The sequence below is a fragment of the Kogia breviceps genome, chromosome 5 (assembly GCF_026419965.1).
Source record: "Kogia breviceps isolate mKogBre1 chromosome 5, mKogBre1 haplotype 1, whole genome shotgun sequence".
NCBI classification, from domain to species: domain Eukaryota; kingdom Metazoa; phylum Chordata; class Mammalia; order Artiodactyla; family Physeteridae; genus Kogia; species Kogia breviceps.
In genome coordinates, this window is record NC_081314.1 from 44,069,658 (window position 1) to 44,213,836 (window position 144,179).

The window sequence follows — 144,179 nt, forward strand, 5'->3', positions numbered from 1 at the left end:
TAGCTCCACTTTTTGTCAAGGCGTTGGGCCACCCCATAGCAAGTACAGATACATCTTTTGATGGCTGATTTGATAGTGAATTGAGAAGAGACACAATATACCCCAAACATCTGATCTTTTTCTCCTCCTCCTCCTCCTCTCCTCCTTTAGGCCAGCCCTTCTCTCTCTCTTGAATTGTTCTCTCTTATACAGCCTTGATTTTCAACCTAATGTTGAAGCAAAAAATTCACATTTCCTGAATTGTGTTGAATCTCTGAAATGCAGATTAATTCTGTTGTAGTCCTTTGCATCCTAAAGATGTATCAATATCTCCTAAATGTGTCTTTGTTGTTCCCTACTGTGCCAAGTGCAGATTCTAAAAAGGAATTTGCTTTTTTCATCTATTTCCTATTGTAACTAGCAATAAAAACCCAGTAGAAGGCAGAGACATAAACAGGCCTTTGATAATTCTTTACTGAGTCCCAGCTTGGCACAAAGCAAAAGAATATTCAGAAGGGCTGAAATACCAGCATTGAAAAACAGTGCCTTACAGGATTCAAAACACTCCTCCTGCTTGAGCAGGGGAGTTCCTTGAACTAAACACTCCTTATAATAGTGGATGATGCTCCGGGTGACACACTAGAATATGTGCATCACTTTTTGATTCCTGGTGATTGTTCCAGTGATAAAACCTAAAATCAATAGCAGATCTTTCTAGAGCAGGGTTTTGCAGCCTTGACACCACTACTTTCATGTTGGGCTGGATAATTCTTGTTCTGGGGAGCTGTCCTATGCTTTGTAGGATGTTTAGCAGAATCCCTTGCCTCTACCACTAGATGCCAGTCATATACCCTCCCCAGCTGTGACAAACAAAAATGAGTATAATTATTGCCGAATGTCCCCCTGGGATCAAAATCACTCCTGGCCAAGAAACTACTGTTCTGGAGGAATTCTTAACCAGTCTTCTAAAGGAGCATACCTCTGGAGGAATCAGGCTGCCCAGCTTCAAACTATAGTACAAAGCTACAGTAATCAAGACAGTAAGGTACTGGCACAAAAACAGAAATATAGATCAATGGTACAGGATAGAAAGCCCAGAGGTAAACCCATGCACATATGGTCACCTAATTTATGACAAAGAAGGCAAGAACATACAATGGAGAAAAGACAGCCTCTTCAATAAGTGGTGCTGGGAAAACTGGACAGCTACATGTAAAAGAATGAAATTAGAACACTACCTAACACCATACGCAAAAATAAACTTCAAATGGATTAAAGACCTAAATGTAAGACCAGACACTATAAAACTCTTAGAGGAAAACATAGGAAAACACAAACCATATATGTGGTTTGACATAAACCACAGCAAGATCTTTTCTGACCCACCTCCTAGAGTAATGAAAATAAACAAATGTGGGCTTCCCTGGTGGCGCAGTGGTTGAGAGTCCACCTGCTGATGCAGGGCACACGGGTTCATGCCCCGGTCCGGGAAGATCCCACATGCCGTGGAGCAGCTAGGCCCGTGAGCCATGGCCGCTGAGCCTGCGCTTCCGGAGCCTGTGCTCCGCAACAGGAGAGGCCACAGCAGTGAGAGGCCCGCGTACCGCAAAAAAAATAAAATAAATAAATAAACAAATGGTACCTAATTAAACTAAACTTAAAAGCTTTTGCACAGCAAAGGAAACCATAAATGATGAAAAGACAATCCTCAGAATGGGAGAAAATATTTGCAAATAAAACAACAGACAAAGGAATAATCTCCAAAGTATACAAACAGCTCATGGAACTCCATATTAAAAAAACAATGCAATTTAAAAATGGGCAGAACACCTAAATAGACATTTCACCAAAGAAGACATACAGATGGCCAAGAGGCACATGAAAAGTTGCCCAACATCACCTAAATATTAGAGAAATGCAAATCAAAACTGCAATGAGGTATCACCTCACACTGATCAGAATAGCCATTATCAAAAAATCTAGAAACAATAAATGCTGGAAATGGTGTGGTGAAAAGGGAACCCTCCTGCACTGTTGGTGGGAACGTAAATTGATACAACCACTATGGAGAACAATATGGAGGTTCCTTTAAAAACTAAAAATAGAACTACCATGTGACCCAGCAATCCCACTACTGGGCATATACCCTGAGAAAACCATAATTCAAAAAGAGACATGTACCACAATGTTCATAGCAGTACTATTTACAATAGCCAGGACATGGAAGCAACCTAAACATCCATCGATAGATGAATGGATAAAGAAGATGTGGCACATATATACAATGGAATATTACTCAGCCATAAAAAGAAACGAAACTGATTTACTTATAGTGAGGTGGATGGACCTAGAGTCTGTCATACAGAGTGAAGTAAGTCAGAAAGAGAAAAACAAATACCGTATGCTAACACATATATGTGGAATCTAAAAAAAAAATACTGATGAACCTAGTTGCAGGGCAGGAATAAAGACTTAGACATAGAGAATGGACTTGAGGACACGAGGTGGGAGGGGGACGCTGGAGCGAAGTGAGAGTAGCATAGACATTTGTACACTACCAAATGTATAATAGCTAGCTAGTGGGAAGCAGCAGCATAGCACAGGGAGATCAGCTCAGTTCTTTGCAATGACCTAGAGGGGTGGGATAGGGAGGGTGGGAGGGAGGCTCAAGAGGGATGGGATATAGGGACATATGTATGCATGTGGCTGATTCACTTTGTTGTGCAGCAGAAACTAACACAGTATTGTGCAACAGTTATACTCCAATAAAGATCTATTAAAATAAATTAATAAATAAAATAAATAAAGGAGCATATCTCATGCTTCAAGGGTGTGCCCTACTGAGCAGATCCAAGGACTGTTAGTGGAGTGAATCAACCTCTATCACTTGGGTCCAAGTCTGATGGAAAGGAGGACTGATTACTCCAGAGGCAGCTTCTTGTGGAACTGCTGGAAGGAACACTGTCATCTTATACTCGGGTTTTATTTATTTGCCTGGTAGGATATCCAGAAGGAAGAGGGAAAAATTGGAAGACTAGTCTATGCTAGAGCTGTCCCACAGCCAAGGATACACCACTCAGTATTTAAATATTAACCAAATTATGTTATGAGCAAGTTGAATTTTATGTGTGTGTGTCTTTATATGTTCTTGCATGTATATATGTGTGGATATATACATATGTATGTATGCATGTATTTATAGTGTTACAACTCCCTAACCATTTGTATGTTGGCTGTTTAGGATTTTGTGTATGCTTCAAATTCTTCTTTAACAAATCACTTTCATTATATAGTCCTTAAATTATCTTTGCCTGGTCGATCACTGCATGAGACCCCACAGCAAAAATCAAAAAAAAAAATTCAGCTGTTTTGGGAATGTTGATTTGCTTCTTTTGTGTTGTGCTTATAGTTAATAACATACTTCCTAATATCCTATAGCGTACAGATGTCAACCCTTTTCAGGCAATGGACCGAATGATGTTAAATATGCGAAACACTATGCAGGAATTACAAAGAAACTTTGTAAGTACTAAAAGATTGATGAAAATGTTATTTTCAGTTATTGGTACCCTATATTATAGTGGCTTTCAACCTTTTTCTAACCATGGTCCACAGTGATTGAAAAATATATCTTACATCATGACAGTACTTGTGTACTGTATATATTTTGCACCTGAAATAAAAGTTTCATGAGAAAATAATCATACTGTTTACAGCATGTGCTGATATTTTTTCTATTTTACTTCATATTTTAAAAATCCTGATCACAACCTACCAAAATGATTTCAGAACCTGCAAGTTTGAAAAACAGTGTTAATTAAACTTTCAAGAAAAAATTCAACTTCAAAAACATTTATTCTGCTGAAGATCACTATTGTAAATGAATGTTTTATATGAATTTATATTTTCTTCTTATGTATAACTTGTCTACTTAAAAAGATTTGTAGCATCTAAGATATTAAGTTTTAGCGTTTAAAAATAACTCTGAAAATAGAAATTTCAGGAATGATGTTTAGGCACTGGATTAGATTCATACAGTCCAAACACTTATAGACTAGTACTAATACTCTTACTTATCTATTTATGATATTAATCAAAATAACTTGATTCAGTATGAAGACCACCCATATTATTTTTGTCATCCAGTTTGAAATCTAAGGATCATTTCAGAATGTCCAAATCTAGGACATTATTAATGACTTTAGAAATGTAGCAGTTGGTACCCACAGAAGGTATAAAACTTCTTGGCATATGGCTAATTGGCTCAACATTGGCAAAATTGCACACAAAAGTCAACCACTGACTATAAAAGTATTCCATGCTTCAGGGCACGGCATCTATAAATTTAAGCCACAAGTCTTTGACCTCAAAGATTTGATTTCTAAATGAATCACTTGTTATTTATTATTCCTTACAAGGAGAGTATGAATTGGTACCTAAAATGGAAGGATGTTAGGGCCTTCATGGGGGTACCATTTGGACATCATACTGATCATATATACTATCTTTAGTAGAACTTCTAGCTAGTGTTGTTACTTTATTTGAATCCCCTGACATTATTTCTTCGTATTTGACTGAACTCACTGGATTTACAATTTATATTTACCTCTAGGGTCACCTTTCAACGGATCCAAATGGACATTCATTTAGTTCTTCCTCAGTTATGACTTATTCCAAAGTAGGAGATGAACCACCAAAGGTTTTCCAGGCCTCAACTCAAACCCGCAGGGCTCCAGGAGGAGTAAGTATTTTCTTGGAACTTTATAAAGTTGTGGAATCATAGATCACCTATATCAAATTTTAACTATTAAAATTTGACCTGGTACTGGTCGGAGGAAGGGATGGGGGGAGAAAACACAGGTCAGTGTGAAAAGCAATAAAACTAACTGTATTTATTTATTTATTTTAAGGCATTCTTTGTCTCCCCCACCTACTTCCATCCCTGCCCCAGGTGCCTTTTTTCATGTTAATATCCATGGATGTTTATTAGCTTTACATGTTGACAAAGTAAGTAGACACTATAAGAAGTCTTTGTTTCATGAAATAAATGTCTACTTTTAGTTTCTATTTGAAGTAAATGATTTTTTTTTAACTCACCAAATATTTCAAGTGTACAGAAAGGACATAGAAAATATAAGTACCCCATACTCCTTCAATCCAGTTTAGTCAAATCATTAACACTTTTCTCTATTTACTTTAAGTTGTCTCTTGTTTTGCTTTCTTTTTAAGCAAAGATGTTACAGATTCAGTTAAAGCTTCCAATATACTCCTCCCTCCTCTTCCTTTTCCCTTTCTCCATCCCCCAAAGACAACCATTTTCTTATACAGGCATACCTCATTTTATTGGGCTTCACTTTATTGCACTTCACAAATAAATTGTGTTTTCAACAAACTAAAGGTTTGTGGTAGCCCTGTGTGTCAGATGATGGTTAGCAATTTTGAGCAATACAGTGTTATTAAATTAAGGTATGTACATTGCTTTTTTAGACATAATGCTACTGCACACTTAACTACAGTATAGTATAAACATAACTTTTATGTGTACTGAGAAACCAAAAAAATCACGTGACTCACTTTATTGCAATATTCCCTTCATTGCGGTGGTCCAGAACAGATCCCGCAGTATCTCTAAGGTATGCCTGTACCTGGAATTTATCATTTTCATGCATGCTTTTATAATTTTATTACTTATGTATGCTTCATATACAATACAGTGAATTATTTTACAGGTTTCTAAACTTTGTATAAATGGTTTCATACTGCATGTGTCCTCTGCAGCTTGACTTTGCTCAGTAATTGCTTCTGAGATTTATTCAAGTTGATATGTGTAGCTCTGGTTTCTTATTTTAACTTCTATATAAATGTCTAAAATATGAATATATCACAGTTTTTTCATCTATTTTTCTATTGATAGATATTTAGGTGTTTATAATTTTTCACCTATTCATCTTTATACCTGTCTCCTTGTGCAAGAGGGCTAGGAATGCTAGGAATGCTTTATACCTGTCTCCTCGTGCAAAAGGGCTAGAGATGTGTGTCTTCATCCTTACCTAGAAATCACCAAGTTATTATCACACAGTGATCGAGACAATTAGCTTCCACAGACTTTGGTATGAGTTTCCATTTCTCCACTTCCTTGTTAGTACTTATAGTCAAGAAAATTTGGGTTTGCATGTCTAACGGGTGACTTAAATGAAAATAGTATATATAAGTCATTTCATGAGTGCTGAATAATTAGTTGCCCTTTCTTGTAGGAATGCAAGTATGTACTCCCATCTATTAATTGTCAAGGACAGTGTTGAAGGCACTAAGTTTAATATAATTAAATTATTCTTTGTTTTAATAATTATATTGGTTCTATTTGTCCTAGACATTTTAATTGTAAGCAGTTCAGGAAATATCAGAGAACTATTACCATAATTTTACTACAAGTTGGTAGTGGAACTGAGTACCCATTATTTTTAGAGCAGTAGATTTATATTCTTACCTGTATCGGTAAACAGGTTCTGAGGAGTTTATAGTCTATATTTATTTAAATAATAACTAATTTTTATTTTCATCATTTTCACAGGTAAAGGAAACTAGGAGAGCACTGAGAGATTCTGAGAGTGGACTAGAAAAAATGGCTGTTGGTCATCACCTCCGTGACCGTGCTCATGTCATTAAAAAGTCAAAGAACAAGAAGACTGGAGATGAAGAGTTCAATCAGGAGTTCATCAATATGAATGAAAGTAAGTTATCAGAGAAAATAGCATTCTTCCTCTCAAAGTTAAAATAGCAGCTGTACCAGTAGAACTTGGTAAATATTTTTTATAGAAACATCTTATATGATATTGTTTCAGACAGTTTATGAATTTTAAATGTAGGGAATATGTTATCAAAATAGTAATAAAATTGTGGTTTCAGTGTTTCATTGTAGATCTGTTTTTTATAGTGATTTTTGTTAATGTTGAGTATCATTTATTTTTTTGTTTTATACTTGGAAAATGGAATCTTTTGAATTGTTTTTTAGTAAGACTATCAGTAGGAAATCGAGTTTTTATTTATTTCTGATATCAAAGAAGTACATTCGAAAAATATAAAAGTATAAAGAAAATTAAAATTATTCATAACTCCAACCCAAAATAACTACTATTAATGTTTTAGTGTATTTCTTCCTAATAGTTTTGTGTATTGATATATATAAACATACAATCACACATACTGTTTCTCAAAATTTGTATTTTACTATCTATATAGTTTATATTGTGCTTATTTTAATTCCCCACTATAATTGTGAACAGTCACCTATGATGTTACTTTTCAGAAACATCCTAGATGGTTACCTAAAAGTATTATCATGAATTGGCCATAATTTATTTCAACTATTCTGTATTGTTGGGCACTTAGGCTTTTGTATAGATAAGATTTAAATTTCTGGTGTTGTTAGATAATAAATCACATATATATCAAGCAAATCTTTCCATTTCTTAGATTTTATATTCATTCTTCAACTCATTTAAGACTTCCTAACTTTTTTCATTATAGTTTTTAAGCTGTATTCATTTCCTGTTTTTAGAAAGTATTTTGAATAAAAATGTTTTATCATAGTAAAGGGTTTAAATTATATGATTTTAGAAAAAGAAATTCTCTTAAGGTTGGAGCTGGATAAAATTATTCTTATGCAATGAGATGGAAGCCACAACATCTTAACCTCTCTTTAATTTTAACCTTTGTAATTTGGTCATATTTAAATATATACAGAGTACTTCACAATAATGAACATAGTGAAGAAAATTTTAGTAAAGGAACACATTATTATAAAGGCAATCTGAAAGAACAAGTATTATCATTTACTTATTGTTACTATGGAATTTAGATTACCTACTTCATAACAACATGAATTGCCAGATGAATAACCTGTCTCAGGAAATTGAAAAAGAAGCTTGTGAGTTTGGCACCTGAGGACAGGAAGTGCTAGGCACAGGAGGAGTGTCCTCCCAGTAAGAGGAAGAGCAGGATCACGATGAGATGACCCAGGAAGAAAGCCTGTTAGTGTCGCTGGCTCATGGGGTCTGTTGGATAAGTAATGTGATATCCAGGCAGGTGTGTGAAAATCCAGATCATCAATAATCAAATTATCAACAGGAATAGGAGAGGAGCAAAGAGAAAAGGAAATATTACTCTGAGTCAAAGACCTTTTTATTTGAAGCAGTTTCCTGTTTCTACTTTAAGGTTAGGCTGATGGAAATACCAGGCTAGAGTGAAATATGTGGGGAGCAAGGCAATTACTGACAGCTGATACCTTAATACTTATCCCTTTATTTTGATATTTGATGTAGGTGATGCTCATGCTTTTGATGATGAGTGGCAAAATGAGGTTCTAAAGTACCAACCAAGGGGACAATGGCACAATCTAGAAAACACTAGGATGCGAAACATTGGTCATGAGAATTCAGGATCCCGAGAACTTAAAAGAAGGTAAAAGTTATTTCTAAACTAAACTGTGATTTTGAAAGACAAATTAGAAGAGAAGTTATGTAATTTTACCTCTGTTATCAGGAAGTTTTGATTAACATCCAAGTTGTTTTCAATAATATCTTTTGTGAAAGATGTAATAACTTTATATTATTTCTGAGTATTCCACCACAAATTTAAATTTGTATCTGAAAACCAATAGTATTTTAGGATTATATGACTAGTACCTCACTAGCAAATTATGCTTTAGACAATGGGGCTAAAATCCTAAGGTAAAGCAATATACTATAATGCAGTTATTCTTGTGAAACAGATTTTCATCTGGATAGAATAGGAGTCATACATTTTGTACCAGGTAAAGATATTGGTGTTTAGGGATATGGTAAGGGGAGAGGAACTGTAGCTAAAAGGCTGAACAAAACTTCCCTAACAAGTCAAAATTGAGCATTTAATGGTAAAAAGATTTTTAGACCCTTGTATAATATGTAACAGTATCTGTATTAGATATCAAATATTTTGGAAGAGTTTTGCAAAAACTTTAGCCTCCTTTAGAATTACCGTTTGGAATAGCTGTGAAATATGAATGTGCTGAAACCACACTTTTATAGAGATTATAGAGATTTTGACACATTTAGTATATATTCTAGAGTTACAGTTTTATTTGATACTCTGGGGGGAAAATTGAAAACACTACCTAATTCCTATTGAAAATTAGACTCGAGAGAGAGAGAGGGCTCAGTAGGTCTTAAAACAGAAATGTGTTCTGGGCTCTAAGAGAATGGAGAATTGCTGCAGAAGGTGGAAGCCTTCCCAGAACCAGTGGTCAACAAGTGGGTACCAAGTAAATTAGAAGACTTGTGCAGAATTTCATGTGCTAGCATCTTTTATTTTAAAATACTTGTTTAGGAATTTAGAGCCCCAATGTTTTCTTTAGAAAACTTGCTCTCATATTAATTTTAGATAATATTTGTCTCACTTAGAAAAGTTTACTGATAAAAACCTAACAGTGCTAAGTTTGACTATGAAAGCCAGGTCCCAGTTAGAGAAAAGCATGCTCTTTATAGATGACCTATAAATTTATGGCCTATCAGTGGCATTTTCTGTAAACCAGCACTGTCCAATAGAACTTTCTGAAATGATTTTTTGCAATGACGGAAGTGTTATGCATCTGTACTGTCCAATATGGTAGCCAGTAGCCCCATGTGGCTACTGATTCACACTTGAAATGTAAACAATGCAGCTGAGGAACTGAATTTTTAAATTTTATTTTATTCTAATTAATTTAAATGTAAACGATGCGGCTAGTGGCTACCGTGCTGGACAGCATGGTTCAATGGTAAACAGTTAAATCTATCTCAGGAAAGCAGCTGTTGCTTTCTTAAATGTTAAATGAAATAGTCTGCCATATGTTTTTCAAAGATCTTAAGGAACCTTTAAGATAAAACTCACCTTAAATTACAGTGGTCTGTATTATGTTTGTATAGATTTTTTTAATGACCATTTAAAACATGGTATCAATGTTCACATGTATATTTCTCAGGGAGAAACTGCATCAAAGTCCAGCCATTGAACGTGGAAGAAGATCAAATGTTTTTGTGGACAAACTCAACATCAAAGGATCACCTGTGAAAATCAACAAAAAATAAATAGCATTGCATTTGATTTGTTTAGTTTTGGTTGTTTGAACAGAGAAAGTAATGGTGCTGAGTAATACACCTAAGACCAATCGCTTGTTATTAAATCAATACTGTATTCTTAGCAATTTTCTTCTGAATGTTCTTGGAAGTGCTAGTTTTATATTGTCCCTACTTTAGGAATAAAACTTTAATTTTCAATAGTGCAAGCTGCTAAACATTCTATAACACTCTTTAAAACATAACACATGCTGATTTTGCTTTCACAATTATTTTCCTATTGGCTGTGTATTCCCCTATACATTCAAGATTGAGTGTACAGCTGTTCTATCATATAAAATTAGTTAAAGAATAAACTGTAAAAAAGTAGTCTCAATTTTTACTAACACTATAATAGAGTGATGTTAACAAAGGTTAAAATTATTTAGCTCAAATTTTATAATGTGTTATGTAGCCAGCTAGCTTAAAGAATTTTTTTAAATAAAGCAAAACTATACTAGTACTCTTTTACAAAAAATTAGTTATTATTTTGATAAAGAACGTAAAGAATAATCAAATAGTTCCTTTTCAAAGAGATTTTTAATTGTTAATGTACATGAATTTTCTTATCATTTCTTTATACAGTATATTCTTTTTTGTTCTGTGTTACATTTTCAATATTCATCAGACTTTATATTGACCTTTCTCTTTAACATCTTAAGGTAGCATATTTCTGTTCTCCTTTCTCATAGACAGCTTAATCTATCTCCACGGTTAACATTCTAAAGTTGGAGTGTCCTTGGAGAAACTCTGCTCAGCCTTTTTGTGACATTTAGAAAAATGCATTTGCTATTCTGCAAACCTGAATGATTGATTGTCTCAAAATTTCTTAGACAGGTGAGGTGTGTTTGAGCAAGGTACTTAATAATTCAATTGTTCCCTTTTTAAGTATACTATTTAAAAATTCAGCTCTTGGGTTTTTTCATTCTAGAATGAGAGCATTAATCTGTTTTTATAAAGTTAGGCATGAAGTTTGTGAGAATATAAAATCTTAACTTTTAAGTTTTTGTTGTTTCAAGGGGGGAAAAAACAGAATCGATTATCACTCTATAATCCTAATATATTCCCTTTTAAACTTTGGAAGTAGAATTGTGTGATTGTTCTTATACTCTTCTAATTTTCTATATCATATCCTGTTAATTTTACTAGTCAGTGTTTCATGCCTTTAATTAGTCACTAAAATAAGATGCATATGTATCAATTCATTTTTATAATGGAAAGTAATTGAGCAAGTATTAAAGATGTTAAAATTTTCCTCTTATGAATAATTTAGTATACTAATAACATACTATTACATACTGGGAAGTTATCATAAGGCATCCGTTTGAAATAACACTTTTGCATAAATTCCCTAGATAGAGCAAAATCCCAGTAGACACTGTAATTATTCTCCTTTTGCCTAAATTATTACACTGATGTTAACTTGAATCATTATATTCAAATATGAAAACACATTTTAATAAATAATTGTACTTAAAACAGTATAACTTCTATGCATCATATAACAGAGAATTCATAGATTTTTTTTTCTTCTCAATTTGTTTACCGTAGAAATCAAATTAAAATTGAATGAAATATATATTTCCTCCTATGCCACAGTGCTTCCTAAGGGGCCACTTACAAACTATGTGACATCTGGAGATTAGATGTTAATTCTTTATGTTCACACGATGCTGAAATTAACTTTTTTTCAGAATTTATTTTTATCCTAATTCTGAAGTCAACTTAACTAGTTTAAAAAAGAAGGCTCGCCATAGCTTGTAGTTCACATGTTATTTTTTCTTTATTGACAACCACTGATCTTTCTGGAACCCTGGATCTTTGGGGAATGTAAGGATATTAACTATTTGGTGAATGTGGCCTTGACAATAAGTCCCAAGTTGAAAATTTAGGTTTCTTGCTACTTTAGTGATTTTCCTGGTAACTTTCAGTCTCAGTAACAGGTTTTCATTATTTATCTTTAGGACTTCATTATCTTTTATTGTTACAGGGCAGTGGCAGGAGCACATTGGTATCAGATGGTGCCCTACATGTCGGCAATGTGATGGTGTTTGGAGGTGGGGCCTTTGGGAGGTGATTAGGTTATGAGGGTGGAGCCCTCATGAATGGGGGCCTTTGTAAAAGCGACCCTAGAGAGCTCCTCCATCCTTTCTGCCTTGTGCCCACACAGTGAGAAGTTGGCTGTCTGTGAACCAGGATGTGGGACACACCAGACACTGAATCTCCTGGACCCTTGATTTTGGGCTTCCCACCTTGCAGATCTATGAGAAATAAATTTCTATTGGTTACAAGTCACCCTGTCTATGGTATTTTTGTTATAGCTGCCTGAATGGACTAAGGCAATGGTCTTAGGCTAGTCGGGCTAGGACAATTTGGAGATTCTACTGAGGTTTGACCTAGACCCTCACTGCAGTGAATCAGGACCTTCACTGAATTTATCTTTATTCTTATACGTTATAAAATGACTATGAATTAACAGAATGTGTAACTGCTTTGAATGATATAATGTATCTGTATTTTGCCACTTTAAAACCTAACAGAAGTAATCTATAATGTGTACTCATATAAAAATTTAGCTAGACAGTTCTTGGCCTTTTGTCCTCTAGTTTCCTCTGTGGAGAAAACAAGTTTATTACTTTGGTTAAAAGTGGTGATTAATAAAAATAATTAAGAATATACTTGGTATAATAATTACAGAAAAATATGAATATTATATATTTATATACACACACACGGAGGACAATGAGTATGAATTTTTACTTCAGGAAACTTAGTTTGTTAAAGTGGTAATTTCAAAAAGTAACAGATACACTTTTTTAAAAATTTATTGATTTATTTTATTTATTTTATTTTTGGCTGTGTTGGGTCTTCATTGCTGTGTGCAGCCTTTCTCTAGTTGCGGCGAGCGGGGGCTGCTCTTCGTTGCGGTGCACGGGCTTCTCATTGCAGTGGCTTCTCTTGTTGCAGAGCACGGGGTCTAGGCTCGCGGGCTCAGTAGTTGTGGCTTAGTTGCTCTGCGGCATATGGGACATTCCCGGGCCAGGGCTCAAGCCCGTGTCCCCTGCATTGGCAGGCGGATTCTTAACCACTGCGCCAACAGGGAAGCCCGAGATACACTTTTTTATTTAACATAATTATATCTTAAAATTAAAGTAAAACCTTAATGTTATTACTATTTACATAATTATTTAATTTACATATTTTAAACAAATACACAGGCTTATAAAGACTAAATTTTTGAAAGCCTACAAATAAAAAAGTTTACTTAAAAGTGTTCAACATTAATGGATTGATTCATCAAAGTAAATCCTTTACTAAAAATACATGGATGATATACAAAAAATAAGTACAAAATTCATCATTGAATCTCTGGTTTTTCTTTCCTTGTATCCTGTAATTTACTCTGATTTCCATTTATTTGATCTTATTCATTTAACAAATATTTATTGAGCACCTAGCACAGCAAGGGGTACAGCAATTAACAAAACCAAATCACTGTCCTTGTGTAACTTACATTCTCATTGGGAGAGTCAGACAACAGACAGCTGTGTAAAATGTCTGGGTGTATCTAAGAAGAGCTCTGAAGGAAAATGAAGTAGTGCAGCAACATAGGGAAGAGCTTGCTGTTTTAGAAGAGTTGGTCAGGGAACACCTCACTGATAGAGGATATTTGAACAGAGAGAAGAAGGTAAGGGAAAGAGCCATGCTGGTATCCGGAGGGGAGCACAGGCTCTGGTCATGTGAGGATCAGCCAGGAGGCCAATGTGTCTGGAGGAAAACGAGCAAGTGAAGTAGAGCTACACTGGTGTGGCTGCTCAAGCAAGACCTTGTATTGTAGGTGCTTATTCTGAAGGTTAGGGGTTTTTTTAATTTAGTTATTTAAATATTTAAGGTCATTAAAAATTTCAGATTAAAAAAATTAGTTATGAAAAATTTCAAGCCTACACAAAAGTAGAGATGACAGCAACTGGTTGAATGATTTCAGCAGAAAAATGACATGGCCAGGCTTAAAGGGATCCCTTTAGTTACTGTGCTGGGAATAGACTGAGCAGTCTCAGGGCAGAAGCAGTGAGGTCAGTTAGGCTCTTACAGTAATTCCGTCGAGATAGCAGCGCTTTGAGAGGTGGAGAGAAGCTGCCGATTCTGGATCTATTTTTGAACGTAGTTCCCATAGCATATGCTGACAGACTAGACCAGCAGAGTCAAAGAGTGGTTCAAAGTGACATTTTTGGTCCGGGCAACTCGAAGAACAGAGTTTCCATTTATCGGATGCGGAAGACTGCAGAAGAAGGTTTTGGTGGAAGATCATTAGCTCCTTTTTTGACATATTAAGTTCGAGATGCCTCTAGGAGATCCAAGTGGAATCCTCAAGGATGCTGTCTTCTCTATGGACTGGACATATAATGTTTAACATCGAACAAAGATGGAACATTTTGAAAGGAGAAAAAGCACTTGTAGATAGTTCATTATTTTTCCACGTTCTTTACAGGTCAACCTATAGATTAATTATTTTTTCATATTTCTGTAGTAGCATAGATAATAATTTTGCATTTTTTAACGTAAATTCTATTATAAACGTCTCTCCACTCTGCTGTATGGGGAAAACAACCACGTTTAAAGGCTGCATCTTTCTGGGAGCGTGCCAAAACCCTGATTAGCTCCGCAAAGCGACTGCACTTCCTCTTCCCAGTCGGCAGAGGGCATCCTGGCAGCGGAGGGCGCTGCTCGGCTCTGAGAACCGGAAGCTTCTCCCTCTCTCTTTTTTTCGCCTCTCCCTCTCATGCTTTGCACCTGAAGTGCTCTTCCGGCACTGGTTGCAGGCGTGCCACTGAACGCGTCTAGTAGTGGTGCTGGTTGCTGGGCAGAGCCGGAGCTGCGGGACCTTCGCGCCTGTTCTGCGCTCGCCATGAGGCTGCTGGGAACCGCCGCCGCCGCCGCCGCCGCAGCTGTGGAGAGCCGGCCGCTCCCGCGGGTCTCCGCCGCCCTGGGCTGGCAGTGGAAGCAGGTAGTGTAGTCCGGCGGGGCGACACCGTACCACGGACTGTCCCCGGGACCTTGCGGTGTGTCCGGAGCCAGGGAGGAAGTGACACTCTTACGCTCCCTGGTACCTCCTTACTGACAGCTCCGAATGTGAGCTGTCGACCTCAGGGCTGAAGAGCCCCTCGGTATCTGCACAGCCGCTGGTTATTAATGAGCAGCGTCTCGGTGCGCTGGGAGGTTCGGCGGCCTCCGATTTACGGTTAAGCCTCTTAGTTTTGGTATAACTTAGAGAGGAGAGGTGACTGGAGTGAAGGTCGAGACAACGGAAAAATTAGTGTGTCCAGGGCTCGAATCCAGGGCTTCTGACTCGTTATGCCGTGCTCTTTTCATTACAGAGTGTCGTTGGTCTGATCCCTCTTTCAGCTGACCCTGGGTTATTTGATTTGGAGCCCGACCCTCCCAGCACCTTTCTTTGGTTCTGTGTCTGCCTTTTGTGGGGGGCGCGGGGAGCGCAGAGTGGACTAGGATTAGGTAGGAGTTGAGCCTTTCCTGTCATGCAGACCTCCTTTGCTTTGCTCGCTGACATCCGTGGGATTTAATCAACCAAGTGCCGATCACCCAGATTCCATTTTACCCAGGTTTTCCAAGTTCTTCCCTTTTCCCGTAAGTGGCTGCAGTGCGTTTTGGATGGGCAGTCCTATATAGAGAGATTTATATTGTGTCTTGTTTCCATAAATGCAGGATTTCCCATCACCACTAGAGTAAAATAAAGTTGTTGTTGTTGTTTTAATGTTACTGTTTTGGGGCGAAAAGGAATTGGAAACCTTTTGTGGGCTGCCTTGAAGCTATTGGCACCACTGCATAGAGCATATAAGTCCTCAAACGTCCTTGCTAGCTGTGAACTACAGTAAGGAGGGAGGGGGAAAAATCAAAGCAAAATTTAGAGTAAAAACTATATTTGCTATTAAAGTAGTTGCTGGGAGCTGTTTTTCTGATTTTATCAGCCCCAGTGTATATTTTCAAACCTGTGCCATTCGGTAAAAGTATCTGTCCCCTTTTATTTATTTAATTTATTTGAATATATCTTTTCTGACTTATTTATTTTTAAGAGTATGTCTTTTCTGTTCTCTCTTGCAGCCTCTTCTTTGGTTACAGGAGTTGCAGGTTGAGACATTCATTCTTTTGCCTTTTCAGACAATCTCATATGACATTTTGTGTCCATTGAGATTTCTTGGAGGAAAGATATCCACTAAACCCTTTCTAATTGTCCACTGTTTTCTCATGAAAAGTGCATTGAATTGAGCTCTCTTATTTTTTCAGGCTAATTGGAAGATTTGCCGATGGTGTTCATCACGGGTGATACCTAATGAAAAGATACGAAATATTGGAATCTCAGCTCACATTGATTCTGGGAAAACTACATTAACAGAACGAGTGCTTTACTACACTGGCAGAATTGCAAAAATGCATGAGGTATGTGGTTCATGGTTGATTCCATTAGTTTGTCCTTGGTTTTAATTGTTTTATAAGGATTTAAGAAACTTCACAAACCTGAAAGATTAAAAGAATATTAACAGGGCTTCCCTGGTGGCGCAGTGGTTGAGAGTCCGCCTGCGGATGCAGGGGACGTGGGTTTGTGCCCTGGTCCGGGGAAGATCCCACATGCCGTGGAGCGGCTGGGCCCGTGAGCCATGGCCACTGTGCCTGCGCGTCCGGAGCCTGTGCTCCGCAACGGGAGAGGCCACAACAGTGAGAGGCCCGCGTACCACCAAAAAAAAAGAAAAAGAAAAGAAAAGAATGGTAACAGTGGATCTTTAATCAGAGTCACAAAATGGATAGATCAGGTTGGCTTGAAATGTTGCTCTGAGGAATCTTTCTAGAGACCATCACTGTGGGTATCCTGAGTAGGCTGGGTTTTTTTTTTTTTTTTTTTTTTTTTTTTTTGCGGTATGCGGGCCTCTCACTGTTGTGGCCTCTCCCGTTGCGGAGCACAGGCTCCGGACGCACAGGCTCAGCGGCCATGGCTCACGGGCTTAGTTGCTCCGCGGCATGTGGGATCTTCCCGGACCGGGGCACGAACCCGTGTCTCCTGCATCGGCAGGCGGATTCTCAACCACTGCGCCACCAGGGAAGCCCTAGGCTGGGTTTTTTTAAAGAATGTTAAGTCAATATGATGTACCCTTAAGTCGCCATTAAAATAATGTTTACATACTTTTAAATGTTATGGAGGGATGTTTATACTGTTAAGTGGAAAAGGGGTTTAAAAGGAGCTTAATAGTTAAAAAAATACATATGTCAGGAAAGAATTATTTTAGAAAATCTTGAAACTCTCCTGAAGACATTACATATTATTGAGTAAGTCAACTCTCCACTTTAAAATGTTACTTCAGATGAAGATCATCTCATTAAATCACAGACTTTAAAAGCTGAATTCTTCCCACCCAGACCTCAAAGTCCAAAAGAAACACAGCAGGAAAAAAATCTCTTCTCTGAACATCTCACAGACTAACACAGGGCTGGTGGGCAGGAACAGTGCAGATGGAGCGAGGATGTGGCTCTCAGACCAGGTAGTGCTCAGTGGTAGCAGCTGCCGAACATGGCAAGGAAACAACGGTTAGAGTTAATAGAGGGCAAAACCTGTAATCAGTTTTCCACTCCATGAGATGATATGGTTTGACAGTTAGGTTTCTCTGAAAATTGCATCAGTTAACTATCTGTGTCCTGGTTCCATCTGTGAAGATTTCTTTCCTTCTTGGAATGCAGGGACAGAAATCTGAATTGCTGTGCTTGTGTTTAGGTAAAAGGTAAAGATGGAGTTGGCGCTGTCATGGATTCCATGGAACTAGAAAGACAAAGAGGAATCACTATTCAGTCAGCGGCCACCTATACCATGTGGAAAGATGTCAATATCAACATTATAGATACTCCTGGTGAGCTAAGTTCTTGGTTTTATTGCAGCTTGTTTTGGCAGTGGCATATTTAGTTCTTTCCTCTACCATGATCTAGCTCATTTTTGAGTATCAAATAATACTCAAAAGTGTGACTGTGAATTCCCTATTAGAGAAATCTGACTTGGGACCTAGAATACTTCATCCTTAAGTGGTTTCCTTAAAAAATAGTGCAAAGAAATTGTGAATAGGAATGTTCTTACCTTTTACATATTGCAGCTGATTCCAAAGATGCCCATGCCCTAGTATCTTTTGAAGTGATTTTGTTGAGCCCCTGAACTTTATGGTAAGTGAACAGTATTGCTGGTTTAAGGAGTTCATAGTTTAATTAGAAGACTTACATAATGACCAGAGGTAGAAGAACTTTTACTTGTACATGTTGTAAAAATTCATACTGGTTTTTGAGACCCTGACACAGTTCTCTGTCTCATTTAGGGCATGTGGACTTCACAATAGAAGTTGAAAGAGCCCTGAGGGTCCTGGATGGTGCCATCCTTGTTCTCTGTGCAGTTGGAGGGGTGCAGTGCCAGACTATGACTGTTAATCGTCAGATGAAGCGCTACAGTGTTCCATTTCTAACTTTCATTAACAAACTCGACCGAATGGGCTCCAACCCAGCCAGGGCCGTGCAGCAAATGAGGTACTGAACCTTAGAACAGAGAGGGGGTGATGATCCGGAAAACAAACCTTACATCCAGAAGGACAGTTAATTCAGTGTCATTAAGCTTTATCCTCTTACATTTTTTTTTGTTTTTAAAATTCATCTATGTGTATGACTTATCATAGTAAATGGAACACTAAGGTCCATAGTTTGGTTTGTGATGTGATTTCATCAACTACTTTCTCTGTAAAATGGAAGAAATATGACTTAAATTTTAGGGAGATTTGAAGGTGAATTCAGAAAACCATCTGGCAGTTTGTAGTGTTTTGCTCTAATTAGAGAAGTTATAATCTAGGGTAGATTCTAAAAGTACTGTGCATTTATTTAGACAAACCTAGAGGATTATCTTCAATTTTAACCTTCATTTGAGGAATTTTAATTAATGACTTAAATTAGTATGCTATATTCTCTTGCTTTTATTTGTTAACATATTTGTTAAGACAACAGCAATACTTCCTTTCTGAATCAGACATAACCCAGTGGTATTGATATGATTTTACATTTTGCACAATACTAGTGTTTCACACAGCCTTTGAAAAGAGTTGGAGTTTCACTTTTCACCTTTTGTAGATCTGTAAATGTAGCGGTAGAGTTCCTACCCAAGTTTCACATGGCAGAGCTGATGGACGTAGGCAGTAAGGTTTGTGGTGGTGGAGAGACTAAGAGTGATGTGTCTGACGACAAAAGATACCATGTTGAGGAACTTTAACTGACAGTATTGCTGTGTGCTCTCTGATGGAAGTGATGTTTCTGAGAACATGAGAGTGAAATTTTTCTTTATTGGGCATTTGTAATACTTTCTTGGGATAACAAAACGTTTTCACTTTTTTTTTCTAATTATATTTTACTTGTGGTTGGCAATAGATGGTCTCTTTGCACCAAGTTTTTTCCTGAATTCCAGGCAGATTCTGTTTCAGCATTTATTTGACTACTTTGGTTCTTTCTTTGCACAACTCCCTTTTACCTGTTACCTCATTTTGTAGTTCCCATTAAACAGATCTTGAAACTTCTGAATCTGGCCTCTGTGTCTTAACTTTTCTACCATACTTTCTCATACTTTCTGTCTCCTAATTTTTCACTGGGTTATGAAAGAATTTTTGAGGTCAGTCTTCCAACTCACTAATCTGGTATTCATCTGCATCCCTTCTGTTATTTAGCCTGTTTTTTGTTCTTTTTAATCCCAGCAGTTGTGTAGTTAATTTCTATAAGCTTTCCCTTTTATTGTGACATCTTTATTAATATAGGTAATCCCTTTTTAGATCTTTACATTTTATTTTCTTCTAGTAACTTTCTCTTTGGAGGTTAGTACCATTTCTTGAGCTCCTACCTCTCTTTCAAGCTATTGATTTCTTTCAGATATTTGGTGGTTCTTAGTTATCTATCCATAGTTATGGATGGGTACCTAGAATCTAGAGCATAATTAGCTAGAGCATATTTCTACTTGAGTGTAAATCCCTGCCAGTGAATGTAATTTCTCTTTGGTGATTGTGCCTGATTGAGGGTACAGGCCGATGATGAGTGTCTGACTTTAATATCCACTCTAAGGTTTTTCCCCCTAAGGAACTTCCTTTTCAGATAGCTATACTCAGCTTCACTAGAGTCAGCTGATCCAAGAATGAGATGTGGGTACAATTATCCCACCATCCTTTAATTTCCTGGCCAACCACTCAATGACCTGTTTTCCCCTCTTCTGTTTCTGATCCAGGGTATTCTGGGGATCTGATGGGAAAATACGTATCTTAACAGTTCTTTTTGTTGCCCAAATAGGGTTGAGGCTTCCTGAGTCTGTTCCCAAATGCTTTTGTATCCTCCACTCTGACCTGCTGATCAGTTCCACAGATCTGCCATTAATTTCTTTTTATATTTATTTTGTCATTTCAAAGGAATTTGGGGAGTAAAAAAGGGGTAAACATGTATTTTTATTTTTCAGGTCTAAACTAAGTCATAATGCAGCATTTGTGCAATTACCCATTGGTTTGGAGGGTGATTTTAAAGGTATTATAGATCTTATTGAGGAACGAGCCATCTATTTTGATGGAGACTTTGGGTAAGTGTTAAAAATATACTATTCTATTAAAATCTTATATTTTAAAAAGTATCAAAGAGAAGGAAAAGGATGAGTGCTTTCAATATAAACTTCTTTTTGAAATGTGGCTGGAAGAATATCCTCTAAGATGATTTTGTTTTAATGCTTTTAATCCTAATTACTTCCCATTTTGCTTAGTATTCATTCCAAGGGAGAGTATGTTACTCTTTGGATGATATATTTATATCGCATTATGATATTCACGGTGTGGTAAAAAGAGACCTTCAGCTTGGGCTAGTGATGTAATATCTCTTTTTCTACTTGTTCATGCATTCATCCATGCATTCATTCATTCTGTAGACTTTTCTGGAACAGATACTGTGTTCTGTGTATTATAAAAACTGGGAAGAAAATAGGGATCATAAATATTTCCTCTACCTACTTCATGGGATTACAAAAATAAAAAGATTAATATATAAAAGAAGTTAAAACTTGTATACATGTGGTTTAGGCAATACAAAAAGCAAATTGGTAACTTTTGATATGGTTTTGGTCCATCAACCAACTTTTGAAGAGACCTTTGCATACAAAGCATTGTAACTGTGCAGTGGTTATCAAACTATGGCATTCAGAAAAATCACCTAGAGAGCTTATTAAAACACAAATCTCTGGATTCACCTTCAGAGATTCTAATTCAGTAGCTGTAGGGTGGGCCTGGAATTTGCATTTCTGGAAAGCTCCCAAGTGGTGCTGATGTTTCAGGTCTGCAGACCACAGTTTGAGTGGCACTATTCTAGACAATTTGGGGAGTCAAAAATGAACCTTTGTTCTGAAGCGTGGACCCAGTAGCCTGGCAGTTCTCTCTGAAGGTCCTTTATTAGGGGTTTCCTTTTTCTGCTATGGAACTGAGATTGCTGGTCTGGCAGGTGGGTGAAAGGCATTATGATCAGTTAACTATATAAAATTTATCCTTATCGACCGTCTTGTAGGCAGGGAAAAGGTCAAGCCTATTCAGTGGACAAGGCATTTCTCACTCTTACTTTTTGTTTGACAACTAATTAATGACACCTAAGTTTATCTCTCACTCCTTAGAATGTAAGGGACAAGGATTTTTATCAGGTTTATTCGCTGCTGTGTACCCAGCCCTAGAATTGTCTGGTACAAAATAGAGACTCAAAAAATATTTTTAAGTAAATGAATAAATCTGCTTCCCCAGAATTACCAGGGCACACGTTTCTGTCTACTGAAGCAGCAGCTTTTAAACATTGTTGTACATCAGAACCACAGGTGGAACTTCTTAACATACCTGTCCCCTTTCCCAGCCCTAGACCACTGGGTATGTACATTTTGAAAGGAAGATTCTGACGTGAAAGACTAAGAAGCAGGGAGCTTGCTAGAATGGAAGAAATTAAGTTCTGAAGGCTGTGAAGAGCATTCTTTAGGACAATAAGAATTATTTTCTGACTACTTGCAATTATTTGCAATTGGCTTCTTTTCCCTTTTTTTTTTTAAGGAATGTGTTTTCTGAAAAGCTTGTTATTTTTCGACATTAGATTCCATTTTTAAAGAAATACTTTAAAAATGTTAAGACTGATGTTTCTAAATATCAAGTATATCCATTTCTCTGTTGTGTATTTTATTTGTGACTCTTACCTATCTGGCCCCTAGAGGGATGGAGAACTGAGGTCAAGGTTGAAGAGTCTGTCATAATTAGTAACCTTTTTTTTTTTTTAACTACAGAATGGAGTGTTCTGTGTTAAAAATTGCTATTAATGAAAAGGAATAGTCAAGTCTCTAATCCTGCTTGTCAGAGACTGTGATATTCTTTTGTTTTTTTTTAAGATTATGAAAACTACTGATACATGGAGTTGTTTTTAATGTATTTATTTTTTTTTGGCTACATTGGATATTAGTTGCTGTGTGCAGGCTTTCTCTAGTTGCGGCGAGTGGGGGCTACTCTTCCTTGTGGTGTGCAGGCTTCTCATTGTGGTGGCTTCTCTTGTTGAGGAGCATGGGCTCTAGGCACGTGGGCTTCAGTAGTTGTGGCATGCAGGCTCAGTAGTTGTGGCACGCAGGCTCAGTAGTTGTGGCTCACAGGCTCTAGAGCGCAGGCTCAGTAGTTTTGGCACATGGGCTTAGTTGCTCCGCGGTATGTGGAATCTTCCCGGACCAGGGCTCGAACCTGTGTCCCCTGCATTGGCAGGCAGATTCTTAACCACAGCGCCACCAGGGAAGTCCTGACTGTGATATTCTGATTAATTTGGTTAATAGAATTTTCAAGTACAGTTGACCATTGAACAGTGTGGGGGTAGAGGTGCTGATCCCCCCGTGCAGTTGAAAATCCAAGTATAACTTTTGACTCCCCCAAAACTTAACTACTAATAGCCTACTGTTGACTGGAAGCCTTACCAATAACACAGTTGGTTGACACATATTTTGTATGTTACATGTTGTATTATTACAATAAGGTAAGCTAGAGAAAAGAAAATGTTAAAATCATAAGGAAGAGAAAATACATTTATAGTATTGTACTGTATTTATCAATATGGAGAGTAATACCTACATCAGTATTATATTATATGAGTCAAAGCACTGTAGATGTTATATGTATTACTAACACTAGATATCAAAAATGAAAAGATAAAATATGAAAAATTCATATTTATATACAGGTATAACAATTCATACATTGATAAGGAAGAAGCAGCACTATATTGCTTTAAGGTAACCTAGTGTAATTGATGTAATGCAGTAGCCTAGTCTGTATGCTAATGAATGAGTCGTTATAGAATTTTTTATGGCATATCATATAATCATATTCATAATACAGTATTGGAAGCATTGTGACTTAAAAAAAAAATTACTTACCTGTGATGATACACAGTTTTTTAATTATGTGAGAAAGGCATACTGTATGGTGATATAATTCTTTGAAAGCAAAGTTATAAAACAATAAGAAAACTAACACATTATTAATTTCATATTAAATATCACTTATCTTATTCCTACATAATGATAGGCTGTCCACTTCAATACAGGTTTTGTATACAGTGTTATACACATATATTTTTGCATGTTTATTGAAAAAAATCCGTGTATAAGTGGACCTATGCAGTTCAAACCTGTGTTGTTCAAAGGTCAGCTGTACTTATAGGCTTTGGAATCAGTTTAGCTTTGAATCATGGCTCATCTGTTTACTAGTAGTACAACCTTGAGCAGTTTGCTTTGCTTGTTTAAAGTATTTTGCCCACTGTTCTGAATTTTAAAGATTCACATTTTTCTTATTTGTGATTTTAATGCAAATATATCAGAGCTCTTATCTAGAATAATATTTTGGCCATTAGTTTATCTTTTTCATTGGTACTTATATGTTTAATTGAATATTCTTTTTTTAAATTAATCTTTATTGGAGTATAGTTGATTTACAATTTAACTGAATATTCTTAAAGTACCAAAATAAAACATTTCTACTTTTAGTCAGGTTGTTCGATATGGGGAAATTCCAGCAGAATTCAGGGCGGCGGCAGCTGACCACCGGCAGGAGCTGATTGAATGTGTTGCTAATTCAGATGAGCAACTTGGTGAGATGTTTCTGGAAGAAAAAATTCCCTCAATTTCTGATTTAAAGGCAAGTGCTCTCAAAATTAATCTTATATTAATAAGAAAAAAGAGGGGTTTTTTTTTTTTTTGCAGGGAGGGGACATGGTGCTTTTATGCAGGGGTTTTATTAATGAAATCTGAGCAAAGTTGTTTAACATAATTGGTTTCTTAAAAAAATACTTGACATGGCAAATTATTCTCTTTTTTTAAGTAGTGAGTTATGTGAAATGGGAAAGGAGTCATCGTTCTAGGAAAAAAGATACTTACACTGCCAACCTCTTGGACACAGTCTTATTAAGAAGAAGGAAGATAAACTAGAAATGTACCCTGTTGTACTATTTGGAAGGCTGTATAGATTTTTTTACTTGATTGTTCAGCTCTTAAAAAATAAAGAGAAGATCCCTGCCTAAGACTAGTGTTCAGTTTGTAAATAGACAGTTCTCCATAGAAGATAACAAATGGCCAATAAACACATGAAAAGATGCTCAGCATCACTAATCATCAGAGGAAGCAAATCAAAACCACAATGAGATACCACTTTACTTATTAGGATGACTATTATTTAAAAAAACAAAATAAGTGTTGGTGAGGATATGGAGAAATTGGAACCCTTGTGCATTGCTGGGGAATGTAAAATGATGCATGTGCTGTGGAAAACAGAATGGTGATTTCTCAAAAAAAATTAAACCTAGAACTACCATATGATCCAGCAATTCCACTTCTGTATACCCAAAAGAATTGAAAGCAGGGACTCAAATATTTGTACACCAATGTTGATAGCAGCGTGATTCACAATAGCCAAAAGTTGGAAACAACCCAATGTCTGTCAGTGGATGAATAGATAAACAAAATTGGTATATTCATACAATGGAGGGTATTATTTAGCTTTAAAAAGGAATCAGATTCTTATACATGCTACAGTATGGGTGAGTCTTGAGGATATTACATTAAGTGAAATAAGCCAGACGTAAAAGGACAAATACTGAATGATTCCACTTCTGTGAGGTACCCAGAATCGTCAAATTCCTAGAGACAGATAGTAAAATAGTGGTTACCAGGGGCTCGGGGAGGGAAGAATGGGAAGTTTAATGGATGCAGAGTTTCAGTTTGGGATGGTGAAAAGTTCTGGAGGTGTGGATAGTGGTTACAGCAATGTGATTGTACTTGATGCCACTAAACTGTACACTTAAAAATTGTAAAGATAGTCAATTTTGTTATGCATATTTTATCATAAAAATAAAAATCATAAAAATACTGATATTTATTTTGCCAAACCACTTGGTGCCCTTAGCAGAGATCAGGTAAGTAATTATTGTGTGTAAGACATTGCACTCAGGGAGTTTATAGATCAAATGCACAAGGAAAGAACCCTATTGAAGCTGAGATGCTTACTAATATATCTCATAGCTTGAGTTCTTTACTGTTCACAAAGGCCTTACCACCTCAGCTCTCTGATGAGTAAGGAACACCACGTAGGAAAGTATAGGTCTGGTCCTTAATTAAAGTCAAGCACTGTGTCCCAGGAGCCACAATAGAGAGTTAGGTTTCAATCTATGAAAGGGAATATGTCAGGGCTTCCCAGGACCACTCCCAGATTCTGTGATTCACTAGGAGTAAGGACTCAGCACATAATCACACTCATGGCTATGATTTTTTACAGTGAAAGGATACAAAGCAAAATCAGCAAAGGGTAAAGGCACATGAGGTGAAGTCCAGAAGAAACAAGGGGTAAGCTCCCAGGCATCCAGTGCAGTCTTTCAGTACTTGCCTGTTTCCTCCAGCAGCAAGTTGTGAGTGCACCTGTGAAATGACATCTACCAGGGAAACTCATTAGAAACTCAGTGCCAAAGTTTTACTTGGGGCTGGTCACATAGACACCCCTTGCCTAGCATGTACCAAATTCCAGACTCCCAGAAGGAAAGTAGATATTTAGCACACATCACATTGTTTGTACAACAGTATAGGCACAGTGAACCAGTCTTACCAGTTCTGGGAATACTGGGAACCTCCCAGAAATCCAGATCCCCAGGCCTCAGCCAGGGGCCCAGCCTTGCAAGCAGGCCTTTATAAGGAGGACAGTTTCAGCCCTGCTATGTTTACTGTTTTTTGCCAGGATACATGGGTGTACTTTAGTTTCTATGTTGTTGTTGGGTATATAGTTATTAGGGACCGTGGAAAGGCAATGGTTTTCAAGTGTGAATGTGATTCTTATAAAAGTAAGGGAAATTTTCGGGAAAATAAAGCTTTTGTTAGGCTGGTATAGGGTTAGCTTTTTTTCTATTTATTAACCACCCTCATGTGTTTCTCTATTCAATAGATGTAAAGTTAAGCGTGGTAAGATTCATATGTTCCTACTGTTGCATATAGGAAGGGCTGGAAAGTCAAAGTGTGACCTTGTGGCCTAGGGTAGCCTAAGTGTTTAGTGACCAAGCCATTTCTGGTTCCTAGCAACAGCAAAGGCAAGTGTTTTAAGCTAGCTCCAAATAGCAATTGCTTTCTTACCATGCCTATTTTCTCCTTTTTATACTCCTTTTATTGTGCTCAGCTGTTATCCTACTTTTCATTGTGATGTTTAGAAATTGTGGTTATAAATGTTTTGCTTTAAGCTTTTTAAGATAACTAGTTTTCTGTTTTTCCTGAGGACTGAGAAATAATTGTATGCAACTGCATATTTCTGCAGTGGTGGATTGTGGCCACAGCACAGCACTGCTGTTGGCCTCTTCCAGCTGTTAGAGCTAAAGATCCACTGCTCCCTCTGAGGCCAGTAGCCAGTAAGGAATGAGGCTGGGACACATGGATGGTGCTTGCACGAGGGCTTGGGACACGACCAGGAGGTCGTTATTTTAGAGCCTTGTTACTATCATGGCCCTTAATTTATGAGCAGTTTGTACTGTTTGGCTTCCTGTATGTATGTCCTTTAAAAAAAGAAAACAAATCAGTTAAATGTTTTTTAATAGGTAATACTTTCATATCATTTAAACATTTAACAACTATACAAAGGTACACAGGAAAAAGTCTCCCACCTGACTCCCATCTGCCCAGTTCTCTGCCCTGTCCCTAAAACAGGTTGCCAGTTAGTAGTTTCTGGTGTATCTTTCCAGAGACTCTGTGTGTGTGTGTGTGTGTGTGTATTGCTGTTCCCTCTATTTTACACAATTGTTAACGTACTGTTTACACTGTTCTGTGTGTGTGTTTATTTTCTATGTATGTGTGTATATATATATATCTTTTTCTTTTTTTTTTGCCAAATTGAAAGTTAGTGACATTCCAGGAGTGTTGAAAGCAGTTGCAGTGTTGAAAGTTAAATAGCCTTTTTTCTTTTTCTTTCTTTTGTTTGTATTTTGATTTTAAGTTACAGAGAATCTGATTCCAGTCTTCACCAGAGCCAGTACTCCAAAGAGTATCAATTCATTTCATTCATTTGTCGCTTTGTAATTGATCTGAAACACAAAATGTAACTTTAATATAAACTAATCATTAATTTTTTTCGTTTGTAGCTCGCAATTCGAAGAGCCACTCTAAATAGGTCATTTACTCCTGTCTTTTTGGGAAGTGCCTTGAAGAACAAAGGAGTTCAGCCTCTTTTAGATGCTGTTTTAGAATATCTCCCAAATCCATCTGAAGTCCAAAATTATGCTATTCTCAATCAGGAGTAAGTCTTGGAAATTGATTTTTAATTTATGCACAAAGACTTTAACATTTGTGCACTGGGAAAGTATTTAAGAATGGTTCTTGTAGTTGTGATTGTGGGTTTTTCCCCATAATTTACAAAAATCAATCTCCATTTCTATTTGGGTAACAATATTGGCATAGAGAAAAATATTTACCTTCCCATATCATATTCTATTTGTAAGTTAGAAATATGATATATTTCATTACCAAAGTTTACATCATTAGAAAATTTACTCATTTGGAACCAATTGTATTTTTTTTAATGCTTTAAGAAACAAAAATTTTGAAGTTCTCATTGATAATTTTTCTTTTTCTGCCAGACTATTTCTGCATTTTTTATTCTGCTCTGGTCCTGTCACAATGCAGTAATTAAGGCCAGAAAAGTTATTCTTATTGATCCCTTTCAGTGAAATTTCACTTATGAATCAGCCCAGAAATGTTTACTGCACATGTGCTTCTTCTCAGATAATATTCTGATGAAACAAACTGATATAAAAGAAATATCAAATATTGCAGCTCATAAATGTGTATTTCTTTTATTTTAAGTGACTCACAAGAGAAAACCAAAATCTTAATGAACCCCAAAAGAGACAATTCCCATCCATTTGTAGGCCTAGCTTTTAAACTGGAGGTAAGTTGCTTTCTAATGTATTTAACTGCTATATGTGGAAATTTTCTTTTCTATTAGGCTTTTATTCCTATTATAAATCTTAGGAAATATTTGGTTACAGGTTTCTCCACTGTAAAGCTACTTTCCCCTCGACCCCGTTCCATATTGACTGACTCTTTAGAAGAAGGTTCCTGGGCACAGCCCACACTTAAGGGCTGGGAATTATTTTCTTCCTCCTTGAGGGAGCAGTATCTATGTAAGTTATTTGAGATTCTTCTCTATAGGAGGATTGTCTTTTCTCCCCCATATATTTATTTATTCAGTCATTTATTTTTATCAGTATGGATTCATGGATATTTGTTTTGTACTTTGAGTTATAATCCAGTGGTATGTTACTTATTTTGTTGCCAGATCGACCAGTTTTGGCCATTGGAGCTGTTTCACTTGGCTTCTGTGCCCCTTAGACATTCCACCATATTTTGCTTTTTTGAATACTTCCTTACTTTCTGGCACTACAGGATGCTCCAGGCTTATGTTGTATATTCCTTGCCCCAGCCCTAGAATCAGCCATTTCTCTAAGAGCCCTGATTTCTTTTAATTGTGAATGGTATTAGAAACCAAGATTTGGGGACTGGGTGTGCTTTTTGTTGTGTTATTGCTTCTGTGTATAATATTTTAAGTGGGGATAAAAGTTGGATAAGTTGAAAGTGTTAAAGAGTGGTTATTTCTGGGATGGAATTATATTGGGGGGGCTTTTTCCTAGTTTTTATTTTTAAATTTTTACAATATGCATTTTATTACTTCTAAAACCAGAAAAAGTAATTTTAAGTTAAAAAGTAGAAATAACATTCCAGTGACAATTTTTATGCATAAAGCTTTTTAAAATATATATTTAGGAATATTTTTCTTAGGATCCTCAGAATTGTAATTATTGAGTAAAAGATATGAAATATTTTAATATTTAATGGTTTATATTGCCAGATTGCTTTTATACTCTCAGAATTAATGTATATGTTAGATTATTTCAATGAATCTTTATCAGCATTGAGTATTGTTTATAAAAAATCATTACTGATTTCATAAATGAAAATTGTATTTTAATCCTTCATCTTGCCTTAATTCCTAATAATAGAGAACATTTTTCCATATATTCATTATGGAATTGTATTTCCTCTTTTGTAATTGCCTCTTTATTTCTTTTGTCTTTCCTTTTTTAAAATTAGAGTCAAAGTGTTTTACTTATTTGTACGAGCCTTTCTCTAATAAAGTTTTTTAAAAAAACAATTCGCAGTTTAAAATTTACGTAGACAAATAGTCTTTGTCTTTAGTCATTTTCTCATTTTTAACCTATAAATCTTCCTCTTTGATTATATTTTGTAAATATTTACTTTTCTTTCTACTTTTTTGTGGTGGGGTTTCTTGTTTTTTTCATTGTTAATCCAGTTGGAATTTATTTTGCTGAATGCTGTTAGGTAGGATCTAAATGTATTTCCTCTGCCTTCAAATAGAAGACCAATTGTCTAGGTACCAGTTTTTGAACAATGTTATATTTTTTCATTGATTGTCATGTGTCCTTTATCTTCTATTGACAAATGAATTAAACATTTTAGGTATTTATACTATACCCTATGGGCTGTTCAGTTTAATTTGTGCTAGTTTTATACTATTTATGTTTTGGAGTATTTAATATATTCTTATATCACCCAGAGTTATTTTCTATTTTTATCCATTCTTCTAATATTAAAGTCACTAATAAAATGTTTAAAAATTCCTCTTCGGATTTTTATTGCCATTGTGTTAAACCTGTAAATTAACATGGGAAGAATTGGCAACTTTTAAATACTTACCTAATAAGTTAGGTAAGTGTTACTCTTCAGGAGGAAATGATCCTTGATTATTCATTTTATATTCAGTCACTTTACAGAACTCTTATTTGTATAGCTTTCCAGGTGATTCTCAAAGTTTCTCTAACACGTAGTTTAACTAACAATGTTAGTTTCTCCAACATTGTTGTCTTTCTAATAATTATACCTTATTTTTATGTCTTCTTGTATTAAACTGAACTTATGGAATAACTTCCTTATTATATAAATTTTAAAACTTTCTCTAATAACTTATTTCAGAGGAAGCAAAAGTAGTATCTTGGATTTTGATATCAGAAAGAACAACCATTTAACTTATCTGTATTCAAAACTAGTATTAAAGTAGTTTATGACAACAAACTCTGAAGCATGTATATAAGTTGTACTACTAAAACTGATAGCAAATATTTGAAGGTAGTTGTGAAGTTTTCCTCTTAATTTTGATTCCTGTGTTTCTTTTTTATTCTTTCTGCCCTTATCCAATCTTGACTTCTAGGCAGGTCGATTTGGACAGTTAACTTACGTTCGAAATTATCAAGGACAGTTGAAGAAGGGTGATACCATCTATAATACAAGGACGAGAAAGAAAGTACGGGTGCAACGGCTGGTTCACATGCATGCCGACATGATGGAGGCGAGTACCTGGGCATTGTTGGGAGATCAGAAATTTCTCTAATGCAAGTGAAATACATCTACCTTCTTGGTATCCTGAGCCCCACAAGAAAATCACTTCTAGTTGAATGTGTTTTCCTAGCTTCTTCCTTTTTCGTTAGGTGGGCTATAATTCTCATGTGGCACTTTGGTGTAGGCTAAATTAGCACATGTGAGGAACACATTTTAAACCACCATTTGTGAGTTAGCTGTATTTCCTCAGTGGCCAAGGTTAAGGAAAAGGGACATGAGTTCCCTAAGATTCATAGCACAAGATTCAGCACTTTCCTCAAGAGCTATCCTTACGAAGAGTATAATAGGTTTTTAGGACAGTGGAACTGTGGTTCTCAAAGGTAAATGAGAGTAATAAATTCATACGTAACTTCCCACATTGTTCAGTAGATTTACTTCCTGAAATATGGAAGTAGAACCAACTGCCAGAAGGGCCATATTGATGCCAGAATTCATCTGAGCATTTAAAACCTCTGAAGGTCTAGTCTGGGAGATAAACTTTGGCTTATGGCTTGAATTCTTGAATTGGCTCTGAATCTGTCCTAGCCTTCTGTGGTCCATAGGGTTAAGGCTTGGCAGGAATACCAAGTGTGTGAGGTTGTTTCCTTGCACCCTTTCTCAATTCAGCTGTATATTCCTAGAGAAATTTATTAGTATAAGCAAAATGTTACGACATTCAGAAATTATCTCCTGGAAAATGAATAGGCAGTCTTTCAAATTAGACATCAGTGTTCTTTTTTTGAGAGAGGCAGCAGGGGGCAGGCTAGAGGGATTAGTGATTGTCACAGCTCTTTCATGGGCCAGAAGCTAGGAGATCTGTACAGCTTTGTAACCATTAGAGGAAGACACACACACACTTGCTCATTCACAGCCACAGCTGTTATTAATGAACTGTCAATATAAAAAAAGACTAGGAAGTTTAGAGGCACCAATGCTTTATTCTTAGATTTCCTGTGTTTTTTTAACTGCCTGCATCTGTGAGAAATTAAGATTATTTTAAGTACAGTAGACTCCATCCTCCTGCCTTTGTTTTCCAAAACTTCCTTTGCAGGTTTTCCTTGTATGCCTTTGTCATACGCATCTCATTGTTGGACTGTGGCAGCACATATAGTACTACATGTTTTTTGTTTGTTTGTTTTTCTTTTTTTTCTTTCTGATAGAATTTTATTTTTTTGAATTCATCTTTTTAAAATTTATTTCTTAATTGAAGTATAGTTGAATTACAATGTTGTGTTAATTACTGCTGTACAGCAAAGTGACTCAGTTATACATATGTATATATACATTCTTTTTCATATTCTTTTCCATTATGGTTTATCACAGGATATTGAATATAGTTCCCTGTGCTATACAGTAAGACCTTGTTGTTGTTTATCCATTCTATACTACATGCTTTTTAATTCTGTAGAAATAACTTTAGAACCATGAGGCTCTGTGTTCTGTCAATACTGCAGATCCTCCAAGTAAAGATGCCATAGCTTGTAATTTCCATTTAAAGTAAAATCTTGTCAGTTGAGATGTGGTTTAAATAAGGGCCCTGTTGAAGGTATATCTTGCCGTGGTTGATTGTTGGTGTTGCATTGATTCTGTCTCATTCCTTCTTTGTGGAATTCATGGTGAGACTCTGCCACGTTTGTTTGTGTACAATGTGTTTATTGTGCAATTACTTTTTAGTTATGATGTCCTGGTTTGTATACTTGCAAGTATCGTATTGTATTCTTTCTTTAGGATATTGAGGAAGTGTTTGCCGGAGACATCTGTGCATTGTTTGGCATTGACTGTGCTAGTGGAGACACATTCACAAACAAAGATAATAGTGGCCTTTCTATGGTAAGTCATTTAACTTCAAAGCTGTTTATCACTTGCGTTTCAAAAGTCTATGTTTTAGTACTTCAGAAAAACAACCACAGAAGTTTTCATTGAGTGCCACAGGCATCAAGTGTAGATTGGTTGTGGCTCTTCTAATGTCAACTAAACAAGTGCTCTGTTAGCTAACTTACCTGGTTTTTCTTAGTAAAATCATTCCACCATTCTCCAAGGTTTAGCATGGAGGGAAAATCTCCACCAGGTAACCTGGCATGTGTAGCACTGACTCCTGCCCTGAGATCTGCCTCCCCATTGTGGGCACACCTCTAATCGCTGTCACCGTCCTCAGGCTAGTCCCAACCAAGTGCTCCTTCCTTATTAACTCGGCAGCTGGAGATTGGACCCTTCTCTCAGTCCCCTAGAGAACTGTAAGAGCAGGCTGTAACGTTTAGGCTAGACTCCAGGGGCAGCATGACAGAACGGAATTGTGCCCTGCAGGCAGGATGCAACTAGACAGTCCAACTTACTGTACACAGCCTGCCTTGTGGAACTCATAGGTCCCTTTTCATCACTGAGGGAGACTGAAGGGAAGAGCATGCTTGGGCAATTGCCGCCTTTCAGTCCCTGCCTTTCAGTCCCCTTTACTCCTCCCCTTTTTGCCCCCACAGGACAGCAGGCTCTTGCACAGTGTGACCATGTGTTCGTGAGGGTGCTCTCTCTCCTGAATTCATTCAGTAGAGGATGAATATGAGTACACAGGGGATAGGTGATTTGCAGTGAAGGAATTTACAGTGGGTTGTTTATGTAAGAACTGGTCCAGCCTAACAGATGAGCACTATAATAGCTCCTGTGTCATATGATGAATTCTTAATTTTATAATTTAGCTTTTTTGTATAAGATACTCTCTAATGTCTGTGGTTTTACGTGTGGAGTTAGGACACTACAAAAATCATAAATCTGTAAAGGTTTTTGGGGGATCTAGATAAGAGGACTTTTTGATAAGTATTATTGATGAGGCTTTTTCTAAACTTGTCATTACCAATATGAAGGGACTGGAGGTTGTGGGAAGTACTCAGGCGTTGAGGCAAATAGACCCTGGTCAGTCTTAGCTCTGCCCTGTGCTACCTGCTGGCCCTTGGCCAAGTTAGTTATTCTTCTTGCCAAGCCTTTAATGCTTCTATTTGTAAAATGGGGATAGTAATATCTGCCTCTCAGAGTTGTGACTGATTAAATGAGATATCATACGTATAAAGAATCTAGTCCCTTTCTCTGCTTCTCTTATCAGTGATGGCAGTATATTTTGATTAAATAACTTATCAGAAGATAGCTATAGGAGATGTAGCCACTAGCTAATAAGTATTCCACATCTCAGCATTTGAATTCATTATACGTAATGATTATGTTAAACTGAAAGTGTCAACGAACTTAAGGGTCTTAAACAGTTAAGGAAGTAAATAGATGCTTTATTTTTGTTATTTTGGGAGGGAGGAGATCATATAAATGGACACCTTTATATATTAATATATTCATTTATTTAAGGAAAAACAGACCAAGATATATTTGTCTACCCTAAGATGTTGACTAGTATTTGTCTTTTGTTCTATTGTAAAGGAGAACATTAAAATTAACCCATCCCTGACACATACGGTACTGTATTTGAATTCTTCTCTGTTCTTTGAAAAATATTTTAGGAGTCAATTCATGTTCCTGATCCTGTCATTTCAATAGCAATGAAGCCTTCTAACAAGGTAGGAGTTTGATTTAACGCTCAGTATATCACAGTAAAAACTTAAGCTCTTTTTTGTCTGTCTCCACAATGCACATGGTGTCTTGTGATAAACAGCAGTCTTATGGTCTCTATTTCCTCTTTTGGTATTCAGATCACCTTTTAAAATTTACCAGTCTATTAGTAGTAAGTACTTCACAGTATATTTGAAGAAGTTGATGGTATTAAAGTATTCATGAGACTGTGCTTTATAACTCTTTACTATAGTAAAAGTATATCATTGGCTCTGCAGTGTTAAGTGTGAGTAACTTCCTAGATTCAGATCATAAGAGATGGAAAAGAGGCAACTGAGGCATTTATCCTAAGTTGCAGAAGAACCTCACTGTAAAGTGTATTAAAATATTGCATAGATTAATTGCCTCATGGATTATAATACATCTCTACATCTGTGGTAGTTATGAAGTAAATGTCTGACTAAAACATGGAAGGCCTGCAAACAAGACTGTTTTGACTCACTTTCAAATATAAAGTTTTATGATTGGATTTGATGTCATTTAGCTTTTTAGCCAAAATTGCTTGAATAGGTTCTGCATTTGCATTGCTTGTCATTGGAATTAGTCCTGATCTTGACACATAATTGTTTAGTTCTTAAGTTAGTTACATTCATAACAATTATTTTAACATGATATATTGACTCATTCATGCATTGAGTGAACATTTTATGATCTCTTGTCATCTGGGTACTATCATTTACAGAACGTATTCTGATTTATTGTCTTGTAGATATATTAACAGCAGCTACTTCATCTATTTTGAGGAACTGAGATTTTCCAGGCCCTTCTCATTATAGAAAAGGGAATGTTGAGGTGGCAGGAAACGTTCAATCACTCTATCTCAGAAAGTTGAAAGGCGAGCTTTACATCTTACCACAGTAAGATGCCACAGTTTGCTCCAAGTGCTTTGCCAGATTGGTTGCTTTTCCCTTCAGAAGATGAAGGACTTGAAGTTAAAGATATTATTCTTCTTTATTCCTAACTCCAGAGTTTATGTAAGACATTTAACTGTTGATAGTTCACAATCATGGAGGGGAATAAAACGCATCAATATTCAAAAGGCTTTTTGGTGTCTTGGGGTTGTCTGCTTCCTGGAGAATTAATATACATCAAATAATGAAATCACTGCATAAAACCCTGAATCTCAGTAGTGGGGCAGGGGTGATCTTCTAGTAAGTTGAGAGTCCCTGGCTAGTGCAGGGAAAAGGGAAAAGACTTTGGAGATAGACTAACCCAGGATTCAAGTCCAGCTAGCTCTGTGGCCTTGAGCAAATTGTCTGTACCTAGTTTCCTCACCTGTAAAACATGGATAATTCTGTCATGCAGCCTTGTGGTTAGAATTTGAGATAACGTATACAAAACACATAACACATCTTCAGCCACATGTGATAGCTGTTAATATTGGTGATTGGAGCGTGTTAGTTTTCTATTGCTGCCGTAAGAAATTAGCAAAAACTTAGTGGCTTAAAACAGCACAGATGTATTATTTTACAGTTGTGTAGGTCACAATTCGGACACAGTTCTTAATGGGCTAAAATCAAGTATTGGCAAGGCTGTGTTGTTTCTTTCTTGGAGGCTCTAGGGGACAGTTTAGTTCTTTGCTTACTCAGATTGTTGGCAGAATTCAGCTCCTTTTTGTAGGACTGGGGTCCTCATTTCCTTGCTGTCACCTGAGGGCTGTTTGTAGCTTCTGGAGGCTGCTCATAGCCCCCTTCCTCCTGTCTTCAATGCCAGCAACAGCAAAATGAGCCCCTCTCATGTTTCAAATCTCTCCTGTCTCTTCTTTCCCTCTTCCCATCTCTCCACTACCCTTCTTCATTCAGCTTCCTTTTTTATTTTATTAAAATTTTCAGGGGGGTCTTCGTTGCTGTGCATGTGCGGTGAGTGGGGGCTACTCTTCATTGTGGTGCATGGGCTTCTCATTGCAGTGGCTTCTCTTGTTGCGGAGCACAGGCTCTAGGCATGCAGGCTTCAGTAGTCGCAGCATGCAGGCTCAGTAGTTGCAGCACACAGGCCCTAGAGCACATGGGCTTCAGTAGTTGTGGCGTGTGGGCTCAGTAGTTGTGGCTCGTGGGCTCTAGAGCACAAGCTCAGTAGTTGTGGTGCACACGCTTAGTTGCTCTGTGGCATGTGGGATCTTCCCTGACCAGGGATTGAACCCATGTCCCCTGCATTGGCAGGCGGATTCTTAACCACTGCGCAACTAGGGACGTCCCTCAGCTTCTATTTTTAAAGGCCCATGCAATTAAATTGGGTCCGTCCAGATTATTCATGATAATCTCTCCATCTCAAAGTCTGTAACCTTACTCATATCTGCAGAGTCCCCTTTACCATGTAAGGTAACAGTCACAGGTTTGGGGGGATTAGGGCATGTCCTTAGAAGACCATTATTCTGCTTACCACATAAGGAAGTTACATCTAAGGAGAATAAACCACATCCAAGCAGATTGTTTTGAAAGGGAGAGGTCTCAAGGTGCATTTGCCTAGTGTTGCTCTTAACTGCCCTCTTGAATCTACAGTAGAATTTTGGTAACCATGCTGACTCCTTTGATTATGTATAGGATTTCTAAAATATAACACAGTAACACAGACTCTACTTTCCGCTTTATGGGCAGTTTTCCACAAATGGACAGTTTTTGTCAATATAATAGGAAAGGTCATAGAGTTAAGTCTTGGACTCCTGTATCTTGGTGTGAAAAGAAAATTCTATCAGTTAGCTATTCCCTGCTGTCTTGGCTGTGTGGTATCCAAGCTCTCATATTAAAAGGATATAGCCTAGAAACTAGATGGTGGATCATTTTTATTTTTTAACTGTTCATGTATTTGATTTCATTCATTAAAGTTTTTTCAACAATTTCATTGCTTATCATGCTTAGTAAAATGTGTAATGATTTTCTTTTTTTAAAGAATGATCTGGAAAAATTTTCAAAAGGTATTGGCAGGTTTACAAGAGAAGATCCCACATTTAAAGTCCACTTTGACACTGAGAGCAAAGAGACAATTGTATCTGGAATGGGAGAATTACACCTGGAAATATATGCTCAGGTAATGAATAACAAGGAAGTTAAATTCACTTTATGTCTATGTTTTGTTAAAAGTCGATAATTCTCAATCTAATGGTTATAAACTAATAGTGGTTCTTCAAGCTTCACTCTGGTTTTTGTATCTAGATGTGGTATACTGCTTCTTCCAGTGTGTGTTACTAATTAATTACTTTTGGTTTCTAAATCTTTTTATTCGTAAAACATTGCAGACTTCTAGAATCAAGGCTCAGGGGATTTGCAGTAAGACCATTCATTCATCCCTAGGTTATGGTTCCTTGGGTCGAGTGTATCCTGGTCTCAGCCTTAGGAAGACAGCCTCAGGGAGAAACCTGCTGAGAAAGTCAGCCCACCAGTACCCACTCTTCAGGCCATTTCTTGCCTGTTTTCTTCTCAAGTCACTACTTGAAGATCATTCTAATGAAGATAAACAAGCGGGTAGATGGGGCCCCTGCTTACCTAGGAAAGGTCTTGTGTGTATATGAATGAAAACAAAATATATATGACTTATGATTAAAAATTCTGGTTGTGATTATATCTTTGAAGTTGAGATAGTAGAAAATTATGACAACGGATTCATATACTATTCCAGTCAATATGTAATAAAATGGAGCAAAGATAACATTTTAGTGAATAGATTAATTGGAGGTAAGTATAAATTAATCAGTGTAAATTAGAATTCATTTATATAAAATCTGTAAAAGCAGTTTGTATTGTTTAATATCATGTATTTATCCTCATAATGTACTTAAGTGATTTAAGATTTATCATTTGCTTATAATATTTAAATGAATGCTTCTAAGGTAGTTGAGATTTTAGGATTTTTCTTCCTTTAGTTTATTTTTTTTTAATTTAAATATATCAACAAGATCTCTCCTGCTCTTTTTAGAGGATGGAAAGAGAATATGGCTGTCCTTGTATCACAGGAAAGCCAAAAGTTGCTTTCAGAGAAACCATTACGGCCCCTGTCCCGTAAGTATGCAAAGCGATTAAACATAAACTGTGAGGCTGGAATTTAAAGCTTTTTATTAGGGGATATACGTAGCACTATTACTGTTGATAAGACACTTTTACATTGTGATGCTCTTTATTATGGAAGCTATATAGTTCTGTAGTTCAGAAAAAGCGATTAAACATAAACTGTGAGGCTGGAATTTAAAGCTTTTTATTAGGGGATATACGTAGCACTATTACTGTTGATAAGACACTTTTACATTGTGATGCTCTTTATTATGGAAGCTATATAGTTCTGTAGTTCAGGCCGTTTATACAAAGGGACACTTATGAGATTTGTCTGACCCTTGAAGCTAGATACCAGTGAAGACTGGTATACACATCATTAATAAGCATGTTTATACTTCATCGAATGTTACAGTCTTCATTTATTCCAATTGTGCTTCCTTTGGTAGACGGCTATTATGTTTTACTTTAGTACCATATTGTGGATGCCAGAGAACTTGCATTTGCCAAGGAATAATCTCCTGCAAGTAAAGGAAACTGATGCTGTGATAAAATTCAGAAAACATTTAAGAAAACAGAGTTGGGTTTATATTTTGTTAGAAACAAAACAGTCCTCATAAAGAAAGCACAAAACAAGTTGCTGCAAGTGTAATATATTTCAACCTGGTGCCTATTTGAATTTATATGAATTCTGATTTAGAGTCGAAATTAATAAGGCATACTGTGGCTACAAAATGAGTCTCAATTTTCAAAGTAGCATCAAATAAAGGAAAATGATACTTTACCTGAGATGCAGAGTCATGAAGTAGAATGGTGTAGTCTAACTCAATGAAGTCATCATTTCTTTGCTATAATAAAAAATAAAAACCTGCATTTAAAACTTGATATCATTGGCAAAAATGATAATTTTAAGAATCAGCTTTCATTAGTAGATTTCAGTAATACTTCCACTTAAGTAAAATTAAAAATTGAATGTCATAATTTATTTAGCCTGGCAGAAAAACTATTCTCTTATAAATAAGATTTCTTTCCAACTACATTTTAAAATCATGATTTTTAAAAAATTTGTTACTCTAAAAATCATTTACCCTTTCTGTTTTTAGTTTCTGAGTTGTGGTAGCTACTTAAGAACATTACAGTCTATAATTTGTCATTTAAGATTCCTTAATGTTTCCATTATTCAGAAAAGCATCGTTTAAGGGATAAACTACTGAAATGAGAGTTTACACTAAAGGAAACCAATTTTATAATAGAAATTCTCTTTTAAAAAACTGAAAATAATGTAATGTTTGATTTTTGTAACTAAAGCTTTGATCTATGCTGCTTATTGCTTTGGACATATAAAGTATTCATACTATCAGCTGCACAGAAATATTGCATCTACAGAGTTTCAAACCATGGTTGTCAGAAATTTGCTGTACTCACCCAAGGCTCTTTAAGGCTTATAACTGATGTATTGAAACAAGCCCTAGACTCCAGGAGGCAGCACAAACTGCTGTGGCTCCTTTGGTTGACAGTAATTACAAATATGGCCCCAGGATCAAATAAAACTATACTCTTCTCTCCTTAATAGTATCTTGAAGCAATCCCTTCTTTGACTATATCAACAAAGAATGTCCTTTAAGGATAAGGCAAAAATCAGGAAGGTTTCTAACATGTTGGATCATAATAGGTAAAGATATATAATATATACAGTGAAGCAGTGTAAACTGAAGCAGTGTAAAAGATATATAATATATAACCGCTGAAGCACTGGTTGAACTCTTCTGTTGGGATTTTCATTAATGCTTTAAAACTGCAATTTAGTGAAGGGTTACAGGAAATTTCTTTCATAAAGCAGTAACTGCATATTTTGCTATAAAAACATGGCTTGAAAATCATGATTGTGATTGTATATCCTCTGTAATGTAGACCCAGCTACTCAATTATCTGAGCCTCAATGCCCCTATAGGGAGTGTTGTAACCAAGGTTGCTATCTACAAAAATGCATTAGAAAAAGGCTCTCTTAAAGTGTTGTAAATAGTGATGCTAGGTATTTGGCATTACACTCTGAGTACTGTAATTGGTATCCTGTCCTCCAGTGTCCAACGGTATCTAATAAGTGGCTGCAAAAGCTTGTGGAGTAAAGGTGCTCCAGCTGCCTTGCAGTTTGTTATCAACAAACTGAAACAAGCCAATAGAAAGTGCTTTTCTCTTACAGAGCATTTTTCTTGTATTCCATTAAATACTACTAGCTGACATATTTTGTTTTGCTTTTAAACCTCTTAATAAAGCTAAACTCAAAGAATTTATTTTAATCTCTTTAAGGTCTAGAAAGAGGCAGTTTGGAATAGTCATATCAGACTTAAAATACAAGGCTAGCAACAAGTAAGATATGAGGTTGTCAATTATGACTAAATGGGTTATAAAAGATAATTATATACAGCAATCTTCACAAAGACTGAGGTGCTAATATTTTTGTTCCAGCTGATCCTGGGGGGATAAATGCCAGCCATATCTCTAGCGCTGACACTACCATTTCCCTAGAGGCAAAAAGCAGAGGTGGTTTCAGTATCACATGATTATAGTAATTTGAACACAAAACTTAGGTTGTGAAAGGAAATTATCTGTATTAAGCTGCACACAAAAACCATTGCCAAATTATTTATAATTCAAGACTTCACTCCCTTGAAACTGCAGCTTCACCTTCTCTAGCTTTGATAACTGACTTCTCCTTCAAATACTGACTTCACTATCTTAAATACAAAATGACTAAAGGGGCACTATTTATCCAATCATGAATTATAACACCTTCAGTAAATATTAAATCTGTTAATAGTGTATTTTATAGAAATTACTTACCACTTGCTTGACAGTTTGAATTTTTGCCATTTTATACCATGTATTTTCAGTAGAATTTTGCCATATTATATAACCACAGGCAACCCAGGCTAAATGTTGAACTGGCTTCATTTCCAGTGGTACATTTCCAAAACTGTCTGGTGAGGGAAACATTTATATGATAAAGGGAATTATTTTATATATACAGTATTAACCTTTAAAAAAAATCTAAATTCTAAGTCATGTCTTAGTTTTCTTCAAATGCGTACAGAAAGTAATTAATTTAATTAAGCCATAGATTGATCTATAAAGTTCCAAGGCTTTTTTTGTTGTTGAATTAGATTAGTAATAAATATTTTTGCAAAAGTCAGTATATTGCCAGCATAATGTTAACATCTAACAATTTTGAGCATAGGTAATTGATATTGATCTTAAAGTCGAAAAAAATATTTTTCCGTGCCATATATTTATATACCTGGAATATTTTGTGCTTCTAGTGGTTCCTTCATAGACTTGAGTCTATGATAAAATGTGTTATCTTCCTCATCTGGGTTCTTTCCAATTTCTCCTTCAAATGTGAAGTTGACTTCTGGTGCAGTATCTTGTCCCATTGGAGGGTACAGTACTTCAGCTGTACAATTCACTGTAACTTGCTGTTTGAAACATTTTGTGAAAGATCTTTACATGTAGATGGCCATCCATTACTAATTATTGTTCTTTGAGATATAACATTTAAAGTATTGCCCCCCTAATGATGTTGTTTCAGACTTGACTTGAGTGTACCTATTCCAGAGGTATCTAATTGGTGGTGGCCCAATAATTTTCTTAGAGGTATCTAAAATAGGTAACTTATTTTATAACATATAAGGTCTCATAATCTTGTAAATTCATTTTAAAACTATGTATTTCAGTATTAATGGGAAGTCCATTTGTAAGGCAGATTTTAGTCTGTCTTTATATACCAACTCTAGACTCTGGTTACTTTTTTAAGTCTGTCTATTACTCTTATTCTCTCCTCCTGAAATAACAGAAATTTTCTCAAACTCAGATTCTGCAATCTATATCCAAATATAAAATGAGAAGATTATACCATTGGTTCTGTTTTGTAAAAATGACTATCAAGCAGCTCAAATGCCTTTTAGTGAATCTCCTTATGTTAGCCTGTATCTCTTCTTAATTACACTTAACAAAAGGGCAAGCTTTTTTAAATTCCAAGATGGTTATGGTACAAGTGGCAGTTCCTTCCTTTTAAGTTTGTCTCATTAATAATTTGACAGGTGTATAATTTTTTAAAATTTCCCTGCCCCATTACTGAAAGATTCTTATCTGAACACAGTGGTATCAGTTGGCCATTCTATTGCTTATAAGTATCTAAGAAAGCACTTGCTTTCTTTAAATAAAAGAAATGAAAAGCAGAATGAAACAGACATAAAAAAGTGATGATGATTGTAGAGTTAATTATTACACTTGTTCATATTAGGCATAAATTCATACTGGCCTATGAGTACATAACATTTTTAAAGGAAATTTATTTGAACTGAAGTATATAGAGTATCTTTTCTAAATAGTGTAATAGAAATACTAAGTGTATCTCAGAATACACAAGAAGTAAAAACTGACCTTTGTATGGTGATCATTTTTTTTGAGGCAGGGATTTTACAACAACTTTTTTAAAAACCAGATTAATCCTACAGTGTGATCAGAGGTGATATGGAATATTAGGAATCAAATTTTATTTCATAATAAAATGACATTTCACTTACTTTTTGGATAATTTCTTCCACAGAAAATTTAAGGCGATACTTACGTCCTCTTCCCGGAATATCCTAAAATTAAGAAAACATGGTGTTATTATAACAATAACTCAATTCTTTACATTGTTAGAAGAATCCATTCTCATTTGGTTGGGCATGGTGCTGACTGTTGGGGGTAAATGATTAAGGCCTTACACCTTGACCAAGGCATGTCACCATGTTTGTGACATCTAATTTAGCAGGTCCTCTAGCAGGGTTATTTTGGATGAGAACAAGAGGGTGAGATAAAAGCATATATAAATAAAAACGGTTATAATTCACTTTCAATCATCCGAGTACTCCGACCTCTGGATCTGTGATCCTAAATTCCACATAAGAAATTTTGAAAATTTTAATTCTAAAGGTGACAAATAGGATGCACCATTGAAAAGCTTTTTCATAAAGCCTTATGTACCCTCCAAATAGTGTTCAATGAAGATGAATTCCATTTTGAGGCAGCTTACTGCAAAGTGGTTAGAGAATGTTAAGTACTGCTTTTACTTGTATGTTAGTGGACCTGCAAAATGATTCGTTAACACATTTTATAACAGTTAAGACAGACGTTTAGGTATTTCACTTTTGAATCAAGATGTAATTGAGAATTTATACCTAATTATGTTATCTGGTGTGGTTTTGAAATAACATTTACTCCCTGTCAGCTCTTAAAGACTGTTAGCAGTTAAACTTCTGTCAGATAAATAAGGGACAGTCTCAAATCTATTAGATTTTAGTAAAATGGAAACAAGCTTAGTGGTTGCTGAGGTCTTGGGCGTTTAATTTAACCCTTTAGCCAGAGGGGGCCCATCATTCACAGTCAGTGGCAGTAGTGTTTGGATGGCTGAAGTGAAGCTTCAGGCCACAATACTTTTACTCTGCTTTGTCAGTTTCTGTTGCTTTTTGTTTACCCCATAATTTTGGTCAAAGAGTCTAATAAAGGATTGATCTTAAAATTCAGGCAGTGAAGAATCTTTTGCAAGACGGGAGCTTTTGTTGGCCCAGATTGGAGTAGTAGATGCTAAACATAGCGCCAGTTTTAAGATCCTTTTGAAAATGGTTCCTATAGGTTTCACTTGGGGAAAGGGGAGAAGCTGCCCCAATTGAGAACATTTACCGATTTCTTTGTAGCAGGGCCCATTAAAAACTATCAGTGTCCCTGCCTTCCCATAAAAACAACAAACAGCCCCGGGGCTGTCCCCAGAGACTGGAGTGTAGCCCAACCCCAGAAAAGCCAACTCCTCTAGAGAGACAGCCAGCCTTGAGGCCCCAAACGGGCAAGGGGTGTGGGGAGTCAGGAGCAGGTGGAGCTGAGACCCTCGACGGTGGGGGGAACGCTAGCACGTGCCGCCACCACCCTCTGCCCGACTCACCTGCACGCTGGCTTGTTTGACTGTCTGCACCAGAAACAACTTGTGGGGGCTGCCCTGCTGGTAGTTGATGCAGCTCTCTACCACCGAGGCCGCCCTGGAGGCCGGGTAGTGGGTCGGAGGGATTGCCATTCTTGGTGAGCGGCGGCTGGGCTTGCGTGGGGCTGCTCGAGCTTCACAGGAAGGGAAGGGCACCCCCGTCCAGCCTGCTGCCGAGTCCCCCAGGCGGAAAAGTCAGCCCTCCTTCTTCGGGCTGGGCGGGGTCTGGGGCGGGGCCGCCAGCTACTTCCCTCCCTGTCTGTCTCCTTCCCTCCTTCCCTCCTTACGATTCTGCAAGCCGCTGCCAGGGAGCTGGCTCCTACGGAGGCTACTCCTGGAGCCCCGCCCTGCTACCGTTACTGTTACTCTCTGGTCCCTGTTTGGAGAGAGCCCCCTCCTCCTTTAAGGGGCTGTGAGGAGGGAGTCGTTGGGCTGGATTGTCAGGGACTACATCCTTTTATTAACCTTTACAGAAGCTTGGGGAGGGGCTTTCGGGCCTTCGCCTTAGTGGAGAGTCTCTGGGGCTTCAAGTTTCCTCTTTGTGGAAGGAGGCTGGTTGCTTTACTTGCAGACTGGAGCGCAGCTTCCTTATACACCACACAGTGTCGGGCAAGAGCGCAACTTCCTTATACACCACCCGCAGTGTCCGGCAAGGGGCAAAGTACAAAGGAGCGCCAGGTAGTGAGTCATTGTGATTCCTTCTTTTCCCTTCCCTGTCCAGGAACAGGCTTGCTCATACCCAGCTTTCTGTGGTGGTGTACCAGTTCTGCCCAAATCAGAGTACGAGAGACTGCAAGCGATATAGCATTAATTTGGAGGATTATGTAATTTAGGTCAGGAGAATTTTAAAAGGCACTTGCACTCCTCTCTCCCTTTGCTGGTCTTCGAAAGATGAGATTTTGATATCACACCATGCTTCCAACTTTCTGAATCACTTTGAAAATTTTACTTTGAGGATTAAAACTTACTTAAAAACTGAATTTATACAAAGCATACATTGAAGTAGCTTCTAACAAAAGCAGTTTTTAAAGCTCCTTAAGCAAGCACAGACTTTTAGTAGGCAGTGCATTTTTACTCTCCAGATCTCTTAATTACCTCCTGTGAGCTTTAAAGGAACTATAGTCTAGGTTGTTCTTTGGATTTGCTGTAGATCTAGCAGCTAAGATTTCTTTTCATCAAATGTATAGCCAAACTGACACTGTAGCTTGTTGGCTTAGAAATAAAGGCTCTTTGCTATTTTTCCCAAAACGGATTTTGAAGGTTCCTTGGGTAGACATATATATTGTGTTGCTTTTTTAAAAACAGTTAACAAAAATGTATTTGTAATGTGTTGTTTTCCTCAAATACCCTTTTAAATTTATTTATAAATAAAGTCTTTGGAGTAAGTAGATTTTTAAAGAATAGTAAGTAGTAAGGCATTCCCATTCTTTCTAATTATATTAACCAACAACCATCAAGTAACTAGAGGATGAAAGGGTTCTTCTCAAGGCTTTTTATAAAAAATTGAAGCTTGTTTTTATGTTTTTGGGCAGGGGGTGGGGGTGAGTCATTCATCTATCAGCCAACCTCTTAGGTTGTCATTATATTTGTGTGTTAGTTGTATGAATTATTTGCTCCTTTGATAGTGTCCAAGAAGGAGTGGCCAAATACATTCTAATTACCCAGAAAGAGCTTTTTTGCTGGTAATGAAATTTTAAAGTTTTCACAAGTAGCTAGTTAACATCTGTTTTATTACCAGTTAGAGTTGTGAGGAGTACAATATGTGAGCTTCCTAGATGAAATCACCCTTTTGAAGCTTTACGAATACAGTTACCATCTCTGTAGATCAAGGCTAGTTAACAGAGGTTGTGATGTATCAGGCATTTATTTACTAAAAGTACACATACCAATTTAGTTCTTTTTAAAATATAATTATCATATTAAAATTTTTAAACTGCCTATTTAGATGTTAAATAAATAAACTGCATTGAGAGAATCTTATTCCTATACTTGAGTCCTTGAAATCTTACTTACAACATTTCATTAGTGGTAAGTCAAGAGATCATTATCCACAAACTTGAATAACGTATGAGTTACCTTGAAAGCAAAATTATTATGGGTCTCTGGGATCGGGCAAATTAAATTATTTTAAATAATTGTATGGACATAAAACTTAAGTAAAAACTCCTATGGCTTGCAACTTTGATAGGACTATGAAGTCAGAATAAATCTACAAAACAGAGATATACAATAAAACCAACACAGTTCTAATTAATAGTAATTTTAATGTGAGCGATGATGATGTTTTGTCAAAATGAAATTGTCTTTTACAAAATTCCAGTGGTCTGACCACAGGAGCATGGATTCTTTTGCCTTCAGCATATCTATTCAGTGCCTACCAAGTGATGTCTTAGTTCTTCCACTTCTCTATTTAAGCTACAGTAAAATCTCTCTTTGTGCAGTGTCTTCTAACAGCTTTTGAAGTGAATGCATCATGTGCAGGTTAAATCAGTTTATAGTCTTATTAGCCTTTTAGAAACATGTTTGATTAAGAGTGTTGGTCTTGGTACACATCCTGGCTCTGCCACTTAAGAGCTGTATCACGTTTGGCAAGTTACTTAGCTTTTAGACCCTTAGCTTAGACCCTCAGGTTTCTCACCTGTAGAATAATAATAAAAAATAGTGCCTACTTCATGGGTCTGTGGTGAAGAACAAGTAAGACAGTTCATAAAAAGTGCTTAGCACAAGCCTGGTACATAAGTGTCCTGTTATTTGTTATCCACTTGATTATAAACGCAGCCATGGTCCCTGAAACTGCAGGGATTGCTTGTCTGTGAGCTGGCCCTCCAGGGCACTGCTGTCCAGTAGCAGTTTGTGCAGTGATGGAAATGTTTGGCTCTGCTGTCCCGGACAGTAGCCACTTTCCACACCTGCCTGTTGACCACTTGTAATGTGACTAGTGCAGCTGAGGAACTGAATTTTAAATTTTATTTAATTTCAATGTAAATATCCATGATTAGTGATTACCGTATAGACAGCACAGATCTAGAGTATGTTGTATGTCATATTATTGTCAAATTGAAAACAAAATTTAAAATGTCTCAGAGAACTTGAGCATACTAGAGAATATGTCAGTGGACCACAGTTTTGGAATCCCTTCAGTAATTCTGTGGTGATTTGGCAGTTGTTTCTCTTCTCCTTTTCCTGCTCTCGGTTCTGATAGCTGTTTGTTTCTCTCCCGGGAAAATCAACCGTTCAGCATTGTTTCCCAGCCTATCCTGAAGCTCTTGGCTGCTGGAAGATTATTTAAAGGCAGTTCATCAGGCACATTCACGTTTAGGCTCTCTATGGAAACTGCTTATTCCAAGCTGACATCTACTGAAATTTGCTGTGTACTTCTTCCAAACCATTCACAGATCTGTATGCAGGAACACACACTCATTAATGTCCATTTACCTGCAGGTCTCTGCAGACACCTTTGAAAGCAGCCAGCTTCTTCCATCTTACGGTCTTGAGGAAGGTTTCAGTTTAAAGGAAAAATGCCTTGCAAACAGTAGATACTCATGAAATGATTTTTCAATGATATCATAGCCTGTGTTTACATATATTTAGTATGCATGTAAGATGATTATTTCATCCTATTTATGTTGTCTTTAGTAGTTTCAAGTAAACACTGACCTGTGTGTCTATTTGAATGACTTACCGTTAATCATGATCATTTTGCCATTAATCATTTTCAGGTGTTAGTTATTCCGCCTGAAATTCCTTTCTCTCGTATTTTCTCAGTCCATAATGTACAAGTTGTAAAATCAAATAGCAACTATCTCAATGAATTAACTGCATAGCTCCTATTTTCAGGTAATTGTCCTCATAGAGATTAAGGAGAGAACAGTGTCCCAGGGAAGGGAGGCATTCCAAAAGAAATGGGTAAGCTCTTTGGAATGTAGGTTACTATTAATAGAATAAGAACCTTAGTTGGACTTTTTATTTTAATTTGTTGACTTTTACTTTCTACTTGTGAAATTCAGAATTAGCAGAATTAAAACCATGGATTACTTTGGTGGTGTGCCCCACCCTCACCTCCAAGTAAGAACAGAAAGGACAGGATGACTTTTTAAATAAATTCTATAATAATTTTATAGCAAGGCCATCGTATTTGAAGGAAAAAGTAAAAATGATGAGAGGTGGTTTTTCATTTAAATTAGTAGGAATTATTTCATTTTGGTAATTATATAATGCCATGTTGATTTTTTTCTTCTTCTTCCTGAATTACTTTCAGGTTTGAGTTTACACATAAAAAACAATCAGGTGGTGCAGGCCAGTTTGGAAAAGTGATAGGTGTACTGGAGCCTCTGGACCCAGAGAACTACACTAAGTTGGAGTTTTCAGATGAAACATTCGGGTCAAATGTTCCAAAGCAATTTGTGCCTGCCGTAGAAAAGGTAAAAAACAAAAAAAAACTTTATTGCATTAAAAAAAATCAAAAACAGTCTATTAGGTATCAAATCACATTGCTATCACATTGTCTTCTGTGGTTCATTTTCATTACAGTTCTGCTGCTTTTTCTCATTAAGCTTTCATCTGATTAGAATCATTAAGTTCAAGAGCTATAAATATATGCTGTGAGGATGAGGGGAAGTCATTCTGTTTCTTAATCATAGTTATTGTATTTCTCTTGATAAATGGAAACGACTTCATTGATTATAATCAGCACTTGAAATTTGCAGTAGGCGTTAGGGGTTTATGAAAGTTTTAGGTGTACTGATGTAGTAGAATGTACATTCATTAAGATTCCCAACACCTGGGTGCTGTCCTCATCTCTGCTAGTGGTTAACATGCCCTTGGGTAAATCACCGTGTTCAGAGCCACTTTCTTTTGTAAACTGAGCATATAGTACTTAATTCTGAACCCCTCACAAATTCAAGGATCAGATAAGACTGATATTTCTTTGGGAATTGTGAAGTGATTTGCACATGTAATGGGTTACTAGTGATTTGTTGGCTTTCTAGGTCAACTGGCTTTAAGACTGTTTTAAACCTTTAGCAACTGTCTATTCTTGTAGATTGAGATTTTTAGGGTTTTTTAAACTTTTAACGTAGAAATCTTTATTAACAGATCATAATTTTGGCTTCAGCATTAATTTTGGTAGCATTTTTTGTGATTAGTGTGTTTCATTCATTATACTTTATTTCAAGACAATATTTTGTCATTCACACACTTTTAAATTATCTTTTATTCTCCAGGATTAATGTAAGTGAAGGAAAGCTCAGATATTTTTCAGCATTTAGAGTTTACAGTTTTGAATGTCAGAAATATATTGTACTACATGTGCAGCTGTGTGATTGTCTTGCCATGAAAAACTGTCTTGAATTGTAGGAGCTCTACGAGTATTTAAGTGACTGAATGAAAAAAAATTGCACACTTATCAAATTGTACTCTTTAAATATGTTTAGTTTATTGTATATCAGTTATACCTCAATAAAGCTGCATTTTTTTTTTTTTTTCTGTGGTACGCGGGCCTCTCACTGTTGTGGCCTCTCCCGTTGCGGAGCACAGGCTCCGGACGCGCAGGCTCAGCGGCCATGGCTCACGGGCCCAGCCGCTGCGCGGCATGTGGGATCTTCCCGGACTGGGGCACAAACCTGTGTCCCATGCATCGGCAGGCGGATTCTCAACCACTGTGCCACCAGGGAAGCCCAAAGCTGCTTTTTTAAAAAAGAATTGCTTTGGAAAAATAAAATTAGCTTTTAATTTTAGTTCTTACTGACATTGTATAATACTAAAGCTGTTAGGTAGTGATCTGCCAATGAGGCAGAGCAGTGATGGGTATATAGTAGGAGCTTAAGACACAGCTGTTGATTAGATGTCAGTTTTGATTGAAGTTTTATTTTAGAGAATTTCGTAGATTTGCCTTTCCTCTGTTTCCTCCTTGTAAAATTAAGATCTTGCTTTCTCTGTAATGCATCATGAGAGTTTAGTAATTCTTGAAGATGAGGTTATGAGAAAGTGATTGCTAGCACTCTCAGCATCACTTTCAAACCAGCTCTCACCTTTAACTAATAGACTTTTCCAAGGGATTACTCATCTAGATTCCACAATAATAATACTTAAATAGGCTGTTCAACTTAAAAAACATTTTTTTTAAAGAATGAAATATAGCATACATAAAAATGTTACACTTCTGAATACTAAAACGTTTGGGGGTTTTTCATAATGCCTCTGTGAGTGAAACCCACTCACTCCAGAAGTTGTGTTCATTCATTAACAGGGGTTTTTGGATGCCTGTGAGAAGGGCCCTCTGTCTGGTCACAAGCTCTCTGGGCTCCGGTTTGTCCTGCAAGATGGAGCGTATCACATGGTGGATTCCAATGAAATCTCTTTCATCCGCGCAGGAGAAGGTGCTCTTAAACAAGGTACGCTGTGTCTAGCAGTTGCCACATCAGTGCATCTATTTCCCTGGTGGACCATTCAGAGCCGCAGAAGGCAGCACTGTGTTGGTTAGGTCTTCTTCCCATCGCCCCCACCCCACCAGAGCAGTAAGCAGCATACCAGGGAACATGGATAGGCTCTGGGCAAGTATTCATATAATCAAAGTGAGGATAGATTACTGTGTTTTCTTTCTTACAAAATTAAAATCCTACTTTGTTCTCCTAAATTATCTGGTATTTTTTGTAAGTTTAAATTCATAATCTGTAAGTTCTACTTTTAATAGAGAAGACAGAAATGCTCAGAATTATAAGAATTGTTGTAAAGAAACATTAACTATAGGCATCCTGTTTTTAGTGATTTATTCAGATGTCAGAAAAAGCTATAAATTTGTAAACAACTTTTTCATATATGACATTGTAGGCTTTTAGGCATTTGAAAGAATTCAGTAAACTTTGTTCTCAGTGCAGACATCTTGTTAAACTGCTAAAATTGTCAGCCTTTCTCACATAGAATAATATGTCTATTAAAACCCTGATGAAACAGAACCCTAAGCAATTGCAGATATATCTGATTCATTGCTTTTAAGAGAGAAAAGCAAATGATGGCACAGCAGTTTGACATTGGGGGCTTTTACGTTGTAACTGGGAGCCAGAAAATTCATTCTCTTTGTCATCTCTTCCATATCCGTTATATGGTAATTCATTAGTTATGTCCATAAGTGGGTTTTTGCAGAGAATTACATTATGATTCACAAAACATTTCAGAGATATTTTTGTCAAAGAGGGTCAAAATAGACAGCAGAAAATTAATCCTAACACATCATTTCCAGGCATTTGGAAAATCAAGATTTTATTGTATGAATTTTGGACTTTGTTGGTTTTGGTCTGTTTGCATCTGTGACCAGGAGTGGGGCAATGGCTGGAGAAGGTTGCTCATTCCTTGACCAGGTTGCTAATTCCTTATTTTACTTAAACTAATGGGAGCCATTAGTAATTTGTGGATTTGTTTGTCAGTTGTGAAAGGGTGAGAGAATCCTCCATTTTCTTTATGCCAGTTAGCTATTAAAAATGCATTTGAAATTTATGATCTAGAAACCTTGTCACAGTCTGTCAGTTGTATTAATAGGAAAAAGGGAAATAAAGTCACAAAGAAAGTTAACTTTATTAGACATGATTCAGATTGTATTGATAACACCTGCCTCTTGCCTTCTAGGTGTTCACCACTTTAATCTTATACTGGCAAATTGGTTGTAATCACTTCATATACTTTTTTCAGCTTTATTGAGGCGCAGTTGACAAAATTGTAAAATATTAAAAGTAATGATTTGATAAATGTATACATTGTGATACTTTTTTAAAGTATAGTTAAAACAAATTAGAAATCACCAACTGTTCTATGCTGGTTCTTGACTGGAAATTGGTAGCTTTCCTGGATAGAGGTTACATAAAGCAAGGTAATTGGTAAAATCAATTAACAAAGAGCCTCAACCTTTTTAATTGTACCTATATGAAATATAAATAAATATAGATTATATGCCCATAACATACACATATATAGCCATGAAAAAAGTCTGTATGTCTATGCATATTAACTAAACAGGTAAATATGTACCATTCAGTTTGTCAATACTTAAGCGTACAAATACTGTTATGTGTGATGGTTGCCTGGTGGGGTGCAAAGGAAAAGCACCAGATAATAATTGAATTGAGGAGTATTGGTTTTTGCCAGATAAATATGTGCAAATAAAAAGGTTGCAAGCGTGAAAAATGAATTACTTTGCTGTATCATCATCTGATTCTTATTCCTCCATGACTGAAAGATAAAAGGGTAAAAGGAAATTTTTGCTGGGCTTTTAAGAAAATCAGCTTTTCATGCATACACCTCCACTGATTATCATATGAGAGTTGTAGGGTGGAAAATGTTGATAAATGAGCTTAGTATCAGATTAGCTTATACTTTTGAGCTATTCTCTTTTATCAAAGTTGGAAGAAAAATAGTTCAAATTCTCACGTAGTTTTCATTTAAAAAAAAAAAGAAAACTGGAACTATTTTCAGTCACAATGTAAACTTTGCCCCTGAGATTAATCAGTGATATAACTAAAACTGAAACGTGAAATTGCGTGTTCTTTCAGGGACTCTTTCACCCCATGGATGTTAATCGTTGCCATCATTGTCTATGGCCAATTTTTAGACCGCTGTGCTTGGTCTCTGCAGAAACATTGAACTTGTAGCTACTCCACAAGAGAAATAAAGGCCTCCCCAGAGTCATGTTAGCTCATTTTACTCAGCAGTGTTCCTTTTCTGATCGCCTGGGCTTTGAGTTTGAATGTTGGCTCTACTTCATACTTAACTCTGTGGAAATGGGCCAGTCCAAGCTGTTTGGAGATGGTAATGCCAAAGTATTAGATGAGAATGTACTTGAAAACATCTGCACACACACACTTGGGCAGAGTGAAGGCTAACCCCTCTTTCCTTCACATTACCTTTGACCTAGCACTGTGCAGCGCCACCCATTTGCCAGCTTTTGGTCTCAGAGTGGTCACAATAGCACCTGTTGATCACTTTTGTGCTGTGTATTATGTTGAGTACATGAATTATCGTATCTTATCTTCAACAGTGGCCTTATAGTTGAGAAAATTGAGACTCAAGAGTAGTTAGTCAAATGGCCCAAGGTTACATGTTAGTTAGTGGTGGCGCTGAGAGTTAAACCCAGACCAGAGCCTAGCCCTTGACCACCACCTCACACAACCTCACTGAGCCTGGTGTTATCAACTTTATCCCTAGGGGACTGAAATAGAAACATTGCCACCTCTATGCACCACCTTGGCTTAAAAGGTCCTGTGATGGTGTGGGTATTTTCACTTGCTTTTTATTCTACTTCCGGGAAAATTGCTTGTAGGACTTGGCTGCCATGTGACTATTAAAAAATGGCAGGATGAATTTAGCTCTGGAATCTTGTCATATGGAATGGGACAGAGAAAAGCATGAATAAGGGCGAGGTGAATCAGAAGGTGGATTTAGGAAGAAAGAGGGAGTTAAAAGGAAAGGAGCAGGGTGAGGGAATACGAAACCAAGAACTGAACAGGTCGTCCTCAACAATTATATACTATATACACTATATACTTGGCCCCTTCTTTCTCTTTAGAATATGACTGTCTCACACTCTAGCTCTTTTATATTACTGACCTATTGAAAACACTAGATAATGTGTAACTAAATTTTAATATGTCTGTTCACATCTCTCTTTTGGGGTACCTTCTTCTGCATTAATTACATTTATTTAGAGCCAAGGAAGCTCTGCTGTTGTGGTAACCCAAGAAGTTAACAAGAAATAGAGCTTCTTCTACAGTCTAGAATTTTTAGTCTAGTGCTTTAGCTGTCTGCATAGAATTCTGCAGGCTTAGCTAATGAAACTTAGGAGTCTGCAGAGTTCCGTTATTCCTCTTTTCAGAACAAAATTCACTAATTAGGAGTAATGAGTCAAAGTTAGGCCTGAGCTAAGATATGATTTGAATTAGAAAACATTTCAAAGAAATGCAAGTATATTAAATGGCTGTTCTTATAATTATTGCACTTAAGCTAATAGTGTCTTTAGAACAAGTGCTTTAATGAATATACAGGAATAATTGCTGACTAGATTATAAACAAATTGATGCTTGGAAAATTATGATTATTTTAAAACAAAATATTTTCTTTGTCACCTTTTCATGTTATGCTTAAAGTCTTTATTTAAAGATAATTCATCCAGTCTGAGGCTGAAGTATTATTCAACACTATCATAATGTCCAAATTAAATATGATTGTTTGAAGTTTTTTTATATTCTCTCCGCACTGTTAGATTTTCAACCTCAGTCAGCATTTGTCACAGTAAGAAGTGTTCTTGTTATGTACTAAGTGGGATTAAAAAAATAAGCTTTTTTTATTTTAAAAAAACATACATAAAAAACACATTGGGGTTTAGTGCTTAAATGGCCTTTAGCATCTAGGCCGATGTCTTTATTTTGTAGGTGAAGAAACATGACCTGGACAGATTGTGTTTTTCCAAAAGGCATATAGCTTATTAGAGGCAGAGCAGAAACTAGAAACTTGGTTTTCTAATTCTCAATCGGGTATTGAAATTGTTTAGCCTAGATATATCTCAGGCATGACTTGATTATTGTCTCCAAGTATAAATAACTGTCTGCCAGGGACCAACAAGAAAGAATTGATTTACCTTGGCCAGAGACTTAACAGATAGTGTCTTTATTCTCAAAGGATTCCAGAAAGAATTAGTAACCCTCAACTGCATAATTTAAATGTGAAGGGACTTGATCGAACGTTGTTTTAAGACCCTTTTATATTATTTCTGCAACCTATTGATTTTTAGGATGAAAATATGGTAATGGACATACTAATATGAGAATCAAGTGTTGTCTTACTGTAAGTTCCATTTAGAAGAGTGACTGCTGCTGCTACTAGAAAAATGAGTCCAGATCAAGTATTTTAACCTTATCATTTATGTGTGTACCTGTGGGAGAGCACTTTCTATTTCCATTTTGTATATGTGGATAGGAAAGAGTTCCAGTTTGTTTAAAGATTAATAAACCAATTTATTTTTTTTAAACCCTAGCCCTGGCAAATTCCACATTATGTATTCTTGAACCTATTATGTCTGTGGAAGTTGTAGCTCCAAATGAATTTCAGGGACCAGTGATTGCAGGAATTAACCGGCGCCATGGAATAATCACGGGACAAGATGGAATTGAGGACTATTTTACACTATATGCAGATGTAAGTACTGTTAGTCACTGACAACCTTGCTTTTTATTATCCACAGGAGGAAATCAGAGTTAGCTTTTGTTTTTGGAAATTGTAGAGCAAATTGGCACATTTCCATGGCTGAGTGTTGAATTTGTGGCTTATGTGTATGTGGCAATTTCTGCACTTTGCTGTTAGAGCATCTCTTTAAGTGCAAAACCTAAAAATAAGATTCATTTCAGGTAGGCATTTTGTGAGTATGTCATTTTCTTAGATGTATAATTACCTTTCTTTCTCATTATAGCTTTGTTTGCATAGCCGTTTTATTATGTTCTAATTTATTCGGATAATATTTAATTCCCTTGCCTGTCCCTTACTTAAATCTCATGGGAGAGAAAGGGTTTATCACATTACCTAAGGCCTCTTAGAAGACACTACTCTTGGCATATGGCCTATCATTGATGAGTTCAAGGGAAAGTTGTATTCACATTTTCACAGAAGAAACACTTCTGAGTGCTTGAGCTGCAGCTGCGTGGAGTGGGGATGAGAGGGACGGCTGTTAGTGGTGTCTGCTCCGTGAAACTGAAAGATTGGGTCTCTAGTTGTGTCTGTCAAATGAAATTATTTTCAAATAGGGTTTCTACTGTGGTAAAACAAAAACAGGTTTGTCTTTGGCTTTTAATTCTTTTAAACCAGGAGTAGTTAGTAGAAACCTGAGTCTAAAGGAGTTAAATGACTAAGTCTTCTCTGTATTTTTCTCAAATATTTTTCAATAAGCAATGCTGAAGTATCTACTGTATATGTTTTCAGGTCCCTCTAAATGAAATGTTTGGTTATTCTACTGAACTTAGGTCATGCACAGAGGTAAGCAAGTGTTTAAATTTTACTTCAGTGTTCTTCAAGAGACCATCCTGCAAAATCATTATTTTTGTGAAATCTGGTCTTTGCATGACTTTACTTGAGAGTTGTTTTTTAAAAAAGAAAAAAAATCTGCTTTTTGTTTCTGTTTTTGTGTTAAACCCCCAGGGGAAGGGAGAATATACAATGGAGTACTGCAGATATCAGCCATGTTTACCAGCTACACAAGAAGACCTTATCAATAAGTATTTGGAAGCTACAGGTCAACTTCCTGTAAAAAAAGGAAATGCCAAGAACTAACTTTCCTCACTTTGTTGACTAACTTTAACTGTATCTGCAAGGTTTAGATATGTTAATGGATTCATGGAATAAATTCAACCTGAAAAGAAGTAATTTTAGAAGCCCTTCCTATTATATTCAGGAGCTTCTGTTATATCATAGTTAATTCTGTGTATATCTCAACTGTTGATTGGTTTTATACATCAAATAAAATATTATTACTGAAATATATTTAATATTTATTTGAGGGAGGAAGAGACTTATTTCTGTTATACTTAATAAGCTTAGAACATTTATAAATGTCCAAATTTTTTCATCATAAGAATTTTCAACATACAGAAAAGCTGAAAAAATAGTACAAAGAACAGCCATATACCATCCATCTAGACTCAACAATGAACAATTTTGTTAAGTGTTTATCGGATAATAATTTGTTTTGTCATATTTGCTTTTTCTGTTTGTCTATTGTCCATCTATGTTGCATACTTTCATTCTTCAAGTTGTTTTGCTGTATACTTGAAAGTGAATTGCATATATCATGACACTTCTTGGAGTATCACCTTTTTTGTTTAAGAGTGGATTCCTTTGTGACAACCTGGATAGCTAGCCCTAGAGGGTATCATGCTAAGTGAAATAAGTCAGAGAAAGACAAATACTGTATGATTTTACTTAAATGTGGAGTCTAAAAAGCAAAACAAGTGAACAAACATAACAAAATGGAAACAGCCTCACAGATACAGAGAACAAACCAGCAGATGGTGGTTAGAGGGGAGGGAGGAGCAGGAGGAGGAGTGAAATAGGTGAGGGAGATTAAAAGGTACAAACTTAATTACAAAATAAATGAGGCACAGGGATAAAGTTTTTTTTAAAAAAATGGATTGGAGAACACTTTTCAGATTTTCTTTGGGATATTAAAATGCTAGCTAAATTTCTAGCTGTTTTATATAGAGCTGATTGCTTCAATTTGTGCCTTCTGCAGATTTTCTTTTTTTTTTTTTTGCACGTGGTACACGGGCCTCTCACTGTTGTGGCCTATCCCGTTGCGGAGCACAGGCTCCGGACGCGCAGGCTCAGCGGCCGTGGCTCACGGGCCCAGCTGCTCCGCGGCATGTGGGATCTTCCCGGACCAGGGCACGAACCCGCGTCCCCTGTATCGGTAGGCGGACTCTCAACCACTGCGCCACCAGGGAAGCCCTGCAGATTTTTAACTGCTTGTTTTTAGGAGTATAAGTGTTTCTTTTTTGCAGACCTGTGAGGTAAAGAAAAAAAAAAAAAAAGCCCTTGCATATGCTATTCTTGTCTATGTTCATTTTAATGTTTCTGCAGCTTGGAAATAATAAAATATAACCTACAGGGTTGCTGGCCAGTCTATTTCATCCACCTATTAAATGCTAGTTGAATTAGAGTCTGTTGGAATGTATCATACATTGTATTCATTGAGATTGTGAAAGAAGTAATGTCAAGCTAGAGTATGTTGGACATTGCCAGGGAGTTCTACCATATTGTTCAGAATTGCTTCATCCAAAAACCATCTAATGTGAAAGACATATCCTAGTCCTTTCCCTTAGTGGATAATAGACATGAAATAACTGTTTTAAATTCCTTTGTTTTTCTTGATTTGTAGATTTGGCTCTGTAACTTCAGGTTCCTAGAAAAAAAGACCTTTAAAAAGTATTGAGCAAATGTTTTCAAGGCATTTGTTAAATGCTTTAAATGCATTATCCATTTTAGTTTTCACAACCCTATGAAACTAGGTACTATTATTATGTCCATCTTTTAATAGAGGAGGCAAAAGCACAGAGTAAGGTAAATAACTTATCTAAGACCACACAGCTCATTAACTTTTCAAATTGATAATGCAGTTATTATATTCATCAAACCAAGTGCATTTTCCCATGAATATGTCTGTTTTCAGTAGCATCAAGCCTGAAAAACTGTGTTGCTTTGGCATTTCATCAGCATCTCATGCTATTCACACTTTGAATATTCCTGATGAGGAAATACCTTCATAGAATTTAGCACAGTTCCTCTTGCTGTTGCTAACAGTCAGAAATATTAGAACTAAGATGGATAAATTTGGAAGTGCTTTTAACTTGTTAAACATTTTGGTTATGAAGATATGGTACCAGAAAAGAGTTGAGATATCTAATACAACACCAGCATTTCATAGGCAACGACACAGGTCCAGCTGGTGGGAGTAACTAGAATAGGATAACATAAGAACCCATCCAGGACCAGAACCCACATCTTTTGTTAACTCATTAGTTTGGTTAGAGTTGGTAAAGACCACATACCAGCCAAAGTCTGTATAAGGAAAAAATTAATGAGAATATTCATAACTGAGGGTTTCTTTTATACTACTGTTGTAAAGGATGATTGTTGGCTAATTTAAAGACAGTGTTATTTGTGTTGGAGAATGGTAGCAGCACTAGGCCTGCTGCAGTATTACCCTGATTCCCAACCCTGGCAGCACTTTAAAAATTACTTGGGAGAGCTTTAAAGAGAAATACCCAGGCCAACCCCTAGATACTCTGATTCTTTGCATCAAGATTTGTTCAGATGTGTCACATTATTAATTTTCTTTTGTGTGATGTTAGTGATTGGGCTATTGGTTCTTAGCTTGGTAAGTTTATCTTTAAAGATGTACAGTCAATTTTCTGTTATTCCTTGCCTCCTTGCTCACTCTTAGATTTACGTTGTGAAGTCACTAAAATTTAATATTGAAATTTTAGGATTTTTCATATTTTAATACTTTTGAAATCTGGATGAGTCTTAAAATTGATTCCAGTGAAGTGAGGCAGCCACCAGGTAAGTAGTAAATTGTGACATGTAGGAATATATCCCTTTGTAGAAAACATCTATTGCATTGCTAAAACTATCAATTTTTGAATTAGAGTTTTAATTGCTGCTTAAAGTGTCTTCAAATAAAACTGTAATGCATCGTTGAAATAGTTCATGTTTTCACAGGCAGTTTATTGTGAGCATGGATTCATTTATCCTTTCAAATAAGTGCCAGGCAGCATGCTAGTGATTGTAGCACTTTGAAAGTTAGGAAAGGTCACAGAACAGGTCATAGAATTTTCAAAGCTGAGAGAAATCAGTGTGATAAACTCATATGTCATGAAGCAATATATTATTCAAGGGCCAATATAGAAACTTCCAACTGACTTTCCAAAGAACTTACTTAACTTCTAACTATTCATAACTCAAGTAGGAAAAACAAAACTATAAGTAGGATCAAATGGAATGTAGGCAAAATCCTGGTGTTATTTTGTACGTCGTAAAATTTTTGAAAATTCTAAAGAAATTAGGAAAATAAATGTGATGCTCTCTGTTATTGTCATTGGGTCAGAGTGATTCAGGATTCTTTAGACTCTTAATGAATAAAAGAGGGCTTAGGGAATTTAGAGGTTTTCATTTTATGTCAAGGCAGATGAAGTAATTTTGTTCCTGTTAGCTAGCAAAATCAGTATTAGTAAAATCAAGTCAGCAATTTTAGAGTTTGTGCTAGAAAAGATGTTCTGATGGTGATATTGAGAAATTTTTTAGTTGGTTTAACATAGGTTTTGTAAATTTATAAATTAGGTAATTTTTTTTGTATGTCGTATGTGTAGAATTCGCCTTCATAAACTGAAATCTGTTAAAGGGTTACCACCTTAGCTTCCTTACCTGGTTGAATTATGGTCACATTTGTGAGCCTAATCTCACTAATTTAAAATGCCTTTACAAGGATGAGAGGACTTTTAGAAAGTTGAGACAAGAAAGCTGAAACCCCTTTCTAGCTCTTAACATGACACTGAAAGATTAAAAATCACGGGACATTGAATATGCTCTTATAATGCTCTTGGCACTTTTTTTCCAAGATATTTAGGGAACTTCAGTTAGAGGAGTTTCTTACTTGGTTCTGGCATTGTTTATCACTAGATTGTTTGATATCTTAGGGAAAGTATTTTCTCTGCATTACCATATATGTGGGAGATTTGATGTTTTCTTTAAATGATTGTTTCCAGTGCTTTGGAAAACTTACAGTCCTTAAATCCAGAGGATGTTGGGAAGATGAATGCAAAGGGGTTGGGGTTTTAAACAGAATAATACATGATCTGTCTCTGCTAAAAAGTAACAGTACAATTCATCTTATTTTTATTTTGTAAGAGTCCATGTCTTAAAATTTTTTCTATTTAGTATAAACTTTTTCAGTTTTCTAATACAGACATAAAGGTAACATTTTGGTATGTTTTAAAAAGGCTGATGCTTCCTAACTAACTACTGATCAAGGAACCCGGCTAAGGGTTTTGAGACATGAATATAAGCATTCCATTAAATACTAATTTTGAGAGGCAAATGCTGGCCACATTTCCTGGGTCAATTCTTCCTGCCTTGGGGAGGTACTCTGCAAATCTGATAATGGTACATATTGTGTTTGTTTTTATAAATTACTTAGGCCAACACTGGGTCCAGGTTGTCCTTATAAATGAAAATTGTAAATACTTTATGTATTTCAGTTACATCACTGTTCCATTTAATACATGTTTGCAGACACTCGGCTTTATCTCTGGGACACTATTTTTTTTTTTTTTTTTTTTTTTTTTTTGCGGTACACAGGCTTCTCACTATCGTGGCCTCTCCCATTGAGGAGCATAGGCTCCGGACATGCAGGCTCAGCAGCCATGGCTCACGGGCCCAGCCGCTCTGCGGCATGTGGGATCTTCCCGGACCGGGGCACAAAACTTGTGTCCCCTGCATCGGCAGGCGGACTCTCAACCACTGTGCCACGAGGGAAGCCCGAGACACTATTATTATTTGTAAAATTTTTATTAATATATAAATATCTTTTAATTCCAGTTTAGCACACATTTTGCCTATACAGACAAATCTCTACAAACACATGTAACACATTTTATTTAGAAACAAACATTTATTTAAAAGTAGATATCAAATTTAAAAGGAATACTTGCTCAAAATCATAAATAATAGTAAAGTTCTTTTTAAACAGGTAATATTTCCCCTACAATTTGTTTTCATTGAAATATATTATCTTTTTTACATAATAGGTAGAAGCAATTTAACAACACAGAATAGTTAGCTACAATATGTTCAAAATATTGAGAAATACAGATTTATAGATGTGACCATCAATTTTATTTTGTTATGTTTTTTAAATACTTACTGGTCCAGCTGCAGCATACCCTAACTGACTTGGTTTTACATTTTAGGGCTGAAACCCTGAGGAACCTGCGGAGTAACTGTTTAGCACTGAGCAGAGTTCAGTATGCATGTGCTCCCAGAGTTAAAAACTAAACCAAACCAATCGAAAAACAAAAATCCCAGTATCTTTTAATTTTTGAGTATTGACTTGTAATCACAGGCTTTCCCAAATTATTAGAATGCCTTATACCTTGGCTATTTTACTAGAATAATGATTTAGGCTATTTAGTGTAGTCATTTTGTTCAGAATTTGGTATAAACAGATCTTTTTTGCTTTTCAGAAATTACTAAGCTCTGTCGGTGCCACAGCTGATCCCTCTTCAGTTCCAGAGGCTTCTTCTGGTGTCTGTAGCTCTTGACAGTGGTACTTCATCTTCAGTGGTTTGCCGGGGTACCAGACCAAGTGAATATGACAGGGAATCATTTCCTGGGAAATAAGAGTTCTAAAATATTATGATCTGCAAAAACTTCTGGTTTAAACAGTTCTATATACCATTTTGTTTTACCTGTGTTGAGAATTCATGGAGTAGAACAGTATAATCAAAATCAATTGCATCTTCATTTGTTTTCTAGAAGAAGAAGAAAGAACGAGTTAGTGCGATAGTGTGGGTTTGTATATTAGCTTAGAATTTGGAAGGCTCGTCTTATGTCACCTGCCTTGAATGGGTGGATGGGTGCCTTGAATCACCTGCCGCCACTTTGATTCTAGCCTCATCTCCTTTGGTGGTATCCTGCATTAAGATGTGGAAGTTGTTGATTCTCACTGTTTTGCCACTGTCATGATAATCTAGTAAAGTCCTTCTGTCACTTTTTCTAATATTGACGGGTTTTGATGGAGATTAAGGTCTATGAGAATAGGGAGAATCTTTTGACAACCTAAGGAAACTAGATACTGTATATGCACAAGCTGATTTATAGCCCTGATATGCCAGGCAGTAAGACAAGGGGCAGGGCAATCAGGATTTCTAGAAGGATACCATGGGCCAGGTTCTCTGCAAGGCACTTTATACATGTTCTCATGGAATTCTCCTCTCTTGCAAGAATATGTATTATGAGCCTTCTTTTACAGGGAAGGCAACTTGAGGTTACAGCTAGTAGGTGACAAGTGGGGATTCAAACCCAGATCTACTGACTCCACCACCCACATCCATCATGCTGTACCACACTGCTTCTAAAACCAGCACATTTTATAGGTAAGCAGGCAGTCTCCCTCAGCTCTTTTATTCTTTTGATTTCTATAAATTTTAAGAGTGACTAAACTGATTTCCTGCTTTCTTTTTGACAGTAACTGTTTTGAGGGGAAAAGGTTGGGGCACAAAAGTGCTTATCCCTTTACTAATAAAAATGGAAGAGAAGGAATTAAAAATTAATTTGGATTATGATTTTAATCTACCAGGCTTTCATTGAGACTAAGAATATGCAAAAACAAAAAGGACTTGATATTAAGTTTTGTCTTCCCTTTGCTTACATTGATGAAGACTTTTACAAGCCATGAAATTTCCATCAGGTGGAGGGGGTACTGGAGGGATATGATACAAGAGAGGGCCTGGATCAATCAGAAATTGACTGCTTTTCTGTGGTGCTTTGCGTCATTGGGTAAGTTTCCCTTCTGCCTCGCAGTGTACCCATGAATGGGGAAAGCAAATATCCAAAACGCAGGCTGCAAAGTCAGAATTCATGAGAGAAAATTTAGCATCTTTTATCTAAAGGAACAGTTTCTGGAGGCTTCAGTTATCAGTTGGGCGTTGCTGGGTTTGGGGGTGGATTTAGCGTTGTCTGACTCTCATTTGGCTACAGTGTTGACCTTGGACTGTACTGACACAGCTGGCTGCTATGCTGTGTAATTTGTGTCTCAGACTTTTGTGCTGCCTGCACTTTTTCTCAAGGTCTGTTTAGCATGTATTTCTACAGTTAAAAAATTGGTCTTATAAAGTGTTTTTTCAGGACAGTGCCTCTTTCTGTTTTTGAAAATAGCATTTCTTAAGGAAATCGTGGCAATCTCCAGATTTTAGGCAAAAAGGAAGAAAGGCTTGAAACAAATGATGGCATTCCAAGTCCATTTGAGAAACTTCTGCTCAATACAAAGTGTTACCCATTTTTTTAATAATCCAAACAAAAATTTGGATTATTATAATGCTTGGGCACCCTTTACATTTAATTAAGACCTTCCTCAGTAAGGCTACTGAGACATACCTCCTGTTTCTGTTCATAGATTCTTCCTCCTAAAGGGGGAAGCACCCTTAGACCAAACCAAACCAGGGCTTATTAAACAGCTGCAGCCCAGACATGGCGCAGCCCAGCTAATACTCAGAAATAATCTCCTTGGTTTTGTTCAAATCATCACATATATCAAATAGTTATAGTCCAGATTGATGATTTACTGACATTTTTCTGATAACTTAGCACTTTAATCTTCCTAGAGACAGAATGAAGTATTTGGTTTCCTTATACTTACTCGTGACCTACCCTACCCCTACTGCTCCCCTCCCCACTAAAAAAAAAAGGGGAATGATCCCTAGCAGAACCAATGTGGTTTTAGTAGAGAATAAGTAGGCTCAGGTTATTAATATATACTATCAAAAGTTGATTTTTTTAATTGAAGTTTAGTTGATTTACAGTGTTAGTTTCTGGTATACAGCTAAGTGATTCAGTTATACATATTCTTTTTAATATTTTTTCCATTATGGTTTATTATAGGATATTGAATCTAGTTCCCTGTGATATACAGTAGGTCCTTGTTGGTTATTTTATTTTTAAAATAAATTTATTTATTTATGACTGCATTGGGTCTTTGTTGCTGCGCTCAGGCTTTCTCCACTTTTGGTGAGCGGGGGCTACTCTCCGTTGCAGTGTGTGGGCTTCTCACTGTAGTGGCTTCTCTTGTCACAAAGCATGGGTTTTAGGCGCGTGGGCTTCAGTAGTTGTGGCGCGCAGGCTGTAGAGCGCAGGCTCAGTAGTTGTGGCGCACGGGCTTAGTTGCTCCACGGCATGTGGGATCTTCCCGGACCAGGGCTCCAACCATGTCCCCTGCATTGGCAGGTGGATTCTTAACCACTGCACCACCAGGGAAGTCCATATCTATTTTATATATAGTAGTTTGTATCTGTTAATCCCAAACTCCTAATTTATCCCTCCCCCACCCCCTTTCCCCTTTGGTAACCGTAAGTGTGTTTTGTATGCCTGTGAGTCTACTTCTGTTTCGTAAATAAGTTCATTTGTGCCATATTTTAGATTCCACATATAAGTAATAGTGTATGGTATTTGTCTTTCTCTTTCTGACTTATTTCACTTAGTATGAGAATCTCTAGGTCCATCCATGAAGCTGCAAATGGCAAAATTTCATTTTTTTTTTATGGCTGAGTAGTATTCTGTTGTGTGCCTATACCACATCTTCTTTATCCATTCATCTGTCGATGGACACTTAGGTTGCGTCCAAGTCTTGGCTATTGTGAATAGTGCTGCTGTGAACGTTGGGGTGCGTGTATCTTTTTGAACTATAGTTTTCTCTGGATATATGCCCAGGAGTGGGATTGCTGGATCATATGGTAACTATTTTTAGTTTTTTAAGGAACCTCCATACTGTTCTCCATAGTGGCTGCACCAATTTACATTCCCACCAGCAGTTGTAGGAGGGTTCCTTTTGCTCCACACCCTCTCCAGTATTTGTTATTTGTAGATGTTTTAATGATACCCATTCTGACCAGTGTGAGGTGGTACCTCATGGTAGTTTTGATTTGCATTTCTCTAATGATTAGCAATGTTGAGCATCTTTTCCTGTTGGCCATCTGTATGTCTTCCTTGGAGAAATGACTGTTTAGATCTTCTGCCCATTTTTTGATTGGGTTTTTTTTTTTGATATTGAATTGTAGGAGCTGTTTGTACATTTTGGAAATTAAGCCCTTGTTGGTCACATCGTTTGCAAATATTTTCTCCCATTCCGTAGGCTGTCTTTTCATTTTGTTTATCTTTTCCTTTGTTCTGCAAAAGCTTATAAGTTTGATTAGGTCCCAGTTGTTTATTTTTGCTTTTATTTCTACTGCCTTGGGAGACTGACCTAACTGCTACAATTTATGTCAGAGGACATTTTGCCTATGTTCTTTTCAAGGAGGTCTTTGGGGGTTTTTTTGTTTTTGTTTTTTTAAACATCTTTATTGTAGTGTAACTGTTTTACAATGGTGTGTTAGTTTCTGCTTTACAACAAAGTCAATCAGTTATACATATGTTCCCGTATCTCTTCCCTCTTGCGTCTCCCTCCCTCCCTCAAGGAGTTTTATGGTGTCAAGTCAAAAGTAGATTTCTTAGCAGAATTAAGTAGATACGATGGTTTCTGTAATGTACTGTCGGCCGATGGAGGCCTCTAGTTAGGGTGAAGACTTGGGCTGGCTGCCAGTTAGATAGTTTGGGATGCTGACAGTATCTGGTACTGATAAGATTTGGAACAATGCTGGAAAAGTAACAGTTTTACTTTTCTCAGTTCACATTAATGAAAGGCTAAAGGGTGTCAGTAAAGTCCTTATCCGTTTTTTTGTTTTTTTTTTTTTTTTTCTAGCCATCAGATATCTCCCTTGCCCTCGTCTTAGTCCTCATGGTTTGGGAAAGACATCTGTTCTTCAGTCCTAAGGCAATAACTGCCAGTAAGATGGGTCTTATATTTGTATTCCAGCTATTTCTTAGCCCACTCTTCTCTCAGGCTGTGTTCATTTGGGGCTGTGAAGTTTATAAGGCTGCACTGCCTTACATAATTGGATTAAAAGGTGAGTTTATCCCTGAGTGCAGAGATAGTAATTCCCACCCAGAAAGCTTTTGGAAAAAACTATAATCCCTATAGATTCCTGAGCTGCCTTGGGCCACGGGCACCGCCAGTCACTCCCTGCTTCTGTCTTTGCTTTGTCAGCTCTACTGTCCTGCTTCTAGTCTCCAGGGACAGTCCCTAGACTTTCTGATCGTAGTGACTTTTTTAGAAATTGTTGCTTGTTTTGCTTGTTGTTATGTTGCTTATTTTTCTGAAAGTTCACAAGAATCTTAGTAGCCACCAAATAGAATTTGAAAATCTATGTGGGTATGTGCATGCTTTTATTTAAGAGAACTCTAATCTTGGAGGCTAAGCAGAGTTGGTCCTGGTTAGTAACTTGGATGGGAGGCCGCCTGGGAATACTGGGTGCTGTAGGCTTTTTTTAAAAAAAGAACTCTAATCTGAAATGCATATCAACCTTAATCCAAATTTCCCAATTGCTTCAGTATGTTAGTTTCGAGGGCTTCATTCAATAAGCTTGTTGACCCTCATTTCACAGCCCTAAGAGAAGAAGTGATTTGCCTTAGGTGACCCAACCAAGTCAGCTGCATCTTCAATTACTATTTATCTAAAACCCAGACACCACAGGGTAAAAGAATCTAAAAGTCCTGTTCCCCCTGCATTTTTGTTTTTTTAGCTCTACAATTACATTTGTCCCCACTTTCCCACTTGCAGGGATATTAATGGACAGGTGATGGACATCAAAGAAAGACTGGCTAGAATGAGCGAGAAACGGGGCTGCTGTTTTCAAACCATAGTACGTCCTGGTGTTTACTTAGGTGATGTGTCATTTATAAATGCAAAAGAATGGAAAACAATGCCATGAAAAGATCCTAATTTTTTCTCTTGTGTCCCTGTTGCTCTGTTCCTATTGAGTTTTCCTCTGACATTCATTAAAATTAGTTCTTTTATCTTGATGCCATTTTCTACACTAAACAAAAATTTTCCCCTAGCTTCAGTTAAAGGAAAAGCCTTCTGTTGAGGATGTGATTGTCTTGGTAGACGAGAGAAACTTTTTACCTGCAGCCAAAGAATCGGTGCTGTGCCCTGACTCCTGGTGTAACAGCAGTCAATTACACAGCCGTTTCTATCAAAGCCGCTCCATAGGGGAAAGAAACGTTCATTTCGATAAGGAATGAAACCACATTTCAAACAGCTGTCTGCTTTACAAGTGGCCTTTGAAAGGTACACCAGGCTATTACCAGCATGAATAATGCTGACTGGATGCCAGGCATTGTACTTGTACTTGTACTCGGAAGATACTCACTGCTATCCATCCATCGTGAATGTACTGCTTCAGCGACCCGTGAAGAAAACGATTTTTAGAAATTTGTACTTATGGTTGGCTCAGCCTGCCTCTGAGTAGTTGATACTGTTTACTCTGGAGATGCCCCTCCCTCTCCACATGACATGTGCCTGACAAAACCCCCCACTCAGCCACCTCCTTGTCCACACCCAAACAGCTGAGTGACTGGCCCTTCTCTAAATTCTCGACCGCAGACCTTCAGAGGCCTGCAGTGCTATGTGATGCTCGAATCCACACACTCCCACCCCCCTCACCTCCTGTTCCATCCTCACGCTCAGCTGGTGACTGCCTCATTTTTCACTGAGAAGACAGAAGCAGTCAGGATAAAACTTCCACAGGCTACCACGTGATACCCACCCTCCTACCAGCATCTGTACCACACTTGAAAGCCTTTCTCCAGGTGAACTCTGTGCCCTTGTCCACAGTCATCTCCTGGATCGATCATATCCTCTCTTTATCTCCTCAAAGATATTAACTCCAAGTCTTCCTTCTCTTCCCTACAAGTCCTACTTTGCCCCTCTCTACTGGATTTTTCTCATCAACGTATAAATACACCATTAAATCGCCCAATCTAAAAATACAACGGGAAACCCTCCTTCAACCCTGTGCTTACACACCCTCCAGCTCTAGCCCCTCCCTCCCTTTTACTCCCCTTTATAGTTAAATTCCTTGAAAGACTTGGCGTGTCCACTTCCTCTCCCATTCTTTCCTGAACCTATTCTAATCAGGACTTTGCCCACACTGTGCCAGGGAGACAGCTCTTGATAAGCTCTCCATCTACTTCCAGCTTGCCTAAATCTAGTGGTCAATTCTTGGTCCTCATCTTTCTTGACTTTCCAGCAGCATTTGATAGTCAATTCTCATCCTTGAAACACTTTTTTATCCTCATATCTCTAAACCCTCTAAAGTTGGAAGTGTTCTAGGACTCAATCCCTACATAACCTTTCTCTGTTTACACTCATTCTCTCATCTCATCCACTCTTGAGGCTTTAAAAACCATCTATGACTCCAGCCTAGACATCTCCCCTGAATTTCAGACTCTTATGTCCAGACGACGATACAAATTCTCTACTTGGTTATGGAATTTAGAATGCTCCAACTCAAGCTAATTTCCACCCAAATCTGTTCCTCTGTAGTCTTCCCCAGTCAGTAAATGAAAACTCTATCCTTCCAGTTACTCAGGCCAAAAGCATAAGAATCATCCTTGACTTTTCTCATTCTTGGATATATCCATATCTAACCCATCAACAAATACTGATGGTCTGCCTTCAAAATGCAAACACTTCTCACCACATCCACTGCTGCCACCCTGGTCCGAGTTACCACCAGGCCTTCCCTAGGCTGCTGCAATAGATTACTGCTCTCCTTGCTTCCACCCTTGTCTGTCTACGGTCTGTTCTCAACACAGCAGCCAGAATGACCCTGTTGTAAGTCAGATCGTGTCACTTCTCTGCTAAAAACCCTGTAATGAGTAAAAGACAGGGTCCTTCTAATGGCCCTCCATGAACCGACCCCCTCCATCTCCGATCCCCACCCTCCGATCTCACCTCCCGGCACGCTCCCCTGCTCTCACTTTCTTGCAGCCGGACCAGCCTCACTGCTGTTTCTCCAGCCCATCAGCCACAGTGCTGCCTCCCTTCCCTCTGTCTGAAATGCCTTCCCTTCTGGAGGTGTGGCTCACTCTCAGTTCCCTGAGGCCTCTGCTACAGTGTCACTTCTGCTCAAATTAGAGGCGCCTTGCTTTAGACTAAAGTTTAATTCTGTCAATACCCTGCATTCCCCTTTCCCTCCTTTATTTTTCTCCATAGCACCTACCACCATTTGATACATATTTACTTGTTTATCATCGGTTCACTGTCTTTCTTCTCTCGCTAGAATTAGTCTCAATAAGGGCAGCTACACTGAGTTTTTTGTTTAGTGCTATATCCTCAGTCCCCACAACTATACCTGGCATTCAGATATTTACTGAGTTAATGAAATGCAATTAAAACTCTTGCCACAGAACTAGAAGTTCACATTAATTTAGTCTAAGAACATTGCATTGGTTGTATCTCTTGTGGTACAAGTTAATTGTCAGTTTTTCTTACCCACTGCTTCACACTGCTGAGCTGTGCCATGTAGTAGTGTAAAAACTGTGTTGTCTTTTCCCACATCACGTAAGAGCTCCCCAGAAAAGCTAAATCCCAGATGGGTCTCAGAGAGGGATCAATATGTCCATGACTATCTGAGGGCACAAAAAAAGTACATTCATATTAAGACATTTTCAGGACAAAATATTACAAGTTTCAGTAGTGAAGTGGGACTCGTATCTGTTTCTGCCTTGTATGGAACCTTACATGCTTCAATTTGCCCTGCTAAGTAAAGCTACTATAAAAGTTTAAGGGCTATTTGCTGTACAATATAAATGCAAACTAAGAGCTATAATGATACTCAAAGTTAATCTAAAACCTTTCATCTAAAATATTTTAATTAGATGGAAACATCTATCAGTTATCTTCTCCACATTACCTTCTGGTTTGGGTCTACAGTCAATGTGCTGGTCTTTGACAATCTAGCAGACCTCTTTGTCCTTCTCTGATCCTTGGCGTTAAAGCTAATCTGTGTATTGGCAGCATCTGTCACTTTGTTGACCACATGAAGAAATCAAGTGGGTTTTTCCTGTGGCGTTGTTTTTGGAACTGCAATCTTTTTAATTCAGTAGACATTTATTAAAAATCTACTTAATATCAGATACTGCTCTAGGTAGGGATACAATGACTAATAAATTACCTCTTGTGACTTTTAGGAACTCAAATTTTAGCAAGTAATTTATGAGCTATTCATGGACCATCATTTATGCAGTTTGAAAGAGATAGTGTATATTAAAGCCCAATAATAGTATAATATGTGAGGAATACGAACAGCTTATTAGGAAATGAATCCTTCTTAGTAAAATAATCTTTTGCATAAATTCTGCTCTGTATTGGTAGAACTAGACTTGGCTGGTTTATAGTGGTAGTCGATTCAAAAGGCATTCATTGATTGCTTGGGTGCTGTGAGAGATGCAAAGAGAGGCCCTACCCTCCACTTGACAGTGTGGAAATGCAGCTGACACCTTCCTTAAGAAAAAGGGAGGATCAGAGAGCTGAGGGGACACAGGGAAGGGGGAGGTCTCTTTGGGCTGAAGAGGTTGGGGACGCTTCACAGAGATGAGATTTGAGCTAAGCCTTGAATTCCTGTCCTGTGTGTGGAAGCGAGAGAGTGACAGACTTCCTTTGTCTTACAGTGCCACTAGGAGTTTAATTTGTGAGATCAAAACAAATTACCATAGAAGAAAAATTAGTTATACAAAATACTATGAATAATGAGGACAACTGAAAGTTATAAATGGCAGTAGCACTGCTACAGAGTCACTTAGGACTTTGGTTATTCCCAGGTCCCCAGCCTTTTTCTTTTGTATGTCATATGCTTGGGCTCATCTGTAGGAAGTTTATGAATTCATTAGAAGAGGAGAAATTTTTACTCTTCCTAAAAACCAGACAACTACTTTTTTTAGGGGAAAAACAGTGCAGAGCAAGGATATCCTAAAATGGATTAGATCTTCTCACTTAGCAGTTGTAGAGAAAACTGCTCAACCGTCAAATACCCTGGATTGATTAAATACTGAATGGGATCTGCTGAGATCTGAACTGGCTGCTCCAACATAGGTTTTGATTCATTCAACTTACCTAAAACCAAACCTTTTCAGTTTTAAGTAGATAATTTTAGATATACAGGCTATAAGCACCATTAAACATCTCTGCTGAATTTAAAGTGACAAGAGAACTTGTAGATTTTGTTGATGAAAACATGCCCTATATTAAGCAAAAACTTTTTCGAAGCTTCCTAGCAGCCACAATAAGTTAGACTGTTATATAGAATGATCCTTGTGGGCATATAGGACTTAACTGAACATGATCCAGTTAACGTGCATTATTAAAAATTGTCCAAAATCTAGAGATCCTGTGGCAAAAGGACTGAGACCCTTTCAAAGGAAGGGTCCAATACGATTTCTAAAATTTGTGTTTTAAGAAGAATATATAAAACCCTATATCCCCAACTAATGCTAATGAGGGGACCAATCCCTAAATAACCGTAGATTTTAAGTATTAGTCATTGGCACATTTATTTCAGGCAGTTAAATATAAACAAATGCTACTACAATGTAAGATTCTGAATTTTCTTCATAATTCTTTGGAACAGGATTTAATCCAAGTTGTCAGAGAACTATAATGCGAGTGAGCCAAGCTTCTGAATTTGAGAAACGCAAGGAGCAGTATCCCACCTCCGGGCTTTTCAGAACACTTAGTCTCAGTAATGGATGGGACACAGATGCAGCCAGAAATGGGGACCACAGGTCCTCCACGCTGACACTGGTCTGTCACAGTCTCCGGGCAGATGAGGGAACAGAGAGAGACAGTGGGACAGGGAGCGCTGTGGTGGTCAGATGTCAAGCTTAATACCCCAGTGCAAGTGCAAGTCCAGAGATGACTCATGTGGTTTTGGAGATTGGATTTGCCGGTAAGTGCCGAGTGTCAGCTGCTGTCCACATACCCTGCTGCGTGCCAGCGCAAATGGGCTCTGCTTCACTTCAGCTGAGTCACTTCAGAGGCAGGGCTCATTTCTTATAAGAGACGGCACCACTGCCCATTAGCTCTGGACCTAAAATGAGATTCCACTGCAGCCTCCCCGCAAGGCCCTGAGACAGCACGCCTGGCCCTGGTGCAGAAGGCCGTGATGCACACGACAGAGGCCTTGGATGGGGTCCCGTCACCCAACGTTTCCAAAGCCACCATCAGAAACCTCTAGAATTTTTCTCCTCAGCTTCTGGACTCAACCCTGAAAACTGCACCCCTACGTGTGGGTCCTGTTGCAAAGACCTCCACCTCTTCTCCCTGGAGTCTGGCTCTTGCCCTGCCCTGTGTCTGGGACGAGAAGCGGGCAGATTAAAGGGGCACAGATAGTTTTCAATGGAGTCACTATATTGTACTCGAGGGGGAAAACAGGAAAAGGATACTTCTGAATTTTGTTCAAATAATCAGGTGTACCACATTCTGTAGTTGAATTAAAGTGCCATTTGGGGGATAAAGTTTTAGATGATCATTTTTTAAAAAATAGATCTTTATGGGAGTAAAACTGCTTCACAATACTGTGTTACTTTCTATTGTACAACAAAGTGAATCAGCCATATGCATATACATACATCCCCATATCTCTTCCCTCTTGAGTCTCCCTCCCACCCTCCTATCCCACCCCTCTAGGTGGTCACAAAGCACCGAGCTGATCTCCCTGTGCTATGCGGCTGCTTCCCACTAGCTATTTTACATTTGGTAGTGTGTATATGTCCATGCCACTCTCTCACTTCATCCCAGCTTACCCTTCCCCCTTCCCCATGTCCTCAAGTCCATTCTCTACCTCTGCATCTTTATTCCTGTCCTGCCCCTAGGTTCTTCAGAACCCTTTTTTTTTTTTTTTTTGAGATTCCATATATATGTGTTAGCATAGTTTTTCTCTTTCTGACTTACTTTACTCTGTATGACAGACTCTAGGTCCATCCACCTCACTACAAATAACTCAATTTCGTTTCTTTTTATGGCTGAGTAATATTCCATTGTATATGTGCCACATCTTCTTTATCTATTCATCTGTCAATGGACATTTAGGTTGCTTCCATGATCATTCTTTTTAAGATGTAGTAATGACATGCATTCCTGAATATAGAAATTCCAGATATTGGTTCATACCAGGTATGCTGACTACATCCAAGAGGTTTTTAAATTGCTTCATGTACTTGTAGAGCCGATAATCTTCTTCTTGTCTTGTCTTCTTCTCAATGAGCCGAGTACACGTTATATTAATGGCCGGTCTGGGTTTCTCATTCCTGAAAAACACTCGAGCAGAACATTTCCCCAGATGTTCCTTACCTTCCTGAAATAAAGATTTTGGAATTAGAATGGTTCCTTATCACTCCCCACCCACTCCAATGAAAAACACACACAAGATTGGGGAGTTCCTTGTACATGGCAGGTATGCACTGGCAACCATATGTAGTATTATTTGCTTTGCAGAAAATGATTTTTGTGCTCACAGCCAAACACAACAATCTTTAGTCTTTGCTGTCATTTAAAAAACTCCTGCTTTCTGATGGTGCCCTTATGAAAGAATGCTGGGCCTCTTCCAAAGAAATACCACTGACATCTGTGAGTGCTACTCGGCTCAAACCTCTAGCTAGGACAGAGGTACTTTCCTCTCTACTGTGGACCAACCAACATAATGCTTACTTGGCCCTCAAGCTGGCCAACTTGAACCAAAAGGAAGCTGATTCCCATCAACACAAATGACAGTGTCTTCATGCTGCCCGATGAATTCAGTCCTCTTATTCCAATTTTACAGTTTAAGACTGAAGTTTAAAGAGGAAGCTAATCCATGTCTCACAGCTAGTAAATGGTAAGCCAGGACCTGAGCTGTGTCTGTGTGATGCCAGGGCCCCAGCTCTGTGAGAACTCCCTCTCTCTACTCTGAGGTCTAATCTGGAAGAAGTGGAGGGACATATCACCCAAATGGGACTGATTCACCTACCTGAGTGACCAAGGGAAGTCTGCTTGCACTCATATTTAAAGGTAGACACACTGAGTGTTCTGGGATCTCCCTCACTTACTTTCCAATCCAGAGACAGATGGAGCTGGGTAGCTGGATGCTTTAGGTAGACATCAAGGGTACAACTCATTTCTGGGACGGTGCTTCTCTACTCTTTTAGGTCACTGATTCCTTAACCCGACAATAAAAGCCCTGGAACCGCTTCCCAGAAAAATGCACATTCACTCATACCATCCACTGGGCCTAGAATCTGAGGAAGTTCACGGCGGCACTCAAAACCCATCCATGGGCCCCTCGTTAAGAACTCCTGTTACAACATGGTTCGTTGAGCAATTGAGTTCTTTTCACATTTACGGTCATTTAAACTGGGTGGAGTCCCAGTTAAAACAACCAAAAAGAAAAAGCGCACAATGAAACAAACCGTACTTAAAATTGGATCTGCTAAATAAGCCCCCCCTCCTTGAACTAATGCAAAAAACTGAAATAGGCATTCCAATGGGCAACGTCTTCTCCCGTGAGTGCTGGTTTACAGGAGAGCAAATATAAGTGGTACATTAAAATCCTAATTATCGGTGCAATATAGGAAAACGGTGAAGGGAGCGTTGGGGAAGAGGCTTACGAAAGGCAGAAGACGGGGCTGGTACGTGGGCTCTTTTGATGTCAAAACTGTTTCCAGGGAAGAGAAAAGGCAATAGGTATTGTCGCCTTTTGTTTTTCTTTCCCTTTCCCCCCAAACAGCTCCACAGAATCAAAACAGTTGCCAGAAGATGGAAGAACTCTCCCTACCTCCCGAAAGGAGGCATTTCAATTAGCTAGCCCTTCAGAGAAGCACAGTTGGTCAAAGTAATCTAGTAATTGTTTTCCTTTTTGCTTTAATCTAACACTGCCGTTTGCAACACAGAAACCAAAAGCACCTTCCTTATGCTTTAAGAAAACGTTAATTCTTAGGTTAATTAGCAAAGTTGGCGTTTTCTTGTCAGAACTTGTTTGTGAATAGTGGTAAGCTTTCTTCCAGAAGCATCAGCCGGAGGGGTTATGCCTTCTCCGAAGCTCCGCCTTCCTGGGACACCGGATGCTGCCTGCTCATCCCCCCCACTCTGACTCAGCGCCACACAAAGCGGTTTGGGCTGGTCCCTCCACCCCGGTTCCGGTTCCGGGTGCTGCCTCCCAGCCTGGCCAAGCACCGGGAAGTCCATCTGGCTCTAATTTCTGTATGAGTCCTCTGTTTCCTCTCTTCTTGAGAAGGGGGAGGTGGTGGGGAAAGGAAACTTGGCGACCGTGGCCCGCTGCGTCAGAAGCAGAGGCTGAAGATGCCTGCAGCGCACATGGGCTGCTTTGAGTTGCGGAATGCCTCTGTGCATGGAAGCTCCTGGAGGTGGCCTCGTGCTCTGCCGGCCCGCTAACGAGAAATGCCACCAGCTGACAGGAGGAAAGCAGGCTGGCATTTGAGAGTGAGTCATTCTGGGGATTCGGAGGTGCTAGGGAGGGGCACCTGGTCCAAAGGGGGTGTGAAACGCCCTCCCAGCGGCAGAGGAAGGAGGGGACGACGGCTGTGTGGACGCGGTAAAAGGAACCCTGTCTGAGACCATGAAGTGGTCCTGCCTAGCGCTGTCTTCAGTTTTTGAGGGGAAAAAAAAAAAAAAAAAAAAGGCAAACCTCCAGGTCACTACATACTAAGATTCTCACTTAAAAAAAAATTCATACAAGTTGTTAACAGGACACTTCACAAACCATGGCAGCTTACCTCTGGGTTGTAGAGCTCCGTGGTAAACACCAGATCAACTTTATATTCCTTCTTTTGATTAATCTGAAACACAGAAGTAGAACTTTAGCCTCGTGGAAGCTCTGTTAACACCTTCATATCCAAGAACCACTCGCTCTCTGGGAATAACATGACATGCAAATGGCAGCTCTAGCATTCGTACCTGAATAAAATCGGTGATTTTTTACAAAGAGAAAAGATCCCAGATTTGGGGCTGATCACGACACTCTGCTGGCTGATTTGACAGCTACTCACAAAGAGGGAGGCTGAGAGGGGGAAACAGTGGTCCTGAAGCTACAGGTTGGCTTTGTGGAAGCAGCTAGATGAGAAACAGACATGAGCACACAGGGCTGAGAGGCGGGGTCCTTCCTTCCTTCCCCAGCCGTGGAGTGCCCCTCCACGCCCTGTGCTGGGCGCTGGGCCCCATCAGCGCCCCCCCTCCTGCCTTTCACAGTTGAACACGGGATCTAGCGACAAAGGTGCACCCAGTAATAAATACTGGGTTTTCAGGTGGTGATGAGTGAAGAAAGAGAGTGGTGGGGCAGAGTGGCTACTTTTCTTAAGGTGGTCAAGGAAGGCATCTGGGAGGAGGAGACCTCAGCTGAGGCTGAAGGGACAGTATGGAAGCAGCCACACCCAGACCCGGGGCAGGCTGGGGGCACCCACACGTGAGGCCGGAGGTGGGCTCTGTGAAGGGCCCGCGTCTGGGGCAGGGTGCGTTAGCCACACAGAGGAAGCCCTCAGATGTTATGGTCTCCCCTTTCTTTGCAGCTTTCACAGGCTGGCATACTTCTAAACTTGGGGAGTGCATGTTTAACCTTTTTAAACTTTGAACTGACTCCAATGCATAGTTTTAGGGTATATATACCCATATCATTGAAGCATATTAGACTGTTTAGAAGAACTTTATGTTATTGGCCTTTTTTTTTCTTTTTTTTTTTTTTTTTAAACACCACAGTGACCATTCAGTAAAAGGAGTGTTTTCTAGAGAAGAAAGGAAACTTCCGCTGCCTGGAGCTGAAGTTATTTCACATAGTGTTGATTAAGTTAGACTCTGGAAACAATTTCCCTTGAATCAGGAATAAAACAACCAAACAGGGTTTACTTATTTTAAGTAGACCAGATATCATCTATTCCCATCACAGATTTTTTAAAAATTCTGGGAAACCAGAGAATGGAGGGTGAGGATTCTGTGGCAATTATTTATGTAAAGAATATTTAAACATGTGGATATATGGATATTGCTGGGAGACAGAGCAGGGGGCACCCAGAGCACAGGTACGAGAGCAGTTTGCTTAGGGCTCATTTTCAATCTTGAAACAAGCTCTGGTGTAAGCTGAAACATTGATTTCAATTACAAATTCATACAAATTACAGAATTCATACAAACAAATCTGTCTTCTCATTCATTTTTTGCCACCTATTATGCCAGGCACCAGAGATATACACGGAAACAGAACATCCAGCCCAGCTTGACCATAAACCTACTTCCTGTGTGGAAACAGATATGTCAACAGCTACACAGTGCAGCTCATCTATGTGGCCAGAGCTGCACGTGTGCTGGGCACTCGGTTTAGGGGGGCTTATCTAGAGCAAGGGGCCCAGGCAAAGATGTGGGAATGGGGTGCAGGGGCTGGTGTTCCAGGGAAGGCAGCGAAGCTAGAAAAAAGGCTGTCTGGGGAGGCTGGCACAAGGTCACAAAAGCCTCTTTATTTGTTAAAAAAAAAAAGTTTGGGATCAACTTGGAACTTGATCCCAAGGTCTGTGGGAGCCCCAGTTAACATAATGCAGTACTTAGGCTGTTGTGGAGAGTAAGACATGGCACAAATAGAGCTTTGACTGTGCCTGGGTCGGGGTAAAAGTCCAATGTATGCTCACTCTTTTTATCATTATTAAAACCTGTTCAAGCCCACAGCTAACATCATTATCCATGGTGAAAAGCTGAAAGCATTTCCTCTAAGATCAGGAACAAGACAAGGATGTCCACTCTCACCACTTTTATTCAACATAGTTTTAGAAGTCCTAGCCATGCAATCAAAGAAGAAATAAAAGGAATCCAAGTTGGAAAAGAAGTAAAACTGTCACTGTGTGCAGATGACATGACACTATACATAGAGAATCCTAAAGATGTCACCAGAAAATACTAGAGCTCATCAACAAATTCAGTAAAGTTGCAGGATACATGGGAATTCTCTGGTGGTCCAGTGGTTAGCACTCGGCACTTTCACTGAAGAGGCCCTGGGTTCAATCCCTGGCCTGGGAACTAAGATCCCACGAGCTGCACAGCGGCAGCCAAAAAAAGAAACTACAATGAGGTATCACCTTACACTGGTCAGAATGGCTGTCATCAGAAAGTCTACAAACAGTAACTGCTGGAGAAGGTGTGGAGAAAATGGGAACCCTCCTACACTGTTGGTGGGAATGTAAATTGGTACAACCACTATGGAGAACAGTATGGAGGTTCCTTAAAAAACTAAAAATAGAGCTACCATATGACCCAGCAATCCCACTACTGGGCATACATCCAGAGAAAACTGTTAATTCAAAAAGATGGGCTGGTCCGAAGGTAGTGAGTTATCTCAATTGATTGTTCACAGTCAGTTACAGATCGAACTCCTTGTTCTACTCTTTCCCCCCTTCTCACTACTGCACTTGACTAGTCTTAAAAAAAAAAAAAAAAAAAAAGATGCACGCACCCCAATGTTCATTGCAGCTCTATTTACAATAGTCAAGACATGGAAGCAGCCTAAATGTCCATCAACAGAGGAATGGATAAAGAAGATGTGGTACCTAAAAACAATGGAATATTACTAAGCCATAAAAAAGAATGAAATAATGCCATCTACAGCAACATGGATGGACCTAGAGATTATCATACTAATGAAGTAAATCAGACAGAGAAAGACAAGTATTATATATCACTTATATGTGGGCTCTAAAAAGATGATACAAATGAACTTATTTACAAAACAGAAACAGACTCACAGACTTCAGAAACAAACTTACGGTTACCAAAGGAGAAAGGTGGGGAGGAGGGATAAGTTAGGAGTTTGGGATTAACATATACACATTACTGTATATAAAATAGATATCAACAAGGATGTACTGTATAGCACAGGGAACTCTACTCAATATTCTGTAATAACCTATACAGGAAAAGAATCTGAAAAAGAAAATGGATACATGTATATGTATAACTGAATCACTTTGCTGTACACTTGCAACTAACACCACATTGCAAATCAACTATATCCCAATATGAAATAAAAATTAAATTTAAAAAAATAAAATGTAAAAACAAAGAAAACAAAACGTATGCACATCAGGGAGGGAAAGAACTGTGCTGGAAAGCAGGGTCTGGCCCAAGGATGAGGCTAGGGAAGGCTGAGATGTAGACTCCATCTAGCTTGTTTTTACATTGGTTTTCTCCTGCCTAGAACTCGCAGTGAATCATTAAAGGGTATAAATAGGGCCTGCACGAAAGTGGCTGCACAAGGTGCCCCATACATCTGTCTCCAAGTCTCCTAAAGTTCAGTGTCCTCATCGCCCCACCCGAGTTAGAGGGACACATGGAACACTCACCCAAGCCACGCGGGCACCAGCAGCTGAGACTCAAAGGAGGCAACACTTCCGCCAGCCGGCAGGTCTAAAGCTTAAACTGCTTGCTGCGCCAGTCCTAGGGCCCTCTGGACTGCTGCATGCACGACCTAGGAGTCCGCCCTTCCGTCCACTTAGGGGCCTAAGTGCAGCCTCTTACACAGGAGTCAGGATGCCCCTCAGGCTGCTAAGCTGGGGGTGAGTGGGGTGGGTGGTGAGGCCATTCATGAGAAGAGGAGGGGCAGCAGGGTTGGCGCTACATTCTTTGTGCTCAGGGAATGCAGCCAGGAGGCAGCTGCATGTCATAAAAATACGTTCAGTAGAGGTGGTGGTTGAAGCCACGGAATTGGCTGCAATTCCCCCGGGGAAGGGTACACTAAGAATCTCAAGGACCACCAATCTTCCCATCGGTAATAAACCGGGCACGCTTATTTGCTACCCACAAGGATTTACAAAAATCTGCCTTATTCTTGATATAACTGTGCGTATTTTAAATAAAGTACTTAAGATATTATTTGACTCAACATTTTTTTGAAAACACATGGAGGCAAAGTGATGTACCAGTACCTATTCTTTGCAGGGAAAGAAACAAGTGGATTAACCAAACCAAGGCTGTGAGCTGAATGGAGCTGTCTGGTATTTTTGGCCGCACTGTACAGGGGCTTGTGGGATCTTAGTTCCCCCCGACCAGGGATGGAACCCACGCCCTCTGCAGTGGAAGCATGGAGTCCTAACCATTGGACCACCAGGGAATTTCCCCGAGCTGTCCTTTTGAAGAGTAATTTTTCCTTCCCGATTTGATCTCCTTCTTTTGTTTTAATTAGGCACTCTTAAAGGCTTCTACATTCTGTCCAAAATAAGATTTTTATAACTTTGGTTGTACTTTATCCTTTATCAAGACACAGCCCTTTTTTCTCCCCCAAAGGCCTCTCACGGCTCCCTTCCTCTGAGTCACAAGTTCCCCTGAGGCAGCTTTGCTGGTTCTCCTGAGATAAGGCAGCAGCCTCAGGCCTTGGGCAAAGCAGCACCAGCCAGGGCCTCCTGTCTGGGACAAAGTGTCTCATGCTCCTCAGGACATTTTAGGGCTGTGAGTTCCCTTTGGCTGCCTTTGATTAAACTATCCTGTGATAAAGAGGCCTTTGTAGTTCAACACCTACCCCAGGAGTTCTGGAGCGCAGGGCTAGGGGCCGGAGGACAGGGAACAGCCTGTCACAGCCACCCTCTGGGCAGTCAGGTGACAGGAGGAGAACTTCAAATAGATCTCTGCAGAGCTGATTATTTGATCACAGATGACTTAAGAGCTATGAAAGGATAACTGGAGAAGTGATCTAGTCTGGGGATCAGCAACATGACATTTGAGCTAAACTCTGAACATTTAAGAAGGAATTGACTTTGGGGTGTCAGGGTGAAGTTGGGGGGCTGGCAAACATTCCACATGGAAGGAAGATGGGGCTGAAGGCACTGGGGTGCAGCTGGGGGGCGGAGGGCAGAAAGACAGGAGCCAGGATCCGGAAGAGGCTGGCCCTGGCCGGGTGGTCAGGGGCCGTCCCTTGCAGGCTGCAGTAAGAGTTTCTTCCTAAGAGAAACAGGAAGCCACGAGCAGGAAGGAGAGATTTTTAAAGATCCCTCCAGCCCACATATGGAGAACTGGTGGCGCTGGAGTGAGGAGGGATCCGGAGTGAATGCAGAGACTACAGGAGGCTCGTTGAGGGGGTGGATGAACCAGGGTGGGGACAGCGGAAATGGAGGGAAGTTTATGGTGGACAGATGTGGATGTGAGTCCTAACTAGCAGGTCAACATGACCAGTCACATCACTCAAGATCAGAAATAATCACTAGAATACATGTTTATTATTAGGACAACATTATTATGTCCACCATCATTTAAAGGACACTTGTATTTATAGAACAACAACAGACACCCTCTAGGGCCTGTGCTGGGTGTGGTTCTAAGCATATCACATGTTTCACCTGGGCTAACAGAGCTCTGAAGGCCTGCGCACAAGTGAGTAATCGGGAGATGCCAGCTAAAGAAGCAGTGAGGGACCACTGTACAACTGTTAGATTGGCAATAAATGAGAAAATGCATAGGGCCAACGCACTGGCCGGGTTTGGGGGGTTCATGGCTGATAGGGGAACAACTGACTGAAACCGCCCACTCTGGCCAGGCACCACAGAAACCATGTGCATGAGTTATCTTGCAACAGGAGGTCCTGGTAAGGAACGCAGAACTAACAAATCACCACAAACCGGAAGAATTCGGGAAAGGTCAAAAGGAGCGAGGAGATGCCAGTTCACATGTCCTACCAACCTCCCAGAATCCTTCTCGCTGGAATCCATCTTGGCTGAGCAATGCGTGTGCCACCAGGAAAGACCCTGAGTCAGAACAATTGGGCAGAGACAACCCGGAAACTAATCCCATCACCATAAAACCTGAGACTGTGAGCCACGTGGCAGAGCAGTTCTCCTGGACTCCCTTTCCCTCCTGCTCTCCACCAAGGCCCCCCTTCCCCATAAAGTCTCTTGCTTCATCAGCATGGATGAATCCGCAGACAACTCGCTTCCGAGTGTTGAACAAGAGCCGACTGCCCTGGAAGGAGTCCCCTTCCTGCCACATGGCTGGGGGGAGGTAGCCTTGTGCAGCCTAGCTGGAAGGCAGTCTGGCTGACTTGGTCAAATCAAGACTGCACACACCTTAGGATCCAACAACCTACTGCTGGGTATGCATCCCAGAGAAACTGGGATGCTGTTACAGGGGACTCATGGGAGAATGTTCCTTGAGGCATCATCTGTGTGGAGGCAAGTGGGAGGCAATCTGGTGTGCATCCCTTGGGCGCAGGCAGGTAAAATGGGGTTGCTGTGCAGCAGGGAGAGGTAGCCAACTAGCCATACATATAGCAACAAAGAGAGATCCTCAAGGCTGGGAGTGCAAACAGAAGCAACAAAACGCATGGCAAAATACCACTTACAAAAATGTTTTAAATAAAAACTTGCGCACACACCAACAATATCTTTTATAAGAGCACTTACAGACAGAAGAATATACATCAGCCCTTTTCAAAGTGGTTGCCCATGGGAGGGAAGTGGAATGAAGGTGTGGACAAAGAACGTCACCTGCCATTTCAGTCAACACAGGATACTGCAGCCAGAAAGCCCCTATAGTGCAACCCTGAGGGGAATTCAGGACGGAGAAAAACAGGATACTGGCTCTAGATAGTTAAGATGCATATCGAAGGAATAATTTCAGTGAGCCCAGACTCTTGCATCTTCCCCTACATAGAAAAGCATGAAACTCATTAACTTGAATACAGACCAAAAGTGAGGGGATGGAAAAAAAATATTCCATGCAAATGGAAAGCAAAAGGAAGCTGGAGTAGCAATACTCATCAGATAATAGACTTTAAAATAAAGACTATTACAAGAGATAAGGGAGAACATAATGATCAAGGGATCAATCCAAGAAGAAGATACAGCAACTGTAAACATTTATGCACCCAACATAAGAGAACCTCAATACATAAGACAAAATGCTAACAGCCATAAAAGGGAAAATTGATAGTAACACAAAAGTAGTGGGAGACTTTAACACTCCACTTATACCAATGGACAAATCATCCAGACAGAAAATCAATAAGGAAACACAAGCCTTAAATGACACATTAGACCAGACTTAATTGATATTTATAGCACATTCCATCCAAAAACAGCAGATTACACTTTCTTCTCAAGTGCACACAGAACATTCTCCAGGATAGATCACATGTTGGGGCACAAATCAAGCCTTGGTAAATTTAAGAAAATTGAAATCATATCAAGCATCTTTTCTGAACACAATGCTATGAGATTAGAAGGCAATTACAGGGGAAAAAAACTGTAAGAAACACAAACACATGGAGGCTAAACAGTATGATACTAAACAACCAATGGATCACTGAAGAAATCAAAGAGGAAATCAAAAAATACCTAGAAACAAATGACAACTAAAACCTATGACCCAAAACCTATGGGCTGCAGCAAAAGCAGTTCTAAGAGGGAAGTTTATAGCAATAAAATCTCACCTGAAGAAACATGAAAAATCTCAAATAAACAACCTAACCTTACACCTAAAGCAACTAGAGAAAGAAGAACAAACAAAACCCAAAATTAGTAGAAGGAAAGACATCATAAAGATCATAGCAGAAATAAGTGAAATAGAAATGAAGAAAACAACAGTAAAGATCAATGAAACTAAAGGCTGGTTCTTTGAGAAGATAAACAATATTGATAAACCTTTAGCCAGACTCATCAAGAAAAAAAGGGAGAGGACTCAAATCAATAAAATTAGAAATGAAAAAGGAGAAGTTACAACAGACACTGCAGAAACACAAAGGATCGTAAGAGACAACAAGCAACTATATGCCAAAAAATGGACAACCTGGAAGAAATGGACACATTCTTAGAACAGTACAACCTTCCAAGACTGAACCAGGAAGAAACAGAAAATATGAACAGACCAATCACAAGTAATGAAATTGAAACTGTGATTAAAAATCTTCCAGCAAACAAAAGTCCAGGGCCAGATGGCTTCACAGACGAATTCTAACAAACATTTAGAGAAGAGCTAACACCTATCCTTCTCAAACTCTTCAAAAAACTGTAGAGGGAGGAACACTCCCAAGCTCTTTCTACGAGGCCACCATCACCCTGATACCAAAACCAGACAAAGATATCACAAAAAAAGAAAATTACAGACCAATATCACTGATGAATATAGACGCAAAAATCCTCAACAAAATACTAGCAAACAGAATCCAACAACACATTAAAAGGTCATACACCATGATCAAGTGGGATTTATCCCAGGGATGCAAGGATTCTTCAGTATACACAAATCAATCAATGTGATACACCATATTAACAAACTGAAGAATAAAAACCATATGATCATCTCAATAAGTGCAGAAAAAAGCTTTTGACAAAATTCAACACCCATTTATGATAAAAACTCTCCAGAAAGTGGGCACAGAGGGGACCTACCTCAACATAGTAAAGGTCATATATGACAAACCCACAGCAAACATCATTCTCAATGGTGAAAAACTGAAAGCATTTCCTCTAAGATCAGGAACAAGACAAGGATGTCCACTCTCACCACTTTTATTTAACATAGTTTTGGAAGTCCTAGCCATGGCAATCAGAGAAGAAAAAGAAATAAAAGGAATACAAATTGGAAAAGAAGAATTAAAACTGTCACTGTTTGCAGATGACATGATACTAAACATAGAAAATCCTAAAGATGCCACCAGAAATCTACTAGAGCTAATCAATGAATTTGGTAAAGTTGCAGGATACAAAACTAATACGCAGAAATCTCATGATCAGAAAGAAATAAAGGAAACAATCCCATTTACCATTGTAACAAAGAGAATACCTAGGAATAAACCTACCTAAAGAGGCAAAACACCTGTATGCAGAAAACTAAGATAATGATGAAAGAAATCAAAGATGACACAAACAGATGGAGAGATATACCATGTTCTTCGATTGGAAGAATCAATATTGTGAAAATGACTATGCTACCCAAAGCAATCTACAGATTCAATGCAATCTGTATCAAATTACCAAGGCCATTTTTCACAGAATTAGAACAAAAAAATTTTACAATTTGTATGGAAACACAAAAGACCCCGAATAGCCAAAGCAATCTTGAGAAAGAAAAATGGAATTGGAGGAATCAGGCTCCCTGACTTCAGACTATACTACAAAGCTCCAGTAGTCAAGACAGTATGGTACTGACACAAAAAGAGAAATATAGATCAATGGAACAGGATAGAAAACCCAGAGATAAACCCACACAACTATGGTCACCTAATCTATGACAAAGGAGGCAAAAATATACAATGGAGAAAAGACAGACTCTTCAATAAGTGGTGCTGGGAAAACTGGACAGCTACATGTAAAAAAATGAAATTAGAATATTCCCTAATACCATAAAGAAAAATAAACTCAAAATGGATTAAAGACCTAAATATAAGGCCAGACACTCTAAAACTCTTAGAGGAAAACATAGGCAGAACAATCTTTGACATAAATTACAGCAAGATCTTTTTGGACCCACCTCCTAGAGTAAGGAAAATAAAAACAAAAATAAATAAATGGGACCTAATTAAACCTAAAAGCTTTTGCACACCAAAGGAAACCATAAACAAAACGAAAAGACAACCCTCAGAATGGGAGAAAATATTTGCAAATGAAGCCACTGACAAGGGATTAATCTCCAAAATATACAAACAGCTCATGCAGCTCAATATCAAAAAAACCCAAACAACCTAATCAAAAAATGGGGGGAAGACCTAAATAGACATTTCTCCAAAGAAGACATACAGATGGCCAACAAACACATGAAAAGAGCTCAACATCCTAATTATTAGAGAAATGCAAACCAAAACTACAATGAAGTATCACCTCACACCGGTCAGCATGGCATCATCAAAAAATCTACAAACAAATGCTGGAGAGAGTGTGGAGAAAAGGGAACCCTCTTGTATTGTTTGTGGGAATGTAAACTGATACAGCCACTATGGAGAACAGTATGGAGGTTCCTTAAAAAACTAAAAATAGAACTACCATATGACCGGAAAGTACACATATGGTGCACATTTGACAGTTGGTGGAATAGGCTGGGATTCTGAGAAGTCATTTTGTCTGGCTGTACCAACTCTCAGGGGCTTTGTCATCTTAACCACCTGTGCAACAAAGGTCTTTACCTTCTTTGACTATTTTGGGGAGTAAAGTTTTCTTTTTCCTTTGGCTGCACTCATAGCTTGCGGCATCTTAGTTCCCTGACCAGGAATTGAACCCAGGCCACTGCCGTGAAAGAGTCAAGTCCCAACCACTGGACTGCCAGGGAATGCCCAGGAGTAAACTTTCTATATCTTGTGTAGGCTTTGCACTCTCTTGTGGGGATGCCTCTTTCATCTTCCTAGTTTGAGTCACTATTAAGATATATCTTGTTAATGGCCAGATGATGGATCATTTAAATTGGAGAAACTTCAAAATTGGTAAATTTTTAGAGAGGTCTTATTATATAGTTGTTTATTGGCACCTATAAAAAAAAAACAAATCAGAAGGTGGAGATGTATAGGTATATGTATATATAAAATGGCTAATCAAAAGAAACCTTTTAGTTTAATTTTTCAATTTAATTTTAAAAAATTTCTGGCTGCATTGGGTCTTCATTGCTGCACGTGGGCTTTCTCTAGTTGTGGTGAGCGGGGGCTCCTCTTCGTCGAGGTGCGCAGGCTTCTCATTGCAGTGCGTTCTGTTGTTGCAGAGCACGGGCTCTAGGCACATGGGCTTCAGTATTTGCAACACACAGCCTCAGTAGTTGTGGCTCACAGGCTCTAGAGCACAGGCTCAGTAGCTGTGGTGCACGGGCTTAGTTGCTCCGTGGCATGTGGGATCTTCCTGGACCAGGGATTGAACCCATGTCCCCTGCATCGGCAGGCAGATTCTTAACCACTGTGCCACCAGGGAAGTCCCACTCCCTTAGTTTAAAACAAACAAAAAACCAGTTTGGGAAGTCTTATTTGTGGCCTTTGCTTCCCCTCAGTGGGTCTTATAAATCCTAATAAAAACATTAGGTTAACTAATGTAAATTAGGTTGATTAATGGGGAGGGAGGGAGAGAAAACCAAGAGGAAAGTCTAGAGACTTCTTCCCAACAAGGTGGAAATTTTAAAGGGACTCCTCCCAAAAGGATAAAAATCTTTAGATGGTTATTAAGAAATGGGATAAACAAAACAGATGTTAATGGGATTAAAACAAAAGGTTTTGATACAACACTACCTAAGGTTGGGTAAGTTAAAGGGACCCCTATTGGTCCCCAACATAAAAGGCCCCAAACAAGTCTGCTTTATTTACCCCAGTTATATATATAAAGGCTGGGGGCGGGGGGCAGAATTACATTGAGATACCTGAACAGCAATTGCTTGGGGTGACAGTTAGGCCAACTAATCAAGTTAAAAGATTGACAAAAGGGCCTGAATCCCTCAGCTCAGCCCTTCACTGGGGACCCCAGAGCCTTTTATACAAAAATTAAATGGTTGGGAGATTAAAAAAAAAAAAGAAAAGCATCTAAGACTCCTTGTAAGACCAAGACTTATTGATGGGGTCCTAATGGAAACTAAAGTTAAAGGTATAAAAGTTGATAGAATTGAGATGAAAGCTTACATAAATTGGTATGTTTAAATGGGCTTTATAAGATGGTTACATCTCTTTTCCCTAATTATACTGTAAGACAGACACTATGTCTCCCCCCTTCCTGGTATAAGACAGGGCATATAAATCTGCCCCTCAGACAATATTAGTTAAACATACTAAAAGAAACCAACAGGGCTACCTACGACCACACAATATGAAATAAAAACTGAGTGCTAATATTCAGGGGCCAATAAAAACAATAGAGATTCATGCCGTGGGTTTAACCTGTGCACTCAGAAAGAGGGCCTTTGTTGAATTCCTTATGCAAACTTTTGAAAGCATGATAAATAAAAGCTTAAAATTCTAGGACGGGGCTTCCCTGGTGGCGCAGTGGTTGAGAATCCGCCTGCCGATGCAGGGAACACGGGTTCGTGCCCCGGTCCGGGAAGATCCCACATGCCGCGGAGCGGCTGGGCCCGTGAGCCATGGCCGCTGAGCCTGCGCGTCCGGAGCCTGTGCTCCGCAGCGGGAGAGGCCACAACAGTGAGAGGCCCGCATATCACAAAAAAAAAAAAAAATTCTAGGACGTATAACTCTTGAATTTCAGTTTAGTTGAAAATCTTCTCACTGATATAAAAAAAGCAACTTAAAGAAAATGTTGTTGGACAAATCAATCTTTTAGTATAATTTAGGCAGCAGATCTGTTCTCTGGGGAATTAAAAGCAACTGTCTGGTTTTCAAATCTCTACAAATCGGAAATGTAGATACAGCTACAATGACCTGAGACTGAGCCTAATTTGCTTAATCAGGTAAAACCTGATACAAATTTTTAAAAAAGGAAAAAAATGGCCTTTTAAAACTCAAACCAGAGTCGGATCCCAGGGAAAGGTCTGGAGTTGGCAGAGTGAAAACAGCCTGAAGGGGTTAGTGCACCACAGCTAGCCGGGAGGGAGTCCAGTTGAAGTCTGGAGCTGCCGAAGAGGCAAGAGACCTTTTCTTCCCTCTTTGCCTCCTGGTGGTCGAGGAGAGGGGTTTAATCACACTGCTTAAAGGAGCTCCAGAAACGGGCACGGAGCTACCGAAGAGACAAGAGACTTTTTCTTGCCTCTTCGCTTCCTGGGGCGTGAGGAGAGGGGATTAAGGGCACTGTGTAAAGGAGTTCCAGAAACGGGCGCGAGCCGAGGCTGTTGGCACGGACAGTAGAGACGGGTGTCGGACGCTAAGGTTACTGCTGCCGCCACCAAGAGGCCTGTGTGCGAGCACAGGTCACTCTCCACACCGGCCCTTCTGGGAGCCCGTGCAGCCCGCCACTGGCGGGGTCCCGGGATCCAGGGACAGCTTCCCCGGGAGAACGCGCGCCTCGGGCTGGTGCAGCGTCACGCCGGCCTCTGACGTCGCGGACTCGCCCCGCCTCCGTGCCCCTCCCTGCCCCTGGCCTGAGTGAGCCAGAGACCACGAATCAGCTGCTCCTTTAAACCCGTCCTGTCTGAGCGAAGGGCAGACGCCCTCGGACGACCTACACGCAGAGGCGGGGCCAAGGCCAAAGCTGAACCCCAGGAGCTGTGCGAACAAAGAGAGGGGGAGGTCTATCCCAGCAGCCTAAGAAGCAGCGGGTTAAAGCTCCACAGTCAACTTGAAGTGCCCTGCATCTGTGGAAAACCTGAATAGACAGCGAAATATCCCAAGTTGAGGAGGTGGACTTTGGGAGCAAGATATACTATTATTTCCCCCCCCCCCTTTTTTTTTTTTGGTGAGTGTGTATGTGTGTGCTGCTGTGTGAGATTTTGTCTGTATAGCTTTGTTTTCACCATTTGTCCTAGGGTTAGACGGACCTGGTTTTTTTTTTTTTTTTTGGTTTTTTTTTCTTTAATAGAAATTTTTCTTCTTAATAATTATTTTTTATTTTAATAACTGTATTTTACCATACTTTATTTTGTCTTCTCCCTTTCTTTATTCCTTTCTTCCCTCCTTTCTTTCCTACTTCCCTCCTTCCTTCCTTCCTCCCTTCCTTCCTTTATTCCCTCCTTCCTTCCTCCCTTCCTTTCTTCCTCCCTCCTTGCTTTCTTCCCTCCTTCCCTCTCTTCTTCCTTCCTTCCTTCCTTTCTTGCCTTTCTATTTTTTTCTCCCTTTTGTTTTGAGCCGTGTGGATTAAAGGCTCTTGGCACTCCAGCCAGGTGTCAAGGCTGTGTCTCTGAGGTGGGAGAACCAACCTCAGGACACTGGTCCACAAGAGACCTCTCAGCTCCACGTAATATCAAACAGCGAAAATCTCCCAGAGATCTCCATCTCAACACCAAGACCCAGCTTCACTCAAGGACCAGCAACGAACAGTGCTGGACACCCTATACCCAACAAAGAGCAAGACAGGTCTACAGCCCCATCCATTAGCAGAGAGGTTGCCTAAAATCATAATCAGGCTAGCGGCATCCCAAAACACACCACCAGATGTGGACCCGCCCACCAGAAAGACAAGATCCAGCCTCATCCACCAGAACAGAGGAGAGGCTCTAGTCCCCCCAAACAGGAAACCTGCTCAACCCACTGAACCAACCTCAGTCACTGGGGACAGCCACCAAAAACAGAGAGAACTACGAACCTGGAGCCTGCAAAAAGGAGACCCCAAGCACAGTAAGATAAGCAAAATGAGAAGACAGAAAAACACACAGCAGATGAAGGAGCAAGATAAAAACACACCAGACCTAACAAATGAAGAGGTAATAGCCAGTCTACCTGAAAAGGAATCCAGAATAATGATAGTAAAGATGATTCAAAATCTTGGAAATAGAATAGACAAATTGCAAGAAACAGTTAACAAGGACCTAGAAGAAATAAAGAGGAAGCAAGTAATGATGAGCAACACAATAAATGAAATGAAAAATACTCTAGATGGGATCAATAGCAGAATAACTGAGGCAGAAGGACGGATAAACGAACTGGAAGATAAAATAGTGGAAATAACTACTGCAGAGCAGAAGAAAGAAAAAAGAATGAAAAGAACTGAGGACAGTCTCAGAGACCTCTGGGACAACATTAAACGCACCAACATTCGAATCATAGGGGTCCCAGAAGAAGAAGAGAAAAAGAAAGGGACTGAGAAAATATTTGAAGAGATTATAGTTGAAAACTTCCCTAATATAGGAAAAGAAATAGTCAATCAAGTCAAGGAAGCACAGAGAGTCCCATACAGGATAAACCCAAGGATAAACACGCCAAGACACATAATAATCCAACTGTCAAAAATTAAATACAAAGAAAACATATTAAAAGCAGCAAGGGAAAAACAACAAATAACACACAAGGGAATCCCCATAAGGTTAACAGCTGATCTTTCAGCAGAAACTCTACAAGCCAGAAGGGAGTGGCAGGACATATTTAAAGTGATGAAGGAAAAAAACCTACAACCAAGATTACTCTACCCAGCAAGGATCTCATTCAGATTTGATAGAGAAATTAAAACCTTTACAGACAAGCAAAAGCTGAGAGAGTACAGCACCACCAAACCAGCTTTACAACAAATGCTAAAGGAACTTCTCTAAGCAAGAAACACAAGAGAAGGAAAAGACCTACAAGAACAACCTGAAACAATTAAGTAAATGGTAATAGGAACAAATATCAATAATTACCTTAAATGTAAATGGATTAAATGCTCCCACCAAAAGACACAGGCTGGCTGAATGGATACAAAAACAGGACCCATATATATGCTGTCTACAAGAGACCCACTTCAGACCTAGGGACACTTACAGACTGAAAGTGAGGGGATGGAAAAAGATATTCCATGCAAATGGAAATCACAAGAAAGCTGGAGTAGCAATTCTCATATCAGACAAAATAGACTTTAAAATAAAGACTATTACAAGAGACAAAGAAGGACACTACATAATGATCAAGGGATCAATCCATGAAGAAGATATAACAATTGTAAATATTTATGCACCCAACATAGGAGCACCTCAATACATAAGGCAAATACTAACAGCCATAAAAGGGGAAATCGACAGTAACACAATCATAGTAGGGGACTTTAACACCCCACTGTCACCAATGGACAGATCATCCAAAATGAAAATAAATAAGGAAACACAAGCTTTAAATGATACATTATACAAGATGGATTTACTTGATATTTATAGGACATTCCATCCAAAAACAACAGACTACACATTCTTCTCAAGCGCTCATGGAACATTCTCCAGGATAGATCATATCTTGGGTCACAAATCTAGCCTTGGCAAATTTAAGAAAATTGAAATCGTATCAAGTATCTTTTCTGACCACAACGCTATGAGACTAGATATCAATTACAGGAAGAGATCTGTAAAAAACACAAACACATGGAGGCTAAACAATACACTACTTAATAACGAAGTGATCACTGAAGAAATCAAAGAGGAAATCAAAAAGTACTTAGAAACAAATGACAATGGAGACACGACGACCCAAAACCTCTGGGATACAGCAAAAGCAGTTCTAAGAGGGAAGTTTATAGCAATACAATCATACCTTAAGAAACAGGAAACATCTCGAATAAACAACCTAACTTTGCACCTAAAGCAATTAGAGAAGGAAGAACAAAAAAGCCCCAAATTTAGCAGAAGGAAAGAAATCATAAAGATCAGATCAGAAATAAATGAAAAAGAAATGAAGGAAACAATAGCAAAGATCAATAAAAGTAAAAGCTGGTTCTTTGAGAAGATAAATAAAATTGATAAACCATTAGCCAGACTCATCAAGAAAAAAAGGGAGAAGACTCAAATCAATAGAATTAGAAATGAAAAAGGAGATATAACAACTGACTCTGCAGAAATACAAAAGATTATTAGAGATTACTACAAGCAACTCTATGCCAATAAAATGGACAACCTGGAAGAAATGGACAAATTCTTAGAAATGCACAAGCTGCAAAGACTGAACCAGGAAGAAATAGAAAATATGAACAGACGAATCACAAGCACTGAAATTGAAACTGTGATTAAAAATCTTCCAACAAACAAAAGCCCAGGACCAGATGGCTTCACAGGCAAATTCTATCAAACATTTAGAGAAGAGCTAACACCTATGCTTCTCAAACTCTTCCAAAACATAGCAGAGGGAGGAACACTCCCAAACTCATTCTATGAGGCCACCATTACCCTGATACCAAAACCAGACAAAGACATCACAAAGAAAGAAAACTATAGGCCAATATCACTGATGAACATAGATGCAAAAATCCTCAACAAAATACTAACAAACAGAATCCAACAGCACATTAAAAGGATCATACACCATGATCAAGTGGGGTTTATTCCAGGAATGCAAGGATTCTTCAATATACGCAAATCAATCAACGTGATACACCATATCAACAAACTGAAGGAGAAAAACCATATGATCATCTCAATAGATGCAGAGAAAGCTTTTGACAAAATTCAACACCCATTTATGATAAAAACCCTGCAGAAAGTAGGCATAGAAGGAACTTTTCTCAACATAATAAAGGCCATATATGACAAACCCACAGCCAGCATTGTTCTCAATTTCCACTAAGATCAGGAACAAGACAAGGTTGCCCACTCTCACCACTCTTATTCAACAGAGTTTTGGAAGTTCTAGCCACAGCAATCAGAGAAAATAAAGAAATAAAAGGAATCCAAATAGGAAAAGAAGAAGTAAAGCTGTCACTGTTTGCAGATGACATGATACTATACATAGAGAATACTAAGGATGCTACCAGAAAACTACTAGAACTAATCAATGAATTTGGTAAAGTAGCAGGATACAAAATTAATGCACAGAAATCTCTTGCATTCTTATACACTAACGATGAAAAATCCGAGAGGGAAATTAAGAAAACACTCCCATTTACCACTGCAACAAAAAGAATAAAATATCTAGGAATAAACCTACCTAAGGAGACAAAAGACTTGTATGCAGAAAACTATAAGACGCTGATGAAAGAAATTAAAGATGATACAAATAGGTGGAGAAATATACCATGTTCTTGGATTGGAAGAATTAACATTGTGAAAATGACTCCATTACCCAAAGCAATCTACAGATTCAGTGCAATCCCTATCAAATTACCACTGGCATTTTTTTACAGAACTAGAACAAAAAAATTCACAATTTGTATGGAAACACAAAAGACCCCGAAGAGCCAAAGCAATCTTGAGAACGAAAAATGGAGCTGGAGGAATCAGGCTCCCTGACTTCAGACTATACTACAAGGCCACAGTAATCAAGACAGTATGGTACTGGCGCAAAAACAGAAATATAGATCAATGGAACAGGATAGAAAGCCCAGAGATAAACCCACACACATATGGTCACCTTATCTTTGATAAAGGAGGGAAGGATATACAGTGGAGAAAAGACAGCCTCTTCAATAAGTGGTGCTGGGAAAACTGGACAGCTACCTGTAGAAGTATGAAATTAGAACACTCCCTAACACCACACACAAAAATAAACTCAAAATGGGTTAAAGACCTACATGTAAGGCCAGACACTATCAAACTCTTAGAGGAAAACATAGGCAGAACACTCTATGACATAAACCACAGCAAGATCCTTTTTGACCCATCTCCTAGAGAAATGGAAATACAAACAAAAATAAACAAATGGGATCTAATGAAACTTAAAAGCTTTTGCACAGCAAAGGATACCATAAACAAGACCAAAAGACAACCCTCAGAATTGGAGAAAATATTTGCAAATGAAGCAACTGATAAAGGATTAATATCCAAAATTTATAAGCAACTCATGCAGCTCAATAACAAAAAAACAAACAACCCAATCCAAAAATGGGCAGAAGAACTAAATAGACATTTCTCCAAAGAAGATATACAGATTGCCAACAAACACATGAAAGAATGCTCAACATCATTAATCATTAGAGAAATGCAAATCAAAACTACAATGAGATATCATCTCACACCGGTCAGATTGGCCATCATCAAAAACTCTAGAAACAATAAATGCTGGAGAGGGTGTGGAGAAAAGGGAACCCTCTTGCACTGCTGGTGGGAATGTAAATTGATACAGCCACTATGGAGAACAGTATGGAGGTTCCTTAAAAAACTACAAATAGAACTACCGTACGACCCAGCAATCCCACTGCTGGGCATATACCCTGAGAAAAGCATAATTCAAAAGGAGTCATTTACCAAAATGTTCATTGCAGCTCTATTTACGATAGCCAGGACATGGAAGCAACCTAAGTGTCCATCTACAGATGAATGGATAAAGAAGTTGTGGTACATATATACAATGGAATATTACTCAGCCATAAAAAGAAATGAAACTGAGTTATTTGTAATGAGGTGGATAGACCTGGAGTCTGTCATACAGAGTGAAGTAAGTCAGAAGGAGAAAAACAAATACCATATGCTAACACACATATATGGAATCTAAGAAAAAAAAATGTCATGAAGAGATTAGTGGTAGGACTGGAATAAAACACAGACCTACTAGAGCATGGACTTGAGGATATGGGGAGGGGGAAGGGTAAGCTGTGACGATGTGAGAGAGTGGCAGGGACATATACACACTATCAAATGTAAATTACATAGCTAGTGGGAAGCTGCTGCATAGCACAGGGAGTTCACCTCTGTGCTTTGTGACCACCTAGAGGGGAGGGTGGGAGGGAGGGTGACGCAAGAGGGAAGAGATATGGGAACATATGTATATGTATAACTGATTCACTTTGTTATACAGCAGAAACTAACACACTATTGTAAAACAGTTATACTCAAATAAAGATGTTTAAATACTTAAAAACAAAAACAAAACTCAAACCATTGGAAAGGCTCCCTCCTTCAAAATCTAATTCACAGCTTCCTTAGGGGATTATCAAGAACAAATACAAATGTTAGAAGTTTTTTCCACAAATATCAATAGTAAAGTCTTCGTCATCTGAGAAAATAAATTTGACTTATTCCAACTTATTTATAAACTAGTAAGTTTATATCATAATACCTGATTCAAAACTAAGTGTTAAAGTGAAGCTATGAGATCTCTATTTTTGTTTGTTTATGTCAGTGTGTACATTATACATATGTGTTACTACCTGTGGAAAATATTATCAAAATTAAACTTATAAAAGAGCTCTATTTAATTGACTAAATAGTAAGCACTTACAAATTAAATATTTCCAAGTATAAAGGAAACTGGCCAGAATGAATTCCAGGTTCACATGATCTAGTATGCAAGGAAAGTAGGATGACTGTTTTTGGCAAAAGAAGGTATGAGGAGTGGAAGTACATTTTGTTAAGGGAAAAGAGAGAGTTTGTCCTAGAGCTGCTGTCTCTGGGCGGAAAAATAAGGGACAAACTAAAATGGATATAGAAAGTGTGAAAGGTTTGTAGAAAGACAGCTCTGAAAAAGTTGTTCCATGCATGGTCAGGCTGGATTTGGATTGAATTTAATTAGGTAAGTGAATTTTGTTGTTCAGGGTGGGCTGGTGCAGGACTGGAGTTTGGTTTTCTCTCTCTGTTAAGAGAAGAGAGTTTTCTTGGAATGTTGAACTAAATACTTTTGGTAACAGATTGTGAGTTTCTTTGCCTTCTAAATGATCTGTTATTTGCCTTAAAAATCTTTTACTGTCACTTTGGTTGAGTGAATAACTAACTATTGCTTCACAGTGACCTATGATCCTATTTGACCAAGTGTTTTAAAAACTTGACTTTTTTTTTTTTTATAACAAACTTCTCAAATAGCAAATTCTAACTAAGATTCTTTTGACTTTCCAGCTAACTTTAGGATGCTTCAAAGGACCCCCTGAAACATCCCAAGGAGAAATATTAAACTAATTAGGCTTATTTGGCATGTTAAATTACATGGGAAACATTGTCAAATAAGTGTGATAAAACCTTCTTATTTTATGGGTAAATGTCATTAATATAGATATTCCAAAACTTATATGGAATTCCTAAAAATCTGATATGTCCTGATATAATGTTATCAGTTATAATTCTAATTGTTATCTTAAAATGTCATATGACACAGAAATAACCAAGTTTCTTGTCAGTTATACTGTAAACAGATTTTTAACCATGCCATTTTAAGTCTTTTGTCATTTATAGACAATCACTATTTTACTCTGATGCTTTTATAAAATGAAGATTCTCAAGAGGATTCGTAAAAGACTTTTGACATATTCCTGATAACTTTTAGATCATACCACTGAACTCAGTAAGAAGTTACAAAACCCTAACGGAAAACCTGATGAATTCATCCAGATCAACTGGAATTAATTACATGGGACTGAATGAATTGATAAATATGATTTATAATTTTATGACTTTTTTCTGAAATATACTGGCTTTTAATCTTTTTTTCCAGAAAATCTTTCCCTTTACGCTAATTTTGATCTACAACAAGCTGATAAAGTGTACCTTTGTAAAAACAAAGATGAAACATTTACCTTTTTCTCTCTACATGATCCTTCCAGAATTTGGCTTATCCAGCTGTCTCCCCTGTGGATTTGATGGCTTATTGAGACCAGATTACAACTAGTTATACAAATCACCGCTTTAATTTGTTCTCTTGTTGTTTTCAAATTATTTATGGCTTGTGCCTTTCTCTGCTGTACTGTATTAACATTACAGGTATATAATTTACATCCTGTCTATTTTATGAGATTATTGTCTCTTGCATTACCCAATGTGTAACCAGGCCTCCAACAAAACTAATGATAGCTAAATGTCTTGAGGCAATCAATCACATATATAACTCTACGTAGAATAATTGTAATAGTGCAACTGTAGATATGGGAAGAAGCAACAAGAGAAAACATTTCCTGGATTAACAGACTAGTAGAACAGGCAATCCAGATAATTTTAGATTATCAACAAGGCCTAATCCAAAAAATTTAGCATATTGAGTGGCCTATCAACAGAATCCTCACCTGATCTAGGAATGAGCTTTCCTAGAGCCATGGGACAAAACTGGTCATGAAATGCCTCCCAAATTTTGGTCAAATTTAGACCAAGAAGAGGCACTGTGGACAAAGAATGTCGCCTGCCATTTCAGTAAACAAAGGATGTTGCAGGCTTAAAACCCTGAAAGTGCGCCTTAAGGGGAATTCAGGATGGAGAAACACAGGATACTGGCCCTATATATTTAAGATGCTTATCAAAGGAATGATTTACACAAGCCCAGACTCTTGCATCTTCCCATACATAGAAGAGCACTAAAATCACTAACTTGATATGTTTTTGTGATTAGCAGTAATCTTATGATGTTGAACTACACGTTATTTTGTTTTGTTTTTGTTTTCTTTCCAGCAAAAACTCCTACATATCCTGGCACCTCCCTTACCTCTTTGGTGTAGTTCCTCAGAGCTATCTGAGAGGCTGTATCCTGGGCTATAGTCCTCAGTGAGTTCACCAAATAAAACATAATTCTCAACTTTTAGGTTGTGCATTTTTTTTTTCAGCCGACAAGGGGAAAGGGGATAAAAGGATAAACAGCCATCGGAGAGGGGTCTCCACGAAGCAAAGGTAATGAGGGTGTTATTCCCTCAGCTTTGTACCTGGAACCAACAAGTGCATGAATGGGCTTTTAACAAGATAGAAAGTCATTTAAAAAACGTTAAGTCCGAAGTAACTCGGTATGGATGTCCCCACCCAGTATCTTAAACTTGTGTTTTTGTCCATCATGTTGTTGGAGTGATCAGATTTGCAGAGTGAGGTAAACTGCTCACTATAGTGGTTTTGAATCTGGAAGCTCCGTACCTGGGACAGGGCCAAAGCCAAACTTTCAAGGTCAGGTGGTCCTCCCTCTGTGCTTACAACACATGTTGTGACGGCCACACGGTGCAAAGCTAACCCATTCACTTAAAGACATTTTTTGAAAAGCTAAACAGACTTTTTTTTTTTTTTTTGCGGTATGCGGGCCTCTCACTGTTGTGGCCTCTCCCGTTGCGGAGCACAGGCTCCGGACGCGCAGGCCTAGCGGCCATGGCTCACGGGCTTAGTTGCTCCGCGGCATGTGGGATCTTCCCGGACCAGGGCACGAACCCGTGTCCCCTGCATCGGCAGGCGGATTCTCAACCACTGCGCCACCAGGGAAGCCCTAAACAGACATTTTTTAAAGAGCCAAGGCTGTCGCAGGGAAGGTGACAGGCAGGTTTGGCTTTCCTGACGTGAGGAGTGTTCCCACGGAGCGGATCATGGGGCTGTGCCCCTCCCATCCCCACGCTCTGCCAAAACGGCCCACATGCCAAACAGATTAGGAAGTTCACATCCCTCTCCAAGCACAGCCAGGGGCACAGCACCTTGCTCTCAACTTTTCCAGAATAAAGCTTTTTCTGTAAAGAAAAAGTTGGCAAACAAAGCAAATTACTCTATGACTGTATAACCTGAAGGAATGAATTAGTAGCTCTTTGCTACAGATTTCTTTTTAATTACGTGTCAAAGAGGACTTATGTACTGTAGCCTAGAACTAAATGCTTTACAGTCACGGACCACCAATGATGTGGTTTATGTTCTAACTTGTTTTTTCTGTGTTTGGTTGATTTTGTAGGTTCCCTGGCTTTTGTCCCCAAAGGCCATGAGGAAGGGTAGCCCCGGGCAGCTGCCCTGCCTCAGGACAGGCTCTTTCGGAGAGTGATCAGCACTTTGACTTGGAGCTTCCCTTGCAATCAGTTGGGAGGAAAACAGGCCACTTTTAAAGTCCTGTTTAAGAAAGTGTACCATAGAATGCCTTCATAGGACAAACTCATCTCACTAGATTTTTTTTTTTTTGCTGGAGGGGGTCAAAAAATGTTCCTCAAATCCCTATCTAATCAATGTCAAGCATTTATTCAGCACTTGTGTATAAAGCATTCTGCTAGCCACCAGGTAGAATCATGATAAAAACTATAATATATATGTTTTATATATATATATATATATATATATATATAGAGAGAGAGAGAGAGAGAGAGAGAGAGAGAGAGAGAGCTCTCACTATATGCTTCACGTGGTTTAACACAGTGCCCAGGAACTACTTATCACAGCACAAGAGTCCTTTGAGGTAAATACGGATCTTATCCCCATTTTAAAGATGAAGAAACTGAGGCACTTGCCCAAAGTTAAGGAATTGTCCAAAGTCACAAAGCCAGTAAGTAGCAAAGGCGGGCTCCAGACCCCTGCTCTCCCCTTATACAGAACAGAGGTCATACAAACAGACCCAGTCAATCCCTTTAAGAGAGGGCGGAAAGAAAGCTGCCTGGTGTGTGTGTGGGAAGTGTGAGTGTGTGTGCGGGCGTGAAGTGTGAGAGAGGGAGGGGGAGACAGAGAGGAATTGAGAGAGTTGGACTGTGCTTAAAACCACAGTTCCTGTAGACAAGACCACGCAGACCTTCTGGAAGGGAGGCAGCCAGGCAGGGAGTGTGTATCCATTTCCTAGGGTGGCCATAACAAAGTACCATAAACTGGGTACCTTAACACAACAGAAATCGATTCTTTCACAGCTCTGAAGGCCAAAAGTCCAAAATTAAGGTGTTGTCACGGCTGGCCTCCCTCTGAGGCTCTGGATAGAATCCCTCCTTTCCTCTTCCGAGCTTCTGGTGGCAGCCGTCAATCCTTGCCTTCCTTGGCTTGGAGCTGTATCACTCCAGTCTCTGCCTCTGTCTTTAAATAGCATTCTTCTCTCTGTATCTTCACATGAGTTTCTTATAAGGACAACCATCATTGGATTTAGGGCCCATGCTAGCCCAGTATAGCCTTATCTTAACTTGATTACATTTGCAAAGGCTCTATTTCCAGGTAAGGTAAGGTCATAAGCACAGGTACAGGGGGTTAGGACTTCAATGTATCTTTTTTGAGGACACAACAATCCACCACAGTATGGAAGTGACGATGATCTGAGACTCTGGAAGGAGGCCCTGGATACACTCTTTCAGGCAGGGTTTAAGTGCGAGCTTGAGCCAGTGCAGCGCAGGAGGGGGAATCTCCAGGAGGACTAGGCTGGAGATAACTGGGGAGAGAGAGGGCAAGGACACTCAGGAAGACAGGTGAGCAGCCAGGCTGGGGAGATTAGCAAGTTAATAGCAGGGATACTTGGAGTGGAGGTTACCATGGTAGATAGGGCCAGATTACAGAAGGTCTCTTAAGGGACTTTATTCTAGAGCCATGGGTCTCAAACTTGAGCTGGAACAGAATCTCCTGGAGGGCTTGCTAAATAAGACACAGTGTGATGGCCCCACCCCAAGTTTAGATTTAGTAAACCTGGGGTGGGGCCCGAGACCCTGCATTTTCACAAGTTCTAGGGGACGCTGATGCTGCTCCTGCTGGTCCAGGGACCACACTTTGAGAACTTCTCTCTAGACACTGAGTGGAACCGCTGAAGTTCAGAGGGAGGGACAGGAAGTTACAAGCAGCTCCAGTGACTGTCACTAGAAGACAGATGAGCAGGAGATTAAGGACATGACAATTAATTCTCTCCAAAGGTCTGAGGGTATCATGAAACTAAATGAAACGGAGGAATGTTATCTCAAAGTTTGGTTCACGTGGAGTCTTTGGCAAATCAGGTCATGATGATTTAGGAAGTTCATGGGACAGATCGACCCTCTGCTTCAGGGAGTGCAGCTGATAAAACTCTGTGGCAACATAGCATGTGCTGTTTTTAAAGCAGGAACATTTGGAGAAGGCAGTCTGGATTTAAACCATTTTTGAAGGAAATTCACTCCTTCCTTCCTGCTACATGGATAACGACTTGGCCATGTAATGCCATTTATATCCAGGAAGTTAGAAATTACATGCTCTAATAGCAACTCGACTAAGCCATGTCTCATTTTCTGTAAAAGGCTGTTTTCTGTAAAACACAAAGCTTTTGTTTTCATGTCAGTAGATCAGAGACGTCTCCTCCAGCACGTGTCCAGACTATCTTTATATTAGATACTATACAACATTTGCTTGCTTGCTTAAAGTCAAGTCATTGAAATACAGGGTGTGAGTACTGGACATAAAACTGAGGAACTTGATAAGGGATGGAGAACAGGTATTTATTATTCTAAGAGCACATTTTAAAAACCTAACACCCCCTTTAAACTCACTCAAAAAACACAACAAAAACCTAGGGCAAATGTAAGAGCAGGGAACGTACCCAGAGAAACCTTGCTGTCGGATGCCGCAGGGGTCATGAAAACGCCACGACTCTGGGAGTTTCCAAAGATAAGATTCCGCCCAAAGCTCATCTACAGAAAGAAAACCCTTGGGACTTCCCTGGCAGTCCAGTGGATAGGACTCTGTGCTTCCACTGCAAGGGGTGTGGGTTTAACCCCTGGTTGGGGAACTAAGATCCCACATGCGGCACAGCACAAAAAAAAAAAGAGAGAAAAAGAAAACTCTGTGCTTTGGGGGAAGCCTGGCTCTTGTTTTTTCTCTCTCTGCCACTGGTTCCTTCACGTGACCTTAGAGTCGGTGGCGACAGCCTTAAACTTCATGTTTCCACATTGAGGGGGTAGGCAGTGGGGACAGACAGCTGTCAAGAGCTCGAACGGTGATGCTAATCTCCCCTCGGTCACACAGTGGGCCTCACTGGCCTAACAGACTCGGCTTCTAAATGTCCCCTCCAGTCTTCACATTTGGTAAGAAAACATAAATGTCATGCCATTCCAGGAAAAGCAAACTTCTTCACCTTATAAGGTTAGTTTTATGAGTCAGGCTTAGTTGGAGACAAGTAAACAACTCATCTGTGGACAAAAATTGCTATGCTGCTCTTATGTTCTAGACAGAGAGAACATCAGTGTATTACATTATACCCTGGAATTATCTCATTGCATTTTTTCTTCTCTTGGGCAATGCCAGATAAGGCGGTTGCAGTTTATGGAACAAAAGTCAATGACCTCCAGATCAGGCCCCATCCTGTGGGGTCCAAGGAGATCTCTGCACTGGACACTTCATCAGGCTAAGGAGTAGTGGAGAGAAAGAGACAGAATACTGTGTGTTAACCTATTTGGCCAACTCTGAGTATGAGTTCTTGACCCTTCTTCCAAAGGAGCCAGGGTAGAAGTGGCCAGAGGCAGCGTTCCCCTCCGCTTCCCCTCTAGCTCAAGGTGGGGCTCAGAAAATTAGAAAAGGCTGGTTGTAAGAGATTTGAGGTATTCGATCTCTCTCCTCCTGTAGGAGGGCTGGAAACGGGTCAGGCCCTGGCCCGGCCTCCTCTTCCTGATGCCCAGTGGTCCCAGCACCCTTCCAGCTACCTTTGTTTTAATCTAATATTTAATATTTGTCTTTAGCAGGTCTCTATGCTAGGACAGTGGAGATAAAGGGAGGCCTTCCATGGAAGCAGACACACATGCAGGGCAAGAGAACATAGCAGCCTACAGTCAAGTACCAACACGGGGTGTGGAGGGTGGGCGTGTTTGGGGTGAGGAGGTTACCGAGGCTGCAGAGATCAGCCAGAGCTGCCATCTCTTGGGTAGAGTCATGTGTTCGGCAGTGTGGTAAATACTTGCATGAGCTCGAAGCCACCCGGAAGGAAGCTGGGTGTGGTAGGCTAAGTAATGGCCCCCAGAGATGTCCACATCCTAATCTCTGGAATCTGTGAACATGTTTACAAGGCAAAGGGGATTTAGCCAATATGATCGGGTTAAGGATCTTGAGTTGGACAGAGTATCCTGGATTATCCAGGTGGGTCCAGTGTACTTACATGGGTCCTTATAAGGGAGAGTAATGTTATATTCAGGAGATGCTACCTGCTGGCTGTGAAGATGGAAGAAGAGCACGAGCCAAGGAGTGCGGGCGGCCTTTAGAAGCTGGAAAAGGCAAGAAATGGATTCTCCCCTAGAATCTTCTGAAAGAACACAGCCCTTTCAACCCCTTAATCTTAGCCCGGTGAGACCTATTTCAGACTCCTGACCTCCAGAATTGTAAGAGAATAAGTTTGTGGGAGTTGTTTTTTTTTTCTACAAAGTCTATGGTCATTTGTTACCGCAGTGAAACTAATACAGATACAAAATTACCTGTGATCCTTCACACAGTGTTCTGTGTTGGCACCTCCTCTTGAGGCCATTGTGGATTCATATACATCTCGTACACAGCTATGGTACAAGACTCTTTCATAACTCGACTTTACTGGCTAGAAGCCTCTTGAACCATCCTAAGAAGTAATTCAGAGTTGGGGAACTGCTATTGCTACTGTGGGACCAGCTCTGTGCAAACCTCTTCAACTGAAGGGCCATCACAAAGGCAAATAAATACCACGGCTGCAAAAGTGTGAATAAATCTCTAGGGTGATTCATGCTGATGAATTGAGATCATGGGTCAGGTTGGATCTGAGAGACTGTGTGTGTGCATGTGTGTGTGTATATGTGTGTGGATTTAACATTCCTTGTCTCATTAAGATTAGTCATTTTAGGGCTATTTACATTCTGTCTCCAGCAGAACCACCGAGGCCGTTCAAGGAAGAGTGTGCAGCCAAGCCACACTCCTGATGGTTAAATTCACAACCCACCAACGGCGGTCTTTATTTGGGATCATTACTAATGTTCCATGATCACATGCACCCTTAGCTATGGCTCCCCGTGTGGCAAGACAAGTGGAAATGCTGTGGGCTGGTAAAAAAAAAAAAAAAAAAAAAAAAAAAAAAAAAAATGTTTGTGGTTCAAAAACAACTTCTTACAAGCTGGTTAAAAGTGTTAGCTCGCATAGCACAGGGAGATCACCTCTGTGCTTTGTGACCACCTAGAGGGGTGGGATAGGGAGGGTGGGAGAGAGGGTGATGCAAGAGGGAAGAGATATGGGAAAGAAAAAAAAAAAAAAAAAAAAGTGTTAGCTCATCCACGTGCTGCTGGCTTGAGCTACGCGCCAGGAAGGCCAAGGCCTACGTTTACCCTCAGGGCCAGTGGCCTTTCCCACCCCATGCAGGTCCCAGACTCTGCAATCAAGAGCCTAAAGACCAGGTGGGCGCCGCGGTGGGAGGTGGGTGGAGCCATTGGGGGCACCTGTGCCATTTCAGCAGTGGCAGTGCCCGGAAAGGAAGGCGGGCGTGGGCCTCGGTTCTGTGCTTTCAGGATTGTTATGTTTCATCCTCACGGCAGAGGGCGCTGAGGAGCGCCACCTGCATCCTGCCGATAGCCACCCCCTACGGTTCTTTCATGAGGTCTGTAAACGCACTTAGGAGCCTTGCTAGCGTGAAAGCAGAGATTCTTTCACTAAAAGGTTTTATTACTTCTCTTTCCCCTCCATATTCACTGCGGCCTTCTTCAGTCTCCGGTTTTCATTTCTATGGTCGGCTTGATGTATTGCTTTCCTATTCTTGTGAACCATCACCTCTAAATTATTGACATTAATGGAGAGAAACCTTCAAGAAGAGCAGTAATTAGATGAATTGTGCTGTATTAAAGTGCTTCATAGATTGAAAAGGGATAAAAGAAGAAGCTCTTTCTTAGTAGACTAGGTGCTCTCCCAGCTGCCTTGTGGCTCAGCAGACCGGCTCTATTCTATTCCGCCTTCAGACACACCCAGGCGCCCGGGGTCGGGGGGTGGGGACAGCAGCCCAGCCCACCAGCGCTGGGGCAGCCGGATGCTCGCCAGAAGTCAGCTGTTTTGCTCCCAAACTTACCTGTGGCAGGTGTACTCATTACCTAGCTGCATAATTAAATGTTCTGGTGAAGAGGGGGCACAAAAAAAGATGTCATGTCCACAAAATCCAAGTTAAATGCAGTAGAAAGAATTGATGAAGTCAAGTCTCTAAAACTCTTGCTGGTAAATTGGGTATGGGTGAGTCATAGTTAGGCGAGAAAAGTCAAAAAAAGTAAAAGGAGAGGATTGTGAACTGTATTCTTTGCAAGTGCTCCCTCCACTGTAAGTAAACAAAAATGGAAATCACAGATGCCCATTATGGGTGTGTCTTCTTGCTAGAAAGACTGCAAGGAGTGCCAATTAATGGCTTTCTTTCGCCCTACACAAAGACAGATGAGTTTTATATTCACTGATTTTAATTTACATTGAAGCAGTTAAGGTTTGGGCATAACTCCCTCCCGCCCCACCTTTGGTCAATTGTTTCAATTACTGATATGTTTCCTGGCCTGGTCCTTGTGAGCAATCCCTAAGCAACGGCTGATTTCAAATGGGTTGCCTTTCTCCTGAAGTTTGTACACACAAAGATCTCTCCAGTCTCTCTAAATGCCAGGGAAGGGCTGGCCTCTCACCGGCTGCTCGGGGCAGGGGCCAGTTCTCCTAGGACTTACGATCGGCCAGAGGATACTTGCCTCAGTGTAAGAGACAGCCCGAGATCGTCGGGAGCAGGGCTGATCTAGGATACCCTGGGTAGCATAGGAGCTCTCAACACCACCCCTCCATGCTCTGGGTCCTAAGGTATCAGAAAAATAGGAGCCTCCTGGTCGTGGAAGGGTAGTGTATGGTCAGGAAAGAGATGTCATCAGACAAGGGCAATAAGGGAACACAAGTCATAGTCTGTGATCGCTCCTTACAATTAGTAAACAAAACAAAACAGAATGCTCGCAAGCTCACCAGCCAGCTCTGATTTCTTCTCAATACTTCCTTGCATTTACTACCACAGCTATTACTGCATTTTACCACTAGAGGGCAACAGTGTTCCTAAAATGAGGATTTGTTGCAGAACCGAAAAATCACTTAGAATCAAGGAATTTCAGAGCTGGAAGAGGTCTTAAGAATCGTTTGGTTCACTGGCATTCAAAATTTTTTCAGCTGAAACACAAAGCAAGAACTGCATGCTTCATAATGACCCAGTTCATACATATATGTTTGCAACATTTTGAGGCACTACTTACCCTGTCTTCTGCAATGCACTCTAAACAGTTTGTATCCCAAACTATTTCATTTAAAACAAACAAAAAACTGCAACCACTAAATAGATTTCATAACCCAATAGTGTGCCATTAGTTTGAAAAACCCTGACTTGGTCCCAGCCTCTCATCTGTAATACAAAGGGATACACTGACCCCGAGGATGGAGAAGGATGCTATCAGCTACACTTCTCTCGCCCACTCAGCCACCGGCTAACCCCGGGTCAGTCCTAGAGGAATGACAGATATTGTCCAGCAACTCAGTGCTCACTCTGATAATGCACTGATTGGATAAAGAGTTTTGAGGGTCTATCATTTTCCACCTCTTGTCAATGCTACGACTGCTCTTGTAATTGAAGCAGAAATTCCTTGCATTGAAGGCTCCTTGCAGGTGGTGTCTGTTCTCCTCATTCAAGCAGCTTCCATCAAGCAAGCAATTTCACTGAATTCCAGGAAGAAACTGAAACCACTTTAGTCTCTAGAGTCTTGGCCCTGAAAATCACTAAGTTCTCTTCCTTGGCTCCTTGATGTTAAAACATTTATAATCACTTTGGGAGGAAATGTAAAGGTAAACCAGATGATCGAGAGGAAGGTATCTTTTCTTAGGGTCAATGTCCTGGATTCTTCTACTTCTTAATTCCTCCCTCTCATGCATACCTGCCTCTAATTTATTGATTATCCTCTCCAGCTTTTTTAGGACAAAAAAGGAGATCCCTTTAAAATTCAGGATTATATTATTACAGATGAAAACAGTAACTGAGCTCTCTGTGGATAAGACAGGAAGTTTTTCTTAACTCACTTGGATTTAGTTTATTTTATGAAAGATGCCAAGTATTTAATTTTTTCAATAAGGGGTTAACTAAATGCATGAAAATGCAAATTATTTTATTATTTAATTCTTTCTATGGTCTTAGAAGGAAGGAAAAAAAATTCCTGGGACCTGAAAAATTCCTGGTGCACTTTAGAAATCTGAGCTTAGTTTTCTGTAGGGAATCCTTCCCACTGATAACCTGGGAGGAAATATTCAGGGGGGCCCCTCTTTGGGCTCTGGGAGGTGGTGACTCCCTTACTTTGATACAAAGTTCTCAAGCTCTGTTCCCTCACTTCTCTGTTGGGCTGGTAAACCGAACTTTTTCCTCCCTGACACAGCAAGATCTGTTAGAACAGGTGACAAGCACAGGTTGCTTTTTTTTTAGGAAAAATTTTATTTCACCATTCAATAAATCTAGACAAGCTGGGTGTAGGGTTAAGTCTGAAGAACCAAGGCCGAACTTCCAAATGGCTTTCTCACACCCTTAACACCACGTCTACAACAGTCTTAAAGAAAAATCCCACAGCCACTCTTTAAATTTCTATTTACACTCTTTACTAAACTCTAGATTCCTTAAGGCTGAGTCTACAGGCTTCGTGGAATATTGGAGGATTTCTAGAAAAAGCATCGTCACTTTTGGGACAGACTAAGTGTAGTTCCGTAACTTTCGTAATCTTCTACTTGATGAAGAAAGCAACGTAGCTCCACAGGCACAAAATGGTACCTACAGCCAGTGCCTTGAAATCAGCAACCGAACGAGCTGCCACGTTCTTATTCATTCCGTTCACAAAGAGAACAGCTCTGGTTCACTCACTCCCATTAGATTAAAGCAGACGCCAGGATTACGAAGGTTCTTGCCCAGGCAGGCCAACGCGTAAATTGCAATATTACCCTGAAGCCCTTGCAAGATGGCCTGCAATTAACCAGGGAACGTCAGCGGTTCGGCCTGGGAACTAGCTTAGATTTTGGAAATCCCGCCCAGAACTAATGCTCGGTGACCACCCCATAGCAACCAACTCTGGGTAGTCGCAGAAAAGATCAAGCTTTGCCTTTTGGGCCTGTTCCTCGGTTTCCCCATGCACCTCTTTCCCAGGTATGGGAGCTGCCCTGTAAAAAAATCTTTATGGCCTTGTAAATGCCAGAAAGAACAAGCCAGCTTTCTGCGGACTCCGCGCACTGACGGGACTCTCCACGTCCGATCAGCTCCCGGCGCCGAGGCGCGAGCCGGGAACCCCGCAGACGCCTGGCGCATCACAGTCTCCTTCGCGGATCCGCCGCTGGGCGCACAGGCGCGCGTACCCAGGCGTCACCACCCACGCGGCTCGCGGCCGGTCCACGCGCGCGCCCACTGTGTCGCTCTGGTACTCACCCAAGCGCGGCCCTGCTGCACCTCAGCCAGAACTCGAAGGGCGCTGGGCGAGCTCGCGCGGAAGTTGAAGAAGTGCAGCGCCGCGCGCGCCGCCTGCGACAGAAGCCCGCGCGGGAGCTCCGCGTCCTGACGCCACCCGGAGTCCGTGGGCTCCCCGGGCCCCGCGGGCGCCGCCGCCGCCCCCTGGAGGGCGAGCAGCAGGAGCAGCACGAGCAGGGGGGCGGCGGGGTCCGGGTCCCCCGGCCGGGGCGCGGGAAGCGGTTGCCGGCGGAGCTGCATGGGCGCGGGCTGGCGCGACGCTCGACGGGCCGGGGCTTCGAGCGGGCTGCGCCGGCGCTCGAGTCAATAAGGCCGCGCGGGCCCCTCCCCCCGCCCCCGGGGCGGCCTGCTGGAAGGAGTCCGGGTCCCGCTCGGCCGCACCCTCGCGGGGCTTCCCGCAGCCCCTGGGCCCCTCCGCCCCGCCCCACTCCGCCTGGGCTCCCGCTGCTCGGCTCCGGACGCGGCGGCGCCTCCGCGGCGCGGGGCCCGGGTATCTGGCTGGGGCCGTGCGGGCAGGGGCACGAGGGAAGCAGTGGAGACTTCTCCCCCAAGGGAGAGCGGCCGGGTTGGCGCCACCCCGCGTCCCCAACCCAGCTTGAGGACCTGGTTTCTCTCCCCGGAGGCTGCTGTGATTTCGAAGCCCTTAGGGTTTCAGAGCAAACCGGCTTCCGTTCTCCAAGGCTTGGAGCTCATTTCCCAGAAGATGAAATTGGAAACGGGTGGAGAAGGGGGCGGGACGCAGCCGGCATTTTTGGGGGTCCTTATAGCACAATGACCTTGGAAGTGGGACAGGTCGCCGGAGAACTGGGGCTGGAGAGGAGGCTGCCGTGGTCAGCAGGGCAGAGCCAGATAAGGCCCCAGAGGCCCCAGTGGACTTGGAAACATTGATAACCCTGGTGCGGCACAGATGGGCGTGGAAGCCAGATTCCAGGGAAGTGAGGCATGGATTGGGCTGTAGGGCAGTGGAAGCCTTGAGGGTTGACGACTCTTTTTAGACACGTGGCAGTGAAGGGATGAGATAGATGACCATTGTTTTTAGGCCACAGAGAGAAAGCCCAGGAGAACCAGAAAGTAGATGCACTCCCCTCATCCTTTTTCCCACCTCTCTTTATTTTGTTCAGGGGTCCACCTCTCCCCAACACCCGCTGACCCCAGCTCCACTGTGGATCTAAAGGAAGTCCCTTCTCCTTGCCAGTGACTGGTTGAGGCCCCACGTGTGCGATTCTTTTTTTTTTTTTTTTTTTTTTTTTGTGGTATGTGGGCCTCACTGTTGTGGCCTCTCCCGTTGTGGAGCACAGGCTCCGGACGCGCAGGCTCAGCGGCCATGGCTCACGGGCCCAGCCGCTCCGCGGCATGTGGGATCCTCCCAGACCGGGGCACGAACCCGTGTCCCCTGCATCGGCAGGCGGACTCTCAACCACTGCGCCACCAGGGAAGCCCGTGTGCGATTCTTGATGAGATATGCCGGGGGAAGCCTGGGGGGCGGTGATGCGATGGGGGCACCATCTCTGAAAACATCCTCCCTCCCCGCACTTCTTCCTCTGGATGTTGTCCATCTCTTGTCTGTCTTTTCTTCTACAGAAATTTATGGAACACACTCTGCTAGGCCCTGGGGGAAGTGAAGAGAGATAAGCATCTTATCTCATAAGCACCCGATAGGCATCTCCGTACTCCTGGCGCACACCTTCTAGGCAAGGGGAGCCCCGACAATCAGAGAGGCAAAGGAATGAACCCTATGTTGGATGCAGTTACATGCTGGAGAAAAATTAAGCCTGAAAGGGGATGGGGAGTTGGTTGTAATTTTAAATAGTGTGGTCAAGGCAGGCCTCACTGGGAAGGTGATACTTAGGACCTGAAGGAGATGAGGGAGCCAGATGGACATGTATGGGAAGAGCACTGTATGTGAGGGAACAGCAAGTGCAGAGGCCCTGAGGCAGGAGTCCACCGGCATGTTTGAAGAAGAGCAAGCAAGTGCAGCTGGAGGGAGAGGACAAGGAGGAGAGTATCAGGACGCGAAGTCTGAGGGGTAACGGAGAGGGGGCAGAGCATGCAGGACTTGGTAGGCCCTTGTTGTGTCTGGGTGTGCCACGTGGAAGTATGCCCCTGTCTTGCTAACAGCCTGGGAATGAAGCCCATCTGAAGAATGGCTGAGCAGAGAGAGGGGAGAAGACTGGGTTCCTGATGACATTGTTGAGCGCCAAAATCAGCTGATCCTGGAGCTTATTTATTATGTTCCTTGAAGCTGGGGGTTCTGTTTCTTGCCTTCAGAGGCAGTCTAAAGCAGATAATTATCTTCCCAGAACTCAGTCATCTTCCCCTCCAAGGGGTAATAGTAGTAGGTTTCTTGAGAATTATCACCTCTAGGTCTCATAAAGACTAAGTATTCCTTACTTTATTTCAGTGCTTCAGTCCCAGTGGGTGTTGGGCTGCTTTCAGCTGCAAATGACAGGAAAACTGATTAATGTTGTGGACTCTGCAGTGGTGTGGAGTGGGAGGTCTCGGGGATGGTTTGAAGTGTTCAGGCTCTCTCCATCCTTCTACACAGCTCTCCTCAGCTGTTTGGCTTTTTGACCACAGACTGACCAGTAGTTCCATAATTATAGAATGGCTGTCACAGCTCCAGACACCACATCGTCACATGCTGCAACCAAAGGCAGGTAGCACAGAGTAGGCTGCCAGGGTAGCAAGAGAGCTCTACATCATGCACCTGTTTTGGTTTTGGTTTTGTTTTTCCATCAGAGAAGAAAATTATTCTTCCTGGAACCTCTTCCCCCCACCCTTCTCCCCACCCGACCTTCCCATACATCTCGTTGGCCAGAACTGGGTCACACTAGCAAACCCTAGCTGCAAGGGAGGCTGGAAAAGCAAGCATCTGCCTTTTTTCAGCCTCTATCATAGTGGTCTGGTCTATAAGTTAGGATTTAGGCTTGGCCACATAGGACGAAGAAAACAAGTGACATTGGCTTAAACAGGAGAGAAGCTTATTTCTCACATAAAAGAAGTTGTAGGCAATCTGTGGTTAGCTTTGGCAGGTCCATGACATAGTTAGGGGCCCAGGGTTTTTCCAGATCTTTGCTCCCACATCTGAGGGTGTGCCCCCATCCTCAGAGTACAGGACAAGCTCTAGCCATCAGCAAGAGTGCCCTTTTACGGGCTTCTGAGAAGTCCTATAGGGCACTTCTGCTTATATCTCATTGGCAAGAACTTAGTCATAGCCTTAGTTGAAAAGGGGGCTGGGAAATGTAGCCATTTTTTTTTGAGAAGTTGCATGCCAGAATTTAAAAAAAAAGAAAAATCAGGATTTTGTTACTAAGGAAGAAGACTTTGTTTTACATTGCCTTTAGAGCCTGCTGCTGGGACACCCAAGGATTATGTGAGAGTGGTTTATGAAGGAAACACTCCCAGGAGAAACCAGTAAGGATTTAGAAAAAGGGTAGCAAGCAAGGATCTCAGACAAAGTTACAAGAAGGGTAACTTCACCTGGTCAGCAGAGCAGCTCCGGAATATTAATTCCTCCCCCGGCAGGGGATCTGGGCTTCCATATCTATGCCTGTGGGTTATTGGCTAAGGGCCACCCTGGTTAACATAATCCAGGCACTCAGGCTCTCTATGTGGGTACAAAGGGGCAGTCGTACAGGACAGCCCTCCTGAGAAGTGTCGCGGGTACCTCAGATTGGAAGCAAAAGCACACTTAGTGGTAGGGGCAGAATCAGGGAAAGGGATCCCGGAATCTGGGCAGAGCCCCAACGGGATCCCTGCAGGGAGAGTAGATAGAGGCAGGCAAGTAGGAATCTGTCACCGAGGCCAGGAGGGGAGGGTGGTAATGGCTAATGGCAGCGTCAGTGCTTATGAGATGGTGAGTCACGGAAAGTCATACACAGGAAGAAAGACAGACACATAAAGGGCCAGGGGAACAAGTGTGGCTGCCTGAGTGCAGAGGACTCTTCTGAGGACAGCTGTTTTTAATAGTGGTAATGACTACACTTGGGGCAGATTGATGTTGATCAGAAACACACATTTTAGAAGTTTTTAATTAACAGCATTCATTTTATTAACAGATTTTCTGGAACACAGGAGAACACTTCCTTCATTGAGAATTGTGTTTGTCCTTTGTCCATTTACCTGTGGGGTTGTTGGATTTCTAACTGATATGTACAAGTTCTTTAAATACTAAGGAAATCAGGCCTAGGTCATAGGTATCACTAATATCTTTTTTCTCAGTTCCTACACAGTGTGTGTGTGTGTGCGTGTGTGTGTATTGTTCCTCCTTGTCAGATAGCATGTGCATGGGCGATGCTGTAAACTGCACACCATGTTCTCCAAAGGGCCTGTCCTCTTGGGTCACATGTACCACCTTCCACCCCCATCTTTCCTTCTTGGCATTGCAGGAGGACTGCCCTACAGGGAGGGAGGGATGTCTTAATCAGCAGGGTCTGGCCCACCTGCCAAGAGTGTCCCATATGTCATGTTTCCCAGTTCCTTATCCATTGCTCAAGTGATTGTGAGCATTTTTACATGGGGAATTTAGTTTAAGAAATATAAAAAATTATAGTGACTTTTAATCACATGAAATGATTCAGAACAGAGAGTGAGAGGAAATTGATACAACATTTTCTTGGGCAATTTGCAATATCTATCAAAATTAGCAATGCATGGACCTTTTGACTCAGCAATTCTACCTCTATAGTTTATAGAAATGATACATTCACACATGTACACAGATGTATGAGAATGTTCCTCTCTGTATGTGGATTGTAAATTCCTCAAATATCTCATTTTCTGCTCTCCATCCCTAGAACAGTGCCTGGCACATCTTGGGCATCAATACAAACTTTAGGAGAGAATGAAGAGTAAGAGTCTGGAAAAAAATCTAAGTCCCACAGCTGAATAATTACGGTACTTCCATCTAGCGGGATACTGTACAGCCATTAAGGAGTGAGATCAGGCGTGTAGATACTGAACTATCTCTAAGGTATAATGTTAACAGACAGCAAGGTGTAGAGTAGGGCAAATTGTGTTCTACTGTTTAAAAAGAAACAAATGGGGCTTCCCTGATGGCGCAGTGGTTGGGAGTCCACCTGCTGATTCAGGGGACGCGAGTTCGTGCCCCGGTCCGGGAAGATCCCACATGCCGCGGAGCGGCTGGGCCCGTGAGCCATGGCCACTGAGCCTGTGCGTCCGGAGCCTGTGTTCTGCAACGGGAGGGGCCACAGCAGTGAGAGGCTCGCGTACCTCAAAAAAAAAATAAAATAAAATAAAAAGAAACAAATGACAATGAGTACATAGATAAATGTGGAAACATGCAAAGATGTCTGAAAAGGTTCATAAGAAGTTAGCAATTATAAGATGGGGGACAGGGGTGTAAGAAACTTTACTATATACTCTTTTGCAGTATTTTTTTTCTAATGTGCATTACCCATTCTAAATAACTACATAAATGAAATGCTGTGTATGAATGCACTTCGTATCAGTTTCTTCATGAAAAGTTTATTTCTGCACAGATCCAGCCCAGAACACTGTCCAGATTCTCTACCCTGGGACCCCTTTGGACAACTGGGGGGGTCTTGCAAATTAATTTTTGATTAAAGTTTCAGTTTAAGGTTTTTGACCAGCAGTCTCTTGCAGACATATTTGTAAATACTATCATGTTTCTGTGAAAATGCGTTATCAAATAAAATGGGAGGAAAACACGTTTTCTAGCAAAGAAAACCAAAAGAGAGAAAAAAAAAAAAAAAGCTGGGGCCTCCCAGCAGTGTCCCCTCTTTCTCTGGGTGATGCTGCTCTTCTTTTCATCACTGCCTGCCCCTCTCCAATGCTGCTGAATACACCTCAGTTCAGGGGCCCTGGCTGGGCTCCCCCTCCACCCTTACACCCCTGGTCGTTGTAGGGGGCTCGGGACATATTCGGGCAAGTGTTGGCCTTCACCCAACAGGCCAGCAAGCCTTGGAGTTGCCCAGCCATGAGACGGAAGAAAGAGCCCAGATACAGCGACAGAGACATCAACAGTTTATCAGATAGGGGAAACTTACAAGTCTGAAGCAAAAGGTCCTGGAGTGACACCCCACTGTGTACAGTAGGCAAGACACCGCTGCAATCTTCACTGCTCTGGGGAGAAGGAGGCTACCATTTATAGGGGGAATTAACATCAAGTGGGCTCATCAGTCACCAGGGAACCCAGTGTGTGGGAATCCCTAAGATAGAGACTGGAACCTGGGCCATGGCTCAGAGAAGGATCCAGGGCAGCGCCACTGGGGTGGATGCGATCTCTCGCAAAGGCCCGAGTACCCTTATTGACAACTTTTTCTCCCCCCGTGGAGGCTTGGAGAGCAAAGTCGATGTCAGCAACTAGAAAAAAATGAAGACGTCCCCTATTTGTACGTGAGTGAGTTTATGTGCCATTACGCGTGATGTAATACAACTTCTCCTTTCTGGATACTGATGTTGGCACAGAACATATCTGGAAGGACAGTCAGAAGCTGCTAACGCTGGGGGCAGGAGGGGCTAACTCAAACTGTAACTCTTTGGTTCCTCTGTTTTCCTTTGCAGATACCATAGAGGCTCAGAGCTCAGACTTGGAGCCAGGCTGCCTGGTTTGAAGCGCAGCTGCACCAGTGTGAGCTGAGGCCAGTTGCTTCAGCCCCACCCTGTGCCTTGGGGGTACATCCTCCCTCACAGAGTCGTTGGTGAGGCTCATGTGCACTAATCTACACATAAGTAAAGCACTTCACAGTAATGGCTATGATTGCGATTATTGTTATTAACTTGTAATCCTTTTTTTTTTTTTAAAGAAGATGTTGGGGGTAGGAATTTATTAATTAGTTAATTTATTTTTGCTGTGTAGGGTCTTCGTTTCTGTGCGAGTGCTTTCTCTAGTTGCCGCGAGCAGGGGCCACTCTTCATCACGGTGCACGGGCCTCTCACTGTCGCGGCCTCTCCCATTGCAGAGCACAGGCTCCAGACGCACAGGCTCAGTAGTTGTGACACACGGGCCTAGCTGCTCCGCGGCATGTGGGATCCTCCCAGACCAGGGCTTGAACCCGTGTCCCCTGCATTGGCAGGCGGATTCTCAACCACTGCGCCACCAAGGAAGCCCCCCCCCCTTTTTAATTTATTTATTTGGCTGTGCTGGGTCTTAGTTGCGGTATGCGGGATTTTCAGTTGCGGCATGTGGGCTCTTGGTTGCTGCATGCGGACCTAGTTCCCTGACCAGGGATCGAACCTGGGCCCCCTGAATTGGGAGCGCAGAGTCTTAACCACTGGACTGCCAGGGAAGTCCCTGGGTGTTATCTTGAAAAGAATGCAATCAGCTGTGGATTTCTTTTCACAATTGATGAGGAGATAGTAGGGACTAAAAACTGCTGGGTCATTATATAAAATCTTAGCTATTACTTTTGGCCTTCTTAATCTCATCTTTTATTGGAGCAATTGGTAAGTCAGAAAATGTGACTCTCTATTGCTTTTTTATTCTTCACCGACCTCCGGGTCGGTGGAATTGGGAGAATATGGATAATCAATCCTTGACTATTGAAAGCTGCTTAACCGTAGCTCAGGTGTGACGGAGATGATCCTTATCTCCAAGCCGCAGAACTAGAAACGCTTGTGGAGAAAAGCGTTGTGCAGCTCACCTGGTTCTTTGGGTTTGCATCTAGCATGCTCGAAGTGATCTCTTGCCTTCCGTTTTGGTTCACCCTGCAAACCTGCACATTTTCCATGCTGTATCCATGGCACACAACATCTCTCCTGAAACCCCTGGAGGGAGACACTTTACTGGTGATGGAAAGAACAGAAGCCCTGCTCACTCCATCTGCTGTCCTAGACATTTGGCTTCTTGATCTCTCCTTTGAGGGTACTTGGGACTCGTGGGGGAATTCCCCGTGTCCTCAATGCAGGGCCTATAAGCTCCCTTAGGCTCACACTGGCTGCAGCAAGTCCCCAAAGATGGCCTTTTGCTTTGGGAATAAGACCAGTGGAGCTTTCAGTGTCATGCCCACACCCTGCCAGACCCTCAAGGGAAAGGCAGAGGCTTCAGTGCCAAGGGCACTAGATTTAGGTCTAGGTTGCGGTGGGACAGCTGACAATTGTTTTCTGAATCTGTGAGGGCAAGGAGAGAGCGTTTCTAGCTGAATCTAGTGAGACTCACACAAGTGGAGACAAGGTTCTTTCTAAAAGAGATGTGAGGGACTTCCCTGGCAGTCCAGTGGTTAAGAGCTCACTTCCAATGCAGGGGGTACGGGTTTGATTCCTGGTCAGGGAGTTAAGATCCCACATGCCTCACGGCCAAAAAAACAAAACATAAAACAGAAGCAGGGGACTTCCCTGGTGGTGCAGTGGTTAAGAATCCACCTGCCAATGCAGGGGACACGGGTTCGAGAACTGGTCCGGGAAGATCCCACATGCCGTGGGGCAACTGGGCCTGTGAGTCACAGTTACTGAGCCCGTGTGCCACAACTACTGAAGCCCACGCTCCTAGAGCCCATGCTCCACAACAAGAGAAGCCACCGCAATGAGAAGCCCACACACCTCAACGAAGAGTAGCCCCCGCTCACCGCAACTAGAGAAAGCCCGCGTGCAGCAACGAAGACCCAACACAGCCAAAAAAAAAAAAAAAATTAAAAAAACAGAAGCAGTATTGTAACAAATTCAATAAAGACTTTAAACACTGTCCACATCAAAAAAATATATTTTTTTTAAAGAGATGTGATAGGAAACAAAGTGGTTGCATTTATTCCTGTTACCGAGGAAAGATTTCACATGACACAGTGTAGGTAGAGACTGACATGGATGTTTTTGGAAGCCTTGAATCCAGGTGAATATGGTAACCAGCACAATCCAATAGAACTTTCTGATGAAAATGTTCTACATCCACACAGTCCAATATGGTAGCCACTAGCTACAAGTGACTACTTAATGCTTGAAATCTGGTTAGTGCAAAGAACTGAATTTTAAATCATATTTAATCTTAATTGATTTAAATATACATAGCCACTTGTGGCTGGTGATGATCACATTAGACACATAGTTATAGACAACTGACTTTCACTACAATAATGATTTGGGGAAAGAAAGAGAAAGTAGTATTTTTGGGAGCTGTGTTTCAGACACAATGCTGGATACTTTCTGTAACAGAATAATCTCATTTAATTCCCACAATTTAGAGTGGTAAACTGGGGGCCAAAGAGAGGTAAGTGACTTGCCGAAGGTTGCATCCCTAGAGGGATCAGGGAAGGGGTTCACACTTAGGTCTGGCCCATTCTTTCTCCAGGCACCATCTTGTGTGTGCCACAACCAGAGAGACTCAAGATGGACTGGAGGGGATTAGGTTACAGCAACAAAGCTAATTACGGCTTATGACTCTGTGGTTAGGGAAGTTGGGATTATTTTATTTCAAGATAAGAATACTGAAGGAAGCACTCAATCTTTAGTACTAAATTGAAAGATTTAATTTTTGGAAGAGAGTGGCAAGCTGCCTCTGGCACCACTAGTGAAAGTGGCACTTAATTCTGGTTAACATGAGGGCCATGGGAAAATGTAATAAAGTCTTAGTTGAATTGTGGGGGGCACTCTCTCCACATCTCAGTGAGCTGAGTAGACTTAGGTCCCCGTGGGCCAACTCTGGTGCAGGAGGAACTCGACAGCCTTAGGACACTGTGTGAGTAGCGTTTAGGCTAACCAGAAACTGGTGGCTTCTAAAGCAGAAGCCTGTAATCAAATTATATATAGATCTCAACACTGGTTTTAGCAAAAGCACACAGTGTGGACAGCCTCTCTGCTGGACCACTCTTGATGCAGAGTTATTGCCAAGCTTGAGCAGATGAATAGAACTGATTGTGCAATTCTCTGTTCCACTTACCTGTGGGCATGAAACAATTCTTTAAAAATCCACCATGTTTCACATTTGAAACTAAAAGTAATTTAGATTGTGTAGCTTTGAGGAAAAAAAAAAAAAACTCCTTCTCTTGCAAAGATTTGACAAGCCCATTTTGACACCCAATTGCCAACAGACAGTTTTATAAAATGTAATGAAATGAACACGGTCAGTATTGCATGTATTGGATTTTGCAGTTTTCCAAAGTAAGCCCTCATTTTTGGCATGTCATGCTAGTTAAGAATACAACACCATTGTAGACCAGTTATACATATTCTGGTGAACTTGGTATGACCTTTTGTTTTTCCATCACTCCCTTAAGACAGGATGTTTAGGGCTTCCCTGGTGGCGCAGTGGTTGGGGGTCCGCCTGCCGATGCAGGGGACACGGGTTTGTGCCCCGGTCCGGGAGGATCCCGCATGCCGCGGAGCGGCTGGGCCCATGAGCCATGGCCGCTGGGCCTGCTCATCCGGAGCCTTTGCTCCGCGGTGAGAGAGGCCACAGCAGTGAGAGGCCCGCGTACCAAAAAAACCCAAAACAAACAAACAGACAAAAAGACAGGATGTTTGCCATTCTGAGAATGAATTCACATTCTATTCAGTGATCTGTAGACTGTGATGTGAAATAAATTACAAATTGGGACTGTTTTAATTTCCCAAGCAAAAAATATTTAAACTTGAAATTATAAAGTTTACTCCTTCCTATTTGAGATATGCATTACAGAGTGAAATAAAGGAATTTAAAGTTTTTTTTTTCCTGGCAACAATCTTAGAATTTTACAGTCTTCCAAGAAAAATCTCCAATAGTTGTTAATATTTGTACACCATAAACTTCCTGGAGCAACTGACTTATGAAACTGTTTATGACACTACTGTTCACCAATCAAACTGGCATAGAGTATGTTATCAGGGAAACCAAAACCACAGAGGAAGCCATCTGCCCACGTATGGCAGCCTAGATAACACAACAATATGTTAGAAAACCCACATTCCTTTCTGCTTTTCTTTCCCTCCTTACCATTCTTTCCACAGGTACATTACAGGGCATGCATCTAATAGTGAGAACAAAGTGCTGATAAGTAAATCATCTGAGTAATACATAGATAACACAATTGCCTAGACAATTTATAAACATACAGAGGTTGGTTGTGTTTCTTGGTTGTGCAGTGGGTGGATCTTCAAGGCAGGAAACTATTCAAGACAGACTGGATTTGCGGTGGGTTTAGAAGAGACAGCAAATTGGGAGAACATCTAGGGGCAGGCTGTTCCAGGCAGAAGGGGTTTCTGAGCAAGCAAACATGGGGCTTCAGTGAGGCCGGCTGGAGTGGCGCCAGGGGCTACCTGGGGTAAAGCCAAAAGGTGGAAGACCTGGTAGCTCAGAAATGGGATTTGTTCTTAGAGGTTCCTCAGAAATTCTGCATGCCTAGGCTGAAAAAAGCATACAACTTGGATCATAGGAATTTTTTTTTTTTTTTTTTTTTTTTTGCAGTACGCGGGCCTCTCACTGTTGTAGCCTCTCCCGTTGTGGAGCACAGGCTCCGGACACGCAGGCTCAGCGGCCATGGCTCATGGGCCCAGCCACTCCGCGGCATGTGGGATCTTCCCGGACCAGGGCACGAACCCGTCTCCCCTGCATCGGCAGGCAGACTCTCAACCACTGCGCCACCAGGGAAGCCCAGGAATATTCATTTTTGGAAACAAATGTTCGTGCAAAATAGTTTTCATTGGTAATAGAATTATGACCAGGTTTTAGGATAAGGACATCCTACTGCTGGCTAGGAGTGAGATTCTTGTCTTTTGATTCTTAAAGGACAAACAAGTACAGTCTAGCGCAAAGGGCTCTTGTCTGAGAGGCAGGAGGAATGAGGTCAAGTCCCAGCTCAACCACCCAAACCGGCTTCGGTCTCTTCTGTGTAAAATACCAGGTGTGGGATGAATGTGATGATAATCTGAGAGAACTGCCAGTTTGGAACACGGTGGTTGTACCCTCCTTTAGCTGTGCCTACCCAGTGCAGGGTGACTTGCTAAATTGTCTTTTCTTGGGACTAACCTCAATGACATCTTCCCACCTTCTATAAGAAGCCCTGTGCCCTCTTACTAGCATGCAAGTATCACATATTTTAGGTTTAAAAAAATCCATCCCCCCCCATCAATGGTTTAATGGATAGGCCTATCATCTGAATTCAACAAAACAATTGAATGTTTGAAATTTGGTGAATGAGATGACTCAGATTTGAAATGGTGAGTAAACTGATGTAGCAGTCAGGAGAGTCTGGGTTTCCTGCAATAATGAATATGCCAAAATCTCAGGGCTTAAAATAGCAAACGTTTACTTGCCGTTCTCACTATGAGTCCGTTACTGGGTTGACTGATGGAACAGCTTCCTCAGGAGCCTGCTCCTTGCTGTGGCTGAGGGGAAAGAGAGCAGAGACAACTGTCCTCAGGCTCTTGAAGTTCCTGCCAGAAGTGACATGTCACTTCTGCTCACCTTTTATGGGCCAAAGCACATCACAGGGCCATGCCTAACTTCTTCAGAGGGTGGGAAGGTACAGTATCATTATGTTCCCCAGGAGATAGGGAGCTGAAAGTATTTGGAGCAGCACAAATGCCCACCACCACATAAGTGCCAGGGGAGGCCCAACTTCATCATGAGTCTTTTGTATAACGTTATTCGTCTGCTAGCGCTGCCCTAACAAAATGCCACACACTGGGTAGGTTAAATAGCAAACATTTTTCTCTCAATTCTGAAGGCTGCAAGTCTGAGATCAAGGCTTGGCAGTACTGGTTTCTTCTAAGGCCGCTCTTCTTGGTTTGTGGATGGCCGTTTTCTCTCTGTGTCTTCACATGGTCTTCCCTCTGTGCCTGTCTGTGTCCTAATCTCTTCTTCTTATAAGGACACCAGTCATATTGGACTAGGGTCCACCTGAATGACTTCATTGTACCTTGTCACCTCTTTAAAGTCTGGGGGTTAGGACTGAATTTGGGGTGAGGGCTGGGTGGAGCACAATTTACCCCATAACAGATATCATGTTAAAATTGGGGCCTGTCTCGTTAATTGGGGCTATGACAGGGCTAGGAGTATGCAGCAGAACTTTTGGATACATCTTATCCCTATACTTGGTGCCAAAACTCTAATGAAATAAACTTCTGCAAACAAATCATTTCTTGCTATGACCTTTAAGACAGATGCTGTGATTAGAATTTTAAAAAAAATTGTTTTTAAGAAATTTAAATTCAATGGCAGGCCTATAGAGAAAGTTTCCCTAATTCATCGAACACCCTAAACTCTTTCTGAACTTATTGGATAGTACTGATTTAACTTTTTACTGGCTTAGTAATTCTCTTGTGATAGCTATATGGTAGAAAACCACAGACCAGTTAACTCTTATTGAATACTTCCCTGCTATTAGACGCTGACCTGGGCCAGGGATTCTCAAACTTGCCTATATATCAGAATCCCAGTAGGTCTGGGATGGGTCTGAGGTTTTGCATTTCTACCAAGTTCCCAGGTGCTGCTGCTTCGGGTCCAGGGACCAGGCTTCAAGCAGGGCTGGATTAGGAATCTGTGGCTGGGGTGATGCAAAACCAGCTTCACGTGCCTTCTCATCTGGGTGCCTGTGGGGGCGGGTGCTGGGAGCTACCAGGTTAATGTAGGTACACACACTGGCACCTTCCAGGCACTGGCAGACAGCAAGCCAGGGAGAATCATCTAACCAGGACTAGCTCTTCTGTGTTTCTTCATCACTGCACAAACCATGTAACTAACCTTCCTCACTCTGCACAAGGCCTGCCTCCTCTTGGCTCACTTTTCAGTCATTCTGGTTTTGTTTTTAGAACAGAGGGTCTGGGTAGAACATTCTTTTTAACAGTTATGCCAATTCCACCAGTCTTGAGAAAAAAAAAAAGACTTACCCAAATCCTTTTTCCATTTCCAACAGTACTGTTGTCACAAACAAAACTTCCCTGGGCCCAGGGTTAACTCCGACCAGTTCTGCTTTGGGCGTCACGGAGCTCCCTGCTGAGACACAGCATGGCAGCCTGTACTCACTCTCTTCTTGACATCCTTGCCCTCCTATTGGGGCTGCAGACTCCGGCCCTGCCATTAGGACTGGTGCTTTTTTAGTTCCCCAAGGAGCAGGGACAGCCAGGGAGGTGACAAGTGTATATGCTCAGAGGTGGCTGAGGCAGACACTATTCTCTGCCTACCCAATATCCGTTCTCCTTTTCTCCCTTACTAAGCAGATCCCAGTGTCTTTCAGGGTGGCAATGTGTCCCCTAAATGCCGTGGCAATGCCCTTGCAGCCAGCAGTAGCTGTGTGACCCAGTACTGACCAATGACATCCAGGGAGTTTCTGCATGGGGCTGCCAGGAATGGCTTTTAAAAGGGGTCTGGCTCAGCTGGGGTGCTCTTATACCCTTCCCTTTCCCTTTTTTTTCTTCCTGGAATTCAGGTGCAAGGCTTGGAGTTGCAGCAGCCACTTTGCGACAAGAGCTGCACACTGAGGAAGTTGGAGCAGGAAGAAAGAAGGAGCCTACCTCTTGAATGACTTCCCTGCAGCTGCTGATCTTCAGACTTCCTCTTATGTGAGAAAACAAACCCCTTACTCAGCTAGGCCTCTGTCAGGTTTTTGGTTACTCAGTTACCCACGAGGGCTCTGCCTCAGGCAGCATGTTGTCTGGGAAGGAAAAGAAGTGATTGGGAAAGGACATGAGCATGCTCCCTGCCACTGATGGTGCTGATGAGAAGTGGTAACCAGCATTTCCTGAGCACTTGCCGTAGCTCAGGCACGATGCCAAGCCCAGGACACACAGAACCCTGGAGTTGAAAGGAATCTCAAGCAACATCCAGCCTCACCCTTTCCCCTCTTGGAAGTGGCGAGGGGGTTGGGGCACTTGCATGGGAGCTGGGAGCCCAGCATTCTGTATAGAAAGGATAAATCATGTCTCCCACTTTCCAAATGTATCAAGATGCTGTTGTGATTAACGTAATAGAATAATATATATTAATATGTAGAATGATATATAATATATGTTAATATAACAAAAGCATCACTGAATGCAGAGGTGGTGACCATGATGAATTTTCTGGTGCGTGTGTGTTTAAAGGGTTTTCATACCCCAGGAGTCATGACCACCTCCTCACGTAGACCTGTCCTGTACTGTTCCTTCTGAGAAAGCTCCCTGGGAATCTCAGGGCCTTTCTTACCTTGAGTTCAGCTCTGCCTCTGGGTAAGTTCTACCACTGATCTGGTCCACATGAGGGCCGTTGAGAATAAGCCCCTCCAAATATTTGGATATCAGCAGTCGTATGTCCTGGTACCTCTTACCCCATTGTCACCTCGACCTAGGGTGACAGCTTGTCCTGGTTTGCCTAGGATTATCCCAGCTTTAAAACTGAAAGCTCTGGGACTTCTCTGGTGGGCCAGTGGTTAAGACTTCAGCTTCCAATGCAGGGGGTGTGGGTTTGAACCCTGGTCGGGGAGCCAAGATCCTACATGTCTTATGGTCAAAAACCAAAGCATAAAACAGAAGCAATATTGTAACAAATTCAATAAAGACTTTAAAAATGGTCCACATCAAAAAAATCTTTTAAACAAAACAAAACCCTGAAAGCTCTGTGTCTGGAAACCTTCTCAGTCCTGGGCAAATCAGGATGGTTAAGGGCCTAACCTGTACCTGTCCACCCTTTTTCAGGCTAAGCAATGTGTTTCCTAAAATGTTGGTAGTAGAATGAGGTGTCTCCTCCCATCCTGATCCTCCTCTCTGGCACACTCCAGCTTGTCAATGTCACTCGTAAAATGCAGCACCTGGAACCAGAGACAATAGTGTTGAGTTCAGCAGACCTGTCAATGCAGTCAATTTGTAACCAACTGTACAACTATTGGCTCATAACCGTACATGTGGTCAATTAAAACCATAGGGCTTATTTCCCTCAAGTCTGGTTTCCCTGCTCACACCCTGGATTTGGAAGTTGGCTTTTTCGAACTAATGGCAGTTTGATTTTTAATTTATTCTAGTTTAACATTCTGGCTTGGGTCCAGGCATCATTCTTGTTCAGGTGATGTGAATTGTGAGCATGTAGCGTCTCTTATTGGTGGTCTCACCCCTGCGTGTGACTTCTGAATATTTGGTAAACACTTCTTCTATGCTCTCATCCAAATTGTTGATTATGTTTGACAAAGAGCCCTGGGGCACACCACTGAGACATCCTTTTAGAGTAACAACAAGCTGTCAGTCAATAATCTGTAGTTTTCTTGTTCAGCCACCTAGGAATCCATCTCACTGTGTTTTGGCCCTTGGGGGTAAACCACAATGACTTTGAGCATATGCTCCTGAAAAATAAAGATATTTTAGGGGCTGAAGCCTTTCCCAAAAAGGTGAGGGTGTCACCAGGTCAACCCCACCTGAATGAGCACAGATAGTTGAGGCATTGGCCCTACAATTACGTGGGCGGTTTACTCCCTGCAAAGCCCTAATGGTCAATTGACTCCCTTTGGTCACTCACAGGTCTCTGAGTCTCCTCTCACCAGAAATTATTTAGTAAACTCCTGGGGAGTTCAGATCGATTTGCTTAGTATTCCAAGATTTTATTCTGTCACATAAAGAAATTGGTACCATGGGATATATTATACTTTCAACTGTATCCTCTTAGTACTTGTGTTTTAACTTTTCTATTCCTCTACCTGTTCCTATAACCTCAATTACAACTGAGCTATGGCCTACAGAGAAATGCCCAGGTCTTAAATGTGCAGTTCCAAGAGTTTTGACAAATGTGTGGATCCACATAATGAGCACCCCAATCAAGATACAGAGCATGTCCATCACCCTAGGAAGGTCCCCTCCTTTACCCTTCACACAGTCTAGGGCTCTAACACTGCAACAGATCTTAGACAACATGCAAATATAACGAGGGTGGAGTAAATAAGCTATAAAAATAAAATTAAGAGATATACATGATTTGAATGTCCCTCCTACATTCAACTGTCCCTCCAGTTTAGAATGTCCCTCCCACTCCATGGGGCAAGGTAACCAAGTGTTTACTACATTGTTTACCCACAATTCCCATTGCATAATTTTTTTCAAAGAGCTCAATATGTCATAACAATTAAAGCATTTATTTTGTCGTAACTTGTAGTATTTAACAAACATGTATATAAAATTGAATCTGTCTGGACATGAGTGTCATTAGGTATGTAAAGACCGATGTCATGGTCATTGGTTGGAAGAACTGACCCATGAAGCCTGCAGCCAGCAGAGGTGCAGGAGTGGGTACTGGCTGGCCTCCACCACTGGTTTGTGTCTGCTGCTGTTTAAGGAGACCTGCATTTGTAAGTGCATCGCTGACTGCTGTGGCTGACACACCTGCAGGGGTCTGGGGAATGTGAGTGATTGGTGGGGCCTGGCTTTGCAAATAGTGAAGACTTCTTTTGTTGCCAGAGAGGAACTGGACTGGCCCATTCATCATAAGTGGACAGAAGACAACTCTCTGTAATTCCACCTCGTAAAGAGTGTTCAACATTTATTATGATGGTGACGTTAGGAAAACTCTGGGAAGTTCTTTAAGTCAGATAGCAAACTATGTTTTAGGAATCCTGTCTCAGGTTCAGCTTTGGTGTTTTTGCCCAGCTGTGGTTAGGTACTACTCACATCACTGGGTAGCAATGAAGAAATATTAGCAGTAACATCAGTAATAACCACCACCATTATGTCAGCAACAGCAACTCTTACTGTCTGCTCATGTGCTGGATGCTGTGCTGAGGAGCTTATGTAAGTCATATTAACTAATTCCCACGGCTGCACCATTTATAGATGAAGTAATTGGAGTCAGACAGGTTAAGTAACTTGCCTAAGAGGACTACACCACATTAACAGCAGCATTTGTACCAGGTTTACTAGTCAGTGTCCCAGGGGAGAACAGATGGCCAACTTAAATTGGGCGATCAGAAGCGAGTATACATAAGGTGTGGGCAGGGTTTAAGGAAACCATAAGGGCTACTAACAGTGGGGCCCTTGGACCCCTAAGCCAGTGGAGCAGAGGAGAAATCTGGGGACAGTGAGGCTGTGTGGAGAGGGCTCTTTCAGGAGCTGCGGTCTTTCGTTGAGAGTCACAGTCAGTCACGGGGACATCCACGGATACGAGGAGGATAGATGCTCTGACCTCAGAGCACTTGCCTGCCTCCACTCCACTGGGCCCTTCGTTGATAAACCCAGTGGAAGCAAGCGGTGGAGCCCCGTTGACGTAGTCGAGTATTGGTATTGAAAACTTCTTTCAGTCTATGGATTGCATTTTTCACTTCATGTATGCTGACTTTTGTTCTACGTATGTTTTACACTTTTTTTTTTGCGGTACGCGGGCCTCTCACTGCTGTGGCCTCTCCCGTTGCGGAGCACAGGCTCCGGACGCGAAGGCTCAGCGGCCATGGCTCACGGGCCCAGCCGCTCCGCGGCATGTGGGATCTTCCCGGACCAGGGCACGAACCCGTGTCCCCTGCATTGGCAGGCGGACTCTCAACCACTGCGCCACCAGGGAAGCCCCTGTTTTACACTTTTAATGTAATCAGAGTTAGATATTCTTTCATGGTTTGTGCTTTTATCTCATTGAAGAAATTCCTCTCCTACTCCGATGTCATAAAAATAGGCTCTTATTTTCTTCTACATGTGTTAAGATGTTGTTTTCCGCATTGGGTCTCTAGTATCCATAATTTTGTATGTGCGGGTGAAAAAGTGATTTTTCCCCCCAATCAATAGCCAGTTGTCCCAGCATCATTCACTGGTCTAAACTGTAATGCCACCCTTGCCATGAATGGGGTTTTCACACGTGTGGGGACCTGCATGTAAATGTGTTCCTTGGTTGATTTGTCTATCTGGGCTTGTTATTTTACAGACACCTGGCACTCGTTATTTTAGTGTCTCCTTCTTAGTAAGTTATATTATCCAGAAGTGTGAGTCCCCATCTCCTTCTCTTCCTCCTCCTTCTTCAATTTTTTTCTTAGCTGTACTTTTCCTTTTGTTACTTGCTATTGATCTCAGAATGAACTTGACAAGTTCCATGAAAAAAATTTGTTGGGGTTTGGTCTGGAATTGCATGGCATTTATTGATTAATTTGGAGAGAACTGACTTATTTAAAATATTAAGTTTTGGGGAATTCCCTGGTGGTCCAGTGGTTAAGACTTGGCACTTTCACTGCTGTGGGCCTGGGTTCCATCCCTGGTCAGGGAACTAAGATCCCACAAGCCACGTGGCCCAGCCAAAAATAACCCAACAGAATGAACAAACAAATATATTAAGTGTTGCCATTTGTGACTGTGGTAGATATGTCTGCTTGTTTAGGTGTACTTCATTTTCATGTCCTTCATTATAATTTGATAATTTCCCCTGGATAATGTACTATTTTTGTTAGAATTTTTTTCCTAGTTAAATACCTGGTGGTTTTGTTTTGTTTTGTATTAAGATTGGAAACTTCTTTTTTATTACATTTTTTATTAGTTGACTCTTGTCTAAATACTTTTCTTTTTTATCTGTTGATCTTTTATATTCAGCAACCTGTTAAAATGTCATATTAGGTATAATAGTTTTAAAGAATCTCTTAGATTTTCTATGTTGTGGTAGGCAAAAGTCTAAGAAAGTCCCCAAGATTTTCACCTTCTGACATACACCCCCATGTAATCTCCTCCACTGAGTGTGGCAAGATCTGTGAACATGGTTGAATAGTCACTCCTTTGAATAGGTTATTTTATATGGCAAAGACGATGGGATAGTCACTCCCATTATTGTTATATCATACATGACTCAGTCTTAGCCCATGGAAAGGAAAGACTCTCCTGGAGGCTTTGAGTAAGTACACTGTCATAGTGCGGGGCATGAGGCAAGGGACTGTGGGTAGCTTCTGGGAGCTGAGAGCAGCTCCCAGACGATCAAGGAGATGGAAATCTCAGTCCTACAACCACAGGAATTTCATTCTGCCAACAACTGCATGAGCTTGGACAAGGACCCTGAACTCCAACTGAGAATAGAAACAGGGCACTGCCTTGATTCCTGCCTTTTGAGACCTTGAGCAGAGAACAAAATTCTACTGAACTGTGAGGTAATTAAGTGTGTACTGTTTGAAGTTGCTATAGTTTGTGATAATTTATTACCCTGCAACAGAAAACAAATACAAACATAAACAATTATATTGTCTGCAATTAATGGCAAGATCTTTTTCTTCCTTTCCAACCATTACACATTTTATATTCACCTCTGGTCTTACTGTAGGGGCTGAAACCTTGGGTTAAATAGAAGAGCTGATATTGAAAATCCTTGAATTTTTCTTGATTGTGAGGAAACACTTCCAATGTTTCATCATTTAGTATAATGTTTGCTGTAATTTCTTGGAGGACATCTTTTATGAGGTCATAAGCTTTCCCTTCTATTCCTACTTTGCTAAGAGTTTATTTTCTAATTATAAATGGGTTTTAAGTTATTAAATGAGTTTTCTAGATCTATGGAAATAATTGTGTATTTTTCCTTTTTTAACATGCTAACTGGCTCCTACATTGATAGACTTTCTGCAGCTAAACCATTGTTTCATTCTGGCAATGAACCTTACTTTATTTTTTAGGTTTCAATACATTGCTGGATTTAGTTTGCTAACATCTTATTTAAGATTTTGTTATCCTCAAATATCTGGAAAACTATGAAGGATTGTTGCTTTTTTTCTTTTCTTTTTTTTTTTTAACATCTTTATTGGAGTATAATTGTTTTACAATAGTGTGTTAGTTTTTCCTTTACAACAAACTGAATCAGTTATACATATACATATGTTCCCATATCTCTTCCCTCTTGCATCACCCTCTCTCCCACCCTCCCTATCCCACCCCTCTAGGTGGTCACAAAGCAAGAGGTGATCTCCCTGTGCTATGCAGCAGCTTCCCACTAGCTATCTAATTTACATTTGATAGTGTGTATATGTCCCTGCCACTCTCTCACTTCGTCTCAGCCCACCCTTCCCCCTCCCCATATCCTCAAGTCCATGCTCGAGTAAGTCTGTGTTTTATTCCCGTCCTACCACTAATCTCTTCATGACATTTTTTTCCCTTAGAGTCCATATATATGTGTTAGCATACGGTATTTGTTTTTCTCCTTCTGACTTACTTCACTCTGTATGACAGACTCCAGGTCCATCCACCTCATTATAAATAACTCAGTTTCATTTCTTTTTATGGCTGAGTAATATTCCATTGTATATATGTGCCACATCTTCTTTATCCATTCATCTGTTGATGGACACTTAGGTTGCTTCCATGTCCTGGCTATTGTAAATAGAGCTGCAATGAATATTTTGGTACATGAGTCTTTCTGAATTATGGTTTTCTCAGGGTATATGCCCAGTAGTGGGATTGCTGGGTCGTATGGTAGTTCTATTTGTAGTTTTTTAAGGAACCTCCATACTGTTCTCCATAGTGGCTGTATCAATTTACATTCCCACCAGCAGTGCAAGAGGGTTCCCTTTTCTCCACACCCTCTCCAGCATTTATTGTTTCTAGAGTTTTTGATGATGGCCAATCTGACCAGTGTGAGATGATATCTCATTGTAGTTTTGATTTGCATTTCTCTAATGATTAATGAGGTTGAGCATTCTTTCATGTGTTTGTTAGCAATCTGTATATCTTTTTTGGAGAAATGTCTATTTAGTTCTTCTGCCCATTTTTGGATTGGGTTGTTTGTTTTTTTGTTATTGAGCTGCATGAGTTGCTTATAAATTTTGGAAATTAATCCTTTGTCAGTTGCTTCATTTGCAAATATTTTCTCCCATTCTGAGGGTTGTCTTTTGGTCTTGTTTATGGTATCCTTTGCTGTGCAAAACCTTTTAAGTTTCATTAGGTCCCATTTGTTTATTTGTGTTTTTATTTCCATTTCTCTAGGAGATGGGTCAAAAAGGATCTTGCTGTGATTTATGTCGTATAGTGTTCTGCCTATGTTTTCCTCTAAGAGTTTGATAGTGTCTGGCCTTACATTTAGGTCTTTAACCCATTTTGAGTTTATTTTTGTGTGTGGTGTTAGGGAGTGTTCTAAGTTCATACTTTTACATGTAGCTGTCCAGTTTTCCCAGCACCACTTATTGAAGAGGCTGTCTTTTCTCCACTGTATATCCTTCCCTCCTTTATCAAAGATAAGGTGACCATATGTGTGTGGGTTTATCTCTGGGCTCTCTATCCTGATCCATTGATCTATATTTCTGTTTTTGTGCCAGTACCATATTGTCTTGATTACTGTAGCCTTGTAGTAGAGTCTGAAGTCAGGGAGCCTAATTCCTCCAGCTCCATTTCTCGTTCTCAAGATTGCTTTGGCTATTCGGGGTCTTTTGTGTTTCCATACAAATTGTGAAATTTTTTGTTCTAGTTCTGTAAAAAATGCCAGTGGTAATTTGATAGGGATTGCATTGAATCGGTAGATTGCTTTGGGTAGTATAGTCATTTTCACAATGTTGATTCTTCCAATCCAAGAACATGGTATATTTCTCCACCTATTTGTATCATCTTTAATTTCTTTCATAAGTGTCTTATAGTTTTCTGCATACAAGTCTTTTGTCTCCTTAGGTAGGTTTATTCCTAGATATTTTATTCTTTTTGTTGCAATGGTAAATGGGAGTGTTTTCTTAATTTCACTCTCAGATTTTTCATCATTAGTGTATAAGAATGCCAGAGATTTCTGTGCATTAATTTTGTATCCTGCAACTTTACCAAATTCATTGATTAGCTCTAGTAGTTTTCGCTTTTTTTCTTTTTAAATAGAATTTTTCTTTAAGAGCAGTTTTAGGTTCACAGCAAAGTTGAACAGAAAGTACAGAGTGTTCTCATAAACTCCATCTCTCCCCACTCTCCCAGACTCCCTCATTATCAACATCCTTCACAGAGTGGTACATTTGTTAACAACAGATGAATCTATGTTGACACATCGTTATCACCAAAAGTCCATAGTTCACATTAGGTTTCACTCTTGGTGTTGTACATTCTATGGGTTTTAACAAATGCATAAGGACATGTTTCCACCATTATAGTATCATACAGAGTACTTTTACTGCTCTAAAAATCCTCTGCAATCTGCTGATTCACCCCTCCCTACCTCCAACCCCTGGCAACCACTGATCTTTCTACTGTCTGCATAGTTTTGCCTCTTTTAGAATGTCATATACTTGGAATCATACAGTATGCAGCTTTTCAGATTGGCTTCTTTCACTTCATAATATGCATTTAAGTTTCTTCCATGTCTTTTCATGACTTGATGGCTCATTTCTTTTTAGTGCTCAGTAATATTCCATTGTCTGCATGTACCACAGTTTATCCATTCACCCACTAAAGGACATCTTCGTTGCTTCCAGGTTTTCGTAATTATGAATAAAGCTGCTATAAACATCCATGTGCAAGTTTTTGTGTGGACATAAGTTTTCAAGGCCTTTGGGTAAATACTAAGGAGTGTGATTGCTGGATCATAGGTAAGAGTAGGTTTAGTTTTGCAAGAAACTGCCAAACTGTCCTCCCAAGTTGCTGAACCATTTTGAAAGATCATTGCCTTTTTTTAGCTGTTGAATTTTTTTTTATTACTGATTTGACTTATTTTTTAAGGTTTATAGATCTTTTCAGGCTTTTAAAATTCTTGTTTGATTTTTTAATATTTTTCTAGAAAATTATCTACTGCATCTAATTATTTATTGTTCTGTTGTTCACAGCTTTCACGAAATTTAAAAAAAATTTCCCATATCAATATTTATATTTAATTCTCATATTTAGTACTATTGATTTGTGCCTTTTCTTGTTTATTACTGACTAATTTTGGAGACTTTTATCCATTTTACAGGTCTGTAAAGAGTCAGCTTGATTTTTATTAAACCTAGTTAGTTAGCTTTGTTTTTACTCCATTCACTTCTGTTCTTACATTTATTAGTTCCTTCTTTCTACCTTGTTTTATTATTATTTTTATAACTTCTTCAACTGTATGCTTTAGATCATTAGCTTTTAATTTTTCTTCTTTTCTATATCTAATTTTTTCTCTAAGCATTGTTGCATTCCACATATAGAATGGCACCCATTTCTAAATATTTTGTAATTTTTATAATGGTTTATTCTTTAACACATGAAATATTTAGAAAACTATTTCTTATTGTTCAAATACATTGATTCATTTAAAAAATTTGTTTTTGATTGTATTTTCTTGGTGGTACTGAGTTTTTGTACTTACTGAGATTCCTTTTGTTGTTGTTCAGTGATCAATTTTTGTAAATATTCAACTTTTATAAATGTTTTAAGTGTGACAGGAAAAAAAATATGTTCTTAACATTGGGTACATGGTCAGATTATTCCAAATTTTTGAAATACTAATTATTTCTGGTATCCTTACAGGGTAGTCTGCCTTTTCTTAGAATGAAGGGCTTTTGGAGTCCCAGACTAGCTTTCAGTTTAATTTTTTGTTTTTTTTGTTTGTGTTTTTGGGTTTTTTTGAACATCTTTATTTCACTTTATTTTTTTATACAGCATGTTCTTATTAGTTATCTATTTTGTACATATTAGTGTATATATGTCAATCCCAATCTCCCAATTCATCCCACCCCCCAAATTTCCCCCCTTGGTGTCCAAACATTTGTTCTCTACATCCGTGTCTCTATTTCTGCCTTGTACTCGGTTTAATTTTTTGGATCAGGATTCTTGTGCTCTGGGAATAATATAAACGTGACTCCTATTTCTGTGAGTGAGTAAGCTTGGGGATTTGATTTCATGTGAAAGACTTACTCTTCTTTATCCATAGCAGCAGACAGATGACAAATTCGCTGGACACCCATAGTCCTGGGGGAATCACTTATATTTATGTGTACAGTTTTTCTAGCCCCCTCTTCATGGAAGGGTTCACAGAGAGTTACAAAACTTGTGCTACATTTTTTAGAAATTTGAGAGGTGACTCTCAGTGAACACTTGGTCAAATGACACAGAAGTGCCAATTACAAGGGGAAAAATATATAACAGTATAAGCTTAGGTTTTCATTGTAGTGTTTATTCTAGCACCTATTTCCAACACTACTTTTGAGCTTGATACAAAGATTTCAGTCATATATAAATTTTAAAATTATCTTTTTAAAAATTCTATTGAGTTGGCTGCAGCTACTAATTAGGTTGCTCAGCTATCTTAGCCAACTTATTCTGTATTTGAGAAATTAGGAACTAAAAGGAATTATTTATTATCTATTTGTGCCACTGTCTACAGAAAATGAGATCAGCTTTGACTAAGATTTGCTGTGTACCAGTGGTTTGAGGATTTTCCTTCTGCTTTTACAGAAAATAAATGTTATAATATGTGGGACAGGGACTTTCCAAATTTCTCATCTACTTATTACTACATCCTACTGAGCTCATTACAGTATTTTTGATCCAGCAGCCCTACAGATGGAAGGCCACTGAAGACTTTAGTAGACCCCCATTTGGGACTACAATCACTCTGAATGAAGAAACCTAAGTTTTCTTTTTAGACTGTAGTATTCACGTTTTATTTTTTTTATTAAAAAATTTTTTTAACATCTTTATTGGAATATAATTGCTTTACAGTGGTGTGTTAGTTTCTGCTTTATAACAAAGTGAATCAGTTACCCATATACATATGTCCCTATATCTCTTCCCTCTTGCATCTCCCTCCCTCCCACCCTCCTGATCCCACCCCTCTAGGTGGTCAAAAACCACCGAGCTGATCTCCCTGTGCCATGCGGCTGCTTCCCACTAGCTATCTATTTTACGTTTGGTAGTGTATATATGTCCATGCCACTCTCTCACTTCGTCCCAGCTTACCCTTCCCCCTCCTCGTGTCCTCAAGTCCATTCTCTAGTAGGTCTGCATCTTTATTCCCGTCTTGCCCCTAGGTTCTTCATGACAATTTTTTTTTTTTAGATTCCGTATATATGTATTAGCATACAGTATTTGTTTTTCTCTTTCTGACTTACTTCACTCTGTATGACAGACTCTAGGTCCATCCATCTCACTACAAATAACTCAATTTCGAAGAAACCTAAGTATTAATAACTAAAGTGTGATGTATTTGGAGGAAGTAGGATTGGGGTGAGATAAAGTCTTTTTTAGGTCTAAAAACAAGATTGCCCTTTGACTTCTTGATGAAGGCAAGACATCTTAAATGCTTAAACCATCTGACTTAATATTTAATAAAGATGTACCTTTAGTCTATGTTAATCCACCACAGTTCTGAGCTCAGTTACTTTTGACTCATTTATTTTTCTCAGGCTGTGAAAGAGGACGTGTGGAAGGGTGCCACTGAAGCACGCCAAGTGTCTCCCATTCCTCTGAGCTGGCTCATCCCCACCTGCTGCCAGCCTATCTTCTTCCTCTGACTCAGAATAGCACCTTGTGACTTTTATAAACATTTTTGTCAGCAACATTAATTCTTGAAATCATTATTTTAATTATGTGACAGGCAAGATTGTTTTGTTTATACTAACCCCCAGATTGAATCATAATACTGTACATATTGTAGGTGTTCCATAAGCTGGTTGGTTCAGAAAGAAGTAACTCTACTACTGGTCGATAATATTTTCTGAGGATTTGCTCTATGCCAGGTTCTGGGATAAGAGCTTTAAATGGGCTGTTTTTTGATCATTAGGCCAATTGTATAAGGAGTAAGCAAGTCGTTTATTGTGAAATTTAGAGCTCAGCAAGATTTGAATCATTAACTGTTGTTCTGCTGGCTTGCACTGTCCAGGTTATTTCTTTTGTTGTTCACTTATAATCTACTCTTTATCCCGACCTTGACCTTGAGACATAAGGTAATTTTATTGCCTTGACAGAATAGTTCTTAAAGGTATAAAAATAATTTTAAAAAGAACTCTTTCTCATTTTGATGCAATCACAGGAAACGTTTTTTCTCTTCCTCATTGGTAGTGTGTCCAGAATGGCAAGACACACTTAGATCACCTTATAACCCTTGACAGAGGATGGAGAAAGAAGACAAGTCCTAAGCTATATGGAGGAACTGATTGATGGAATAAATGAACAAAGGACCATAGCTTCTGTTTCACAAAGTGCTGTGTAACAGAGAGAATACGGGCTTTGGGATTCGACCAGGTTTGAAATACCATCTGCTGCTTACTGATGATGTCACCTGGGACCCATTACATAAGCTCTCTCAGCCACAGTTACCTTGAGGATAGAAAGAGTAGAAAAGAAAATAACATGGTGGTGAATGAAACCTCACACTATAAGTAGGTTACAAACCATAATTCAAAAAGATACATGCACCCCGATGTTCACTGCAGCATTATTTACAATAGCCAGGTCATGGAAGCAATCTAAATGCCCACTGACAGACAAACGGATAAAGAAGATGTGGTACATACATGCAATGGAATATTACACAGCCATAAAAAGGAATGAAACTGGGTCATTTGTAGAAACATGGATGGACCTAGAGACTGTCATATAGAGTGAAGTAAGTCAGAAAGAGAAAAACAAATATCATATATTAACGCATATATGTGCAATCTAGAAAAATGGTCCAAATGAACAGGTTTGCAAGGCAGAAATAGAGACACAGACATAGAAAACAAAAGTATGGACTCCAAGTGGGGAAGGGGAGGGTGGGATGAACTGGGAGATTGGGATTGACATATATACACTAATATGTATAAAACAGATAACTAATGAGAACCTGTCGTATAGCACAGGGAAAACTCTATTCAGTGCTCTGTGGTGACCTAAATGCGAAGGAAATCCAAAGAAGAGGGGATATATGTATACACATGACTGATTCACTTTGTGGTACAGTATAAACTAACACAATGGGCTTCCCTGGTGGCACAGTGGTTGAGAGTCCGCCTGCCAATGCAGGGGACACGGGTTCGTGCCCCGGTCCGGGAGGATCCCGCATGCTGCGGAGCGGCTGGGCCTGTGAGCCATGGCCGCTGAGCCTGCGCATCCGGAGCCTGTGCTCCGCAACGATAGAGGCCACAGCGGTGAGAGGCCCGCATACCACAAAAAAACAAACAAACAAAAAAAACAACAACTAACAAAAAATTGTAAAACAACTGTACTCCAATTAAAAAAATAATAAATGGTAACAATTACAAGACAGAAAAAAAAAAGAGAAGAGAAAAGTGGGTTACAACAATATCTGTTAAATCAGAGCACCTTATTGTAATGCAAGTCCTTAAAGACACTTCCTGCTGCACTGCTAATGACAGAGAAAAGCAGTGGAGGTACTTTTCCCCACACTCACTCTCTTGTGCACCCCCTCTGCCCAGAATTGGTCTCTACAAGGAAACAGGACTCCCAGAGGGTAGCTGAGTCCATGTCCAGGGCAGAGCAAACCTCAGGGATATATGTGGAGCGAAGCAAGAATGATTTCCAGGACTTCCGGAGTTGTGCTGAAAGGACACAGGAGTTGAACCAGGGAGTTTCCCAACTGCCTTTGACCATATGAATGAACATCACAAAGAAAATGGTAATTATAGTTGGAATTGTTGAATTTGTACAAAGTTAATAACATTTAAAAGAAAAGTTAATATCAGATGAATGAAGAGGAGGTCACAGTAGAAGAATGAATGCAATGACACGTGTTTAATTTGGGGTTGACTGTAACAAGTAGGAGAACAGTAACACATACCCACTTATTTCTTCCCTTGGGCCATGATTACAGCTGGCTCTCCAAAAACAGTGGGTTCAACCAAACTTGGACCAAAATTTCCATAATACTAGAAAGGTATTGTAGTAAGTAGTATTAGATTTTGTATAAATTAGAGAAGGCTTAGGAAGTATAGAAAAAATTAGGAAATGAATTGGATAATTTAGAGTAGTTTGAAGGGTTCCGTAGTCATTGTGTTTGTGTGTGAAGTTTTCAAAAATGAGTCATGCTAAAATTTTAATTGTAGCTTAGGTAACTTATGGTAATATGAACCATAATATGAATAATTTAAGTATATGAACATTGCTTGAATGTATAAGAAAATTTGACTTTCAAAGTTTTGTTTATTAAAATTGTAGGTTTAGTAAATTGAACATTAAACAAAATACAAATTACAATAAGTGTTCTTTCCAAGGGGAGTTTTTTAAATATAAAAAAATGTAATCACCTTTTTTTGTGTGTATGTTGGAGATATTTGTGAGTATTAAATGGATTATAGTCTGAAAAGCAGAATATAAACTTTCTCTTTAAATGAATATTCAACTTTCATTGTCTTTTTCTCTATGGATGGTAAAGAGCTTGGTCCATTCTGGGTGTGAGGTCAAATTTCTCTAGGGCTGAGAGGTAACACCTCTCTTCTCTCCTTGGAGTAAAGATGAGACTTATCAGGTGTGATGAAGAATGGGCACCACTTGCCCTTGAGGACTGATTGTCAGTTGATGACAACTGGGGCTTATCACTGAAAGGGCAATTGAGGGCCTTCCCAATAGGCCAACCACAGATATCGTAAGGGAAGAGAAGAGAGCAGGGCTTTCACTCAGAGGATAAAAGGGATAGCGACCAGGAAACAAGTGAGGCCAGGAAAGCCAGGAGAAGCTAGGCACTCTCAGGCTGAGACTGTGATCCTTAAGTGGGTGCCTTGGCCTAGAGGTAGCTCAAGTGGGTCAAGTGAGGAACCCCATGAGGAGCCATGAGGGATCACAGCCCCGGCCAGCACTGTCCGGGATTTCCAGTGCTTTAGTTACTCTGGTGCCCAAAGGACATGGCTACTGGAGCAGAAATCCTGGCTCTAGTCTCATCCGTTATCATAGCCTTATAATGTATTTAATATTTGGCAGAGCTGGTTTATCCTTACAATTCTTTTCAAAGTTGCCTTTTCCATGGCACCTACACAGAAGTTAAGAAGAGAAACCACTTTAAATAAAGGAATTAAGCTAGAAATGGGGGGTGGTTTATTTCAGAGAACGGAGGGCATAGCATCCATCAACTACTCAGAGAGCTCATGAAAAATGAGGAAGATGCTGCAATTACATCTGGTTGATCTTCACTTCCCAGACCATCAGTCAGAGAGAGATTACATGAAAAGCAAAGAGAAAATTTCCCTGTCTATTAGGGTGCATAAAGATTTAAGTGGCATTTGACTAGACTTCCAGGGCAGGGAGATAATCTCTAACAGTAGAAAAATTCAGGAAGCTCAGTTAACTTGACTGGACTGCTTAACATTTGCCTAATATTTAAACCAGTCAAATAACTATGTCCCCTTTACCATTATGAGTCTGTGATGATTTTCTTTGTCTTTAAAGGACTGAGATACACGAACTGAAGTAATCAAAATACAATTAAATCCTAGAGGATAAGATATGAGGAAACCTTCACTGTATTTGTGATAGAAATTTGCATGTTGCTCATACCCTGTGCTGGAGTGGTGGGGAGTGAACCCCAATCTTACATTTATATGACTGAATCTTTTTTTTTTTTTTTTTTTTTTTTCTTGTGGTACGCAGGCCTCTCACTGTTGTGGCCTCTCCCGTTGCGGAGCACAGGCTCCAGACGCGCAGGCTCAGTGGGCACGGCTCACGGGCCCAGCTGCTCCGCAGCATGTGGGATCTTCCCAGACCAGTGCACGAACCCGTGTCCCCTGCATCCGCAGGCGGATTCTCAACCACTGTGCCACCAGGGAAGCCCCCCAATCTTACATTTATAAAGGATGGGACAGCACTCTACCATTTATTCATGCATGAAGCATTTACTGAGAGCCTATGAGGTACCTGTGCCAGGCATTAGGAAATAACATGGTGAGCAAAACAGACACGGGCCTTGCCCTTGTGGAGATCAATAATCATGCACATGCCTGCATAATTGCATAATGTGATAAATCCTTTTTTTAAAAAGAAACAAATTTATTTATTTATTTTTGGCTGCATTGGGTCTTCGTTGCTGCACGCGGGCTTTCTCAGTTGCAGTGAGCGGGGGCTACTCTTCATTACGGTGTGCGGGCGTCTCACTGCAGTGGCTTCTCTTGTCGCGGAGCACAGGCTCTAGGCGTGCAGGCTTCAGTAGTTGTGGCTCACGGTCTCTAGAGCACAGGTTCAGTAGCTGTGACACACGGGCTTAGTTGCTCCATGGCATGTGGGATCTTCCCAGAGCAGGGCTCGAACCAGTGTCCCCTGCAATGGCAGGCAGATTCTTAACCACTGCACCACCAGGGAAGCCCTATTGTGATAAATTCTTGAAGGAAAGACACTTGGTGCTGGGAGAGGCAAACTAGCCTGGGGCAGGAAGTTTATGGAGGAACTGACTTTTAGGTTGAGATGTGAAGCACAAGTGTGAGACAAGGCAGAGGAAAGGGGAGGGGAGAGAGTTCCTGGCAGAGGGAACAGCCTGTACAGAGCCCAGGGCAGCAAAATGCCCTCATGGAATGCTTGAGGAGCTTATAGAAGACTGGTACGTGGGAGCAGGAAGTAGACAATGAAGGTGGAAAAACGGGCCTGAAGACCCTATGAGGATGTGGTCATTGTTGTAAGGGTGACATGAGGCCTGAATGTTTAAGCAGAGGCATGACATGATCAGAAGTGTCTGGAAAGGGTCACTCTGGCTGCCCTGCTGTGAACATACAGGAACAGGCACAGGAGGATGCTGGCAGCTCAGTGACGAGGGTGTTACTGTAACATCCACTCAGTGTTGGCGTCTCCTTCCCCCCAGTCTGTCCACCTGGACCTCAGGTTACACAGTATTTGTAGCAGTGACCTTTCTCAGCAACTCGGTGCCCTGGGCCTATGGTGGGGCTTTAAGGAGCTTCTAAGGTTTCAAAAGCACCCCAGGAGGGCTAAATATTTTTGTTGCTAACCCAACAGGCCTGAGGCTTCCTAAATCATAACTGCTGCATCCTGCTAGACCCCAGGGTGCTTTTTGGTGGTGTCCTGCTTGTGTTCTCTCCTACCCCAACTCCACTTTGCCTGAGGACACGATCCTACAGAGCTTGAGAGGGCATGGCTTCAGGCCATACTTTGAGCAATCCTAATTCTCAATGAAATTCATTTCTATTTTCCTCCTTACTGACCTGCAAAACTTTCACTTACATCATTTGGGGATTAATTATGAATTTTGAGGCAATGTCCGTGTAAACTGATATGCTGTCTTTCAAATCTTAAAAAAGTGAAGTGAGTTTTCTCTGGCAGAACTATTTAGTGGAGCTATTACTTTTTTGTAGTGTTAATTTTTCGCCACAAAATAATAAATGGTACCAACAAAATAATATGGTATCAACCTTCTGGAAATTAAAGCTGGTTTCAGGGAATCTGAGTAAGATTTAGGACTACATGTATCACTGCATCTTGGATTCAGCAACCAAAATAGTTTATTTTGTGACAAATTATATTTTAAAAGTACTTTGTTCTTCTCTAATTAGAAGAGAGGAATTCTTACCCTATCAAAAGAGATCAATCAAATCCACTCTGTTCACCATCTTGGAGCCTGTGGAAGCCTGCCAGCAATGGGACTTCTACAGCAGTAACCTCTGGGGAGGCTGGGGCCTAGGGCCACTTTTGCTGGCTATAAGGGAGGTCTTTGCAACCAGAAGGAGCACACAGCTCTTCTTAAAACTGAAAGTGTTTATGCCCCCAGATGAAACCGAACTCTATTTGGGAAAGAGGCGTGTGCATAAAGCGCAACAGAGTGACTTCTGGCGGCAAACCAAACAAAACCAGAGGAATCTGGAGAAAGGTAACTTGTGCCCATGGAAACAGTGGCAGTTCCTGCTGAACTGCTAAGAACAGTCTTCCTGCTAGGGCCATTGCACATAGAATCTGTGCAATGCTGTGCCCCCTCAAAGATTTAAACTTATTGAAAAGTAACTAAATAAAATCGTGGATTGGTTCTCTTGAAAAACAAAAGATAACCAATTCTGACATGTTGCAAGGGCCAAGCAATGGAATGTTGAATTTTGAAATGGGGGCAACACCTAGGGTCCTTCCTCCCGACCTGCCCTTGAGGCGTGCAGGCAGCCACCCACTCCTCGAGTCACTGAGGGGCTGCTCTCCCCTCCCCAAGCGGCCTTTCCTGGGGCCTCAGGGGTGTCCCCTCTAAGGTGATCACCCTAGCAAAGGTCAGAGCCATTCTTGGAGAGAAAACTAATTAGACAAAAATGTTAAGCAGTTTAAGGTCAGGACAGTGGGAGTAGATGATGAATTTTATGAAGATTCGTTAAAAGAGCTGCCATCAGAAACTAACACAACATTGTAAAGCAATTATACTCCAATAGAGATGTTAAAAAAAAAAAAAAAAAAAAAAGATCTGCTATCTACAAGCTGGAGGCCCAGGAGAGCTGGTAGTGTGGTTCCAGTCCAAGTATTCAAGAAGATGCATGTTCTAGCTGAAGACAGGCAGAGAGAGCAGATTCTCTCTTACCTCACACTTTGTTCTACACAGGCCCCCAATGGACTGGATGAGGCCCACCCACACTGGGGAGGGCAATCTGCTTGACTCAGTCTACAAATTCGAATGCTAATCTCATCCAGAAACACCTTCACAGGCACACCCAGAAATAATGTCTAACCAAATATCTGGGCACCCCATGGCCCAGTCAAATTGGCACATAAAATTAACCCCTCACACTGTGATAGCTTTAAAAGGTTAGAAAAAAAAAGTAAGTGTATCTTACTGTATCTTACTTATACAGAAAGTGTATAAGGTAAGCTTTCATTTGTGTAAAATATATACATAGGTTCATATAGACACACCCCACAGGTGGTGACTGCACTAGCTCCTGTTAGCTGAGAGCCCACGACATGGGGGGAGATCACGAAGTAGCAGTGAATTGTGTGTATTCACACATACACGTATATATATACTTTTTTTTTTTTTTTGCGGTACACGGGCTTCTCACTGCTGTGGCCTCTCCCGTTGTGGAGCACAGGCTCCGGACGCCCAGGCTCAGCGGCCATGGCTCACGGGCCCAGCCGCTCCGCGGTACGTGGGATCCTCCTGGACCGGAGCACAAACCCATGTCCCCTGCATCAGCAGGCGGGCTCTCAACCACTGAGCCACCAGGGAAGCCCTCACATATATATTTTTAAAATACAAAATGTATGAGATTTATTGTGTCTTCCTGATCTGTTTGCAGGTGGTATAAAATAGGGTGTGTGAGGAAGTGAATAGAAAATTTCCATGAGGATACACAGGTCAACCGTGTTTCTCTCCTGATGGTAGAACACTGGGGATTGAGAAGCAGTGGAAAGAGATTTACTTTTCACTTTACATACTTCTATACTGTTTGAACGTTTTAACCATGGTCACATTCCTCTGTTAAATGACAACTTCTTTAAAACGTGTGTGGGGCTTCCCTGGTGGCGCAGTGGTTGGGGGTCCGCCTGCCGATGCAGGGGACATGGGTTTGTGCCCCGGTCCGGGAGGATCCTACGTGCCGCGGAGCAGCTGGGCCCGTGAGCCATGGCCGCTGAGCCTGCGCGTCCGGAGCCTGTGCTCCGCAACGGGAGAGGCCACAGCAGTGAGAGGCCCGCGTACCGCAAAAAAAAAAAAAAAAGATAAAACGTGTGTGTGTGTGTGTGTGTGTGTGTGTGTGTGTGTGTGTGTGGTTTTGCTAGCCACTAGTGTAATAGGTCCTTTTAGAGTGATGCGCTGCAGCAAACCCTACTGACAGCTTAAGCTCAGGTAACCCTGGACTGGTCAGCTTTGTGGTCAGTTTTGCATGGACATATTTAAACTAGAGTATTCCAAAAAAGTGCCAGGAGAAACACCTCACACCCATTAGGATGGCTACTATCAAAAAGATAGGAAACAACAAGTGTTGGCGAGGATGTGGAGAAATTGGAACACTTGTGCACTGTTGGTGGGAATGTAAAATGGTGCAGCCACTATGGAAAACAGTATGGAGGTTCCTCAAAAAATTAAAAATAAAATTACTATATGACCCAGCAATTCCACTTCTGGGTACATAC

The 144,179-nt window shown here is 40.2% G+C and overlaps 4 protein-coding genes across 9 annotated transcripts in view; 2 read left to right on the plus strand and 2 right to left on the minus strand.

Annotated features, from left to right (window-relative positions):
* The window catches only part of MLF1 (myeloid leukemia factor 1), a 48,134-nt gene extending 38,036 nt beyond the window's left edge, over positions 1-10,098 (plus strand). The window contains exons 4-8 of one of the 3 annotated variants that reach the window (XM_059065536.2): positions 3,418-3,501; positions 4,592-4,720; positions 6,551-6,710; positions 8,301-8,439; positions 9,977-10,098. In XM_059065536.2, the coding sequence (XP_058921519.2) occupies positions 3,418-3,501; positions 4,592-4,720; positions 6,551-6,710; positions 8,301-8,439; positions 9,977-10,082 (618 nt within the window). In that variant the 3' untranslated portion in view covers positions 10,083-10,098. Of the gene's footprint in view, positions 1-3,416; positions 3,502-4,591; positions 4,721-6,550; positions 6,711-8,300; positions 8,440-9,976 lie in introns of all 3 variants that reach the window. The other 2 variants (XM_067033910.1, XM_067033911.1) reach the window with 2 other exon arrangements.
* Positions 10,099-14,291: 4,193 nt separating this feature from the next.
* GFM1 (G elongation factor mitochondrial 1) lies at positions 14,292-57,125 on the plus strand. 4 transcript variants are annotated; one of them, XM_067033914.1, is made up of 19 exons: positions 14,906-15,114; positions 16,410-16,562; positions 17,887-18,019; positions 18,473-18,677; positions 20,629-20,745; positions 24,202-24,352; positions 27,822-27,976; positions 28,543-28,627; positions 30,965-31,102; positions 32,860-32,961; positions 34,629-34,685; positions 36,570-36,596; positions 37,624-37,761; positions 38,647-38,729; positions 48,992-49,154; positions 50,981-51,125; positions 55,751-55,911; positions 56,689-56,742; positions 56,905-57,125. In XM_067033914.1, exons 1-19 carry the CDS (start codon positions 15,016-15,018, stop codon positions 57,034-57,036), a joined length of 2,298 nt encoding a protein of 765 aa, XP_066890015.1. In that variant the 5' UTR covers positions 14,906-15,015; the 3' UTR covers positions 57,037-57,125. The 4 variants fall into 4 exon arrangements, with proteins under 4 accessions (XP_058921502.1, XP_066890014.1, XP_066890013.1 ...); XM_059065519.2 differs by lacking the exon at positions 36,570-36,596 and having other exon boundaries at positions 14,292-15,114; XM_067033912.1 differs by lacking the exon at positions 32,860-32,961 and having other exon boundaries at positions 14,905-15,114.
* Positions 38,767-45,067, minus strand: LXN (latexin). The gene is made up of 6 exons (XM_059065540.2): positions 44,698-45,067; positions 43,301-43,363; positions 42,013-42,190; positions 41,559-41,695; positions 39,503-39,565; positions 38,767-39,238 (listed from the first exon to the last, which is right to left on the minus strand). The coding sequence occupies exons 1-6, from the start codon at positions 44,824-44,826 to the stop codon at positions 39,140-39,142; spliced, it is 669 nt and encodes a 222-aa protein (XP_058921523.1). The 5' UTR covers positions 44,827-45,067; the 3' UTR covers positions 38,767-39,139.
* A 4,785-nt stretch (positions 57,126-61,910) lies between the features above and the next one.
* RARRES1 (retinoic acid receptor responder 1) lies at positions 61,911-109,739 on the minus strand. Its single transcript, XM_059065538.2, has 6 exons — positions 109,392-109,739; positions 76,678-76,740; positions 74,081-74,264; positions 70,406-70,542; positions 62,727-62,789; positions 61,911-62,647 (listed from the first exon to the last, which is right to left on the minus strand). Exons 1-6 carry the CDS (start codon positions 109,668-109,670, stop codon positions 62,498-62,500), a joined length of 876 nt encoding a protein of 291 aa, XP_058921521.1. The 5' UTR covers positions 109,671-109,739; the 3' UTR covers positions 61,911-62,497.
* Positions 109,740-144,179: the final 34,440 nt, after the last annotated feature.

Bases quoted from the DNA above. Each gene is read 5' to 3' on its own strand.
- GFM1 (XM_067033914.1), top strand. From the start codon at position 15,016: ATGAGGCTGCTGGGAACCGCCGCCGCCGCCGCCGCCGCAGCTGTGGAG. The intron at 20,746-24,201 runs GTAAGTGTTAAA...TTCTACTTTTAG, and splicing joins TATTTTGATGGAGACTTTGG to TCAGGTTGTTCGATATGGGG. The intron at 55,912-56,688 runs GTAAGTACTGTT...ATATGTTTTCAG, and splicing joins ATTTTACACTATATGCAGAT to GTCCCTCTAAATGAAATGTT.
- LXN (XM_059065540.2), bottom strand. From the start codon at position 44,826: ATGGCAATCCCTCCGACCCACTACCCGGCCTCCAGGGCGGCCTCGGTG. The intron at 39,566-41,558 runs GTAAGTAATTTC...TTTTTATTATAG, and splicing joins TTCAAACTGTCAAGCAAGTG to CAAAGAAATGATGACTTCAT. The intron at 39,239-39,502 runs GTAAAGTATCAT...CTTTACTTGCAG, and splicing joins TTCATGACTCTGCATCTCAG to GAGATTATTCCTTGGCAAAT.
- RARRES1 (XM_059065538.2), bottom strand. From the start codon at position 109,670: ATGCAGCTCCGCCGGCAACCGCTTCCCGCGCCCCGGCCGGGGGACCCG. The intron at 76,741-109,391 runs GTGAGTACCAGA...TCTGTGTTTCAG, and splicing joins TGCAGCAGGGCCGCGCTTGG to ATTAATCAAAAGAAGGAATA. The intron at 62,648-62,726 runs GTAAAACAAAAT...CTTATTTCCCAG, and splicing joins TCCATGAATTCTCAACACAG to GAAATGATTCCCTGTCATAT.